This window comes from Lynx canadensis, chromosome D2, assembly GCF_007474595.2.
Source record: "Lynx canadensis isolate LIC74 chromosome D2, mLynCan4.pri.v2, whole genome shotgun sequence".
Classification (NCBI taxonomy): domain Eukaryota; kingdom Metazoa; phylum Chordata; class Mammalia; order Carnivora; family Felidae; genus Lynx; species Lynx canadensis.
In genome coordinates, this window is record NC_044313.2 from 65,811,989 (window position 1) to 65,956,167 (window position 144,179).

A 144,179-nucleotide genomic window follows, 5' to 3' on the forward strand; every position below is an offset into this window, starting at 1 on the left:
GCCCAATGCAGGGCTCAAACTCACAAACTGCAAGATCACAACCTGAGCTGAAGTTGGACGCTTAACCACTGAGCCACCCGGGCTCCCCTAAATTATTATTTTAGAGAAAAACAGAGTGTGAGTGGGGGAGAGGGGCAGAGGGAAAGAGAGAGAGAATCTTAAGCAGGCTGTACACTCAGTGCAGAGCCTGATGCAGGGCTCGATCCCACAACCCCTAGGATCATGATCTGAGCCAAAATCAAGAGCTGGATGCTCAAACAACTGAGACATGCAGGTGCCCCACTACTGTTAGATTTAAATTTTGTTGCGAATTTGAAACCTATGCGAGGGTATTTCATAGTGGTATCATTTTGTATTTCATTAGTAAAAGTGATCATTTTGTCAGTTGGTTATTGACAATTTGATTTTCTACTTCTGTTGAATTGCCTGATTAATACGGTTTGCCTTTTTTTCTTTTTTTTGTGTGTGCAACGTTTATTTATTTTTGAGAGAGTGAGACAGAGAGACAGAGCACGAGTGGGGGAGGAGCAGAGAGAGAAGGAGACACAGAATCTGAAGCAGAATCCAAGCTCTGAGCTGTGAGTACAGAGCCCAACACGGGACTCGAGGTCAGCACAGAGACCAAGGCGGGGCTCGAACTCATGAACCTCATGAATGGCGGGATCATGGCCTGAGCAGAAGTTGGATGCCTAATCGACTGAGCTACCCAGGCGCGGCCCCCCGCCCCCCTGCTCCTGCCACCTTTTAATGGACTGGTTTTTTTCTTATTCACATATAGGACATGTTTATATAATGGATAATAATACTTTGTTAGTTATATGAGATGCAGATATCTTTCCTGCTACATGTAGTCTTTTAGGGATCCAGGCTGACAGGCCACCTTGAGTTTATGTTCTTTATGGTGGCCCTGGGGATTACCACTATGGTTAGTCATAAAAGAGAAAAGCAAGGAGGATGGTGCTTAAATTTTTTATTTTTCATGTATGGCAATGGCATATGTCACTTCCATTTGTATTCCACTCTGAGGAACACTGACCTATGCTCACACCCAGGGGCCAGGGAGGTTGGGAGACATTGATTGAGTACTTAAAAAAGGAGAGAATAGTTTTGGTGAATAGTTAGCAGTCTAATAGCCTTTAACTGTTTTTTTTCTTTTTTCTTTTTCTTTTTACGTGGCCCTTTATGGTTTTAGCATCAGGTTTATTGTCCTCATAAAATAGTTGTGAGTTATTTCCTTGTTTTTTTTATTCTCTGGAACAGTTTGTGTAAGACAAGAATTATTTGTTCTCTGATTGTTTGGTAGCACTTTCTTATAAATCTTTCAGACCTCAGAGAAGACTATTTTTTGGAGGAACATTTTAAACTTCTGATTCAATTTGCTCAATGGTTATATTTCAGGTTTTCTATTTGTTCTTGGCAAGTCATTTTTTTCATACAAAAATTGTATATTTTGCCTAATTTTTTTTACTTCTTGACTTACAATTGCTTTTAGGTGTTTGCCCCTTATCTTTTTTCCTTGCTGAATCTTACTATTTGTTTATCTGGTGTTTTGCTACTTTAGCAGCATCCTATATTTTTGTAAGTAGATTTTAAATGATCATTGTTACAAATGTCTGTTAATTTTCGTATTTAATTCACTTCTGACCCACAATTTACTTAGAAACTATTTTAAATTTCTTAATATATATATTATTTTAGTTGTATTTTATTAATAATTTATCATTTAATTGCATTATGATTGGAAAGCTTGGTACTGATTCTTTGGCAAGGCAAGAAATCATGGCTGTTAGGAGTATACGTCTAGTAGGAATTGTGCATGAGGACAACCAAATAATCTTAGCTAATGGAAAAAGACTCTTCTTTACAAAAGAATGACAGCTGATACTGATATAGAAGAAATGGCAAAACTAGACGATTGCCATTTTGCAACCCTTATAGAAATTACTGATTGAAACTAGGATCATCCATGGATGTTGAAATTATTAGGTTGTGATGATAGGAGACAAGATGACAATGAATCCATTGCCAAGATGCTCTGCCTGTTATTTGTTGGGAGGAAAAGGTAAACCATAGCATTGCAATAGCAAACTGGATATCACCACTTTAACTCAGGGACTAATCTTAGCATCCATTTTTAGTCAACAGCCAGACATTATGTGCTTCCTGTATATGCTGCAGTGGGAAGCACACAGCATCGCCAATGATGTATTCTTGCTAAGAATATTTAACCTGCACCTAAACAAGTTTTAGAGCTAAATTTTGGTATTTAGGAAACACAAAGGGCAGAGGGAAAAATTAAAACAATATCAAAAGAAAGAATTAGGCAAATCTAGAAGTGGGATATTCAAGTCTTCAGCATTTTAATGACATGAGAAAAGTAATGGAAGGGCTTTATTAAAATGAGACACTAAAGAGACAGAAAAATGCAATGCAATGGTGTGTGGTCTTTGATTAGATCTTGGTTTGAATAACACAATTGCAAAAGATGTGCTGGTGACAATCAGGAAAATTATGATATCAACTGGGTACCAGGAGCATCTGGCTGGCTCAGGCAGCAGAGATGTGACTCTTGATCTTGGGGTCATGAGTTCAAGCCCCACAATGGGAGTAGAGCTTACCTGGAAATAATAAGGTACTATATGCTAGTAAGGGAATTACTGTTAATTTTATTGGTAATAATGATTGTATTGTGGTCATGCAGGAAAATTATTTGGAGTGAAACATTGTAATGTCTCTATTTTACTTCAAAATATCTAAACCTACCATTCTCTTCCTTAGCAAAGAAAAAGACAACTGTTCTGATTTATTTCCTACAGAATAAAATCCAAATTTATTCTTGTGATATGAAAAAAATAATGCTTCAAATCTGGTCACAATTTACATCTTTAGTCACTTGTTCTCATACAGCTCATGTTCTGGCCTCACTAAATGTTTTTGTTTTATACCATTAGCTATTTTTTCCTCATCAAAATGTCCTTTCCTTCCTTTCCCAAATAACTGAAAAAGTTGATTCCCACGTGTATGTGCACATTTGCATATGCATGCTCACCAAAACCAATGTAAGACATTTTTAATCCAAGTATTGGCCATTATAAATGTGTAAAATATAAACTGGAAGAAAACATATCTATCATGAAGAAGAGCCAGGGAATCAAACTGAGTTGTTAAGAGGGCTAACTATAAGTGTTCTCTGTCTTTTAGGAAAAAGAAAAATAGTAAAAGAAATATGACCAAATAGCAAAATTTATTAATTTATGGTGTTGAGAATTCGTTCTTGTGTGTATCTTATAACATTTTCTCCCTAAGAGAAGGAAAGTGAATGTCTGCAGACTGCATTAGTTTGAACCCCAGTCTTCCAGTTTATCATTTGATGATCTGGGACAATTTTCTTAATTTCTTTGAGCCTAAGTTTCTTCATCTTAAAAACAGGGCTAATCATAGTACCTGTCTGAGTAGGGTTGTTGTGAAGATTAAACAAATTAATACATGTGAAGCACTAAAGTATTCAGCCAGCACCTGGCATGAGGTAAGCACCTAGTAAATATGAGATACTGTGTGTTGAGACCTGCTTTGTGGCTGAGTTCCTTATCAGTTTTGGTAAACTGTGTGCCTGAATAAAATGCTTGCTTTATAATTATTGGTAACAGGTATACACACACATTTGACTGAGCTTGTTAATTATGTTCAGATCTTTCACATTCTTTGTAATTTTTCATTTGCTTAATCTTTCAATAGAGAGATGTGCTATGGTCACCTATGATGGATTTGTCAATTTATCCACATAATTCTGTTAGTTTTTAATACATACATTTGAGGCTATATTACTGGGTGCATGAAAATTGTAATTGTTTTGGGGCACCGAGTGGCTCAGTTGGTTAATCTGACTCTTGATTTCAGCTCAGGTCATGATTTCACAGTTCTTAGGTTCAAGCCCCGCATCAGGCTCTGCGCTGACAGATTCTCTTGTCAGCTTGGGATTCTCTGTCTCCCTCGCTCTCTGCCCCTCTCCAATTCATGCTCTCTCTTTCTGAAAAATAAACATTCAAAAAAATTTTTTTAATTGTTTTATTTTTGTGGTTATTTGTTCCTTTAATTATGGGATGCCTACTTCCTTTTATATCTTGTAACACTTGATTTCTTTGAGGGGCCTATTTTAATATGGCTTCTTCAGTTTTCTTTTGGTAGGTATTTGTAGAATATATCTTCATTCTTTTATTTTCAATTTTTTTAAGTTGTTGGCTTTAATGTCTTACAGGCTTATAAAAATATGGTTGGATTTGTTTTTTTATTCTGATTATCTCTGTGTTTCTATAGGTAAGTTCAATTACAGTTATTATGTTTCCTGATATATTTGTATAAATTTCTACCATCTTTGTGTGTATGTGTGTGATTTCTATTTATACTGATTTTCTCTGGTTCTTTTCACCTTTTATTTATTTTTAAAATCTCCTTGTGGATTGAAGAAGTATTTGCTGTTCTCCTTTGAACATCACGGTCTTTAGAATGCCTTAACTCCAGTTCCTCTCTACCCATTTGTTGTTGTTTTCTAATATTTTAGTTCTCCTTAAAATAGTAATTATTATTATTATTGTTGGTTTTTAAACTCCCATTATTTATCATCATTATTTTTTATATTTATATAGTCAGTATTTGTTTAAATTTATCCACTTTCTTCCAAGTTTCTTTGCTCATGGTTCTTTCTTGTATCTTGATACTTCTAGAAGAACATCTAGAAATTCTCTTCGTTAGTGGTAATACATTTGTCTTAAAATGTCTTTAATTTACTCTTATTCTTGAATAAGTATTATAGCTGTGAATACATTTCTAGTACAGCTATTTTCTCTTAGCCCTTTGATGTTATTACTGTATTGCCTTCTGGCTTCTATTATTGGTATTAAGAAATCTGCTGACACTCTAATTGTAGATAATTGTCCTTTCTAGATAGTTCTTGTTTTCTCTTTTCTCTCTGGTTTTACATAGAATTGTTTTAATTTTTTTGCACTTATTCTTCAGAGTTTTTACAAGCATATGTTTGAATTTCTCTTGCTATAGCTCTATTTTTATTTATCTTATTCCATTCTTTTTTTTTTTTTTTTTAAGTAGGCTCCATGCCCAGTGTGGGACTTAAACTCATGACTCTGAGATGAAGATTTGCACACTCTACCAACTGAGGCAGCCAGGGGCCCCTATCCTATTCCATTCTTATCTTACCTCCTGAATATGACCATTCATATTTGCTATCAATTATGAAAAGTTCTTAGCCATTATCACTTTAAATATTGCTTTTCTATTCTTTTGCTTTGTTTTCTAATTTCTGAATACCCATTAGATGTGTATTGCACCTTGCTCTTCTAACTTCTGCTCTTATATCTCTGTGCTGCATTCTAATTTCCTCAGATCTATCTTCTACTTTGCTAATTCTTTCTTCAGCTGTGTCCAATCTGCTAATTAATTTACTCCTTCAGGGTTTTTAAAATTAATCACTTAATGAAATGAAAAACTGCTCACGTGGCAGTTCAGGTGTTCCTAATTGAAAGAAGACAATGTTAACAGAATAAAAGCAATGATCAGATAAGGCCATTCCGTGTTGGTGTTTGGAACAAGACAGAAAGAAAGATACTCTGCAGCCATAAAAATAACTAAACATCCTACTATTTTTTTTAACAATTGTAAATATTTATTCACCCAACATGGAAGCACCCAAATACATAAAGCAACTGTTAACAAACATAAAGGAAGAAATTGATAGTGATACAATAAGAGTTGGGGTAAACATCCTACTCTTGATGAATATGAGTGACTACTGCTTTTTTCCAAATGATAACTCTAGCCCAACTTTCATACTCCTGTTTCTTAGATAAAAATTACCAAGATACTCAAGCACCAAATTTCATCCACTTTTTGACAGTATCTAATTCAGAACTGACACTTGCCTTCTTAAACCTTGCTTAGAATCACCCAGTTCAAGGACAAATCCTGTAATAAATCCCTCCCATAATTTCTGTGATGTACATTCTCCTTTATTGCAGCAAGCTAGATAAAGCTAGCTTTTTTGGCTGTAGGTGTGTTCCTGGTCAACCTACTGAGCCACTCAGACGCCCTTATTTTTGCTAATTTTTATCTGAGAGGGATTATTTCTCTGTGTGTTTTATAATTTCCAGTTGTAACTCCATCTTCATTTTGAGATTCCTTCCAGAGTAAATTTTTGTTGTTTCTGTCAGGTACACTGGAAATGCTACCATTTTTATGCCAATTTTTTTTTATCAGTTTATTTTCTTGGTTGGATTTTACATAGAGTACAAACTCCCTTTTTAAGTATGTTTGATGATACTTGACAAATGCATACATTTGTGTAACCACTACCACAGTGAAACTATAGAACATTTCCATCACCCAAAAACTTCCCAAGCAAACCCAACTTTTAAGATACTATGTCAGTTTGGGAATTTTTGGACCATGTAGGTAGTATCAGTATACATGTGAAGTCCCTAACTTCATGAGGCTTAGGTTTAGAGATAACTTTTCCGAAGAGATTTTTTTATTAACTCTGAATCTTCCTATTTGTCTTCCTGTTTGTGGTAGGAAGACTTTCAGTGCGGTGTAGCTTTTTGACTATCTGGCATTTTGTAGGCATCTTAGTTACATCTTCCTTCCTGGTATGGCCACATGTTCTCATATTCTGTCTCTGATGGGTATTAAACTCGAACATCGTGATTAACAAGACCTACGATGCTGCTGTCCCAGTTTCAGCTGCCAGTTTACTACTCTGATTTATAGTGCCTCACTCCTCCCCTTTTTTGATTAATACATTTTGTTGAAGTGCAAGTTACATATGGTAAAGTACATAGATCATAAATAGATAGCTCAATACCTTTTCACAAGAGAACATACCTATGTAACAAGTACCCAGAAAAAGAAAAAGAACATTGCTAGAAATCTTTTAGTATCCTTTCCAAACACTATCTCCTCCCAAAGAGTATCCTTATTCTGCCATCTAACCTCATAGATTAATTTTGTACATTTTTGAACTTTATATAATTGTAATCATACAGCATATACTCTTTTGTGTCTGGCTTCCTTCACCAAGCAACTCATGTTGCTTCATTCATGTAGCTATAGTTTGCTCATTCACATTGCTGTGTATTATTCCATTGCATGAATATAACAGGATTTATATTGTAGGTGGACATTTGGGTTATTTCTAGTTTTCCTCTTTGCTTTGGAGCCTGGGATTTCCCTTTACTTTTTTTCTAGTTCTGTATTTAGTACCATTTAAGAAGCATTTCTAGGTCAGCAATTCAATATGATCTGTGTCAAGACAAATTTTAGGTTTTGTAGGTTGTCAAATCTCCAGACATATAAATCATGTTTCATTTTTTGTTGAAATTCTTACTTGATTCTCATCCAATTTACTTTAGCTGATGACATATTTCTTTTGTCTGCCATTTGTATAAATGGTTTGTTTCCTTTGAACCAATAATGACTGAACACAAACAGGAGGCTAGAGATCATATATATAATTAATCTTGTAGTCATGGTCTCTTGCCAGGGTGGGATGCTGGATAGCAAGACTAGTTTGACATCAATTAGTGTAAAATATTGAAAAAGCCAATAGTATTAAGTGTGGATGTGGTTCTTTGGGTCCAGGATCTCCTGGTTAGTTGACACTGGAAATATGAGTTGAGAAGAAGTCTCTCTTGATGGCTCTGTGGTATGTAATCAATGTGTTGCTAGAAAAGCCACTCCAAAGTGGATCTGCTTTTGCCCTGCAAAAGTAATTGTTCTACTAGATTAGTGGTTCTCACTTTTGTCTCCAGGGGATATTTGGTAATGTCTGAAGACATTTTTGGTTAGCATGCTATTGGAATCTAGTGGGTGGAGGCCAGGGATGCTGCTAAACATCCTGCAGTGCACAGGACAACCCCCTCCGAACCCCAACCCGAACAAAGGATTTTCCAGACCCACGTGTCAATAGTGCCAAGGTTATGAAGCCCTGAGCTAGACTCTGAGACCATAGATAGCCTCTAAATCAAAGCTATATTTCAATAAGCAAGCTATATTTCAATATCAACTACATTTCAAGAAATGATAACACCACAGTGGCTCATTATTCTATGATTCTATCCAAATTCTGGCACTCCATAATAGCCATCTTATACCTAGCTCATTCCAATTCTTTTCAAAACTGTAACAATGGAGCCTGCAACCACCAAATCCATTCAGAGTTTGAATGAAATTACTAGTATGTGACAGTAACGTAACTAGATATGTACAGCAATTTATTTATAGCAATAAAAAATTAAACAAAATTTCCCTATGATTTATGGCATTATTTTAGTTTTACTATTTGAAAGTTCAAGGCCATAGGGTAGATCAACTGCACAAATAGCATTAGACAAAGAAAGATTTTGACATTGTGCCTTGCAGTTAGACTATAAGGTATTTTTTCCTTTGTTGTTACATTTTGCAGCTTGACTTTAGGGCAAAGGTAAATTTCATTAATTCTCCAACGGAAGTGATTATCTAAATTTGTCTCTTCTTCCTCCAGGCAGCACACACTGCCATCTATTCTTCTGATTCATTTCCCCTAGATAGCTGAGAAGGAGTTTTATAATGATATTATTGGTTTTGTAACTAGTGTTTCCATTGTAATGCTATTACTGAACCAATGTTGTGATAAATGGTCTGTTTATAAGGGGAATCACTTTTACAAGAAGTAGAAAATTAGACACGCTTCTGCTTTGCAATAACAATAAAAACCACAGTGAAAAAATATTCCCCAGTTTATTCCCATCTGTATCAGCAGGGAAGCTTTAGAAGATGGCTTTCCCCCAAAGTCTTCTAAACACAATTACTGCCTACAAATACCATGTCAAAATGCAGTTTTCTTCCACATCCTATTCAAGACCAATACATTTTTAAGCTTATCACAATGTGGGCCCTTTAAGAAAGTCAGGCACTTTAAACCCCACCCCTATGCTGACTTGAAGGAGTCCGTCGGTCTTTCTGAAGCAGTTAGTTGGTGATAAAGCTAAGAGAGCCGACTTGCCCCTTGCTCTGCCTGGAAGGAATGTTTCTGTTGCAATAAGCTCTAAAAGTGGAAGTTTTAAGATAGTATGGGATAGGAAACAATAGGAACTTGTGAAGTATGGAAGCCAGACCTGCTCTAAGATTCTATCACGCTGCTGAATAAAGCGGAAAGAATGCTGTTAAATCTGAGTTTCTCCCTGTGGTGCTGCTCCCTGCGAGCTTTACTCTTCCATTTCACCCAGCAAGTGAGTTTTCCAGAAGCCGTTTCTAATTTAATGAGCTGCTGGTCTCATGTACCAGATCCCCAGAAAGAAAAGTGAGGGAGAGAAATAAGTTTCAATGAAAATTACACTGGATCGCTTCTAACAATTTACATTGGCTATATTTCTTAAGAGCAAAGCCAATTCTTTTTCTTCTTTTCTCCTGCCACACCAACAATGACTAAGTTCAGAAGTCCTTTAGCACTAAAAAATAACTAGGAGAAATCTGGGGGTTAATTGCAGTTGGCATTTCTCAGCTCTCTGCCAGAAGCAGCCATTTTGGTAAAAGATGATGTCATTTGGAACACTTGGGGTTTTAGTTTATTCCGAGGTACCAGTTTCCATTAGCCACAGAATAACAGCTTAATCATTAGATCAAATTTAGGTTTAAAGATAACAGAGGAGTAGGAATAAAAATCATTAAATTCCACCTCTTTATCCTTCATAGCACATTATAAACTTTTCCAAAAGTTCAAAGCAATAGAAAATTTTCACACCTTTTTTTTTTTTCTTTCCTATTTTCTGTTTCCAAGTGTTTGTTCTTCCCTTGACTAAGCTTGGTAATAACTAGCCTGGTCAGTTTCACTTTCCAATTTTTATACATAAGTGAAAGCTGTTTTGTGTCAACAGTTTAAAGATGTTTAGAATCGTCTCACCTGCTGGGCGGATTTCCTGCAAGCCTTTCTTTGGGAGAGAAGAGGGGGAATAAAAGGTTATTTAGAATTTCTTATGCTTCAAAACTAGAACACTGAGTTAGATCACATCAGAGTAATTAATGCTTTATTTTTAACCTATTAAAGTTTTCTGGAAGTGGGCAAGAGGGTGATGGTTATGCTGTATTCCCACTTAATCATCATTATTTGTACAGCATAATGCTTTGTCTGCAGTTACCTTAGAAAACTGGCACTTAAAGAGATGGGTTTTAATCCACAGAAAGTGTTTCTTTTTTCTTTTTGGATTAGATAAACGCTAGTCTCTTAATCCTATTGCGTGACACGTCCTGGCACTGTTCTCAAAATGTGAAGAGAAAAAGAAAAGAAAGTTGCACCTTGTTTAAAGATTGAGCGCAGTGTGGTTTATGAGATTATTAGGAGGAGGAGCAAAGAGAGTGGCATGTCTCTTCCGCAAATTCTTAACGAGGTTAACCTGTGGCTGCTGTTGTTTCACCCCACTCGGGCTCCTGGCAGGGGAACTTTCTGTTCTCTTAGCGCTATCCTAGGCTTCCCAGTTGAGCTCTCCGAGAAGATAAAACTCAAAGGGCTGCGTGTATGTTTCAAACAGACAGAGGGAGACAGGAGCACACGCAGTCGGCGGAAGACGGGGCCACGGCCCGGCCACGGCTGAATGCGGGAGCCGGCGTGACCTTTCCACGTGTCCCCGACACCTGCGAGGCTAGCGGGGCACCGGGTTTCCTTTTCCCGGGAGCCGGCGCGAGCCCGGAAGAGGCTGGGCGTCTGGGGGCTTAGGTCGGGGGGCCGGGAGGCCCTCCTTCGGAACACGTGCGGCCAGCGCGCAGCTGGTGCGAGGGCTGACCTGGCCTTCCCGCCCCGGCTGGGCCCGCGAGTCCCTGGCCCGCCGGCAGGCGCCGGGAGGCGGGCCGCGGAGGTGGCGGCGGGCGGGTCCCGGAGCTTTCGGCCAGCTCTTTAGGGCGGCCTAGCGAGCGCGCCAGGCCCGGCTGGAGCGAGCCCCAGTGCAGTACTGCCCGAGCCCGGGCGGGGTCTCTGTTCTCTGGCAGAGGAGGTCCCTTGGCAGCGGGAAGCTCCCTCTCTTTCTCTCGCCGCCGCTCGGAGTCTGCGCCCTGCTGCCAGGCGCCCAGCTCGGCGCTCCCCTGTGCTCGCCCGGCGCCCACTCATTCGCAGCCCGGCCTTCGTCGCCGCCGCCTCCCTGCTCCTCCTCCTCCTCCTCCTCCTTTCCCCAGCCCGCCGCGGCCATGGCGGACAGCGCCAGCGAGAGCGACACGGACGGGGCGGGGGGCAACAGCAGCAGCTCGGCCGCCATGCAGTCGTCCTGCTCATCGACCTCGGGCGGCGGCGGTGGTGGTGGTGGCGGCGGGGGAGGCGGCGGCGGTGGGAAGTCGGGGGGCATTGTCATCTCGCCGTTCCGCCTGGAGGAGCTCACCAACCGCCTGGCCTCGCTGCAGCAGGAGAACAAGGTGCTGAAGATCGAGCTGGAGACCTACAAACTCAAGTGCAAGGCGCTGCAGGAGGAAAACCGCGACCTGCGCAAAGCCAGCGTGACCATCGTGAGTTGCTCCCCCGGGGGGCGCGCCGCGGCGCCGACCTCCGCCCGCCTCCGGGAGAGGTTGCACCTGGACCGGGCAGCCCCCGAACTCCCCGAGCCTTCCGGGGACCTGCAGCGAGCACACTCTGCCAAGAACTGCTGGCCCCTGGAGGGTCGGGGAGAGGGAGGTGTCCCTTTGGGGCCACGCGAGTCTGGCCTCCCTCAGGGGTCAGGCCCCTCGCGGGGTGCGGGAGAAAGCTGCTGGGACAACCACCCACATTCTCTTTTCGCCACTGGGGAGGAGGCCCCTCCCGGGCAGTGCTGGAGACTGGTGGCGTGGCTGGGGGGCGGGGTGGGACTTTTTTTTTTTTTTTTTTTTCCAGTCACAGCGTGCCTGAGGTGTACGTCCAGAATCCGGGGACCCCTAGGCTGTGGGAGAGGGAGGAAGCCGGATTAGGTTCCGGGGGCCTGCCTTAGGGTGCGGGGGCTGCGTAGCTGGGCTGGGCACTTCGCTGGCATCTGTACGGCGCTAGCTTGATCGCCCGGGGAGGGGGCGGGAGAGAGTGGCTGGGAATCCGGGAAGTGGAGTTTTCTGGCCAGGATTGAGAGGGAAGGGCGGGTACCGGAGCTGATGCTCCCACCTCCGTTGGAAGTCCTTTCCTTGGTTCGGGTTGAGTGTAGGGGGTGCCAGCGGCAGTGCACAGCCTGGGGAATGCAGCATCTTACACTAAACCTGGACAGAGTGAAGGGTGTGCAGCTTGGACAGCCTGAAACCGTGAAGGGTATCGACTGACTCCTTTTCCCTTGCGGAGGAGGATGTACGTGTGTTTGCTTCATTGGTGGTGGAGTGTCTAGGGATATTTAGCCTCTGAGTCCAGATACTTGATGAGAGAACAGACTGTTCTGTTTCCACCTGGCGCCCGAGGCTCACCCGAAGAGGGTAAGATTAGGTGTGTAGTCTCCCTCCTAGCGAAGCAGGCGGTTAGAAAGGCCACTATAGCCGTGATGAGGCGAAACATAACTGGAAAAAGTACACCGTGTGCTCTCACCTAATATCCCTGCCAGCTAGCCACATCATTAACATGCAGAATCCCCATACAGACAACTCTATTCAGATCAAAACAGTTTCCCAGCCAGGAGCTGAGAAGAAAATGTCAAAAAATCAAGGGCATAAATTACCATAGTTGCTGCACCATAGCTGATGAGACTGAACCTTCAGATGGAGAAAAAAGCATGAATTTGGGAATGGATCAAAGATGACAGTCTGGAAATGAAACGGGGCAAGTTTAGGATGCCCCTGTGCCAGAAAAAGTCTTCAGCAGAGAAGTGAGTGTGTATGTGTGAGTGGGTGTGTATGCTCCCTCAGTGCTAGCTCATACATGGGACCTGGATGGCATTCTGAATTTGCTTAAGAAGCAGATTTCCACCAAAGTTTCAGTGTGATTGGCAGCCTAAATAGAAATTGATTATAGAAAGACACTTTGCATGCTCAAATCCAGTCCTGGTGAATGGAATGGGAACAACATTCACGCATTTCCAGACTGTCAAGTTCTTGAAGTGCCCTTTTGGTAGGAAGAGGGAGGAATTTGCAGAGGCAGCCACTTCCAAGCCTTCTTTAGCTTTCTTGGCCGAGAGAGAGGTCTCTGCTGAGTGGGGGTTTGAGAAGAGGGGGAAGTTGGTGGAAGCAGTTTATTTAAGGTTTGAGTTAGTAAATGAGAGGGTTAGTCTCTTGGAGAATGTGAACCATAGAAAGTAGTAAAACTTATATGAAACAGAATCTCTAGCCTCTTGTATACAGTGAGCAATTCAGGCTGTTTTTGTTTGTTTGGGAGAGAGGATTAGGGGTGGAGATACTGTGAAAGGGTATCTGTTTGACAGTTGACCGTATTATAAGTAGGTCTGTAAATTATACACAAACATGTTGGCTTCACATGGACAAATGTGTTCATTCCTGGTGCATAAGATCGGAGGCCTTCTGAACACTTGGTTTGACGAGTGTGTGACGTGGTAGCTTTATTTCTTAGCACTTACCCTCAGCTAAAACTGACACCCCACCAGATATACTTTGTGAAATGTGGCCGTACTGAGTAGAGTTTTAATACTGTTTTAGATGACAGCCTACAAGTACCTTTTGGTACTCAGTTCTTCTTTGATCTCTAATTCATACTTTCAAGGAAACAAAAATGCTTGTGGTTTACCTGGTTCCTTAGTATTTGACAGGTGTTATTAAGGCAAATGCAGAGAAGAGTTCTTTTAAGCTTCTGAGAATTTTGGACCCAGGTTGTGTTGAAGTGGGCTTGACCTCTCATGTATGCAATATGGGAGGAGAGATGTGTGTGACTGTGTGAAATGGGTCTGTGGGTGTAAGGAGCCCATTGAACAATACTGTGTCGTAGTTTCTGTCAAGGTTAAGCTGGACAACTCCTAACAACTCTAAGTTAAACATAGCCCTTATTAGTAGCTGCCTAGAAAGTTTGTGATAAGGCCTATATTCAATTCAATGAAGGCCTTGCTAGATTTTTCATATTTTAGTTAATTTAAAGGGAAGATGGTGTCATAATCCTATTACTTGCTCTCCTGGCTCTTATTAGTTCCTTTACTTACAATATTAACTTTAATATTCTTGAGCACTAAAGGTGATTGTGAGTGTCTTTCCTTTTCCCTGCATATATGTCCAGGAAGGTACACTGCTAATCAGCCACACTGTGGAAGAGTGTGGCTCTTTTTTTTTTTTTTTTTTTTTTTAGCAGCTTATTTTTTTAGAGTAGTTTTAGGTTTGCAGCAAAATTGAGGGGAAAGTACAGAGATTTCTCATATATTCCTTGTCCTTCCCCTCCCCCATTATCAACACTCCCCACCAGAGTGGTGCATTTGTTCCAACTGATGAACCAACTTTGACCCATCATAATCACCCAAAGTCCTTAGTTTACATTAGGGTTCATCTTGGTGTTTGTACATTCTGTGGGTTTGGACAAATGTATAATGACACATATCTACTATTGTAGTATCCTGCAGAGTAGACCAAGTACTTTAAAACTCCTCTGTGCTTTGCCTTCTCATCCCTCCCTAACCTAGCACCCACTGATCTTTTTTTACTGTCTTCATAGTAATCCATTAACCTGTGAAGGACTTAGTTGTTTCCAAGTTTTGGCAATTAAGAGTAGAGCTGCACCAGACATCTGTGTGCAGGGCTTTGTGTGGACAGAAGATTTCAGCTGTTTTGAGTAAATACCAAAGAGTGCAATTACTGGATTGTATGGTTAGAGTATTTTTGTTAAGCAACGGCTCAATGGTCTTTCCAAAGTGGCTGTACCATGTTGCATTCCTACCAGGAGTGAGTGAGCATTCCTGTTGATCCACATACTTGCCAGCTTTTGCTGTTGTCATTGTTTTGGATTTTGGCCATTCTGATAGGTGTGTAGGTACCTCATTGTTGTGCCCTCTTTTAAAAACCCGTCCAAAGGCTAGTAGAAATCTTAACTAGTGATCATTTCTGTGTATTTTGGTATATAAATGCTTACTTGGATCAAGCTACCTATTTAATAAAGGACTGGTTTCATGGGTCCCTGTTCTCAGCATCTGTATGATAAAGTTAAACATTATCTCTAGGGAAGAATCAGCTGGATGAGGCCTTTCATCCATGTGTCCAAGTGCCTGGTGCATCTGGGAGTCACGAGCTTGCCCCTAGTATGTTTTACTTGGGGCTTACGTGAAGAGTGGAATGTTTTGAGTGATTATCCAATTTCTCCCAGTAAATCAGCAGTGGAACCAGGATGCTGATTATAGCTCATAATTTCTTCTTTGGCGTGGAGAAAGTACACAAAAAACAAATGCTCAGTCTGTTGAATAGCTTTTATATGTTAGGCTAGATTTATCCTGCTTTTATTGTGGGTGAAAATGTAATTGGAGATGATCTGATTCATTGTAGTAAGAGATGTCCAGGGGTGGTGGTCTCTGAGATGAGGAAATGCTATAATGGGCGTTAGTTGGATGGTTTTACAGTTCTAGATGAGCTGGTAGTATTCTCAGTATAAGTGGAGCTTTCACCTGGCATGGCTGGTCTCTAAGGCGTATGCCTTTTCTAGACTGGTTCAGACCTAATAGCATGTGTCTGGTTTGAAAATAAAGGCCTAGTATTTGAGTATCTTTCTCTAACTATAAAGTTAGTTCTTTATTCTAGAACTTTAGGGAAATACAGAAATACAAAGGAATTTTGAAGTTACAGTAGAAAAACAGGTTTGTATGCATGATTAGAAAGCCTGGCTATTTTAAACATCAACAGTGTAATGGTTTCATTAACCAATAAAATCTTCCATATAGTAAATGTTGTGGATTTGGGGTTATTTACTCTGGAAGCTTAATACACTATTTTCCGTTTTTAAGACTTAATTTTGGCAGACTCTGAAGCTGTCAGATTGACATTGCCCTTGTAAAGAGGTGTGGTGTATGTCTTTTTTTGTTGTTGTTAAAATTTTTTTTTTCCCCGCTTAGATTCTTAATGGAAAACACCCAGCTTTAGACAGAACTTTGAGAACGTCTGACCTCACAGTTAGGTCTAATTGTACATGGTTCAGTTTTGTTACAAAGGCTATATGGTTAGCTTTCTTCTGCAGTTGAAATTCTTCATGTTGATGTCTCTTCTGTTTCATGTAATGTAATTGTATTTGATTAAAAAAACACAGAATGTTAGAGGAGATTGTGACAGTCTTTTGCAGTGTTCCTTTTGTTTTGCTGGGGTGGGAGAATCACCAGTACCTGGTTTTCAGTGACTCTTGTTCAAGACCAAAGACACTGGCCTACAGCAAAAATCTGAAACTAGTCATTGCCTGTTTAAAAACATTCAGTGGCTCTCCATTACCCTCTGGATCCAGGTAAACTTTCTGTGGTTTACCAGGCCCTTCTTGCTCTGGCCCCTGCTTGCTTCACACACCTACCCCTCAACGTCTAGAAGCTCTCACTTGGTTGAACTGCTAGTTGCTGGAATTTCAATAGGTCTCTCTGACTCCTCTGGGATAGACTTCCTGCCCTTAATCCTATCCCTGACTCCTCCCTTCCCTTTTACCTCGTAAATCCTAGTAGACTATACTACCTTTTCCACCCCCACCCCAGTGCACATGCCACTGCCTCTGTACCAGCCACACAGTGGGCTTTGTGCCCATTCATGTGCTCCCACAGGACCCATCTGTCACTCCCTCTACCACCCCATCACATAGGTGCCCCTCAGCAGGGGTATACATTCTTCCAGGGGCAGATTTTGCTTTGTTCACTCCCATTTCTCAGTGCCTGGCATGTGGTAGATACTCAAGGGTATGTTGAGTTGACTCAGGAGGCCCTGGGTACTGCAGTGGTTGTTGTTTTGTGCCCATTCTGTCTTGACCTTGTACTAATAGGGTCACTCTCCTGCTGCATGTGTTCTGAACAACAGCACATATGGGTTTCACAGGGGTTGGTTAAAGAGGCTAGATGGATGAATGAATACAGTGTATACTTTGGGGGACCATTACAATCAATGCAACCCAAGCTCTTGTTTTCTAAGGGTGGGTGAGGTTATAGGTTACCTTGTAGCTATATCTAGATGTTCAAGATACACTTCACCTCTGAAAGGGGGACAAAGTGTCTTCAGTTTCACCTTTCCAAGGATTTTTGAGCCAGGCTTTTAGGGGGAAAATGTGGTTCTGTTGGCATGTTCAGATTTACCACTTCAGTTTTGGTAATGGTGACAGATCATTTCAGTGTTTTCTCATGACTTTCGTTAGTTTTGAAATGCCCCACAGCTGCCTCTGGGAAACAATGTGCTATCGTGCATCTCTGCAAGTACCCGTGACCTGAAGCTCTATTTGGGGAAGTATCTGCAAAGGAGATTGGGAGACTTGGCTGAATCCTTGTAGATGTCCATGGGAGGCTTGCAGGGTGGAGTTGCAGGGGCTTGGTAATGGTGTCACACACAGTGTGCTTGCATTTCTTCTTTTTTTTTTTCTTTTTTTCAACGTTTATTTTTGAGACAGAGAGAGACAGAGCTTGAACGGGGAGGGGCAGAGAGAGAGGGAGACACAGAATCGGAAACAGGCTCCAGGCTCCGAGCCATCAGCCCAGAGCCTGACGCGGGGCTCGAACTCCCGGACCGCGAGATCGTGACCTGGCTGAAGTCGGACGCTTAACCGACTGCGCCACCCAGGCGCCCCTGCATTTCTTCTTAAATGCCTTGCAGCGATCGTTGCATTTACACCTAGAAATGCTCATCTGACCTTTTCAACTACAGCCAGGCTGAACCAGGAGTAACCTTCCTCTTCCTCTTTCCCTCCCATACTTCTTCCCTCAGTGGGTAGGTGTTGCTTTTTGTTTTCAATCACAATGCAGGTGCTTTTAGATAGATTGAATTATTGTCAAAGCTGGTGAAGTCAGTGTTCACAGGTTCAGTGTGTTCTTGCTTGGTGGTGGTTGAAATTTTTTGATAGGGAAACTAATGCTCTGGAAAATGTTTCTAATCATCAGGATCTCAGAGTGGTGTTAACTTGCAAACTCTTCCTTCCCCAATATTGTCAAATTTTCTTATCTTTCATGGCTGTGAAACTCACAGCTGTGAGTTTTATTTCAGTGTTCACTCCAGTAAATTACAAACCTTACTTTGCAGAGGTGTTCTCATTTAGGTGAGAAGAATGTTCAAAAAAGGCTAATTGTTTGATTTATGGTTTATTTAGAAATAACCCACCCCCTTATTATTGGTCCCTAGCTCTAATGTATGGGGTACAGTTTAGTGATTAAAATTCATTATAATACTTATTTAATGATGGGAAATTTTCTGTGATTTCTTCCCCCTTTTGCCTTGTCAGTAAGGCACAAAATGGTATGTGAGGAGTACAGCCTGAAAAATAGGCACGATTCAACCTCCCAGTACTTCTCGGAGTACTGGCCTCCTGGGTGCCAGTGCTCTGAAGCACTCAGAAGCAGTGTAAGGGCTTCTCTAGCAGCTTCCCAAGCATTACACTGGACTTCCTAACAGCTTGGCCCTGGCTTGCTGATGTAGCGAACTCAGCAGAGGAGCAGCCATTCCCTCTCCAGCACTTTCCAGTCCAGAGAGTGGTGAAGTGCAGGTGCAAGCAAGAAAGGAGGTTCAGCAGACTCTTGCAGGGGTTCCAGGGAGGGCTATGTCACCCTCTTTGTCTTGTTGAGTCCCTTCAAGGGAAATGATGTGCCCTCTTCACTCACAGTTTAATTAGCTTGTAGTTGGTTTTATAAGGCCAAGATGGGGAGAACGGGTTGCTCAGTTTGTCTATGTTGAGGTGGTACTGGTAGGTTTTTGTTTGTTTTTAATTTTCTTTTTTGTTTTTGTGGTGATTGAAAAGAAATGCCACTGAAGTCTTAATTTTATAATTTGCATCTGCTGGTAGATTGAAATGATCTAGGTGGTTTTTCCTCTGTTCCTGTTATGCCCTGAGGCCCACCCACATTCCTTTCATGGAATACTGTTGGATGGATCGAATTTCCTAAGTCTTTAATCCCAAACCATGTGAAAGTAAAGACTTCATACAGTAAAGTTAATTAGAGATACTAGTTTATGGGCAATTCCAAATTCCAGGTTTTTTTTTTTTTTTTTTTTTGGTTTTTTTTTTTTTAAGCAGTGTTGATTGACGGGATAATCTTCCATGCATCTGTTCCAGATCAGACCAGCCTCCTGTGGGTGCCAGGTGTGTGTCCAGGGTGATCTGGCTAATACCCTCCAGGGCATCTCAGGGCACTTCGGATCAAATGAGGCCACTTGGTACTGAGGAGCAGAGTTAGGATATTTAGCCAGACATTGGTCATGATTCAAAAAAGTTTTCCATAGAAGGAAAGAGGAAAGTGACAGAGTGAAAACAACATGGAAGTCTGTATGAGCTAAGGAAAGTTCTTCGAAATCTAGTACCTGCAGTAGATGAAACACTTCATGTGTTGATTTCCTAAGCAAAGAGTCTTTTTTGTGCAGTTGGCTTTTTGTGACTGAATTAGAAAGGTTAAAATAGTCTTGAGAAAAATAATTTATTTGGTGTTTAATTATAGAAAGAGCTTCTCAACTTGTGACATTATTTTCATGTAAGTGGTGATTGTTTTTCTGTTATCCTAATATACCAACTCAAATAATAACTTTTATTCTATTGAGATTTTTGTTTTTGGTGGTTTTTTTTTTTTTTTTTTTTTTTTTTTTTGGTCTTCACTAGACAGGCCTTAATTTATCTAAACAAAGACATTTGCTGAGAGTCAAAACATTGTGTCTCTGCTTCATTTAGGAGCTTCTGATTATAGAAACACTAAAATTTGAGGAGAAAAAAATTGGCTAGATGCTTTTAACATCTTTGCTAACCAGAGTACAATTTAAACATATACACCATAGTGGCGCCTGGGTGGCGCAGTCGGTTAATCGTCTGACTTCAGCTCAGGTCATGATCTTGCAGTTTGTGAGTTCGAGCCCACTCAGGATCAGTGCTGACAGCAGGGAGCTTGCTTGGGGTTCTCTCTCTCCCTCTCTCTCTTTGCCCCTCCCCCCCCATACACTTTTCAAAATAAATAAATAAACATTAAAAAAATACAGTAAAATATACACAACATTAAGTTACCAGTTTAACCATAAGTGTACAATCCAGTGGCATTAAGTGCATTCACAGTGTTGTGCAACCATTACCATTATCCATTTCCAGAACTTACTATCCCAAACAGAAACTGTCTCTATTAAATAATACCTCCTCATTTCCCTTTACCTCTAGGCCCTAATAACCTCTATTCTTAGTGACTTAAAAATTACTTTAAAAAATTTTTTAAAGGAAAAGTTTATAGTGATCTACAAAAGCAGCTAGCTGTTTTTTATTATCCTGGTGTTAAAGTTATGAATTGGGACTGAAAAGATTTTATTTTATTTTTTCAACGTTTTTATTTATTTTTTTGGGACAGAGAGAGACAGAGCATGAACGGGGGAGGGGCAGAGAGAGAGGGAGACACAGAATCGGAAACAGGCTCCAGGCTCCGAGCCATCAGCCCAGAGCCCGACGCGGGGCTTGAACTCACGCACCGCGAGATCGTGACCTGGCTGAAGTTGGACGCTTAACTGACTGACCCACCCAGGCGCCCCAAGGGACTGAAAAGATTTTAAAGTGCTGTTGTTATCTTGCTCCATCTCCAGTTTTTATTGTTATTGGGGCTTTCCCTCATCTGGTTTTCTGTCATTCAGCAAACATGGATGGTACCCCAGCCCTGGGCTCAGCACTTTTTGTCCTACTTTGCATTTAGAGGAGGCACCCTCTCAAGAAGAACCTTGGGAGGGAGTAACCCACTGTCAGGGGACAGGACTTTGCCCTGACTCCTCATCAATCATGAGTGCTTTTTTTTTTTTTTTTAATTTAAATTTTGTATTTTTTAACATTAATTAACTTTTAAAAAGATTTTATTTTTAAGTGATGTCTACACCCAGCGTGGGACTCAACCCTGAGATCGAGTCGCATGCTTCACCTACTGAACTCCCCAGGCGCCCCTCTTTGTGTGTGTGTGTGTGTGTGTGTGTGTGTGTTGCAAGCATTTAATTTCCTTGATGGCATTTTGAATAGATCACAATTTAAGAAAGGTTGAAAAAACCCAAAAGATTGAAAAAATTAATTAACAATTCTTATTTACCAGCATTGCTCTATTTCCAAAGCAGATTGTGTTGCTGTGATAACAGCTAATATTCATGCAGCACTTACTGTGGGGTTAGGTACTGTTGGGAGGGATCTGCTTGTATTTTCTTATTTAACCCTTAGCACCATCCTGTGGGGTCAGTACTGCTGTAATGCATTGCTATGCAGGTTTAGGCTCAGAGAGGTTATATAACTTGCCAGCTTTCCAACGCAGGCCGCGGGTGGAGCGGGGGGCGGAATTTGAATGCAGGCCTGTCCTCAGAGCATAAGTGCAGGCTGCACAGCCTGGGGAGGGTGGGGTATAAGTCAATTTATGATCAGTTTTGTCTTTATTTTGTTGTGGGCGTTTTCCTCCTCGTTTTCTGCACTCCTGTTCCTTCAGTGAGAGCAGTCACGGCTGCCCTGTCACCACGACAAATTCCCGGGATGCCAGGCCTAAGGGAGTGTTTCCAGGGTAGCAGTCTCCCTGCCTTGGAAGAGAAATGGTGATGGGAGGGGGCAGCCTGTGGCCTATCCAGGGAACCCTGGTAGGTTGCCCCTGTGCTTATAACACAGCCATCTGGGCTCCCCTCTTCTCCCTCCCTTTGCTCCTGTCCCAGTCTGGAATCAGTCTCTTTGTACTTCTTTTATAACCTCTACTTAAAAATAGTCTGACAAGCGCAGTCATAGTGGATTTTTTTTCTTTTTTAAACAAACGTATTGATCACCTGCTGTATACTAGGCAATGTGCCATATATATCAGTGGGATGAGACAGCACTTGGGAAGTTGGTGAAGGGCCCCTGACTCAATCTGCAAGTGGGGACCGTAGTCCAGGCTGTGATTTTTAAGCTACAGCCTGAAGGATAAATGGAAGTTAATCTAGAGGAAGATGGGGGCAGAGGCGTGGCAAGAGGGGCATTCCTCCCTGACTCAGAACCTGAGTGTTGGGGAAAGGAGGCAAACTGGGGAGGAGAGCAGGACCCTGCTAGGCAAGCCTGGTGGCTGCCATTTCTGGCTCCCCTCCAGGAGCTGACTGCAGAAGGGGGGTGGGGAGGGGGCAGGGGAACAATAGGAACAGTTCTGTATTTTCATAATCTGCTCTGGCTGCTTAGTGCTGACATTTCTTCGTGTTTTCCTCCTAAGCTATTTGAAGGCATGTACTTTGTCATTTATCACCTGTGAGATGATCTGTCTTATTCCATGGTGGTAGCTACACGGTACTGTCTTTTACTGTGTGCCTGGTACATTTCAAAACGATTTTTGTGGGAACTCTAGCAACCCTTTGCCATCTCCACGTCTCGGAGGAAGAAATGAGGTGTAGGTGTCAGTGACACCTTGAGGGTCACAGTAAGTGGTAGAACAGGGATTTGAACATAGGCAATCTGAGGGTACCTCACATGCGACTGGTGCAGAAAAGTCCTGCCATTTGAAGGATCATTTTTCCCACAGCCTTGATGCTGTAGGAGATGCTCCGTAAACTTTGTGGGATTTGTTTTGGGGGTGCCCAGGTTTTCATAAACTCTAATGGAGTATGACAAGCTTACAGTGAAGTGCACAAGGTTTGAATGCACAAATTTATGCTGCATGAACTTACAAATGAATTCACCAGTGTCATCATCACCCTGCTCAAGCTACATGCTATTATCATTTCCTTCACCAACCTCCCCTGTCCTCTGTTCTAGTCCTCACACCCCAGAAAGTAACCTTGCACTGACTTCTGTCACTGTAGATTTGTTTTGCTTATTTTTAAACTTCCCATAAGTGGTTTTATACGGAACGTTTTTATTGCGTGTCTGGATTCTTTGCTTTGATATCCTAGTTTGTATATTTACTGATATTAAACAGTATCCCTGTTGTTGCATATAGAGGTAGGGTTTTTTAAAGCTGTGCAGTATCCCCATTTTGTGTGTCTGTGGAACTGTTCTGGCGTGTGCCCTCTGGGTCAGCCCACCCCTTCCCTCAGCAGTGCTCACTGGGCAGTGGGAAAGGAGGGTGGCACACCAGAGGATGCGAGGCCCTGCAGGACGTAGCTCCCAGTCATTGGAGGCTCCGGCCACCTTACTAGCTAAGTTACATTGCGTTCAGAGCCTGTGAACCTTGGTGGGCTTACTACCTTCTTTAGCATACCTCTATCCTACTGCTGTTGTAGGTGTAAAATGAGAGCATGCACATCAGAGTGTTTTGATAATTTGTGAACTGATATTCCTGTGGAGTATGGTATTTAGATTATTAGTACCCCCATACTTCCTATTGTTTTCCAAAATATATTTCAGAATCAAAACTTTTCTTCGTAAGATGGTGTTATCAAAATAACATCTGGAAAGCTGAGGGGGGAGGCGATTGAGGCCCCAAGCCCTGAGCTGTCTGGAGGCCTTAAGTTGGGGAGCTCTGCATCCTGGCTTTTTAGGGCCTGTGTTTCTCTGGCAGTTTGGGATGCCTGGGAACCTGGCCGATTTCCTAGGGTTTGGTGAGTCAGGAGTAAGCCAGCCTGTGTGGTGGCGTAAAAATAAAAGGAGAGCAAGAGGCAAACATGTTTCCTAAAAGAGATGCATTTTTCCTTGTAGGTCGGTTGTAGGGCTCTTTCCGTCATTTCTTGAAATAGGAGCCGACGTGTGCCTTTTCCTAGTTTTCTGTCTTTAGCACTGTGGGCAGCAGACAGTCAAAGCTTGCTTCTCTGTTTTGTGACTTCTGACCCTGTTTCAAGGGAGTGTGGATTCCAGAGGGTGGGCTTTGATGGCTGAGACACCAGTGCCACTCCTGTTTAGCTGCTGGTCTAAAGAACAGAAGCCAAAACATGAATGTCTTTGAAATGGACTGACTTTGCAGGTTTGCGGTTCCTGAATGATGAAGGACAGCTCCAGCTTGTGAGCCAGGACCAGTCTGTGGGAGGCCGGTAGTTTTCTGTCTGCAGGGGACTCCTCAAGTGACCTGTACTCTTTCTGTTGCCTCTGGATCTTTCTCTCTAGCAATAGAAATGGGACTTTTTGAAGGTTGAAGGAACATGCTTTTCACCAGGGCACGGTTGTGGTTTTATTGTCCCAGTGTGAAGGCTTTTGGTATAATGGAAGGGGGGCAAGGAGGACAGTTGGTATAATTCAGGGACTCAGCCAGCATTGTAAATAAGTTAAAGTAAGCCTTCTTGAACCCAGGAAAGCCCTTACTACTTTTGCTGAGGAGGTGTGGCCATAAGCCAAGACTGTTGGAGTCTTTTGGTCTGTCTCAGTCCCCCTCCCAAAGTACTTTGAATGCCTTCCCATTCTTTTTCAGGTAAGGGAGATTAGCACTAATGACTTTAATCCTTTATTTGGTTTGCTCTTGCTTGGCCCAGAGCCCTGTAGCTCTGGGTCATTGGAATTTCTGTTGGGTGATGTGAAAACACAATTGGAATTCACTTGTTAGTGCACAGATGAAAACCATTAGGCTTTGCCACACAGCACTGCCACAGTGTATTCTTTCTCTAGTTGTCACTTTCCTGTGGGTCCCACTGCTCACCTTTTTCGTTTTTATGCTCTCAATTTTATGTGTTGCAGAACAGCATTCTCCGCTAGGCCATATGTGTGGATTATCCCTCCTTTCAGTTTTATTCATAAGCTCCTTTGTTTTTCCACCCCAAGGTTCTTTGAGTGAACTTGATATAATGGAGAGAGATTTGGAAACCAGATAGGGTTGCCAGATTTGGCAAATAAAAACAGGATGAGGAACCATATTTGAATTTCGGATAAACAATGAATACTTTTTTAGTATATGTATGTTCCAAGTGTTGCATGGAACTAGGTATACTAAGAAATTATATGAAATGCAGATTTAATGACGCATCCTGTATTTTATCCGGCAGTCTTAAAACCCATAGGACTTAAAAATATCTCCATTTTGCTTCTTCCTGGTTCTGTGATCATTTGGCCTTTTATCTGACCCCAAAGACAACATGCCTTCTTTAAAAACAGATCATATTATCTTAGCTCTCAGGTTTGCCTCATGAATGAGGTGACTTCTGAAAGCCCTCAGGACACAGGCAGCACGTGACTTCCTTTTCCCTCTTTGTCCAGTTATTATGGATTGGCCCATCTTCTTTTTCTTTCACAAAGCCAACCCAGTGCCCTTTCCTTAGTGTGGCTTGTCGGGGTTTTCAGGACCTCAGCCCTTCTTCTTCCTCAACTACTCTGTTTGCTTTCACTTTTTCTGCCCTCCCACCACCCACGTATTTATTTGTTCCTCTCTGGAAGCCACCTTTGTGTGCCTCAGGTGTCCCTTCTCTTTGGCCATATGTTACCAACCCTCTCATTTCATTTCTCCTTTCCTTCTCAACCTGAGATGGCATGGGAAGAATGGGGCCTCTTGGCTTCTCACAGTTCCTGGGGCCAGGCGACGATCGCATATTATTTTGGGGCCTCAGTCTTCTCCTGTTCCCTGGGAAGGCTTGTTTAGGATTCAGGGATGACTCACTGGCAGCCTGCGTGTGGCCCACAGCGAGTGGTTTAGCTTTGGAGATTTAGAAGACTTCTGAAAGAGAATGTGGTGGGACAGGCACGGATGCTCTGGTTGTCTTGGGCATCACTTCTGCTGCTTCTCATGCCTACAGCAGCTGCACTTGCTTATTTCCTTCCTGTTCCGAAGGCACTTGGATTGGAGACCCTGGAGCTATGCTGTGGATAGTGACTGATGGCACTGTGCGCCTGTTTAATTGAGTTAGCTCCGGAAACAAAGCCACAGGGCACAACCGTGCCACTTTACAGGCTGAGGGAGCTGAGGTCTGGGGTCAGTCAGCTCGTAGGTGGTGGGGCCAGGACTTGGCAGCCTGTCCCTGGAGCCCCTGCTCTTAGCCACTGGGTTGTATTCCTGCAGCTATAAGGGTCTGTGAAATTTCTTGTAGGAGCTGGGAACATAGCACAGTTTTGTTTTTTAAATTCATAACCTTAGTCCTTGGCCTGTTGTCTGGGAAGTTGCTGTAATTCATGGGTGGTGAATCCGTAGAATCAGTTTCCTCTCAAAAGCATCCTTCTTTCTGTCCCTTAAAGATGTTTCTGAGAGTTTTCTTGTGACCTTCTTCTGACTTTTAAAAGATTATGAGGTATCCTTGGTGTTTATTTAACTCAGCCGATTTTGGATATCTACCAAGTGCTGGCTCTACGCTTGAGACGTCCTTTTAGGAGCACGGCGGGGTATGATGAATAACTGAGTGCATGGCCCTGAGCTAAGGGCATCGGAAGCCCAAGCAGACCTGGGGCCTGCTGTGAAGAGGCTGAGAGGCTGGGGGGAGAGACTGGTGAGAAAGCAGCGACCATGGCACAGTTGAAGGAAGATGGCGAGTCACCCATGCAGGGCTTACACAGTAAAGAGGAAACTGTGTGGAACGAGAGGAAGCGGATGTAATCCAGGGCCTGGTTGCCCCAGTAGGGGAGCTGTAGAGAAGACCACTCCTTGGGGGTACAGAGAGTTTGGAACAGCAGGATATCACTCCCATCCTCCTCTGGAGGACAGAGGGAGGAGGAAGTGTTATCAACCCAGGGGCAGGGGGCACCAAGAGAAAGCTGGAGCCAGCTGGGCCTTGAGACAGGAATGCTGCCTAGGGTGGATAAGAAGGGGAAGAACACCCCGATTCTCCCTTCTCCCAGCCTCCGGGCTCTTGCCAGTACCTCTGCTTGGCTACACCCAGGGGCAGTTAGCTGGCTTCAGGGGACTGGGAGTTTCAGCCTTCAGAGGTCACCCCATGCAGAGTGGGAGGAGGGCAGTGGGGATCTGGGGCCAGTCAGACCTGGGACTGGCTCAGGAAGAAATGAAAATGGAATGGCTATGTTTGGCCTGGGCTGTCGTCGAACACTTCACAGATGACAGAGTGTTGGCGGACTTGTAGGTTTTTATTTCCCCAGGAGGATGTGAGTGAAGGACATGCCAGGGAGATCTGCATGGACGGAGGCATGGCCGCTGGAAACCACAGGCTCCGCTTGTAGCAGCTCCTCCAGCTCTGAATGGCTGAATTGACACTTGCGGCCTTTCCTGTGTGTCTTTCTTGAGCCTCAGAAGCCCCTCTCCTAGAATGCTTTCTTGTGTGTCCATGTCGTCCTTTATGGCTGACATGAATTTTCTCACAGAGGAGAGACAGGTGGGGAGCTGACACCTTGAATATCCTCAAGACCAGCCGCTTCTGATAGAGCATGCGGCATTCAACAGTGGGAAACAGCTCGGGATGCCTGGCCAGCACCAGAAAGGAGTTCACGGCCAGTGGCAGTCCTGTCACGGGCCCCAGGGCTCTGATGAGGAGGCTGATGCCTTGGGAGGAAAAATAGCTGCTCAAGTTAGTGGCTTAGTGGCCTTGTCTCCCTGCTGAATGTCTGGCACTTGATCATGCTGTTAGAATACATTTCTCACATTCTCCTGCTGTGAAATTTGTTTTTATGATGTTAGAAGATTTTGTTTAAACTTTTATTATGGAAAATTTTAAGCATACACAAAAGGAACGTGAATTTGCAAACCATCCAGCTTGACCAATTATCAACATGTGGTCAGTCTTGAGATTGTTTCACCTATAAATAGTTGAGTTTGCATCGCTGATAAGGATTTATAACCACATGCCATTATGTATCACATCTGAGAAAAAAAAGTATTTCCTGTAGTAAATTCGTGTTTGAAAGGTAAACAGGAGAGACTTTTCTGGAATCAAATGTGTTATCCTTGCTTCTCTGCTTTAAGCCTTTACCCCTGTGCCTTGAGCCTGCTAGCCCTAGATCTGAATCTCTTCCTGCTAAGTGTGCTGGCAGCTGGTATTGGGACCTTTTACCTGCTGCTCTGCTTCTTGGTGCTTAGTCCCCAAGCATCCCAATCATGTGTTCTGCTCTCAGGAAGGTATGCAGTCTGGCTTCCCAGCCCTCATGTTGCCCAGTGGTGTGGACTTCTGGTCACTGTCTGATGTGTGTGTGGCAAGAATCACAGCTTTTGCAGGTCTGCTGCAAGGAGGTATGAAGTGAGGCGTCCTTTGCAGTCTTCCCTGGCTTTTCGCTAGGAAGTGTCTGATGAGCTTTCTGGAGAAATCATGCCTTAGGAAGATGGGCTGGCATCTAGGGCTTCTAGAAAGTCTGGTGTAGTGTCTTATGTGAAGCCACGCAGGGCTGGAGAGCACCAGACAGGAAGCTGTGGGCAGTGTGTGCAGACAGATGTCTTCTGGACAGGTAGAAAAATGAGCATCTTTGCCCAGAGTCTGCAGCTCTGAAATCTGCAGCTTGTGCAGCAGATACAGAATGGTGTTAACATGGTTATTTCATTTGAGCCTCACAGGAAGTCTGTGTGTGTAAGAGGGTGGTGGTGGTGGGGTAGTGGGAGTCTCAACTTAAAAATAAAGAATCAGGTGAAATGTGATTAAATTATTGGCCGTGCAGCAGTGCTGACAAATGGGATGGGCGGATAACAGGGTAGATGGCCTGGGTTGTTAGCTCCTTGGCTGAAGTTTGGTGAAGGGAGTGAGTCTCCTTTTACCAGAAGTTATCCAAATGTGTGCTGGGCTCTGCAGGAGGGCCACTCCATGTGATAAGAGGCCTCAGTGGGGGCTGGTGCAGGGTGGCCAAGCCCTGGGCATAGAAAAAGAAGTGTGTGGAGTCCTGGCTGTTGAAATCACCTCCATGCGATGGTCTAGACAATTTTACCTTGCTCTTAATTTGCCTAAGTCAGCTAGTGTTTGAAGTGGGCTGCTGACCTGGGGGCTTGGGACTTCGTTTATTTTCAGAGCAGTGGCTCTTTGTTGGGATGCTCATCTGACCTCTCTAACTAGTAGCCTCTCACCTTCCAGTCTGTGGATTCCAGACTTTCCTCTCCATCCAAATCACCTGGAGAATTTTAAAAGTCGTGATACCCAGGGTCCCATACTTCAGCATCTGAGGATAGGAGCCAGGCATTAGTAATTTTAAAGATTCCCAGGTAATTCCAAAATTACCAGCAACAAAGTTTGGGAATCGTTGGTGTATACAATTGTGAGTAGATATTAATTTCACCTAAGGTTTGAAAAAGATGCTGCCATTAAAAATGTTCTTTTTCTCCCCGTTCTTTTTTTTTTTTTTTTTTTTTTTTAGTGCTTATTTATTTTAGAGAGAGACAGAGACAGAATGCGAGTGGGTTAGGGGCAGAGAGAGAGGGAGACACAGAATCCAAAGCAGGCTCCAGGCTCTGAGCTGTCAGCACAGAGCCCGACACGGGGCTCAAACTCATGAGCTGTGAGATCATGACCTGAGCTGAAGTCGGTTGCTCAACCGACTGAGCCACCCAGGTGCCCCTTCCCTGTTCTTTTTTTCGGCTTTCTTGAGACCTAATTGACAGAAAGCATTGTGTAAGTTTAAGGTGTACCTGTTGATTTGGTAGACTTCTAAATCGTGAAATGATTACCACCATGGCTTTAGCTAATGTGTGTATCACGTCACATAATTACCTAAAAAATTCTAATTTTTTAATTGGCATTTTTTTTTTAGTAGAAAGGCATCTCATGATATGCGCTCCCCTTCCCTTTTACACAAAAGGTGGTACAGATGTTTTTTTGTTCTGTGCCTTTCCTCTCTTCTACCTAACTATATGTTGGAGAATTTTCCATAACAGTACATTCATTAACTTCTTCATTCTTTCTTACAGTTGCATTGTCATTCATTGTCTGGCTGTCTCTTACCATTGGGCATCCAGTTTGTTTTCAGTCTTTGGTCTCATGTTACAGTAACCTTGAACATGGATCATTTTGCATATGGGTGAATGTATCTAAGAGGATACACTGCATTTGCTAATGCTTATCTAGTGCATCTTACGTACCAGCCACTCTCTTAAGCCTTTTCCTTAAATTGGCTCAGTCCTCAAATTAGGCCTGTGAAGTAGCCAGTATTGTCTCCATTTTGCAGATGAGGAAACTGAGGCTCACCAAGGATTAGGTAACTTGTCTGAAGTCCTAAGCCAGAGGGGGGCAGAGCCAGAAATCACACCTGTGCAAAATGACTCCACTTTACAGTACTGAATTCCTGGGTAAATTCCCAGAAGTGATGTTGCTGCTTCAGATGTACTGTCCATGTGTAATAGAACAGATGTAGCCAAATCGCCCTTGATAGCGCTTGTACTCATTTACACTTCCATTAGTAGGATATGAGTGAGATAATGGTGGCCCCATACCATGCTTTTATCAAACCTGGATTTTGCTGGTCTGGGGAAAAATAGCATCTTGGTGTAGTCTGCATTTCTCTCAAGGGGATGGGTAAGCATATGTGTTTCTTTTTCTGCAAATGCCCACTTCACAGTTTTTAATTGTCTACTGGGGTGTTGGTCTTTCCCTTGGCCATTTTCTTAGCACTCCATATATTACAGGGACTTGCCCTTTTTTCTAGTTTTGAGTAGGAAAAAAATTTCCCATTTTCATTTATCTTTTGACTTGGCTTTTGGCATTGGGTCCTTTTTTGTTTTTGTTTTTGTTTTTTGTTTGCCACAGTGAAGTTTCTTTACGCTTTCTTAATGTCATAATGTACAGGAAATATTATTACCTTTATGATTTCTTAATGTCATAATCTACAGGAAATATTATTACCATATTAGGTAAAACTTTGCTGTGTATTTACTCCTTTGGAAAAAAGCGTAGGGTGGCTACTACTGTGTTTTTATTGAAATGGTAACATAGTGCATTTAAGAGAGATTCATGGGCACCTGTCTGGCTCAGTCAGGAGAGTGTGCAACTTTTGATCTCAGAGTTGTAAGTTAGAGCCCCACGTAGTGTAGAGATTACTTAAAAATTAAAATCTTAAAGAGAGATTCAGAAGAAATCCTAGAGGTAACAATGCTAGGTATTCTTTCAGATTGCTTTCAATGACTTGAATTCATGGCTGAATATTAGGGGCACATCTCCTGGTATCCTTTTTCTCCCTTGTCTTTCTTTATACTATCACTTTATTTGTTGTCTACGATCTTGAATTACGTTAAGTCTCCTGTGATGAATTGATCAGTTACTGAATTGTTTGCATTTTGGGTATTATGGGGTAGCCTTTCCTCTCTCCAGAACCTTCTTAAATGGACTTGTTTAATTGTCATTATTTCTCTCTCCTGGTTAGTTTCAGACTCTTTATCTGGTGGTTTTATTTTACTTTGCAGTATTTTCCATTTCCCCTGCTTAAAGATAGGTTGAAAGCTCTGGACCTTAAATTGAATTTAACGTTCTTTCACATTTAGCCAGTCATCTTTGTTCATCTCATAAATAATTCTGAGGATATTCTGTGTGCCAGGTACTGTGATAGGGTCTAGGGGACATTCCCTGCCTCTTGGGGCTTGTGTTCTAGCTGGGTGTGGGGTGGGGGTGAGGCAGAAGGGGATAGACATCAGACAACTAATTTCACATTGCACAGTTAAAATTGTGATAGATGCCTTGAAAGATAATGCAGGGGCACCTGGGTGGCTTAAGTTGGTCGAGTATCTGTCTGACTCCTGACTTGGACTCAAGTCATGATCTCGCAGTTTGTGAGTTCGAACCCCACATCAGGCTCTGAAGACCGTGCAGAGCCTACTTGGGATTTTCTCTTTCCCTTGCTCTGTCTTTCCCCTGCTCGCACACGTGCTCTCTTCTCTTGCTCTCTCTCAAAAATAAATGAATAAACTTAAAAACAACAAAAAAAGAAACATGCATATGGTTTTCAGAGGATACAATCAGGAACTCGACTAGTTTAGGGCAGCCAGGGAGACCTTTTCTGTGGTGACATTTGGGCTGCCATTATATGAATGATAAATAAAAGTCAACCATGGAGAGGATTGGTAAAAACATGTTCTGGGCCAAGGGAACAGGCCATGCAAAAATCCTGACGGCCACAGAAGCATGGTAAGTTTGAGGAACTGAGAGATTGTGGTCAGGGTGCGATCTGGATGTGGCCTGAGGAAGGATCTGGAAGTAGGTGGGGCAGATTTTGACAGTGTTCATAGTCTGTCTTCTGATGCTACTGTGAATAAAACCTGAACCAGTGGTGAAATATGTAAGGCATCCATTTGAAGGGAAGAGACTTCTTTAGCTTTAGCTCTTGCCGTCTTCAAATTTTGGAGCTGAGAATACCTTAAATGCCATTTACTGCTAGTCTAATGCTTATTTTTTACAAATGATAGACCAGGGAAATGACTTATCCAAGTCCACAATGGAAGCCAGTAGTAGTGTCTGTCAGAACTTCAACCCAGGTCTCTTGGTTTGTAAACTGTTCTTTGTACTCTACACTTCCTCTTCTTTCAGAAAACACATGTTCTGACTAAAAACTGAAATGTGTTGTGATGGGTGGTTTTATCCTGATTTGTATGACAAATCTTATGAGGATATACAAATTAAATCAGTTGGGAATTTTGTTGAATAACATGTATTAAAAATGTCACACAGAAGAGGAGACTGTCTTCTAGAATGTGGGCTCTGCCAAGGCCACATCCATGCTTCTCATCCTGCAGCTTCAGGACAACATTTAGTATCTAGAGCATCTACTTCAAGGAGCAGTGCTGGCATACGTGCTTTTAAGTTAGGAATAGTCTTTATTCCGGTGACTATGCCATTCTAGAACTTTCTTCAGATGAATTAATTTGGTTTGCAAAAATACCATTTTAATCCATTCCTTTTTAGTTTTTCATTAGGATGTGTTTTTGCCAGTAGTCTTCATGTTTTAATATCCAAATATGGCAAAAAGATTTACTGCTTGTTCAGCAAACTTTCTGACTTGGTTGGAGGATTAGAGAAGGAATGAAGGTGGAGAATCTGTAGATACAGGACTAAATGTATCCAAAATGGATTTTTCCCTTCTGCCCCGGGTCACATTTTATTCTGTGCTCATTCTAGATGAAAGGTGAGTAGCCTGTTTTGTGCTTTCGTTGTACAAGGGAAGAAAAAAAGGCGGAGATGGCAGAGGGTATGTTCTCACATCTGTTAGAATCTTAGATCCTTAGGTGGTAGACTCTTCACCTGTCCTCAGTGGGATTTCTTAGAATCTTAGAAATGTGTCGAGGATCCCTTTAATCTGTACACTGAAGGAGTCAGAGACTTTAGACATTCCTTATTGGAGCCTGTGCATTTTTGTGTTCTAGCTGTCTCTGAAATGTCTCCTGTGCATATTTCAGACTTTGACTGCTTATGTTGGGGATGGAAAGAGAGCCTGGATGAAAAGGTGGATTCGCTCGTACTACCAGTGAGGTAGGCCAGAGGCTGGGGCCAGAGTGGAGGTTAAAGGTGAGTGGGGAGGATCAGTTAATATTAGAGTCTTGGGCTGGGTCTCAGTAAGGGTCAGATGTAGGAAAATTCCCTTCCTTATGCAAGGATTAGTGCCTGGGGAGAGGAATGGAGAAGAATTGGGTTATCTAGGGTGTGGTCCGGGTCTGCAGAGGGCACCAGGAACCCCACCCCACAGGGCTTGCTTATATAGCAAGTTTGTAAGGTAGAGAGCTCTTCTGTGTTTCCTGCTCACGGCTGTTCTGTGTCTTTGCACTTGGTGGGTTTAAGTCTGTAGATGACGATAAGCAGGAACATCCTACTGGCATTTTCTCCAAAATGCGTCCTGTGTTCTTTCTTTATTCAGTCATTAAATAATACTAACTGCTCATCACTTGTCCCCAACCACTGAGCCTGCTTGCTGTTACTCTTTGTGGAGATCACCCGAGACTTCTGTTCCTCCAACATAAAATGCATACGTTGATCCGTGTTAAAACTGAAAGACCTAGTTTTATGTTTTTTGGAAAGGTAGGTTTAAAACATGTAATTGGTGCATGTGGAATTCAAGCCATATTAAAATGAAAGGTAGTTTCTTTAAAAAAAAAAAATTAAAAAAAAATTTTTAAATGTTTTATTCATTTTTTGAGAGAGAGACACAGAGCATGAGCTGGGGAGGGGCAGAGAGAGAGGGAGACACACAGTCTGAAGCAGGCTCCAGGCTGTCAGCACAGAGCCCGACCCCGGGCTTGAACTCGCGAACCGTGAGATCATGACCTGAGCTGAAGTCGGATGCTTAACTGACTGAGCCACCCAGGCGCCCCATAGTAGGTAGTTTCTTATCCTTGACCCTGGTTTGTCTTTAGATGTAACTACTGTTAATCTTTTCTTAGTTGTTAAGTGTTTTTCTGGATATCGTTTATGCACATAGTTTATGTGGGGCTATATTGGCTGAGCCCTTAAGAAAACATACAGTGGTGGGAACACATTGCATGTGTTCTTCTCTATCCTGCTTTTTCACCTAATGACATACCTCTCATTCTTTCAAACTGTTTTTGGAGTAGCACTAAAGACCTATCTTTGGCTAGCATAGATCACTCCCTTGGGTCATATAAGAAGGTGACAGTCTTTGTAAAATGGTAGGAAGTATTATGATTGTTCAAAGTATGGGGCTCTCTGTTGAGGGTTTTGAACTCTAACAACAGTACATGAAACTTTCTGGCAGGTACTGTGTTCAGAGTCTATAGATCTGTTTTCTTAAGACAGGCTTTCCATTCCAGTCACCATCAGTTCACATGATAGGTCCTAGCCCACGTTCTCAAATCTGTTTTAGAAGTTTAAGAGTAAAATGGATTTCCCCATGAAACACACAATCAATTGAGTTCACTCCACTTTCTGTAAGTAGAACCAATAAAAGGAACACAGGCTTTTAATACAGTCTCGTTGGACAAGATTTATAATTTGAGCAACCTTGCAATGAAATGTACTGGTTAGATTTTTCCTATCATTCACCCGTGCTTCCATGAGTTCAGTTGATAGAATAGGGAAGAGTGAAGAGAAGGAAAGGGGAGCCGGGATTCTAAATACAGAGCCTCGGGAAGGAGGTGATGGCTCCCACCAAGGCTGGTGCTGTTTCCAGTTTCACTCCTGGTACTTGTGTCATCTGCTACACCTGAGTGCATCTTAGTGTTTGACCCTTTCATCCTCTGCAGGGTATTGATGCCATTGTCTCACCTGGAAGTCACAAAAGGGGAGTTTATTTCCTTTTCTAGTTCCTTGTCCCCACCTTCCAGTATCACTCTGGACTTGCTGTACTTTTAGTCTTTTGCAGGACTGATAATGCTGTGTGGCTGTTGCAAAGACACGTGGTGTTTAACTCAAAGACTAGGTGCTGAGGGGAGTTGTTAATACAGAGTAAGGTGATGAGAGAGTGGGCAGTGAACTCAACTGCTTACTTAAAAGTTGATGGGACCCTTTAGAATCCCTGTTACTGTGCTTTGGGAGTAACAATATATCCTCTTTTTTTCTTTTTCCTTCTGAATTAAAAATTTTTTTTCAGTTAAAATGTAGACAGATCAATGAGTACCCTTATACTCCTCACTTAACTTAAATTCACCAGTTTTTGGTGTCCTACAACTCCCACGTCACACAAACCTCTCCCTCCCCCTCCTCCCCCCACCCCCTTTTGCCCAACCATCTGAGAGTAGGTTTCAGATATCAGGTCACTCCATTCCTGAGTATTCAGTGTGTATCTCAGGAACAGGGACATGGGAGGGCACATATTTTTGAGTGCTATCTGCCCTGTCACAGTGTTGCTTTTATGAGGACTCACGTAAGAAACTATTTTCTCATGTCTTATTACCAAGTAAAGTTCTTCAGTTTTGGGGCAGCAAAAACTAGGCATCTAGGACACTCAGAGCTAAAATTTCAAAATGTAAAAAGACCTGTTGATGAGCACCTGTGTAACTTTTAGTTTTATTTGGCTGTTAGACTTTCTCTTTTTCCCCTCCGGCCATCCATGCTTCCTTCCCTTTTAAAATCTTAACATATTTATGCGAAGAACCCCAGTAAATTTTGAGTAAATCAGTGTATAAAAAGAAGCTCAGGGTGACTCTGCAGTTGCAGTAGACCTCAGCTGGCCCCGAAGAGAGGAATGGGTCAGAGTTGTCTGACCTCGTTTTGCCCTTCTGGGACACCCAGACAGAGCAGGCGGAATTTCCCCCACGTGAAGCCCCAATACTTTCCTTTTTCTTTTGAATATGCTGCCTTGATGTTCATCTTAAAAGCATTTCATCTGTAGTCTTCCAGGCCGTGCTGCACTTGGGTGCATGCCTACCCCTCACAGAGGGCCCTGGCCTCACATTCTCTTAAGGGCAGCTCTGCCTCTCTGACCCTCGGTACCAGGGGCCGTGGACATTGCTGGGAGGCAAGCACCCCTTAAAATGGTTGTGTCTGTGAGAACAAAGGGAAGACCACAGAAAGGTATTGCTTGAATGGTACAGCACTGTTGGAGTGTTGAGGACAGAATTCGTGCTCTCTGAAATGGTAGATGTTGTGAGAAGTAGTGAGGAGAGAAGGCACGGGTGACTGGAAGAGCCTCGTGAGACCCGAATGGGCCTAGAAGGCGAGAATGGGCAAGGAGGGTATAGTTAAAGGGAGGGCAGAAGCGGTCATCCGGATGTTGATCTGCTCTGTGCCATCCCCTCTGGTCATGTCAGAGATGACCACTCCTCCCCAAGTTGTACAGAGATGATGCTGGGCAAAGCCTGGTAGGCAGGACATCTGTCTGGTTGAATTACCATGTACTGTGCACCAGGTGCAGCATCCTCTCCTGTGCCCTCAGAAGAACCCTATGGAGTGTAATCATTTATCCTCATTTACAGCTGGACAAAGAGGCTTGGAGAGGTTGAGAACCTGGCCCAAATGGTGGGTATATGCTACCTCTAGAGTCTCAGTTAAGTGGATGCTGCTCTCTGACATGCTGACACTTCATCCTCCCCCCGCCCCCCCTGCTTTTTTTTGAAACTTTTTGAATCCTAACTTGTTTAGTATGCATGGATGCTAAATGTAAGCTTGGTAAATTTCCACAGGTTGAAGGCACTTGTATAACTTGTGCCCAGATCAAGAAACAACATAACTAACACCCAGGACCCTGCTTTGCTCCCTGCAGTCACCATCCCTACAAGACTAACCCGTGTTCTGAGTTTGAATTCTGTTTAGCTGGACTCCTACAGTATGTGTTCCTTAGTGTTTGAGTCCTTTCCCCCAGCATTAATGTCTGTGAGATTCATCTATGCTGTTGATATCTTCTTTTCTGAAATGAGGTCTCAGGATCTAGAGTGTCTAGAAAAACCACTTATGCTACAGGGCTATACAATCCCGTGTGTGTGTAGTTTCAAAACTTGAAGATTTGGAAAATGTAGTCTGTGAGGTGTCGTCCCAGTTTGCTTTGCCTTGAACTTGAGAAGAAAAAGCTGTCTGAATTTTCAGAGTCCTTGGTAGAAAAGATTCTGTTATTAATAATGAAATGCATTTCTGTATTTTTAAAAGAATGGTGTAAAACTCTTGATGGGATTAATGTCTCTGCCAGACACATTTTGTCTTGTGGATATAATGTGCTTTTATGCAGTAGCTAGGATTCTGAAAAGTTTGTTAATGAAGTTAAATTTGGTGTTACCAAGATGTAAGCGTAGGTGGGAAAAGAAATTAGAAATTTGCAAAATGGAATTTGTGCCCTTTAGCCAAAGACCAGCAGGAACACACCTGTCAAGGAACAGGTGAGTATATTACCCCTGGTGGTGAGAGAGAACATTGCCTGGGAGTGAGAGGGTGTTAGACCCTACTATGAGATTTGGGTTTTGGTTGGGTAATCTTGGGAGGGTCTGCAAAAGCACAGGTTCTCTCTAGATCAGGTGTTTTCAAAAAGCGGGGGCACTTTTCTGATTGGCTGTGTCAGGAAATCTTACCAGTGGAGAGGGCAGTTTAGAGTCGATGACAGCTGTAATTGGTAAAGAAGCTGCAGTCACTCATTTTATTTATTTATTTTTAATTTTTTTTAATGTTTATTTATTTTTGAGAGACAGAGAGGGGCAGCATGAGCAAGGGAGGGGCAGAGAGAGAGGGAGACCCAGACTATGAAGCAGGCTGCAGGCTCTGAGCTGTCAGCACAGAGCTCGATGTAGGCCTTGAACTCACAGGCCGTGAGATCATGAGCCAAAGTCGGATGCTCAACCGACGGAGCCACCCAGGTGCTCCTGCAGTCACTCATTTTAGCTGAGAGAGGGGGATGTTTGGCATCTTGTGGGCTTCACTGGGATCTTGTTTTGTCTCATTTTGTCATGGTCCCCGAGTGGCCTTGTTTGATGTGGATGTTCTGTGGGATTGTTTATCCTCCAGGAGAACAACATGACCTCACTGTGTCAGATGAGTTTGTAGTAATACAGAGATTTAGCTATGAGTGTCACACACCAGCTCCTGGATATCAGAGACTGATGCTTTTTTTTTTTTTTTCTTTCTTTCTTTCTCAAGGAAAGTTTGTAGGTTTTGTTTTTCAGAAATCTGCACTTATAATAGGGGTGTTTTAAAAATAGGATTGACTTGGGGCGCCTGGGTGGCTCAGTTGGTTAAGTGTCTGACTTTGGCTTAGGTCATGATCTCACAGCTCGTGGGTTCGAGCCCTGCATCGGGCTCTATGCTAACAGCTTGGAGCCTGGAGCCTTTTACTGATTCTGTGTCTCCCTCTCTCTCTGCCCCTCTCCTGCTCACGCTCTGTCTCTGTCTCTCAAAAATAAATAAATGTAAAAAAAAAAAAAATAGGATTGACTTTCAGCAGATACTTATTCCTTAAAATACTAAATAAGAATTCTGAACAGAAAGTGTATTTAGAACGTTACCCTTTAGATCCCTGTTTTCAAGCTGCTTAGGTGACTGGGGTTGCCCTGTGTGGACTGGTTTTTAGAGGTTTTAGGTAATCTTTGTGCAGTCACATGGCCCTTTGGCAATTGCTTAATCACACTTGACCCTTCTCTCCTTATCTGTTGAGTGAGGGTTATTATAACAGGGACCCAAATTTCTTAATGACCCCTTGTGATGTAATGGTTTGATCTCACAATGAGAAGGTATCTGCTAATTTGTACCGTACCTGCTTCTGAAAAAGATTTGAGGTGGCCAAGATGATGTGCAAAACTTTCTCTGAGCACTGTAGCCACATCTTTTCCTTTTCTTTCCCACAAAGAGAAACATTTTCTGGAAGGGGGTGGTCTTCATCTAAGAAAACTTCATCTGGGGATGCCCGGTGGAGGTACTGAAATATCTCATGTGATTGCTTTTTAAAGGAGGGTGAGCACAAGACTTGCACTTTGGTGAGCCCAGCATTCTGGTTAGGAAGAGTTAGGGGCTTGGATGTCACATTTTGGGTCACCTTAGACTCCTGACCCTGTCACAAGGACTAGGAATGGGACTTAACTAGCACATGCTTTTCTTATTTTCTTGTCTAACACAGCGTTTAACCTTCTGATTTCTGGCACCTTCTGTTTTGCTTCTTGAATGCTTATAAACGTAGCCTTATCTGTGAGCCGCAGCTGTGTATGAATGGAACAGAATGTGAAACTGGCTAGTGAGAATGGTGAGTTTTACCTTGCAACGTCCCCCTGACAATAAAGAAAAGGACGGGAAAAAGATGAGGCGTGTTTGGATCAGTTGTCCAAGAGCTTCAAACCAATGCAAGTGGGTGAAAAAAAAAAGAGGAGCTAGAAAGTAGACACTTCTGCCAGGTGTGGCACTTCTTGTGCATGTTTTGGAATGCTGTCTGATTTTGTTTTTGTTTAAATATATGGTCATTTATCCTATTGAAATGCTTTGAAATAGCATCTAAATCACGTAAGTATCCAGATTTAGTTATGAACACTCTTTTCTGATTCCTTAATCTCTATTCCTGCGTTAATAACTCTGTTTAGATTATTACAACCTTATAGTAGGTTTCACTACATGGCAAGTTCTGACCTTTTGTTTTCAGTACTGTCTGGCTGTTATGATTTCCCTCCCACATGTCACACCCCTTAAATCCTGTGGGGATTTTAGGTTGGGGAGAATTTTTATCTTCTAAATCTCCTATATATCCATTTGTTAAGGTTTGTATTTCTTTATTTTAACCCTCTGGTGACGCTTTTAAAAATACTTGGTTTAGCATGTGCAGGCTTCAGTCTTTTTTCTTAGGTACCTTGTTCTTGCCAATGTGAGCAGGATTTTTTCTATTTTACATTCTCATATTTAGGAATGATTTTGTTTTGTGTTTTTAATGTGTTGCTTGACCTCTAGTTACCTGCTAAACAGTTAGTTACTGGTTGGTTCTTTAGCACCTTCTAGGTGGATGTCATCTGGAATGACAGATTTCTAGTCCCTCCTTTTCTAGCATCTCACAGTGTCTTACCATAGAATTAGGTCATACTCATTTTCTTTTTTTAATGTTTTGCTTATTTTTGAGAGAGACACAGAGTGCGAGTGGGGAAGGGGCAGAGAGGAGTCACAGAATCTGAAGCAGGCTCCAGGCTCTGAGCTGTCAGCACAGAGCCCGATGCAGGGCTCGAACTCACGGACCATGAGATCATGACCTGAGATGAAGTTGGACTCTTAACCAACTGAACCACCCAAGTGCCCCAGGTCATACTCATTTTTAACTTGACATGTTTGGCTATTTATACCTAGTAAACAGAAGAGACTACTAATTTAAACAGTGTTGGCTTCTTCATTCTTACTCCATGAGCCTTGTGGCCCTGGTCTGTCTCTCCTCTTGCCAGTTGGCTATGCATATTTTCTTGTACGTTTCCACTGCTGCATTTTTTTTTTTTTAAATAATAGAACAGGGTTCCCTAGCCCCACCCCGACCATATCGTAATCAAAGGAAAACTGACTTTATGCCATTTCCCACTTGCATGCTGGCCTTGGGAGCTAACCCTAACATAAGAAGCATCTCGGCCATATTTCCTTTCTGTTTATTGCATTAGCTAGGACGTTCTGTACAACCTTGAATAATATTGATGATAGCAGGCATCCTTCTCTTGTTCCCAGCTTTAATGGGAGTGCTTCTAGTACTTTATTCTTTAAAAAAAAAAATTTTTTTAACGTTTATTTATTTTTGAGACAGAGACAGAGCATGAACGGGGGAGGGGCAGAGAGAGAGGGAGACACAGAATCTGAAGCAGGCTCCAGGCTCTGAGCCATCAGCCCAGAGCCCGATGCGGGGTTTGAAATCACGGACTGCGAGATCGTGACCTGAGTTGAAGTCGGACGCTTAACTGATTGAGCCACCCAGGCGCCCCAGTACTTTATTCTTAAATATGGTGTCTGATGAAAGCTTTTGGTGGAAGCTTGGACATAGGATGTTGGCTTTCTTTTGTCTGTTCTCACGAGCTAGTGGAGTTTTGTCAAATGTTTTGCATCTGTTGAGATGATATTTACAAAACCTTAATGTAATGAAATACAATAATACATCATCTAATGTTGAACTAGCCTCTTACTCCTGGGATAAGCCCTTCTAGGTAATTTTTAAATTTTAATACATTACTGTATTCATATGCATTCTGCTAATATGTTCAAGATATCTGCACGTGTATTACATATAGGTGGACTTTAGCCTTTTCTTGTACAGTTTTGGAAGCGGGGTCACTTTTGGGTAGCTTTCTTAGATTTTTTTTTGTTTGTTTTTAATAGGTATAGTTTGTATAACACAGTGCTTCCTGTCAAAAACATGTTGGGCTGGTATCCTTCCTAGGTAGAGGAGAGGCTTTAAAAAAAAAAAGCCATATTGGGAGAATAGTGGTGGCAAGTAGCCCATTCAGTGAGGCAGCTGGGCATGTCACACATCAGTGGTGCTGTTTTGAAAGAAACAACAGGTCTGCACACATCTGTGTCTGTACGTGCACACTGCTCACGTATGTGCTTGTGATGGTGAAACTGCTCTTCAGGATTTTGTAGTAACCACTATTTTTTCAGGACTCCAGAATTTATTTGAGTATTCTGGTAGACGTACAGAGTACGAAATTATGCCCAAATATCAATGTTCTTTGCATAGTATCATCCAACACATTCAGAATGCCATGTGGCAGGCATGGAGTGGCCAGAGGTTTGGGCTGGGTCTGTTTCAGCCAGTTTGGTGCCTACATAGGTCTTAAAACATCAAATGGGATATAGGGGTTTCTGCCCTGACATGATATATGTGTTCCTGAAAAACTTTGCATTCTGCAAAATCACTAAAAATATTAGGGCTTGAGGGAACAATAGCGTTGGGGCAGACCCCTCAAACTGTGCAACGTTGTCACTGGAGAACTAAGACCGTTTTTGTGCCTTGGGGAGCCTCAGTTGGATGTGGGGAGTAGAGTTCAGCATGTCAGCAACTTGCAGATGATCTGCCAGTGCTTGGGGCACCTGCTGTGTACCCGAGATTCGGAAAGATTCAGTAAAGGTCTTTGTTCTTGAAGTTTCACCTGGACGAGAATCTTTCAACTTTGTGCTCTTTGAACCTCCTTTTTCCTCTGCATGTTCTTCCTCATCCCTCAGAGTTTGTCCATCCCAGGCCTTCCCTGGTTCAGTCACCAAGGAGCCTGTCACAGCTGCCTTGGTTGAGCAGATCTCTGTCAGACTCTAAATATTTTTTTCTGATGACAAATAACTATTTATTGCAGCAACTTTGAAAACTGGGTTCACTCTACAAAGACTGTCTTCAGTGCCATGCCTCAGAACCACCTCAATTGCTTGAGCTTCTGGTTCTTTCTAACTCATTTGAGGGTTGGGGTGAAGTTTTTAAGCAAAATTGGGGTCATGGTGTGGCTCCCAGCCTGTTCTTTCTTGTTGAAGGTGTATCATCACAATTGTCCCTTGTTCTTAATTATGGCAGCATAATTATTCCATTGTTAGGATAAATGACCATTTTTCAGTGCCTGTATTTCCTGTTTCTGCTGTAACAAATGACCACAGATTACTAAGAGCCTTGAAACCACACAAATTTATTTTCTTCTAGTTAGGTTAGAAGTCCAACATGGGTCTCACTGGACTGAAATCAAGATGTGGCAAAGCTGCCTTCCATTCTGGAGGCTGTAGAGGAGAATCCATTCCCTTGCCTTGTCCAATTTCTAGAGGTCACTTGTATTTCTTGGCTGCTGGTCCCTTCTTCCATCTTTAAGGCCAACAATGGCAGGAGGAGCCCTTCTCATGTGGTGTCACTCTGACCACTGTGCAAGGACTGCTGTGATGACACTGAGCCCACCCAGATATCTCAGGATAATTTCCTTGTTTTAAGTCAGTTGATTAGCAACCTGAATTCCATCTCTTCCCTTAATTCCAATTGGTCATGTAAGTAATATGGACACAGGTTCTCAGATTTGGGATAAGGACATTTTTTTTTTTTTTTTTTTTTGGTAGAGGAGGGCATTATTCTGCCCATGTTAGTCTCTTGTTCCTAGATGAATTGGTTCTTTGCATTTGTGTGGATGACAATTCAGTGAACACCTTCATACATCAGTCTCTGTGTATCTCTCTGGTTGACCCATGGACCACCTTTCTATAAATGGAATATTTCAATGTGATTATTGTAATATGTTTGACAGAAATTATCAAATTACTAGAATTCCAGTCTTGAGTGGTAGGAGAACAGAAGGCAAAGAGAAGTTTTCAGAACTGGGAGGAGACCAATTTGTTCCTTTGTTGCATTCCTGCTAGAGTTTAAGATTCTGTCTCTCATTATAGCTTTGTTATATTCCCTATATCTTTGGCACTTGTGTACACGTTTATTAGTAAGGAAATGAGTATATACACTGATTACATATGCATACACTTCATTATTAAACTCCCTTCTTTCACCTTGTTTCCTTTCTGGTATTACATATCAATAAGGACTCTGAAAGACTAACCTCGGTTAATTTTGCATCATTTTGGATGTTGGCAGCTGTTTGTGTTTAAGTATAATACTGCCTCCATATCACTGAAATGGGGGACATTTATTTTTGTGAAAAGCAGTTAAGATGTATCTGGATGGTTTTAGCTGTTCTGTCTTGCTAATTTTGAAGGTTAACTGTGTGTCTTGTATATTCTCTTCCTGCTTCTCCTCCCCCCTTAATACAAAAACAGTTTTTATATAAATTTGTGAAGATTTTATAAATATCAGTTGCCAGAAACCGTGAATGGAACCTAGAGTTACTTTGAAGTGGGCAGAATAAAATGGCACATGAAAGTACAGTCCTACCGTCTCTTGCCCATGCGGCCAGATGTGTTTTAGAGTTCAGGATTTTTGGTGGCGAGGATGGGGGTGCGTTAGTTTCCTACGGCTGGCGTAACAAAGCACCACAAGCTTCGTGGCTTAAAACAACAGAAATTTATTCTCTCACAGGATTCTAGAGGTTGCAGGTCTGAAACCAAGATGTTGTAGGGCTGGGCTCCCTCAGAACCTTTAGGAGAGGACAGTTCCATGCCTCTGCCAGCTTCTGGTAGTTCTGGGTGCTCCTGGCTGCGGCCGCAACGCTTCAGTCTCTGCTCCACAGTCACATGGCACATCCTTGTTCGGTCCGTTTTCCCTTCTTATAACGATGCCAGTCATACTGGGTTAGGGCCCGCCCTAATGACCTCCTCTTAATCTGATTGTATCTGCAAAGACCCTATTTCCAAATAAGGTCACATTCACAGGTAATTGGAGAAAGGATTTCGGCATATCTTTTGTCAGGGGGGCAGGGAGACAGTTCAGCTCCTAACAGGTAGGGTGTGGAAAGGTAGTGTTGGGCACCTGCCGTATATGACCCCTCTGAATAGGTTGGCATCACAGTCCATCAGCAAACACATCAGCGGAACATGCGACGAGCCACACTAAGTGATAAAGCTGCATGCTGCCTCATGTCGTTTTAGATCAGGCTTTGACCCCAAACAAATGCAGTTCAGGCTACTTGGCTTCCTGCCGAATGGTTGCAGCTTTCGGTTTGCAGAGTGTTTTGGATTTTGGAGTCACGTTTAAAAGATTGAGGACCTGTGCTAGGTTTTCACCTTAATTGCTGACAGCAGGTTAGTGAGCTTTCTTGGAAGTTGTATCAGGGGAAGTGACTACTCGTGTATTACTTAAGGGTTATACTCTTTGACCAGACACAATAGACTTAGCCCTGGTTATCAAGGAGGTAATGTAGTTTGACCACTGTATCTTCATGTGCAACCAGATTAGAAATTTTATGCTGCACGGTAAACCCTTGTTAGAAGCTAAACCAGCTCTCTCTCCTCCCTCACAGAAAAACAGAGACCCTTCATACATCAACCCCCAAATCCAAAGCCATTCTTCCAGTTTAACCAAAGCATCATGCCTTTCCCCTCTTAAGAGGAATTGGCTTCCGTAGAAAGTCAGCGTAGAAACCAAACCCCCAGACACATTTGAAGGAGCAAGCAAATGACAAACGGGGGAGTAAATTGGCTACCCCTCTCTCACCTGCAACTGCGCAGGACGCAGACACAGCTTTGTAGCTTCGAAGAATCTCGGAAGCAGTTTGCTTTAAATCCTCATATCTTAACTCTGTATTGAAATCCAACGCTGGGGAATCTGCTGGAAGGAGCATCCAGCTTAGTACAGTATTGGATACTGTCCAAGCATGTTCACTGGGTAGAAGCATTGGAAACATCTGGAATGTCAGGGAGATTGTTTGGGCACATCAGTGAGCTAGTATATTTCCAACATCAAAAATCATTGGAGGAACATTTAATCACAGAGAATACTTACAACATAGTAAGCAGGGTGAAGTGATGTGGTGTGCCTATAATGTGAACTGATTTTATCAAATTGTATAGGCATAGAGTTTAGAAGGGATGGATAACCGTGTTAACAGTACTTTTCATAATGGACTAATTTTCTTGGAAGTATTTTCTATTCCTTTGTAAGAAGTCTATTTTCTTTCTCTATTTCAACCCCCCCCCCCCCCCCCCCCCCCCCCCACCTTTCTCCCCTCTAAGTCCCTTGATCCAGGAACCTTTTACTTTTGGGGGAGAATTGTATTCCCTTATGGTTTAATCAGAGTACTATGTTTACTTAGGGTTTAATCAGAGTACTACTCTCTTGCTGCTAATTGTCCACTGAGTTTGGAGGATACTTTGTAAGAGTTGCTGTTCAAAGCAGAGTAAGGGCCAGGGCAGGACGAGGAGGATGTGGGAAGAGCACTGAATGGGGAAATAATTTGGTTCTCATTCCCCACTGACTGGCTATCTTTCTTGTCCTTAGTGTCCTCTGATGACAAAAGGTTTTCCCTAGAGTTCTTCTGGAGAATGTGACTGATTTTTGTCAGTTGCTGTGTCATAAGGGACTTTCGATTCTCTCACGTTTTATAGAGAAAGAAATGCAGGCTTAGGGAAGAAGGAAGCTTGCCAAGGTTAATTAGGAGTTAACAGCAAAGCCAGGACCAGAGCCAAAGTTTCCCAACTGCTAGTGCAGTGTCCTTTCCTCTGCTCAGAACCCCAGGGCCCCCCTCCTCAGAGCTGACCCACTGTGTCAGGAGAGGGGTAATTTATCTTTTCTTTTCTTTTTTTTTTTAGTGTTTGTTTATTTCTGAGACAAAGACAGAGCATGAGTGGGGGAGGGGCAGAGAGAGAGGGAGACACAGACCCCGAAGCAGGCTCCAGGCTCTGAGCTGTCAGCACAGAGTCCAACGTGGGGCTTGAACTCACAAACCGTGAGACTGTGACCTGAGCTGAAGTTGGTTGCTCAACTGACTGAGCCACCCAGGTGCCCCATCTTTTTTTTTTTTTTTTTTTTTTTTAATAATAGGTGATGTTAATGTAATGTTGGTACTGGGCTTGTAGGCAGGGCCGCCCCTCCCAGTGTGTGTGTGTGTCTACACATACAAATGCAAAGTGAATAGTCATATTTACAGAACTTAGTGCTTAGTATGCACAAAACAGTGTTCTCAGCCCTGTGGATGTTGTGTGACAAATTAGCCTCTTAACAATTCCAGAGGCTCTGTTAACATTTCTTGGGTGCAATTCTATTAATTTTTAAAATATTTACAATGATTTATATGCAAGATGTTTATATGCATTTGTATAGTATAATAAAGTTACAATTTTTATTTATTATTAGATGAATGCATTTTATGTATCCTTATTAAATAAAACTTTACTCATGGGATCATAATATACATCCTCTTGCCTTTTGCCATTTTAATTTACTGTATCTTGTGGGAGCTTTTAATTTCTAAACTTAGGTCTGCTTCTCTCATGCCAATGAGTTTGCATCTCAAGAATTGTACTGGGGCAGCATCTAAATTGCTGAAAGGGAGACCCAGAATATGGAGGCAGTGTCACTCACCAGCCCCGGGCTCCACAGTGAAGCTGGTGAAGCTTGTGTCTCCCGTGTTACTGCTCCACCATCTTGTGTGGGGTTCGCCTGCCTCTGGGGCAGGAGCTGCCTCATAACCACCAGGTCTGAGTCCAACTTGAGGGAAGGAGGAATGTGGATGACAACACTTCCTTTTTGAAGATGTGACTCCAGAGTCGCATGCTGCTTCCATTCACCTCCTCTAGACCAGAAATTGGTCTCAGGGCTCAGGCTCACCTCACTCACAGAGAGGCAGGGAAATTCAGTCTGGCTGGATAGTCACGGGTCAAACTAGAGCGTGAGGAGGTCCTGCTGTGGAAAGGAGGAAGAAGAAAGTTCAGGCTGGGGGGACAGTCCCCTACGGTCAGCCATCCCGGGCAGTGTGTAGCAGTGGGGCTCGGAGGGGAGAATGGAAGTCAGAGCTGCTAAGTACAGGGCTGTGTTTTGGTATCACTGGCATCTGTGGAAGCTGATGTGGGGTGTGGAAGGCTGTGAAGGATATAGAATTACTAGACCAGCTGCTCCAAAGGCAGTGATAGTACCGTATTCATTTTTTGGTCACGAGAACTTGACTCGCTGCTGTGGCCATCAGCTAGCCAAGAGAAGAGTGAGGTAGAGAAGGTTCAGAGATTAAGAGAAGGCTTTTCCTGCATTTTAGAAGGTGCCCATGTATCCAGCATTTGAGCGCTTGCCATATGCCAGGCACGGATCTAGACTCTGAAGCTGCAGCAGTCACCAGCAGATCCGCTGTGCTTCATAAGCCCACATTCTGGTAAGCAGTGACAGGGAGACAGAGAAGGAAAAACATTCGAGTGGCAGTGGATACTCTGATGAAAAGGAAGCCATGTGACGGGCTGGGTGACTGAGGGCTGACTTTAGGTTCAGTGACAGGGGCAGCCTCTTTGGGGGAAGGTGAAATGACAGATAGCCAGTCCGCCATGTGGCAGAGGGGTCCCACTCAGGAATCATGAGCTGGGCATGTGTGGGAGTAGATGTGCTGGGTGGTGGTAACGTCATGAGCATGGTGGGAGAGGCAGGTGGGGACTCCCATCATGGAGGGTTGGTAGATTACAGGAAGGAATCACTATTTCTGAGTATCCTGGGAAGCCCCTGGAGGGCCTGAACCAGGACAGTGACGTGCTCAGTTTTCTGCCTCTAAAATCACTTTGGATGCAGAGAGCATAGATTGTTCGAGAGCAAGGGGGGAAGAATCAACAGGGCTGGCTAGCTGGCTGTTGTCTGTCAGTTGGGTAAAAGATGGTGGCTGCAACAAAGGCAACTGCAAGAATAGAAAGAAACATTCTAGATCTATTTCAGTTAGAAACAAGGTGTTCTGATGGATTGAATGGGCACAAGGCAGCGAGGGAAAGAAGAACCAAGGTTTACTCAAGATGTGTTTGGTTGGTGTTGGTTATGTTTGAGGTAACGGTTCCATGATCTCCAGTTGAAGCTGGTAAGTAGGCAGTTGGTTAAGAGTCTGGAGATCTGGGGGAGATTTTTCTGGCTAAGTAGTGTCATGGCTCTCTTAGGGTGCACTTAAATTCAGACTTTGGGTTATAGCTTATACCACTACACCAAAATCATTAGGGTGTGATGGGTGTGAGGTGTGTCCCTTTCTGTGGCTCCCATGGTTTTTGAAAGACAGATGAAAGATTATTTTTAGATGCAGGGTAAGTCGTTGGTTGCCAAGACTACCCCCAGGTTTGATAATTTGCTAGGAGAACTCACAGGATTCAGTATTCAGTCTTGATGCCTAAGTGAGAGGCTACAAAGCAAAATCAGCACAGGGGAAAAGGTACAGGGGTGAAGTCTGCAGGAAACCAGCATGAGCTTCCAAGAGTTTTCTCCCAGTAGTCCTACATGATGTACTTCCTTCCCCCCAGTGACAGGTGAGAACACACGTGGAATGTTTTCTATCGGGGAAGCTCAACAGAGACTCAGCACCCAGGGTTTCACTGGGACTGATCACATAGGTACCCTCTGCTTAGCATATACCAAAATTCCAGACTCCCAGAGGAAAGCAGGTGCTCATCACAAACGATATTGTTTGTAAAGTTTTGACACAATGAGCCCCCCCTTTTTTTTTTTTCCAACGTTTATTTATTTTTGGGACAGAGAGAGACAGAGCATGAACGGGGGAGGCGCAGAGAGAGAGGGAGACACAGAATCGGAACCAGGCTCCAGGCTCTGAGCCATCAGCCCAGAGCCCGACGCGTGGCTCGAACTCACAGACCGCGAGATCGTGACCTGGCCGAAGTCAGACGCTTAACCGACTGCGCCACCCAGGCGCCCCACAATGAGCCCCTTTTATCAGGGTGGTGGGGATCCTTTCCAAATTCAAGTTTTCCGTCACCAGTCAAGGGCTGAGCTTGTAAACAGCCTTTAAAAGGATAGTGGTTAGGGCTGCTGCTACATTAGCTCTTTTCTACACATAGAGAGGGTGACTTCTTATCTTGCAGTTTCCCAATAAACTTGAATCTATATCCTCACTGGCCTGCTTATGGCCGAACTGCTCCCGTGATTTCTTTCACCTGTTTTCCCTCACCCTGACGCATACACCCTTATTCACCCTGAAAGATTAGGGGAGAACACATGTGGATGGAGTAAAGCTAAATTGCCAGAGCGTGCTGTGAACGTGACATGCGCGGGAACAACAGTGTGTGTACCATCAGGAAATGTGTGGTCTCCCACTTGGAGCAGTGGTGGGTAGCTGTAGCAAACAGTGGCTCTTGTGCCTTTCTTAAAGATTACCTGTTAGTCACCCAACATTCAGTTACTTTGTTTGGGGAAGGAAATTACAGGGTATCTCCTCCCAAAGAGGAGTTGCTTTGTGGTTCTCGGGCTCTGTGAATGACACGTGTTGGCTTTAATAGTGAGCTGGAGAGTTTTGACTTCTTTCTGGATCATGATGCTACATCCCTTGCACCAGGGGAAGACATTGTCACTGGAAAGGTGGAGCAGGCTGTAAAAGGACCAGGAGCTTTGGAGCCAGTCCAGGGTTTAGGTTAAATTGTAGTCCTGATACTTAGTAGCTTGGATCCTTGGGCAAGTTGCTTGACCTCTCTCAGCTCTTGTTTTTATGTGGGGCTGAAATGTGTGAAGCCCATGTATGGATCAAATGAGATAATTCTGGAAGGGGTCTCTTACAGTGCCAGAAATATAATCGATACTTAAATATTGACTGGCGTTACCATATAGTATAGGAGTTAATTCCTGCCATAGAGTTAATTCCTCATTATAAATACACATATATGTATATTTATGTACATATGTATGTATGTGTATAATATAAAGTTTGTATATTTGTGTACATTTATACCCCTTAGCACGTGTTTGAGTGCTTATGTGCTGGCCATTTCTTCTGTTACTGTAGTGGATAAAATACTTAACCTTTTTCTTCTGTGCAGCTTAATCTACTTTTAAATCCCTTGATTCTTTAGGCTATTTTATGCAGCCAAGATCACTCCAAGGCCAACTGCTAAATGTATAGATTAATGATGTTACTTTCCTTTAATTGCTAGGAGGATTATGTACCCCTTCAGGCTAGGGACAAGGTCAGTGGTATTCACTGCCATATCCATAGAGTGCTTGCCATGTAGGATTTTCTGTCATATGTATTGCATTAAAGTTAAAAACTCTAATCACTAGTTTCTGCTTCTACTTGTCAGGTATTCTGGTTGGGAACTTCAGTATTGAGGGGGAAGCCTATTACTGACAAGGGATGACTCCTAGGAGTAGTGTTGAGGCTCACCCCTGCCCATGTCAGAAATAGTGGGGACATGTTTAATCATGCAGGGTTCCTGGTACAAGGAAACTGTGAGTTTAGGCACACGATGAATGGTGCATGTCCAGCATTCAATCTGGGATAATAATCATCTGCAGTGAACTTTACCTGTATTGTGAAATTGACTACCAGTGACCTTAGTCTTTGCTCGAAGAACAACTTGTTTTATCATTTTTAATTTTCTTCATTATGCCTCTGTCTTTGGGAATATACCTTTGGGAGGAAGGATACCTGTCTTTCTGTCTGTAGTGGGCCTGCCATCCTGTTCCATTGAGACCACTGTACCATAGCTCCCCCTATGGATCCTTTGGAGTAGGACGTGCTTGCTGCTCACCTTTTCTCTGGGTTGGCAACTGAGTAGTAATGCTCATTTTCTGAGCATGTCGAGCTGTGTATATTTCAAATTCCTGTTCTCCAGGTCTCAGTTACTGCCCCAGCACAAAATTTGGAAACCTCGAGGTGTTTGGAGATCAGTAGAGGTATAAAGGGTGTGGCATTAGTGGTTTTCTTGGGAAAAAATGACAGAGGCCTCAGTTGGTTTTTGTTTTTAAGATTTTATTTATTTATTTATTTAGTTCTTTAGTTAGGTTTTTGAGTAATTTCTGCAGCCAATGTGTGGCTCGAGCTTACAAGCCTGAAATCAGGAGTCACATGCCATACAGACTAAGCCAGCCAGCGCCCCTAGAGGCTCAGTTTTAAGAACATGTCTCCCAAGAGTGGTGGATAATTTTCCCTTTGACTTCTGAGCCACGATGTACCCTGGTGGTAGTAATATCTTCAAGGTGAAGAAGACAATGGGTGTAAGTTGATGAGTGATGGGAGTTACAACAGAACACTGATGTGGTCATTTCTCTCTTTGTATTTCTGTTCTGTCTAGTTTATGACAGTTCTTACAGATGTGTGTGCCTTGAGACTCAGGCATGGACTTTTTTTGGTCTGATGTCTTTCTATATATTCCTTAAGGATCTGAGGACATTACCTATCATGCTATTGCAGGACCAGTTCCTGTGTTTATAATTGGGAAAATGTGTTGTTATTCCAATGTGAGACTCTATATCCTCTAGTGCTGTCAACAAGCAAGGAAATGAGTCTTAGCAGGAAGAATTGATCGTGTATGATCCAAAAAAAAAAAAAAAAAAGGCTCTGGCTATATTTAGTTAGGTCATTGACAATGCAGGTGGTCCAACTTAACACTGACCTAAAGTACTAACCAAATTCTAGAGTTTTCTCTCTCATGCCGATCATTTACAGAAAAACTTCAAGAGATTTTAGGAAATCTGTGTCTTCAAAAGAAGGGAAGAAGCTTTGAAAAAAGGGAAGTATCCTGATTGAGTAATATTTTACTGCTTCTCTCATTAAGAGATGAAATCTGGGGCGCCTGGGTGGCTCAGTCGGTTGGGCGTCCGACTTCGTCTCAGGTCACGATCTCATGGTCCGTGAGTTCGAGCCCCTTGTCGCGCTCTGTCCTGACAGCTCAGAGCCTGGAGCCTGCTTCGGATTCTGTGTCTCCCTCTCTCTCTCTCTGCTCCTCCCCTGTTCATGCTCTGTCTCTCTCTGTCTCAAAAATAAATAAACATTAAAAAAAAAGATGAAATCTTTTTCTACTCCCTTGATCTTGGATCATACTAGCTCAGCTGAACTTCTGGCTGAATGCAGCAGCATGACCAAGCTCACTGAAACCAGCCAAGGGAACACATATAGAATGATGACAAATAATATATTGTTCTTTATGAGTATTGTGTTTTGTGATGGTTTGTTACATAGTGTAGCAAGATAATTGATGGAATGAACTTCTCAGTGAAAGTACTCAGCCAGGGATCCTATTATATTCTCCTTTCCTCTCATAGGAAATCCTCAGGGTAAGGAAAACAGTCTTTCATATTTTAGTATAATTTAGGTCAGTCCGATTGCTTCTCAGTTGTCAGTTGAAAGGGCTGCTAAGTGCTCAGAGCTTTGTTTTATAAGGAAAGGAAGGCAGCTGATTTGGTGTCGTGATTCATTTGGGGGAAAGTACTGTTTGGGAATTGTGCTGTACCAGGGCGGGGCCTTGAGAGCACTTTGAGTGTACTACCAATATGGATCAATAGGAGAGAAAATGAGAAAATACAAGATACTTTTGAAAACTGTGCCTTGAATTGGTTCCATACGTAAAGAGGGGGGAAAAAAAACCTTTATCCTACTTGTATAGGATCTTTTTACTTTTATTTGTTTATTTTTAAAGTAATCTCTACACCCAACGTGGGGCTTGAACCCATGACCCTGAGATCAAGAGTCGTACGTTCTTCTGACTGAGCCAGCCCAGCACCCCTAATTTTGTTTGTAATTTTTGATTGACTACAGACATTGTCTGTAGAAGACTGAGAAAAATTATTTATGCCCAGAAATGAGCATGTCTCTTTGTTAGCCCATCAGTGTGAGATTGAGTCAGTCTAATCAGTAATTGAACTGAGTTTGAGTTTTCTTGGTGGTTGTAGTTCTGTCCTTTTACCACAGGCTTTATTTATTTATTTTTTTTTTAATTTTTTTTTTTGTAACGTTTATTTATTTTTTGAGACAGAGAGAGACAGAACATGAATGGGGGAGGCTCAGAGAGAGGGAGACACAGAATCTGAAACAGGCTCCAGGCTCTGAGCTGTCAGCACAGAGCCCGACGCAGGGCTCGAACTCACGGACCGCAAGATCGTGACCTGAGCCGAAGTCAGCCACTTAACCGACTAAGCCACGCAGGCGCCCCTACCACAGGCTTTAAATTCCTCCAGTACGTTACACGTAGAGTGGGGCCTGGGGTACCCTGTTTTCCTCAGTGTTCTTGCTCTGCCTTCTCATCTTTCAGAAGTGCCTGAATGCCTGGGCTACGGTATATAATCTGCATGCCTTTGCCCCTTGTTCAGCAACACTGTGGTGGTTTCTCCTCTCTAGGCTCCTTGTAGAAGAAGGGGTGGTTCTCAGTTCCTCAGGGCTAGTCTTAGGTTTGTGTGCCTGGAGATACCGTTTTTTTCAGCCCGTCTTTTCGGTAGCCAGTCTCTGACTTGAATCTGCTGTGGGTCTTCAAGACAGTCTCCCACCCATTCTCCAGAGGCAGTGGATCTTTGCCTGAGTTCTGGAGGAAGGACTCCGCCTCCTCCTCCACTTGCTGACTGGTTTTGCTTCTACCTCTTCTCCTGAAGCAGGGGCTCTTGGGCTTGGCCCTGGGGACCGAAGGGTTTGTTGTGTCTCCCAGAGTGGCTTAAGCATGCCCCCCACACCCCCTTTTAAATTGAGATCTAATTCGCATACCATAACTGTCACCCTTTTAAAATGTACAATTCAGTTGTTTTTCCTAACATATGTAACCATCACCAGTGTTTAATTACATTTTTATCACCCCAGAACTGAAGCTTATACTATTTCATGGACATTTCTCATTTCCCCCTACATTTATCCCTAGTCAAATGACTAATGTACTTTCTGTCCCTTTGGATTCGCCTGTCCTGGGCATTTGTTGTAAATGGAATCATACATTCTGTAGCCTTTTTCATCTGGTTTCTTTTAGTAAAAATAATATTTTCAAGATTCATCCATGTTGTACTGTCAGGACATTATTTTATTATTTTTTTATGGCCGTACCACATTTTGTCTGTTCATCACTTGATAGACATTTGGGTTCCCATTTTTTGGCTATCATGAACAGTGCTTCTGGGAACACTTGTATACGAGTTTCTGCAGGAAAAAAAGTTTTCAGTGTTCTTGAGTGTATACCTAGGAGGTTGAGTTGTATGGTGACTCTAGGTTTAACTTGGAGAAACGTCCCGACTGTTTTTGCAAAGTGGTAGCAGCATTCTGCCTCCTCTCCAGCACTGTGTGAGGTGATAGCTGTAGTTTCCATAGGAGGGTCCTTCAAGAAGGGAGGCAAGGGAGCACATGGTCATGGGTGGGGGTTGGTCTGTGTTCAGCCATGATTAGGGGCAGGGAAGGTGATTTGGTGGGGTGTGGTCTTCTGGGCACTCTCTCCTAGCCTGGTGGTCGGAATGTTGTGGTCCTTGTAGAATGGCTTTGTCAATGCCGCAAGAGAGTGCAGTAAGAAATGAACACCATGGGTTATATAGTTAGAGCATGAGTTAGGCGGGCTTGTCTATTTCTGGTTTTAACTATTGGGGTCTGTAGGTGAGCAAAAGGGGTCACTGACATTTTCACCTCACAGACTAGACACTGGTTTTGTTGAGATTGTCCTTCATTTTTACTGATTTGTTTGCTCTCCAGTTTTTTGTGCACTACAGACCTTTCTTCTGGGGTAAGTCCATCCTGTAGAAGCCATATTAGTGTAGGTCTGTCGGTGATAAACCCAGTTATGGTTTATATGAGAAATGTGGGTTTTGTTTCTTTCTTGGAAGATAGTTTTTCTTGATAACCTTGTATATAGTTTGCCGGTTTTAGCATTTTGAGAATTCTCCATTGTCTCCTTTCTCTATTGATGTTGAGGAGTGATGGCCAGTCTACTTGACTATTTATGGATCATCTGTCATTTCTTTAGACTCTTTTTAGAATTTTGTCTTAATGCTGTACAGTTTGATTAAAATGTGTCTAGGCACCAATTCTTGGTGCTTTTTGTATCGATAGGTCCATGTTTTTCATTAGTTCTGGGAGATTCTCAGATAGTATTTCTGGGATATACCATCTGAAGCCATCATCTCTTCCAATATTCTTTCCTTCTTGATCTTTAGTAAGATGTGTGTTAAATCTTCTCATTTCCTTCCTGTATCTATTGCCATCCTTCACATTTTCCATTTTCTTGTTTCTTTGTGTTACATTCTGGATTGATTCTTAAGTATTTCTTTCAGTCTTTGTGATTCAACTGTGTCAAATTTGCTATTGAAATACAAAATGCAAGATGAATTTAAACATTGATTTTAAGAAGTTCTGTTTTCTTTTTCCAATCTGCCTGATCTATTCTCTTGCTGCTTGTTCATATTTTATCTCTTTGCAACGTTTCAGATAATACTGTTTTATACTTTATGAGAATTTGAATATCTGAAATCTTAGCTGATCTGAGGGTAGGGTGGTTAGTACGAATGTGTAGAGCTGTAAATCATTTTTGTTAACTTATTCATAATGCACTGTGTCCTTGATACGTGTTTTTTCCTTGGGAACTCAACATAGTTTTGTTCCACCTTCAATACAAACATTCAACTTTGGTATTTCACTTAACCTTTTGTTGTTGGACATCTTTTCATGACAGTAAGTGCAGACCATGTATTTTTGATGGTTCCACTGTGTGTTTTTCTATGGATGTACCATAATTATGTCCATTTCAACTTTTTAGTTAAATGGAGGGAGACTCTGTAAGACTTGACTGTTTTCTCATCAATCCTCCATGTAATCCTTCCATGCTTCTCCCCAAGCCTTTTTGTAAGTGTCTTTTGAGTGCTTTCTTATGCAAGATACTGTGCTAATAAACTCTTTCTGTGAGTTATATGAATATATCTTTACAGACAACCCAGAGGGAGGTGCCGTTATTTTCACTTTACAGGGGAGAAGGCAGTGGTTCAGAGAGGTCACATGGCTCTCCTGGGGGTCACACAGCTGGACGTGGGCAAAGGCGTCTTGTAAACCAAGCAGCCTGACACCAGAATAGTGAGGACTGGTCTTCCACTACAGCTGGTTTGTGAGGCACTGTAGGTTGATTGATAAAAAAACTTGGTAGCAATTAGAGTCCTTCATAACCTCGAGATCCTCGAGCTCTTCTGTCCTGCAGGTCACCCTTTGTTGCTGTTTGCTCTCTCTGCCTGCAGTCCTGTAAGTGACCTAAGCATCTGGGTTACAGTAGCACAGTTGCAAGGGCTAATAAAGATTTTGCCGTGATGCCTGTGTGCTTACTGATTGGCTGGCAATACTGGAATGGAACAGATAAGCTCTTTAATTTACCGATTATTCATTGTTTTTACAATAGGCCTGGAGTGCAGTGTGTATGTAACCTTGTGCTCCCACAGACTAGGTGGTAAATTCCAGTTCTGACACCTGTAATTGAAATCATCTCTCTCATTCTCCTAGTCAAAGAAACAAAGGTACTTCATGGACTGTGTCACCTGCTACCCACCCCTCCCTTGCTGGTGCTGGTGCAGAACCACTGCAGGACTGTGTTTGGTGTTGACAAACCCACTGGTATGCCTGGTACTTGACTGATCCCTGAAGAGGCACCAGCCATCAGTCATGAGTTCTGTTGAACTCTGAGCGTCATCCAGAGCAAGCCACGTGTGCTCTGGTGAACCAAGTGGAGGGACAGTGGACGGAGCGCAGGGTTTTATTCACTTCCCTGGCTTTGTGCTGGGTTGGTTCCTGCTACAGTTTGGTTTCCAATGCCCTTTCAAACTGAGATGTTAAGATCATTAAAATGTGTGGGTCATTAAAATGTGACTAGGCAACAGAATAGTCAATTTAAATTAATAATACATTTAAATAGTTCCTAAATTTAAATAATTAAAATAATAAATAGAGCCTGCCTGGGCTCTTAAGCGTGAGAGCTTCAAGGTATCTTAGTTTTATGGTTTTTTGTTATTAAAACAATTAAGCAGTCAACTTAAAAGTAATTTTTAAAAACAAATGTTAATGTCGGGGCTCCTGAGTGGCTCAGTGGGTTGAGCATCCAACTTCAGTTCAGGTCTTGTGGTTCGTGAGTTTGAGCTCTGTGTTGGGCTCTGTGCTGAGGGTTCAGAGTCTGGAGCCTGCTTTGGGTTGTGTCTCCCTCTTTCTCTGCCCCTTCCCCACTTGTGCTTGCTCTCTCTCTCTCTCTGTCTCTCTTTCTCAGAAATAAATAAAACATTAAAAAACCCCACAAATACTAATGTGTAATCTTGGTAGTCATTTGTATCTTCTCTTGATTATATCTTTTACCTATGGCTGCTATTAAATATTGCCTGCATTTCTTGCTTTGGAAAACTGTTCTCTTCCTTGTGCTTGATAGATCATGAATTGCATCAGCCCACATGATTTTGGTTTTGGCACTTGGATTTTCTTGTCAGCAGTGAGTGGTGCTGCTGAGAGTTTCTGAATTCTGCTTTCTCCGCCTACCCTTGATCTCCAAAGTACTGTTGATAAAGAACAGAAGAACTAAACAATCACCCTGAAATATCCTATGAAATTTGTGCTCTGATCATAATAGCAGTGGGTCAGAATGAGCTGTGTTTTCCTTATTCACAGAAAATCTAAGTGCTTACTTAGAGTATGGTTGCCTGAATATGTGGTGACTCAGGAGAAGATAATTTTTCTAAGAATTTTGGTGTTTACAGTACTTGGTAAATTTCTCCTGTCCTGCCCCCTTCCCTATTTCTCTTCTGTACCCCCCCCCCTTTTTTTTTTAACATTGGACTTCTGGTAGGATGGGGAAGGAATGGTGGAGACCTGCTTTCTGCTCTAGTCCTCATATTTATAGATCCCAATGGTTACTGCTAGGAGAGTGTAAAAATAGCTGGTGCAAATATGTGAGTACAGTATACAGAGTCGCCCAGTTTCTACACACAGCATCTAGAACCATATTGAACATGCAGATAGGGTTACAGATATTTTAAAAAATTTTCCCCAGATTTCCCCAGTTCTCAACTTTACAGACATATACAGAACACAACCTCCTTCAAAGCATTCCTAAGTTTTCATATTTTCTTTTCAGAGTTTATGGAGTTATAGGTGAACCATGATTCACTTATTTAGCTTTTGAAATACAATTTTGTTTTTGAATTTGGATGTCTTTAAGTATGTTGACATTGTCAAGCATTTCAGATAAAAAGGGAGATAGATTGGTAAAACCGATGAGATTTTTTGAGGTAGCCTGTTTTATCTCTGCTCTGTCCCCCTGTTTTTCTGACTGCTAGTGTCTGGGGCTTGCTTCTTAGCACCTGGGCCACTCTTTACTGAGCTCTTGGCTTTTCTGTGGGGGGAACACACTGGGAAGATAATTCATTTACAGCTTAAATAAAAGGCTTGTTTTGGAATTAGGGGAAGAAAAAGCCAGGACTAAGGCTGAAATTGGGCCCCTGATGCACATGGCATGGGAGAAAGCTGCGTGGGGAAGTCAGTGGCTACTGACTGCCTGTGTGACTCACGGCTCATACTCTGATAATCAAGTTTTTTTTTTACCCCTGGTTGTCAGTACACTCTGTCTGATCTTTCAGAAATTTCCTCTGAGGCTATATTGGATACAGCATCTTATCTTTTGTCCTCATTTATGTGTTCCTTCCTAAAGTGACCTGTGACCAACTAGAAAAAGGGTGAGTGAGGTTTTACAGCTTGGGCACCTGGACTCCTGTGCTCCCGTATCTTCTCCTCTGGATGTCAGATGCTGTGGGAGGCAGGGTAACACACAGAACCAAAAAGTGCCAGAAACTTCGCTAAAGGAGGCCTTTGATGGAATCTGTGTAACCCCCGGTAACCCCTGTGAAGTTAGATAGGCTGTAACCAGCTTCCACCAGCAGTTCCTCCTGTTATTCAGGGCTCCTTGAGCGCGCATTTTCCATTAATGGGCTTTGCCTAGAATTAAGCAGCTATTCTAAATGGTGAATAATTTTGTTAGCTAAAGCCTCAGCCTCTCATGACCAGCGATGTGTCACTTACTTTGGAAGGCACTTTAGAGCAGATCCAGTGCTCCTCAACACTTCCCCTCCCCCATCCTTTTAATATTTTGCTGCTTTCCCTGGGAAGAATTGCAAAGGAGACCAGGTGCCCCGGGAAATACAGGCCCTGCTAATTATCAGAGTGCTTTTTCTTAATCGAGATATAATTCACATACAATAAAATTCATCCTTTTAAAGTGTACACCTCATTGATTTTTAGTATATTCACGAGGTTGTGTAAACTGTTAGCACTAATTTCAGAACATTTTCATCACCCCAAAAAGAAATTCTGCACTCATTAGCAGTCATTCCCCATCTCCCACGCATCCCCTCCCCCAGCCCCTGGCAACCACTAATCTACTTTTTATCGCAGAGTACTGTTTTATATTACACTGAAATCTGTTGTCCCTGCAACTTAATGGTTAGATGGAGGGGGAGGCAGGGGTGGAAGCTACGAGAACACACACTTGGGGCTTAGCCTCTTATTTCCAACTTCTTACTTCCAGGCCCCAAGTGCAGAAGGGGAGGGTGGTCTGCTGAGCCTGAGTCTGGCTCTTCTTGCTTGTGATCATATACACCAGTTGTCTAAAATACCGAGTGTGTGGCAACACGCACGAAAGTTGAGTCTGACCTGATAAGAAAAATAATTTATGGCAAACACCCTTTTAAATAGGAAGTGCGGTATCACTAGCAAAAGCCTTACAGTTCCCCTCTACCTTTTTGTTCTGTAACTTTTAGAATAATCAGAAATCAAATTGTGTAGGATGTTGTCAGTCAAAACCAGAAAAACAAGTAGCTTAAACAGATTGCAGGCTTAGATACGTGAGTTAAGTGTGCCTCCATACATACTTGGGATTCCTGCCCATTGGCCCACCTGGAAGTGTGTGACTTGTAAAGAGGAGTGGGGACTCATTTCAAGGGGGAGAGTAAGTACCTTCAGCCGTGGAGTGGAGAGGAGAGTAGGGCCCTGGGAAGGGCTAACAAAACATCCAAGTGTCTGGGAGCCCTCGGGAACCTAGGGATATCTCCCTGGGCGCTCTTGGATGGAAATAAACATTTATTAGCTATGTTCAGCTCTCCGGGCATATCCCAAATGGTTTCTTAAAGAACTTGAGTGCTGGACCTGGTCCCAAAGTTCTCACTTTTTCTATAGCTTTGTTTCTCAGTTGAAATACGACATGCTACTCTCTTTTGTAGAATTGTTTGACAAGCAGTTCTGGGGACTGAAGGACTTCCTTTCGGCCACTGACAGGAGAGCACAGAGGACAGACTCAGAAACCCAGTCTGTTTGGGCACGGATGCTGGATGCTGGGGAAGCTAGAGAATATGTCCAGAAATCTAAGCCACCAGATTTTGGGAGTGGTTGTCAGAGGCTGTACAATAAAGGTTGTAATTGTTTAGTGCTGGTGCCCTTTTGTCTCCTGCTCTCTGGCTTTCATATTCTTGAAGTGACAGGTGCTGGCAACTTGGAATTGATATAGTTCTTTCTCCCTTGACTTGGCTGATAAAACAGGAACACATTGTTTGGGATTAATGCCTCAAAATGATGGGGTTTAAAAAGTGCATTGAGTAGAGTTGAGTTCACTTGAAACAAGTTTCCTATTTCTGAAAAGATTAATTTCCTTCAAGGATGGTTAGTTTTTTGGTGTGTATTCTGTTAAAATATAGGTTTGGGGAAGTGGTTCAGAAGAATATTTTCTTCTCGAATTATTCTGACCCTCTTTTCTTCTGTTCTTAAAATTTAGTAATGTCTGTCCTTGCTCTCACCTCCAAAAATGCCCAGTAGGGAAATTAATAAAGTAGAAAATAAAACTCCTCTCATCCACCCTTACTTTTCACCCATTGGATTCCTACCTCAGTAGCTACTTTATCACCATTTGGTGTGTATTTCCTTCCAATTACTATTCGTTGAGCATGCAGTGTGCATTGCTTTTATAATTGCTTATCCAAATCCTTTCAGTAATATCCTCAAAAGGTGAACTCTGCTTCAGTAAAAAAATGTTGCCTAGATATTTCAGCTTTATTACAGACCTTTGAGATGTAGTGACTTACAGAGAGTTATCATGAATTGATGCACAGAATTGGACCTGTGTGCCATCTGATGAGCTCTCTGTATTCTACTGAATGGGGATTGATTCTAAAAACAGTAAAACAGTCTTTATGAATTTATTCAAAACGTCAATTTAAGAAGAAGGCCGTCTGTAGTTCAGGGAGGCTCTTTGGGGGAATAGCCAGATTTTCTTTTAGGGTTGCTGCTCAGCCCCTCTGGTTTATGTGTCTTGGGGTGCACTGGTTCACAAGTAAAAATAGAGATCTAATTAAAATGAGTGCCCTTTCTGCAAATAAGAACATTATTTCCATTGTAAATTTCCTGTTTGCTTAACATATTTTTTGTTGTTGCTCTGTTTTAATTTTTTTTTTTTTTTTTTAACAGCAAGCCAGGGCTGAGCAAGAAGAAGAATTCATCAGTAACACTTTATTCAAGAAAATTCAGGCTTTGCAGAAGGAGAAAGAAACCCTTGCTGTAAATTATGAGAAGGAAGAAGAGTTCCTCACTAATGAGCTCTCCAGAAAGTTGATGCAGGTAAATTTATCTTTTCTCGCCTTACATCTTCTCTGCCTGTTTTCCTCTCTAGGAAAAAATGACTTTGATAGAGTACTTTGCTTGAAACATTTATAGCCAAAGTTTTTTGGAGATTAAAAAGACCAGGTAAAGATGGAAGCAGTGTAATACTCCAGACTGGTTCTGTGACTCATCTGCTTGGGTAAGGGATTTTATGCTGTGGGCACCTGAAGAAGTTTCTGATGAGCCTGAAGCCTTAGCACAGGAGCAATTGCTGTAAGTAGTGTTTTGGAAATAGGAGGATTAACAGTAAATGTGGAATTTTTTTCTCCTTTTATGTTGATTCTGTAAGGAATAAATCAACATTTGTGTAGCAGAAATGGGTCTTCTGCATTAAAATATGAGGCTGTAAAGTGAAATGTCAGTTGGGGGGGGGAATACAAGATATCCGTGATCGGTAGTTAAAATTACATACAATCAGGTGTGTTCAAATGGGTGAGTAATAGGTTACTGAGCAAATAAGTATCAGACAGCTATTAAAACAGCATTAATCTCGGATAGGTTATAGAAGACACAACACAAAACATACAGGAAGGTTTGATTTTTCTCATTCAGAGTCTCCTTCCTTTTCTCCTTTCTTTTCCCCTCAAAGCTTATAAATTACAAAAGTAAAATTTGTTTAGGGCAAATATTTTGTATGCTACTTACCATGAATTTAAGAATAAGTAGGAGGGGTGCCTGGGTGGCTCAGTTGGTTGAGCTACCGACTTCAGCTCAGGTCATGGTCTCATGGCTCATGGGTTTGAGCCCCACGGGGGGCTCTGCTGACAGCTCAGAGCCTGGAGCTGCTTTGGATTCTGTGTCTCCCTCTCTCTGCCCCTCCCCCCTTTGCGCTCTCGCTCTCTCAAAAATAAACACTAAAAATTTTTTAAAAAGAACAAGTAGGATATTAAGTTTTCATTACTGAGCACAGATTGTCCAAAATCACTAGCAGATATAAAATTATTCCAGGAGGATAAACTTTGTCAGGTGAGTGTGGAAGCTAGGTAGACGCACCCCTTGTACCCTCCATGCAAGGGCATTGCTGACTGTTTCATTCATTGATTTGGTTGAAGGATGTATTTTAGTGAAGTTATAATAAAAGGATATTTGAGGCTTTTAAAAAGCTTCCTAAATCCTTTTCTTACCTTCCAACATGGACAGTCCTGTGAGAGAAAGCCGGAAGCTTTGGTAAAGAAACTTTAATGTTAAGACTGGACAGTGCTTCAGTCAACTTTGACCCCATCTTTCTGCCTAATTACTGAATAAAGATACTGTTACCGTCTCACACAAAATTCGGTTTCGATGGCTGCTGTTGAAATATGAAGTGTAGAGGTAGCCAGGCATTATTATTGTCCTGCAGAGATTTATGGCACAGTTTCTGTGTGGAACTCGTTATTGATTCGTGTGCATTCAGATTTAGAGGAAAAAATGAGGGACAAGGTTAGTTTGACCTCTGGCTCTCTCTCACCTTGGCAGCATCAGACAACTTACTCTGCATATTGCTTCTAGAACTAGAGGGATGCAATTACAGTTTGTTTTTCTTAGTTTAGCGTGTAATCACGTGCTCTAATTTTAACACTGGAAGAAACAGTGTTTGCTTTCAACTTAAATGGCTATTAGTATTTAGAGTCTTTTACCAAATTATTTATAAAGCAGCCAAAACCTAGCCACATCATGCTTCTGTTCTCTATAAAGGTTCATCTTCACTGTGAATGGTTCTATAGTGTGTAGTTTATTATCATAACCCACCTTTTTCCCAAAGACATTGATATCCCTTAAAATAAGGCACTAAAAGAACAGAAGAGCCATATGCAACAGAAAAAGGAGGTGAATTTAAAGCTATAACCTGGAGAAATACAGTAATTTTTTTTTTCATAATTCTTAGATCTAAAAAAAAAAATTGTTTGGAGCACCTGGGTGGCTCAGTCGGTTAAATGTCCAACTTTCGCTTGGGTCATGATCTCCCGGTCCATGGGTGCAAGCCTTGCATTGGGCTCTGTGCTGACAGCTTGGAGCCTGGAGCCTGCTTTGGATTCTTGTGTCTGCCCCTTTGCCCCTTCCTGCTTGTGCTCTCACTCTCAAAAATAAATAGACATTAAAAAAAAAGCAGGGGGCGGGCTTGCCTGGGTGGCTCAGTCGGTTGAGCGACAGACTTCGGCTCAGGTCATGATCTCACAGTTTGTGAGTTCAAGCCCTGTGTCGGACTCTGTGCTGACAGCTCAGAGCCTGGAGCCTGCTTCAGACTATGTGTCTCCCTCTCTCTCTGCTCCTCCCCCTCTCATGCTCTGTCTCTCTCTGTCTCAGAAATCAAAAACATTAAAAGAAAAAAAATTTTTTTTTTTTTAAAAAGGGAGGGGGGCGCCTGGTGGCTCAGTAGGTTAAGCGTCGGACTTCAGCTTAGGTCACCATCTCACAGTTTGTGGGTTTGAGCCAGGCATCAGGCTCTGTGCTGACGGCTTGGAGCCTGGAGCCTGCTTCAGATTCTGTCTCCCTCCCTCTCTGCCCCTCCTCGCCGACGCACTCACGTGCTCGCGCGCTCTCTCTCTCTCTCTCTCTCTCTCTCAAAAATAAATAAATATTAAAAAAAATTAAAAAAAAATTTTTAAGTAGTTTTATACTTGATCATGAGAAAAATAATTTTCATATATTAAAAACTTAAAATTTTCCAGAGGCATGGATCTTTCTACAGAGATTGAATACTATGCAAATGGAACAGTGCAATAAACTTTTTTTTTTTTTTTTACCAAAAGTAGTATATAACATGTAGCACTAGCCTTCATGTGGCCAAGTCAAAACAAGGAATATAGTATGAAGGTATGATTCTGTTGCTGGGGGAGCTCTTAGTAAGACTGTAGCTCGTTTGTGGTCGAACTTAAAGAATCTGGACAAATGAATACTTAGCATGTCTTCAAGACCATCTCTCAGGAATCCCAGCTTGGTTCTGTGTACACACAGACATATATGTATATACACACATATATACATTGTAGCAAAATATACATAACATAAAATTTGTCATTTCAGCCATTTTTGAGTGTATAACGTGGTGGCATTAGGTACACTGTTGTGCACCCATCACCACTATTCATCCCCAGAACTTCTTGAAAACCAAACTCTCTGTACCCATTAAAGAGATACTCCTCATGCCCCCTTCCTGGTTCTTAGGCCCTTGAAAGGAGATGGGTGGCAGGGAGTTGAGGTTGACGTCTCTGGCAAGTTCTAGACCTATGTGTGTTCTGTGGCATGACAGATGATCTCTCACTTTAGACTTCAGCTATCACAGCATACCTTTGTTGTAGAACCCCAAGGCCCTCCTCTGTTGTTGGCCAGTTGGAGAGAGCTCATCTGGCTGCGGGAGGGTCTGCCACCCTCTGTTACCCATCCTGAGGCTTGCCTCAGGATATCAGCCCCTTTGTTGAAGGCTCACATTTTCTGCCACACAGTGTGGAAGAACTGATCTCCATCTGGAGATTTTTTAGGCTAATTGGTACCAGTAGACTTTTCTAATTTTGTAATTACTTTAACATGGCTCTCTAGGATGGTGCTTCTAGATAGACCTTTTTTTTGAAAAGCCTGAGAAGAGAAACTGTATGCAGGTGTTCCTGATAGACGAAAGAGTGAATTGACCTGTTCACCATGAAAGTATTTTGCCTTTTTCACCCCAAGGCCACTGAGGCCATTTGTGGAACAATTTTGGTTTTGTCACCGTGCTTTGACTGTTGTCTCTCATAGTGATTGGACAGTGCTTTTATGTGCATTTCAAAGGGATTCTTTGGATCTGAAAACAAACTGAGATCATTGCTGTGGGGGACACGCTTCCCTTCCCTTCCCTTCCCATCTGCCATAACAGAACTGGTATCTAATACCTTTACAAATGGAAGTTTATTTAAGTGTGGATGAGAGGAAATCCTTTTGTCCTAGAAGATCAAGTTTGGGATATAGCCTAAATATTTTTACATATATTAAGCATCACTGAAACAAAAACACACAAAAAGCATGCTTTCTCTCTTGCTTTTGTATATATCCCCTAGATGGCCAGAAAATTATACTTTCATTTTATGAAAACTTATTTGAAAAATCTGCATCCTTTTGAGCCCAGACCATAGAATTGATTATCTGATTGAGAACTGTCCCAAAAAGAACCTTCTGGTACTTTTGCTAAGTTCAGCACAAGCCTGCATCTGAACCAGATTCAGCTCTGGAATGCCTCAAACAGAAGTTGTAGTTTAACCAGAATTTATAATTAAAATTTACAAGAAATGTTTTGTGAGCAAACTCTTCATCAGATTTTGATATATAACATGTACATTAGAAAAACAATCTAAAAGACTATTTTCCAAAATGTTAGTTGTAATTATATTTGGGTGCTAAGCTTTGGGTTATATTAGTTTTCTTATATCCTTTTCCTTCTTATTTTGTAAAAGCAACCTGCATTACTTTTGTAAATAGAAAATGTCTTATTTCCTAAAAAGGAAATTGAAAAATTCTGATGCTTGTTTTGTCCTTACCTTTTGGAACCTTCTGTGTCATTGGCTTTGAGAGCTCAGAGTGTTATCATAGCTGTGACTGTCATGCATCATAGTGCAGTGAAGCCTGCTGCAGTCTTGGGTGCGTTTGCAAGTGAAAGAAGATTCTGGAATGCTCAAATCATTAAGAACTAGTATTATCAGACTGCTTTAATACCTAGCTTAACTGTCTTGTCAGTCCTAATATGACTTATTCCACAGGCCCTCAGTCTTAAAACTATTTTTTTTAAATAATTCTTAACTCCCCTGTTAACTACCAATCACCAATCATGCATATTGGAAGACCTGTCATTGCTGAGATTGATAATGGCTTTAGCAATCCTGGAGTTTTTTCACTTGCTTTGATGCAAGCCTGATGCATCAAGTTTACTTCTGCTCTTTGGGAAGTCCTGTTTTTGTCTGCAATCTTCTCAACTGCTGCCAATTGCTAATGAATACTTTTTCTTTTTTTAAAGCCCTGGAACAGGGCTAAGATAAGAAGGGTACTGGGTATTACATATATATCTCTGACTTTTTTTAATCTAATCCAACTTTTAAATTTTAGACCTTAAAATAACAAATAGGTTAATAGTTTTGTACTTTAAAAAAAATTTTTTTTTAACATTTATTTATTATTGAGAGACTAGAGAGAGACAGAGCATGAGTGGGGGGGTGGCGAGAGAGGGGGAGACACAGAATCCGAAGCAGGCTCCAAGCTGTCATCACAGAGCCCAACGCGGGGCTCAAACCCACAAACCGCGAGATCATGACCTGAGCCGAAGTCTGACGCTCAACCGATGGAGCCACCCAGGCACCCCAATAGTTTTGTACTTTTGATTCATATTTGAAATTGGATCTGGTCCTCAGAAAATAATGCCACTGTTGCTACAGTAGAAAGTATTATATCCTTATGGAAGGGCACATTCTTATTGATGATTCAAAGTACTTAAGAATAACACTTTTCTGGATCTCTTGTTTAATGGCATGGCTTTATTATTACTGACTTGGTCCTTGAGGTTAGAATGCCTTCCAGAACACATGTAGTTAATGTTTCCTAGCATCCATAGAAAGGCGAGACAGGAAAGGAAGGAAGTTGAGGGCAAAAGCCACTGTTGAAGCTGCCGCTACCAAGTGACTGATAGCCAAGCAGCTCAGAGGGACATCAGGCGACAGCGTTATTCCTCCGTCTCTTTGCATAGGAGTAAAACTGACAGGAAGATTTCAAGTAAGTCCCTGAACCTGCCTGTTCATCTAGACAAAGGCTAACCACTTGGTTTACCCTTTCCTTCTCCTCCCCTCAGTTCTGGAGAAGCGGTTTCTCCTTCAAGTACCATCTTACTGGTTGTGCTCTCTGGAGTGCATGCTTCCCCAGCCCCAGACAGGCTGTGTCTCAGGGTAGCAGGCATGCCCGCGGGCACAACCAGTGAGCATAGAGTCTCAGATCCCTTCTTGTGAAGTATGTGCACCAGAATGTGAGGCCGCCTGCCTCTCACCCCGAGTCTGCCTAGTTACTAGGGTGGCAGTGTAGTGATTTTGTTTGGGCAGGCAGCAAAATCTCATGTCAGGGCAATAAATACACATGAGATACTCTAGTTAGTTTTAAAGGCACCTAGGCTCGGATGGCCTTCGCATCAGTTCGGATGAACACTGTTTCTGCCCTCCCCATGGAAGAGGAGAAGAGACTGTGAAATATGTTCTTCATTAAGGTGGCCAGAGCAGTAGCCCTTCTGGCTTTTTTCAGGGCTATTAATGCTGATCTGAAAAATTTGCTGTTACCTATAGCTCACAGAACAGTAGGGTCAGAGAGAGAGAGAGAGAGAGAGAGAGAGAGAGAGAGAGAGGGAGTGTGTGTGTGTGTGTGTGTGTGTGTGTGTGTTGTTTTTCATTATAAACATTCTGAACTTCAGCATTGTCTGTTCTTTGTTTCTTTTTACGGAGCAAGGGGCTTGTACGTTGTGTTTCCCAATACATCTGCAAAGGCTCCCGGGATGTTTTTAATGCATTTTAAATGATGTAGCCTCCAGAGGCCAAATTATGAGCCAGAATTTTCCTGTTTAGTAGCCTGCCAGAAATCTCTGTCCAACACAATTTGCATTACGATTAGAAAATAAAATGAACGTGATACAGTTGTTAAGACTCTAAGAAATCATGGAGTTTCTTTCCAAGTGTATGCATGTGTGTTGACATTAGGTCTAGATTGGATGTGCCAGTGTGGACTCCAAAAATGTAAGGGCAAGAGTAGAGGCTTTCAAGCTTCCCATGCTGACTTCCTTTGAAAAGTGTGGGAAAACTCAGGTAGAGAGAAAACAAAAGTAGACAGACAATGAAATGAAAAATAATGAGATGAAGCTGGAGTGGGAGCTTACTTTATTCTCCAGGGTAGGAGAAAGCATGGTTATTTCTAGGTGAAAAGATGAGTCTGGCTCCACTGTAGATGGACTTGAGCCATCATTGGAAACATTTTTTAAATGACTTTAAAACACTGCAGTTATAAATGTTCCCTGTTTTGCACTTCTTGGGTAGGTTTTCTATTTCAAAACCGTTTACAGTCAGCCCAGTCAGTAATTACCTTAAAATACGGAGCTACCTTCACTTTCTTCCTCTTTATTCATAAAGGTGTGGCCTTGTTTTAGTTCACAGTAATGTCTCAAGTTAGAATGAATTCTTTATTTGGACTGAACACTATTCCTCAGAAGAAGGAAGTGTTAGGTTTTACAAATTGCATTTTCAATGCAGTAGGCCGACTCCAGGCCCTAAAGGATTTCTTTATATTATTTGTGGAGGATCTTTTAAAAATCTCCTAGGGGACCTGGGTGGCTCAGTCGGTTAAGTGTCCAACTTCAGCTCAGGTCATGATCTCGTAGTTCGTGGGTTCAAACCCCACATTGGGTTCTGTGCTGATGGCTCAGAGCCTGGAGCCTGCTTTGGATTCTGTGTCTCTCTCTCTCTCTCTCTCTCTCTGCCCCTTTCCTTCCTGCTCATGCTCTGTCTCTCTCTGTCTCTCACAAAAAAATGTTAAAAAATTTTTTTTTAATTTTCTCCTAACCAGATTTCTCTAAAGGCGTTAATGCTTTAAACAGCTTTGTGCTGTGGGGAATCTGGCAAACTCAAACTTAGCCCACTAGGTATTCTGGGTGGATGGGAAGCCCGATGTTGTAGTGGAGCCATCTGTTCAGACATGAGGGCTTGTAGGGCTCCTGGGTGGCTCTGTCAGTTGAACATCTGACTCAATTTTGGGTCAAGTCATGATCCCAGGGTTGTGGGATCGAGCCCTGCATTGGGCTCCGCACTGAACATGGAGCCTGCTTAAGATTCTCTCTCTTCTTCTCTCTCCCTCTGCTCCTTTCCCCTGCTTGTGCCCTCTCTCTCAAAAAAAAAAAAAAAAGGAAATTATGAGGGCTTGTCCTTGATGTTGAGAATGTTGACAAGAAAATAGCATTTAAAAAATAATTTTCTGGAAGAGCCCAGCTATTGCCTTGCAAAAATTGCTTATACCTTCCCCTCTAGAAAATGACAGATTAGGTAATTCAGACAAACCTCACTGAGGATCAATAAAACCTACACAGAATGCTCTTAAATATTTTTTAAAGCATGAAGAACTAGCAAGATGGAGAAGGCCTGCTGGGCTATGATCTGGGGGAGGTGGGTATTAGGAAGACCCAAACTCCCAGGGCTGGTTTTGTCCTGAGCATTTGCTGCTGCTTATGGAACAGCAGAGAAACTGAGCTGTGCTATGGTAGTTGTGTGGAGCTGAGGTTACAGAAGTTAAAGCTCAGCGTTGGCCAAAGATGGAGACAGCAATAAATGACCTACACTTTAATCATGAACCTTAGGATAAGAACAAACCAGGTTTTTTTAAAAAAAAATTTTAATGTTTATTTTTGAGAGAGAAACAGAGCGTGAGCAGGGGAGGGGCAGAGAGAGAGGGAGACACAGAATCTGAAGCAGGCTCCAGGCTCTGAGCTGTCAGCACAGAGCCCCATGCGGGGCTCAAACTCACAGACTGCAAGATCATGACCGGAACCGAAGTCAGACGCTCAACTGACTGAGCCACCCAGGTGCCCCAAGAACAAACTAGTTTTGTATCACCTGGTGAACTGTAAATCATGAAGCTTTTGTTTTGGATTAAGGTAGACCCAGTCTTCTGGTGCCTGGCAGAAGAAAACAGAATTTTCTGGAGGAAGATACCATCATCCTAGACCACAAATTTCACCTACAAATACAATTTCAAATATGTTGCCCAGCACTCAAGGAGAACCAGGCACATGGGGATATGAGATTTCATGGATGTCAACTAGTAGAAATGAAAGAACAGAAATGGACTTCACAAATACTTTAGATATTGGAATTATCAGACACAGACTCCAGAGCAGCCATGCTTACTACATTCAAAGAAACAAAGATCAAGCTTGAAATCTTTGTTAGGAAACAGGAAACATATCACAATTTTTCTTGTAGCTATTCAAAAGGAGAGTGAATAACTCATGAATAATCATATATGGCAATACATTTGAAATTTTTAAATTGTTTTTAGTCTTTTTTTTTAATGTTTATTTTTGAGAGAGTGCCAAGTGGGGGAGGGGCAGAGAGAGGGGACAGAGGATCCAAAGCGGGCTCTGCACTGAGAGCAGCAAGCCCCATGTGGGACTTGAACTCATAAACTGTGAGATCATGACTTGAGCCAAAGTTGGATGGTTAATCACCTGAGCAACACAGGTGCCCAGTACATTTGAAATTTTAGATGGAACGGACAAATTAATAGAAAAACATACTGTCTACAACTGGCTGGGGAAGAAATAGAAAACATGAGCTTTGTAACCATTAGAGAAATTGAATAGGTGAGAAACAACCTTTTGTAGTGAAAAATTGCAGGCTCAAATGGTTTTACTGCAAGTTGTATCAAACATTCAAGGAAAAAATGCAGGTGATCTTTGCACAGCACAGCGCTTAGGGGTGCCACCTCCCCCTTCCCATCCTTCTCTCCCCTCCCCCAATCAAAATCTGTGTATAACTTTTAGTTCCCCTGAAAAACTTAACCACTAATAGCGTGCCATTGACTGGAGGTCTTACCTGTAACATAAATGGTCAATTAACACATATTTTTTATGTTATTTGTATTATATACCATCCTTTTACGGTAAAGTAAGCTAGAGAAAAAATGTTCTTAAATCATAAGAGGGACACTTGGGTGGCTCAGTCAGTTATGTGTCTGACTCTTAATTTCGGCTCAGGTCATGATCTCACAGTTTGTGAGAATTCGCCCTATATCACCGTCTGTGCTGAGAGCCTGGAGGCTGCTTGGGATTCTCCTTCTCCCTCTCTTTCTGCCCCTTCCCCACTCGGGCTTGCTCTCTTTCTCTTTCTTAAAATAAAAAAAATAAACTTAAAAGAAAATACATTTATAGTATGGTACTGTATTTGTTAGGGGGAAAAAAAACCTATGTCTATAAGTGGATTTCAGAGAGAAGAGCATTGAAGCTGGAAGGGACAGGAAAGTGCTAAGGCCTTGGGTGGGATCGTGCCTGCCATGTTGGAGGAGCAGCAGAGAGGCCAATGTGGTTGGAGTGCAGTCTTGGAGGGAGAGGAGTAAGAGTTGAGATTGAGGAGGTAATGGGTACTGGGGGTTTGGTGGCCAGCATGCAGATCACGTAGAGCCATTGAGCCATAATCATGAGTTTGGCATTCAGTCTGCAGTGGGAGCCATGGGGGGCAGGAAAGGGGTTTGAACAAAGTAGTGAAATGATCTTGCCTTGATTGCTATCTCAAGAAGAAATTATGGAGTGGAGGCCAAGGTGGGAGCTAGGCTGTCTATTATAAGACTATTCCATAATCCACACTGAGATAGGGTTGATTGTTCTAGGATGTGGTAGTAAAGATGGTGACCATTGGGTTCTAGGTACATTTTGAAGGAATATCCTATTGGATTGAGGATGGATTAGAAGTGGGCATGAGCAAAAGACAGGCTCAAAACAGACTTGGAGATTTTGGCATCCATGATTGGAAGAATATAGTTAACCATAATTTAAGATGGGAAAGGCTTTAAGTGGAGTAGACTTGGAGTGAGAAGGTCAGAACTTCAGTTGAGTGGTCTAGACATCCATATGGAGATTACAGATAGGCAGCAGGATAGATTTCTTTCAACAGAGAAATTTGGGAGTATTGCCATTAAGTAATGCCTAGAGAAGAACAAAGACATGTCATTGGAAATCACATAAAGAGAACGCAAGGACAGGCCACAGTGTGAGAGAAGATGTTTGCAACCTGTATAACTAACACGAGACTACGAATCAGTATGAAAAATGGACTGCTCCAAAGAAAATGGATAGAGACTTGAACAGACTCTTTGCACAAGCAGATAGGCATATGAGCAGGAAACAAATGAACAAGTACACATTAGTAATCAAGAAAGGCAAAATAAAACACAAGAAGATATTACTAGAGAAGTCTTCTGTATGCTCTCAGGGAATGGAAATGGTTGCTGCTTTTAGAGCAGTTTGGCATTACCTAATGATACTGGAAATATTCACGGTCTGTGACTCAGCAGTTTCAGTCCTGGATATATTCATGATGTTTGCATATGTACACCAGATGTATACAAGAATGTTTTTTGTGGCATTGCACGTAATAGTAAAAAACCAGAAATGACCCAAATACTCATTGTCCATAAAGTAGACAAATTGTGCTCATCCAGCGGGATATCATAAGGCAGTAAAAATACTGTTCAACTAAGTAATGCAGGTGAATGAAATCCTAAGTTTATCTAGCAGAGGAAGCTAGACAAAAAAGAATGCAAAACCAAGCAAAACTAATGTTTAGAAATACATAGGCAATAAAATTTCTTTTAAAGAAAAAAATGCAAGGAGTTCTTACTATGAGTGAGAATCAGGAGAGCGATCACCCCTCAGAGATGGAGAGCTGTGATTCGGAAGGATACACTAGGCTCTGGGAGAGAGCGGGCAGTGTTAACATTTGTTGACTTAGGTGATGGTCACCTGAGAGTACTATATATGTAGTAATGGCACCCTTTATATTTACCTAGTTGTCTTGTTCATCCTGAGGCTTACTCTGAGGGAACAGTGTAAAGGAAGTGAGTCAGTGTTTGCATGGACAAGAGATTTGTCCATGATCTGGAGCGGAATTCACTATGTTCTGGTCACTGCTGTTCATGGAGCTTGCAGTCCTGTAAGAGTGATCGAGAATGTATACAGGTGCTCGAGGATGGCAGCACACATCAGGGATAAGGACGAAGGCTGTGAAGTCAGAGACCTGTGTTTTAACCCTGGATCTACCCCTCATCAGCTGTGTGATTTTGAGCAAGTTACTTGACCTCCCTAAGCTGTGGTTTTCTTCTTCGTAAAATGCAAAAGATAGTATCTGCCACAGAGTTATGGCCATATAAAATGCTTGGTACATAGTAACTAGTGCCTTAAAGTATTAGCTGCTTTTAGAAGTAGCCAATAGAAAGATATGAAACATGAACTAGACGTTATCATGCGCACAGGTACAATGTGCTCCTCACAGCTTAAAGAAGGGGAGGATACAGTATGTTGGGGGCATGTGGGAAGGTACTGTGGAAGATGTTTTCTGAGCCATCGCTCACTTTGAATAGGTTGGAGGGAGGGATTCAGGCACTCTACCAGAGGGTACAGCATGACCAGGGTTGTGGAGGCAGGGGTGTGCAACCCCTGGACTGGAGTGGTTTCCAGAAGTGTTTGCCCAGCATCATGGGTTTCAGTTTTTTAAATTTATTATTTTAGTAAAAGAGTCTTTACTCTTTTAAGAGTAAGAGTAAAAGACATGAACTTTGCCTTTAACACAGTTACAACCATGTGCTGTTTTTTGGCACATCCATTCTTTGTTAGGTGTCTGGACCCTGAAGGCATTTATGCTCATGAACCTTAGACTGTCACTTGGGCAGAATGTGAAATAGCATGAGGAAAGCATGGGAAACTTGGATAGGATTGGATCACGGAAGGACTTGAATGTCATGCCAATGATGTTATACTTTTGCAGGTAAGTAGGGAACCATTGAAGGGTTTTGAGCAGAATGTTGATGTATTAATAGGGTTTGTCTGTCAGGATGATCTACACTGAATCTGGGGAGATTTATTAGGAAGCTTTGGCAGTGGCCCAGTGAAGAATAATAAAAGACTTGAACTAGATTGGGGCCATGAGCATACAAAGAAGAGGGTGGTTTGACAGCTGCTCTGGAGGCTGACTAAATGCCAACTGGTAACTGATATGAGGTGTTGATTGAGAACAATTGTACCAGTAACAGAAGGGGTTTGGAGGTGGGAATAAGTGTGGGCCCAAGAGGCATTTAGTGGTGATATAATGAATTTGAAACGGGAAGCTGACTTTCTGCTCACACTCCTCAATAGAGTGGCTAAAAAGTTGGTTCATAAAAGACTCCATGTCTTTTCACCTAGTTTTGAACTTTTTTTTTTTTTGCAAAGCTTCTATGAATAATATAATTGTGTTTGACATCCCAATGACTTCATGTAGTTATTGTCCTACGGTGGCCTTTACTTGGCCCAGTGCAGTTAGTTCTAGCTTTTGGTAGCTGTCGGTAAACCAAGGATGCTGGCTGTGGGATGGGGGTGGTGAGTACACAGAAGTATTAGCCTGGACCAGTGAGAAAGAAGGTGGGAGCATCTTGGGTTTATTCTGAATTGCACTGAGAAAGCTGGGTCCTGGGGCTGGTGGCTGGAGGCTTGCCTCACTTGGCAGTAGCTAGATGGACAACAAACCCAGACTCGCAAACATGCTTCGCCCAGCCTGGGATTTGGCAAACTTGCTGCATGCCGGCTGGGAGGCTTGGCTCGACAGCCGACCTACATGTGCACCTGTGATGGTTCTCTTAGGTGAACAGTTTGCAGTGCTTCTACTTGCTAGTGAGAATTCGACCCAGAATAAAGGTCATGCAGTGAAGAATTCTGGAGTCTCTTATACAATAGGCCTGGTTCACAGAAGTGGCTCCAGAAAGTCTTTATAAATTGTAAGATAGCAGTTGTGAGTGATCGAATGATGCTTAAGCCTAGCCTATTTGAGATCAAATTAATGTTATACTTGTCTTTTTTAACAGGCTGGAAGCTTGCTTTAGGGCTTCATATATAATGAATGGATATGGTAACAAAATGCTCAAGTTTTAATACTTAGAAATTCTTAGGTTTATAGTTTGTATCTTTGCTTATGGCTTTCAGTTATGTTGGTTTTGTTTTGTTTTTGATGGTGAAACCTAAGTAGCAAACTTTTATTCATATAGCCCTAATTCCATTGAAAATGTGCTGCCAGTGGATCATTTGTTACATAATATAATTTCCATTCTACACTTTTTAAAATTAATGTTAACTATATTGCACAAATAGGAGTCATAAAACCCTTGCATAATCTTTGTGATTGACTTTATAAAGTGTATTTATAGAAAATTCTGATTAAAAAATTAATCTGCCTAAGCCTTTTGCTTTAGATATTTAAGGCACACACGTGAGTTTATTTCAAACACATTAATAGAATTTGCTTGACTGTTTACTTCTCAGTTTGAATGATTTTTGCTCTAGTTTAGGATCACTGACCTTCTTGGAAGATTTAAAGTTGCTCATAAAATGTTAAGACCTTTGATTAGAAATTTAAAATCATGACTTGAATTTTATGCCTACACGTAGGAAATTTATTTCTGAGAGCTGGCTTGTGTCAGCCTGAACGAGGCTCCTTTTAGGGTTTTTGGTGTCATGAGCTGGGGATGTTGGTTCAAGCCCCGTTGGGGCCGAATGACTTGGATTTACATGGTAGCTGTTAAAAAACCAACAATTTCTGAATGTTCCTCACGCGGACTCTGCAGTTGTTAGTTCCTCAAGATCCCTTTCTGCTCTCTCACCTTCTTGCTCATCTGAACTCTCATGACTTTGAAGGGGGTGTCTCTGTTATCTGTGTGTTTCTCTTTGTATTGGTGGTTTCTTTGTTCCAAGGAAGAACCTATTTCCTGTTTCTAATGCTCTGTTCAGAAACTCCACGCTCTGCCCCGAAATTGGGTGTCACCTGAGAGATGTCAGAACAAAGCAAGCAGCAAAGCTGTTTGTTCCAGCCCTGACTTTCGGGGGATGATGAACTCGCTCATCTTTTGGGGGATGATGAACACGGGCATCTTTGGCAGACAGATCTCAAGATGGCTTGATCTTTCCCAAATGGGTTAGTGTAACCCAGGGATCTCACTTGAGTTCTGGTGACAACAGCTTTACCATCAAATTTTCCTTAGGGGATATCTCTTGAGAGGGAAAAGCCTCTTAAAATGGAGAGCTTTTATGGATTTTATTACTAGTTTAATCTGTATTCTTAAAGGAAATACCTCATCAGATATTGACAATATAGACCATCTGTCTAAATAGGAATATTTTTCTGTAAGCCAATGACAGCCTTACCTTTTTCTCAGATTAACATTCTGGCTTTGTGGGCCAGACATGTTTCAATGTTAGATTGCATCCTTGATTGTTTTAATTTACCTCAGGGCAGAAGAATAATGCTAAAAAAAAAAGGGGGGGGGGTTCTTTTAAATAAAAATGGCAACAATTGAAAGCATATTGGAGGAAAACATACCTGATGTAAAAACTACTATGCAGAATGTTTAAAGGTTTTAAGACTAAAGTTTATTTTTCTGAAACCAGTAGATACCATTTAAGCTTGGTGCTCATGAACTGTTCTAGGGCGAGGGTGACATCTTCATTCAAGATGTCCCCTGCGTCTAACGTAGTACTTACAGATGGAGGGTACACAGGTATGTTACGGAGTAAAAGTGTTAGGTGGGGATGGGCATGCTTTGCTGTTTCTTCCTCGTGAGTGGTCTTGTTGCATCAGGGTCTTTGTGTCTGAAGTGCCAGGAGCTCTTCTTGTTCTCTGTTGGTTTCTCTTGTTTCTTGTAATTACTGCTTGATCCTGCAGAACCTGAGTTTTAAAGAACGAGCTAAAAATAGACTTGTCACTGTAAGTGCTTCCTTGCATCTGCTTTTTTCCTGGGTCCCTGCAAGGTTGACCAGCTTTTCTTGAAGTTGCACATCAAAAACAGTTGGAGAAAGAAGCATCTGTTTAGTCAACATTTCCAGCTTAGAAAACTGTCAGATTTTAACCTTTTTTTTTTTTTAACCAAGTATGTGCTTGCAGAGCAGTGGTAATTGTGTCGGTGTGGTGAGGGTTCCGTGCAGCCGTATGGAGGTTGCTCAGGGCTGGCTAATCTTTTTGGGTTGCCCGTCATGCCATATGCAGGGTTTACCCAGAGACACAGTGTCCTCCAGGCAAGCGTCTGTGGCGTCCTGTTTTCTGTTGGGTCGTTTGACTTTTTTATTTTTTATTTTTTAACGTTTATTTATTTTTGAGACAGAGAGAGGCAGAGCATGAACGGGGGAGGGGCAGAGAGAGAGGGAGACACAGAATCCGAGGCAGGCTCCAGGCTCTGAGCTGTCAGCACAGAGCCCGACGCGGGGCTCGAACCCACGGACCGTGAGATCATGACCTGAGCCGAAGTCGGACGCTCAACCGACCGAGCCACCCAGGCGCCCCGGGTCGTTTGACTTTTTAAACGCCAAAGATGCACTAGATGCTAGCGGAGTCTGAAACTGATTCCTCCTAGGTTTGCTCAGGATCCAGTGGGAGAATACTGGCTTGGGGTTCAGAGCAGAATGTGGGTCCCAGCCTCCACTGCCTTCAGCTGAATCATCTTGGTCCAGTCTCCTGTTTTGTAACATAGGAAATGGGAGTGATCACGCCTGCCTAATGCATATGAAGAACCTGGTACACAGTGTCTGCCTGAAGAAGTGATTTTGAGGGTGAAAGTAGGCAGCAGTGTCCTCTTAGACCCCCACATAAAAGTACATGTGTTTCATTGTTTTTAATGGCTTTTACTTAATCTCTATTGGGCCCTGTTGCTGTCATTCTCTCCAACCCCTGCTGTGAATGAACACTCCCAATTGAGAATGTTAGAAATAATGCATAGAACCCCGGTTGTCATTTCCTCGATTCCCTTTTGGTTTTGATGGTTGGGGGACCTTTTAAAAAAACTTTTCAGTGACACCATAACCTTATCTTTTGTTTCTTTTTTTTTTTAGAGAGAGCGTGAACAGGGGGAGAGGGGCAGAGAGAGAGAGAGAGAGAAAGAAAGAAAGAATATCTTAAGCAGTCTCAATGCAGACCCCTGCATGGGATTTGATCCCATGACCTTGGGATCATGACCTGAACCAAAATCAAGAGTTGGACACTCAACCGACTGAGCCACACAGGCAACCCTAACCTTATGTTTTACCTGCATAAATAAGAAGCCTCCCTCCTGGGCTTTTAGGAAAGACGTAGGAGGTGTGATGTACAGTCTCATTATAGAAAGATAATTAATTCTACTGGTTTTTGCCAAAGGATGCTTATTAGTGTATTGAGACATATCATTCAGAATAATTTACTAAATATGTTTTGTGATTGTGACATCTCTTCCTTCTTTACACACATAAAAATCTGAGTAAACTAATTCATTTAATTAAAACTGACTGTAAAATTTCTATTTTTAATATAATTTTTATGATGTTATATAGTTTGAAAAGTACTGAAGGGTGTGTGTGTGTGTGTGTGTGTGTGTGTGTGTGTGTTTGAATAGGGATATTTTTTGAAAACATTAGTTTTATATTTGAAGTTTCCATCCTTACCTCATCCCTAGCTTCCCAATTCCTCTCTACAGAGGCAACAACTTCTATGTTTTTAAAAACTAAACAATCTGTATTTAATCATGGTTTGATGCTCAGGTGTATTTGCCCCGTCACTTGTGGCCTTTTGGCTCAGGCCAGGAGCTTATGTACGTGGACTCTAACTTGTGGTCGTGAATTAGAGGACCCTCGGAGCAGGTTACACACTAGGTGTGCACTTGGGTATCAGCAGAAATGAGGATTGTAGCTTCTGTGATGATACTTCTTACTCGGTGTAATCAGCTAATGGAGCCGGTGTTTCCATGGCTTTTGAGTGTCTCAATTCCCACGTCTGTGATTTTTCCATTTTCCAGTTGCAGCATGAGAAAGCCGAACTAGAACAGCATCTCGAACAAGAGCAGGAATTCCAGGTCAACAAACTGATGAAGAAAATTAAAAAACTGGAGAATGATACCATTTCGAAGCAGCTTACATTAGAGCAGGTAAGAATCTATAGTTTTCTCAATACACTTTTTTCCTCATATTATTCTCCCTCACCTTATTCTTTTTGGCCTCAGATACCCTGGAGCATGTGAGTGAAAAATATTTTTCAGCTGTTTCTTCCCACAGTGGAGACTTCATTTTTGTAGTAAGATTGACAAGTCTGTGGAGCACCTGCTCTCTCTGTCTCACACTTTCTCTTTTTTTAACTGCAATTAATAGTTTCTAGAGATATACTGTGATGTACTGACTTATAGGTAGGAAATGTTAGGTTCCTTTTACAAAGGGGGAACAATGTGTTTTTAACCACAGGATAGATTCTATGAAAGTTCCTGAGACAGTGTTGCTGTGGAACTAAAACTTTTTTTTAAGGGGTTCTTGAGAAGAGGCAATTAGCATTTTTCTTCTTTGAATTATTAGCAATATGATATGAACCGTATCTTTTCCCAATGTGATTTGTTGGTACAGATATGGAGGCATAGATTTGGTTGCTTATCCTGACTCAGCCTCTCATTAGTTGTATGACCTTGCATTACCTTCTCTGGGCCCAGCTTTTCCATTTGTAAACTAAAATCAGGAACGGCAAGCTTAACCAGGTACAAAAGGTGGCAAGTCATAGTGTACAATCCCTTTGTCCACTGCCCTCTGCACATGTTGGTGTTTGGGAGTCCAGACTGGGTCTTGTGCTCCTTCAACACACAGAACTGTGGGCAGCCATTGTCAGCCCATCTGCGTTAGTATGTCAGACAAAAGTACCTGTTATCCCTAGTCTAGATGCTCCCTAATGCTTTTGCCCCAATTGAATGTCCTGAAATTTTACTTTTCCTAAGCTAATTATAAGAAGCTGACCATACTGTACAGCGATGTGGTTTCCATGTAAAATTCAGTGTATTGACGAAGATCTTTTAGCTCTTTGTGATTTCAATCCTGATTGCCAGTTTGACAGTTTGGCTAAGCCTTTCATGCAAAGTTGTCTGATTTATCCCGACTTCAGGGTCTTTCTCTGTATCTTAGTTCATGCTGACTGATTGTGGAATCTACCCAGGGCCGTTCTAGTTCCATTATTTTACCTGAGAACGAAATGGTGATGGGAATGTCAGGTTTGGGAAGAAGTCCAGGTTGGCTTTAAACTCATCTAACTGACTTTTGTTTTCTGTGTTATTCTTGTATCTCCCTATATCAAAAGAAAGGGATGTCACTGGGTTTTCTAAGATTGTGAATAATGGTCCTAAAAACATTTTTCTATCCCTTCCAGGTAAAAGAAAAAAAAGGTCTATTTTCAAAGGTTGGCTATTTGATATACATCCAGAGTAATCTATACTTACCATTCATCTTTGGAATTCAGATGCAGTATCTAAATTTGGAAAAATCCACACGCTGTTGGAAAACATTTTGTTCCAGAGTTCACCTGTTTAATTCCTAGAATAGGGGACAACCAGTTCCGTTCAAGTTAAAGCTTTGAAGATTCTTGTTAAAGGTCTCTGACACACCAAGTACTTGTTACTGATACTTGTTCATCAAGAGCTAACCAAGTGACCCAAGTGAAACTCTCAGTGCTTGTATTGTGAGAACTTCATTTGGTCATAGCGTTCATGGTGATGGCTGAGTGTTAATGGCTTCTTTCTTGTATTTGCAGAAGTTCTTAAGGAGTCTATGGGACAGGGGCTGTGACTCCAGGGTTTAGTGTGGCCACAAGGTGGAGGTAGTGGTCTGGCATCAGAGAGAGGACAGTTTGGTCTTCTAGTCTATGGGAGAGAGAACGAGTTGTTGTACTGTCTAAAGGCTCCAGCGACTTTCATCATGGAAACCCTTTAAAATGATTCCAAGGCATACATTCTTGCCAGGTTAATGACTTAATACACGTTTAGGGTTATTTCACACCTCAACAATTAAGAAATGGATTTCCACAATGGAATATATGCATTGTAAAGCCCTATCCTGAAAATAAGCCTCAGATCTGGGATGTAAAGTTTCTATTTAACATCTTTAAGTGTTTACTTATTTTTGAGAGAGAGTGCGCACATGCATGCACACGAGTGGGAAGGGGCAGGGAGAGAGGGAGACACAGAATCAGAAGCAGGCTCCAGGCTCTGAGCTGTCAGCACAGAGCCCCACACGGGGTTCAAACCCACAAAGGATGAGATCATGACCTGAGCCATAGTCGGACACTTAACTGACTGAGCCACCCAGGGGCCCCTCAAGGTCCTGTTTTAATTAAGATGAGAAACTGCCCCCACCCCGACCCCTGCTTTGTTTTAGTATGTCCAGGATGATTAAATGTTGGGGATCTTTTGCTGTATTCTGTTTAGCTACAAATAATTTTAGTCAATGCTTAAGGGGGAACAGTTTTTTCCCCCTCCAGTAGAAATAAATCTCTGTTTCTATGAATGTGATCTGATCCTCTCTTAGGATTATCATCCATATGATATACTATATGTCACAGTCTCTGTTATAGAATATATTCTGTATCATAGGTTATCAGAAGAGCAAAGGCATGTACTATATTATGTATTATATAGATTTATATGTAGTACATGGCTTTGCTCTTCTGACAATAAACATAGTTTTTAAACTGTAAGCTATTTGAAGGCAATTATCCCATGTGTCTTATGGTATACCACTGCTTTGCTGGAAGAGTTTAAGTGTAGATTGCCAGGTAACTGTCATTTGTGTTTTGGAAGGAGGTACAGTATAGTGTTCAGGGCCTGGATACTGGATTCAAGAGGAAACTGGATGTGAACCTGGTTCTTCTGCTTAATCTTAGTTCACTTTTCGGGGGTGGGTAGTAGTGGTGGTAGTGGCTTTATTGAGATATAATTCACATACCATAAAAATCATCCATTTAAAATGTACAACTCATTGGCTTTTAGTATATTCAGAGTTGTGTAGCCAAAACCACAAACAATTTTAGAGCATTTTCATTACCTCAAAAAGAAACCCTGTACCCTTCAGCTGTCACTCTGAATTTCCCATTCCCTTTAAGCAGCCACTATTCTGTATTTGCTCATGCTGGATACTTAATAAAAATGAAATCATATATAGTATGTCATCTTTTGTGAGTGGCTTCTTTCATTTAATAAAAGGCTTGTATCCATGTTATAGCATGTATCGGTACTTGACTCCTTTTCCTGACTGAATGATGTTTCACTGTGTGGATATATCCTATTTTGTGTATGTGTTCATCATTTGATGGACATTTTGGGTTGTTTCCATCTTTTGGTTATTAGGAATAATGCGGCTGTGAACATTCACGTACAGTTTTTCATGTGGATATATGTTTTCATTTTTCTTGGGCGTATACCTAGGAGTGGACTTGCTGGATTACATGGTAACTCCATGTTTACCTTTTGGGGAGAGTGCTAGACTGTTTTTCAAAGTGGCTGTGCCATATTGATTATAGCGTCCTGGTAAATGTGAACTGGTATCTCATTGTGGTTTTGTATTTCCCTGGTGACTAATGATTTTGAGAATCTTTTCATGTGCTAATTGGCTATTTTTTATATCGTTGAGAAAAATGCCCATTCAAGATCATTTTATTATTGAATTCTACGAGTTCCTTATATATTCTAGATACATTTCCCTTATCACATGTATCATTTGCAACTCACATGCCAGGGGACCCTCACTGTAGACTAGGATTAGTCTGGTCAACATGACTTTAGTGCTTTTATGTTTTGTTTCGTTTTGTTTTTTTAACTGGTGGTCACTGCCTGCAAACCCTTATTTGAGAATTTTTGTTTAAACATGGTCATTGTTTGTCTCTTATTTGGCATTCACATTTTCTTAGGAGACAGTAAGAATATCTAGAACTTGGAATATTCTTTTAGTGTCAAGATATCTTAATCTTGAATGTTTTCTGCCAACCAGGAAGAGTTTTTATTATTTCTCTGGAGAAGGATAACTAGCATCAAAAGGTAGTCCACATTTGCCTATTTATTAAGTGAAGTTCAACTCAGCAGCTCTGGGGGGCCTTCTGTGCACTTGGCATGGAAAACTATGGGAAAGAAGAAAATAGTGGCCATAAGCAGGTAGACTAGATACTTAATCATTCTTAGGTAGTACAACAGAAAAAAGTGGAATAAGTTAATGGAGAATTAGTCCCATAATTCAGCTAACATTTACATCGTGAACAGGATTGCCTGCCAGGTACCAGATGCCTTACTCTTTTTCTTTTCTCTAGCTGGCATAGTGAGTATAGTTTTCTCTGTTACTTCTGGAATTTGGTCCATCATCTTTTATCTGAGCTATATCCTGTTCCCAAAGCAAAGACACTGTTTGTCTAAAGCTGTATTCAGAATGGGATGGCAATTTCATTCATTAGGATCCATTTTTTTAATCTGTCTGTATTAAAGTGTATTTAAGTCATGTCTTCAACTGGTATGGGGCTCGAACTCACGACCTTGAGATGAAGAATTGCTTGCTCTTCTGACTGAGCCAGCCAGGCACCCCTCATTAGCATCCGTTTATAAACATCGTATCCCATGTAGTTTTTAGGGAAACTCTCACCTTGGTTCAAATCTTCCTTCCATCTGAATAAACTGTATGCCTTCAGGCAAGCAATTTGAGCTCTTTTGTGAAATAGACATTAGTACCTAATTCCTAGGTGTGTTGAGGGGATTAATGTTGCATCCTGCCTTTCCTCACTGCATGCATATTGAAGTTCTTCATTCCTCCACTCAGAATCCTTCCAGTGTGGACTGCACAGCAAGAGATAAGTTAACATGGCAACCCAGTACACTGATGTTTTTGTACCCGTATATATGACTGGGACAAGTTCCATAAGACAACATTTCTTTTGATTTTCTATTGAATTCCATTTCATTTTTAGCAAAATGTAGGTCACAGTGGACTAATTTCACAACCCAATAATGGTTCATGACCTGCAGTTTGAAAATCATGCTCTGCTGTGTGCCATGCTTTCTTGCCCCCACATCTCCATGGATCTGTTTCCTCTGCCTGGACCGCTTTTCTCCCTCGCCTGCCCCATTCTCCTTCATCTTACCTGACTTTCTTCCTCCAGGCAGTTAGGGGCGTTTGCTGTAAAAGTATTTACATAATGATCAGTATTTCTCTTGTAATACTTGGTACACAAACAGCAACTAGCAAACAATTATACGAAGTGTTTCTTCCCTATAAGTTTTCTAATAAATTGAAGGAGGGAAAGCACAATGTTGACCTCACCACCGTATCCTGGTGACTCACAGCTCTCCAAAAATGGTAGCTGCTGCTGTTAATAATGAAAGTTTCCATCTAATTTCTATGGTACTTTACCCTACCCGTTTTCCAGGAAAATGAGAATGCATATTATTTGAGCCACAAATGTCTCACCACCTTCCTTGACCTTGTCTCCTCAATTTATGAGTCAGAATGTGCTCAAGTGTCATTTGTGACCCAGCCCCTTTGGCTTTCTTTTGTGCCCATGCTATAGGTAGTGCATTTGTATGGTACATATCCTGTATTAATTCAGCACATCTTTGTTATGTGCCTGCTCTCTGCACAAACTCTGCTAACAAAGATGATGTTAGGTCCCAGCCTCGTGCAGTGTGATCTCCTGTTCCAGGAAGGCCAGTGAAGAGGGATGCTGTATGCATGGCTGTGGTGGAGGGGAGCAGTGAGGCCTCTGTGGTGGCTCCGACCCCCTTTCCCCTACAACCACGGGAGACACCCCAAAGCTCCTTGGCACCGGGTTTAATTATTTGTTAGTGGACACACGTGGTTGGATAGATCTAAATCCAGCCTTGTTGCGGGGAAGGAGAGATTGAGAGGAGACAATGGGAGAGAAGACATGCAGTAAAAAGTGAGTATCAGCACTGTGTGGAGCAGAGATACTGGAGACAGAGAAGAGAGCTCATGAAGAAGATGTGAAATTGAATCCTTCCTCTTTGCTGCTGGGCAAGGAAAGAGAAGGAGTTGCATCTTTGGTGTCTTTGAGGGCATAGTTTATCTTTACAGTCAGCATTTTGCATAAGGCAACCACGTAGCTGTAGGCCTCAGTGGTTACCTTCAGCCTGGCAGCATCAGGTGCTTACAGAGGCTTGACAAGACCCCAGCTTACAGGATCATTGCAGAGGTGACACCCACTTATCCTGGTGTCTCTCACCATCTGTAACCAGCAAATGCAGAGGCTGGGGTTTAGAGTGATGCGTTTCAATCCTTAGGACAAGATTTAATTTTGTTCTTTTTTTTTTTTTTAAGTGAAACAAGGACACATTTAGTGTATTTTAAGTTCTATTGGGAAGAAAGGAGGGGCACCTGGGTGGCTCAGTCGGTTGAGCATCTGACTCTTGATTTCAGTTCAGGTCATGATCCCAGGGTCATAGGATGGAGCCCTGCACTGGGCTCCATGCTGAACGTGGATCCGGCTTAAGATTCTCTGTCTCCCTCTCCCTTTCCCCTGCTTGAGCATGTGTGCTTTCTCTCTCTCTCTCTCTGTCTCTAAAAATTTAAAGAAAAAGGAAAGTTTTAGGTTTCCAACTCTTAGAATAGTTGCTCTTAGTCAAGGATACAAGATGGCCTTTCTCACTTACTTGTATACAAAATAATTCATTCAAAATACAAACCAGTTTTGCATCTTTGGTTGATCTTTTTTTAGTTGCTGTGGAGCCAAGGTATTTTTAAAATTCACAGGGAATGTGGCCCTACTGGGTTCTATTAGAATTCCATTCACACTAACTGCTGCCCTTGCAGATTCTTGCAGTGCGAGGAATCTGGGTAGTACCTGCTGATTTCTGTGTGCCATTTTCCCCCCCAAAGAACAACCATGTTACTTGGGGTTTACTTCCATTAAAGAGATGAAATTTAGTGACCACTGCATACTTTGAAATTTGATTTCAAGTGCTAATCTCAAATTATGGAAATCATGGGAGTTTTTAATTAAATGTTTATATGAAAATAGTCTATTGCTCTTTCAAGAAAAATCGGAAGACACAGAAGTACACAAATGATAAAAACATTACCTGGATTACAATCCACCCCTCAAATAACTACTATTCATATTTCTTCTTCATCTTCCCCCTTTTTTTTCTTTGTTCTTCCTTTAAAAAAAACTGTAGGGTATTACAATTTGCTACCCTGATTTTATTTTATTTTTAAATAAAACATCATAACTTGTGCCTGCACATTTATGCAAAATGCATTAGGGTACAGCCAGACGTAATCATAGTAAATCCTGAAGTTAGCTGGGTGGCAATTTGATTGTAGCAAATCCTTGAGGGTGTTTGGGTTGCTTGAGAAGCCTGGGTACGAGCATCTTACCTACTGCTTATTTGGGAAAGCTGGGAAAAAGCCTCAAAGCATAACTGAAAAATTAGTGGAATTTTGTGCCTTGAAAGCAAGCAAGCTGGGGGCACTCCTCCAGTAGTCAAAGGAAGCATCAGTGGGCTCTCTTTTCAGTTGATTTGTTTTGTAATCCAGAAAACAGGATGTCATGAAGCCAAGGATGTCATGAAGCCAACTGAGAGGTCCCAACTCCAGACTTGGGAAAGTAAACTCTGAGTTCTGTCAGGGACACAGATAAGGAAGTCTTTCTGCAGGATATGGGGGGAAAAATCCCTCAGAATTTCTTTGCTAGATCTCATTTCAATTAAGTAGAAAAACCGCACTGTGTTTCATCTTGTCAGACTTTATTTTGAAGTATCAGATAACACCTGCCATGTGGATCAGTTGGTGCAAATGTTGTTACATAGTGGCAGGGAAAAAATTCAAAATGTGTTTCCTGTGTAAGGAAAGAGATACCTCCCCATGATCCAACAGTGTGTGTTTCTGGTCATGCATGCGTGTATGTATGTGAAAACTCTCGCCAGTTAAATTGAAGTCCGTTGGTATGCTACAGTAAGGGCAATAACATCCAGAGAGTACTGTACTCAGGCTTTCTCATTGCTTGTGATTTTGAAATGCATGAAATCTGTTTATGACCAGAGCAGTAATTTGGTTGATGACTTAGGGCATTCTCCTTAGCTAAACATGCATGGCTAATGAATGAATGTCTAAGTAAATCCAACATCTCTGCGTAAGGAAGTGGGATGGATGCAGTAATGACTTTTCATGGAAACTTCCATTTTGGATAAAGCATATCAAGAGAAGTTTCCCTAATGTTATTTTCTTAAGCTTATTTTAGATAATGGACTGGTGGTAGCCACTGATGTGATACTGTATCTACAACATACACTGTGTTATGACTTCTTTCCCAGGTCTTCTCCACTGCAGTCTGGATGTAGCAAAAGAATGTACACCCTGTTCCATCAATGGTACTTATGTTAAAGTCCCCTAGAATTATTTACCCACTATGCAAATTTGTATATTATCCCGGTTAAGTGATGAAAACTTAAGTCCAGAAACCATATAAATCTGAATAATTCTGTGTGTGTGTGTGTGTTTTTTTTTCATAAAAGGCCTTCATTTCTCAACATCACTGAATAAAAGTTTTAAACTTTAATAAAATTTATTAAACTGGTAAAATGATGAAATAATGTCATTTTTACATGTTAATATTGATGCAATATTAATATTGTCCTGAAGTTCAGTTCATCAGAAAACAAATCTAATTTTTATAGGAGAAGTCTTTGAGAAAATATATTTGGAAGCTGTAGTATAAAAGGTTGACTCTGGGTTATCTGGAAAATTCTCAGTATTTCAAATAGCTGACACTTCACTATTATCCTCTGAGATTTTATTGGCTTATTCTGGATTTTGTATATATAAATTATCATCTTCAGTTAATGGATGTACTGTTAAATTGTACTGGGAACTTTCACTTTTAAGATCAGACATCTTTAAATTTCTTCTGTTACAAAAATAGTAAGTGTTCATTAAAGAATTGGGTGGGAGCAGGAAAAGGCGGGAAGAGAAATTATCACCAATATTCTGTTCACCCAAGGGGCAGCCCTAATTATCTTGCTGTATAGTTCTTTATGTTTTTTTTTAACATCTCTTTCCTTTTTTTCCTCTATCAGTATATTCCTGATGTACATAGATAGATTTTTCACTTGTGATTTTGACTTCTTGGACTTAAAAGTGAGCAGCCTTTCTCTCCTTTTTTGTTGCTCTTCACTGACCAGCTTCCCTCGGTTCTTATTTGGCTTTGCATTACACTAGCAGTGGTGATGACCTAGAACTTGGTTTTAATTTTGAAACCAGCCTGCAGCTTGGTTAATCAGATAGGTACCTGGGGGCTCTGTGGTCTATGAACACCTGTCTTAACTCATCTGTAATAAAATCTGTAATAAAAATTGGCAGTTCGATTTCTTAAAAAAAAAAAAAAAAATTTTTTTTCTTCAGAAAGCAAGGGTCAGATATCTTCCACCTAGGAGGAGCATTGTCAGGGCTGAGCAAAATTCCAGTGATTGCCTGAACAGACACCAAGAGAGGCACTAACAGAGTGTTTTTAAGTTTTACTCCATGTCTGTTGCCTTAATTTGCGAACAAGGCTTTGCCACAGAGTAAGGACCATGATGTATTATTATACTCAACTCTTTCCATGTGAGTTGCCCCTGATCTGTTTTAATAGCCCCCTCATGAATCCTGTTCTTTCCTATGTCTATGTAAAACCTTGATTAACTCGAATGTATTGGCAAAGTAGGATGGGATGAGATCTTTTATTGGCTCTACTCCTTGTAGTAGAAACAAAAGGGTCTTATCCCATTGGGGCTGCTAGAACAACATAGACTGGCTTTGTTTTTCATTTCTCATGGTTCTGGAGGTTGGATCTGGATCCTGGTGTGATGGAGTCCCGATGAGGACCTTCTTCCAAGTTGCAGTCTGCCCACTTCCCCTTGTATCCTCATGTGGTGGGGAGAGCAGACAGCAGCAAGCTTCAGGGTCTCTCTTGACTTCTAGAAAGGACATGAATCCCATCATCAAGGGGGTCATGACCTCATGACATCAACTAAACCTAATTACCTCCTAAAGGCCCCACCTCCAAATACCATCACATTGGTGGTTAAGGCTTTACCATATGAATTTGGGAGGGGGGGGGGGAACACAAACATTCAGGCATTGAAAAAATACATTTTTTTTTTTTACTGTAATTTAGTCATTTTCTGAATATTTACTGTTATTTTCCCAAGTGGTTCTGTTGTATCTCCAGGGTCACCACTTTGAACATCTATAATGGTATTATATAACAAATTGATTGGCAATTGGGCTAAATTATCAATAGCCTTCAGATACTACCTAACTTGGAAAGTTCGGGGGATTGTTGTGCTAATCCATAGTACCCACTTGTTTTCTTAGGATTTATCTCTCTCTTTTAGGAAAAAAAAAAATCTAGTCAACTAAGAGTTGGTTAATATAGGTCTTAGAGGACTCTGTGATTTCTTTTTTAAACATGGGGTACTCTCCTTACATTGTCACCACCTAAACTACCCTCTCCTGTATGTTGTAACAGACTGTGTGTCTGTGTTCTGTTTGTATGATAGCTCTTATTTCATGGGCATTTCCCTCTCTTTTATTATCTTGGATTAGTTGTAATGGGCTGCCTTCCAGAATTTGTTTTTTAAGCCATAGGTTTGGGGCTCAAAATATATTTTCCCATGGAAACAAGGATAATATTGTTAGACTAAAACTTTTTAATATAGGTTGAACAAAGTTCACTAAGACCTTCCAAGATTCTAGGATTGAACACGATGGTTAGGCTGAAGTTCTCATGAGGCTTTTTGGCTGACCATTTCTTTCTCATACCTCTGCCCCCAGTGTCCCAGTTCTCTTTAAATCAGAAAATGCTGCAAGTGAGAAAGAAGTGTGATGGTGTTTGGAGCCATCTCTCGGCCACCCCCTACCTTTTGCTTTTTTGGTAATGGGTCAGTATCCGCCCACTGAGAAGATACAGATAGGATGGTCTGTGAATTCAGATGAGCCAGCTAGATTTATTATACTCAAAGTTTATCCACTAAAGTTCCTATATTTATTTTGGGAACATAATAAGAACTCCTGGTCTGACATTATTTAACTTGCAATGGAAAGGAGAGCTATTGAAGAGAAGAAAAGAATTTGGCAGTCCATTGAACTGACTTAATTATAAAGCAGGCTTTCAAATGAGTATTCTACAAATCCGTGATATCCATTGGTGCTGAGTGCTCGCAGAATCAGCAGTCAGAGTGGCTTGGGTTTGCCCGAGAATTTGATGTTGGCGATAGATGAATGGGCGCCTGTTGTACGAACACTGAATGTAAAAAGCCCTCAGGTATTACTAGGAAGGAGTTGGGGAGAGGATGACAGTTAGAGACCAGCATAAGGAAAGCAGTGTGTCACTGGGCCGATGTTTCCATTCAGGCAAGACTCTCTGACTTCCTACTCTGTAAACTCAACATACACTGTCAGTTTTGAGGACTGTCTGGTATTAGGACAGTGCAAGCATGGAAAAATCTACTTCTGTCTGAATCGGCAGAGCTGGTGTGTATGCTCTGGCTCCAGATGTATAGGTTGTGGAATTAGACAAGAGGTGGAAGGGCAACTCTGATCCAGAACTTAAGAGAGTATTAATCATAATCATAATTAATCATGATAATATCATTGCCTCTAACTTCTTTGCCCTTTAGTGTCAGAGCTCCTCAGCAATGCAGAAAAGTTGAGATTTTTAATTTTTTAAAAGCATTCATTCATTCATAATTCATTTATTGAAAAGTTGAGAGTTTTTAAAACTGAAAAAACCCCGAAAGACCCTACCCTTTCTAAGGCTTAAAGATAATGTGGACTCCTACAGCACTGCCCGCCTGTGTAATGAAACCCCTGCGTCTGAGCCGCTGAGCCGGGGCCTCCTGTGTCGTCTGCTTCATGGAAGTAAGTTCATAGAGCATTGGTACAGCAAACCCAGCTTTCACAGGAAGCCTTGGTTCACTGAAGGCAGTAAATTGATAACTTGTAGCTCAACCAGTAGGTGCTGAAAAGAACCTGAGATTCACGTACCTTTTCTGCTTGTTTCTCCCGCTCTCTTACCTGTGTCGGCATTGTGTCAGACTCCTAAACTACCCTCTGCTCTGCTGCTCCCAAGAATTGTTGGCTTGCAAATCAGAATAACTTACCCTAAATCTTACTTTCCCTTCAGGATCCCCATAGTTGAGGGTTGGACAGGACCCAGTTCTTTTGGCCACCGTGGTGACTGCTCCCACTCCTATCCTGGTGATATCGCTTTGCCAGAGTCACACGATCTCCCAGGGAAGTGGTCTCTTGGCGCTGAAATGAAAGGATGGCCTTAGATTGTTCTCTTGCTCCCCCCATCTCTAAGGGTCTGGAGCTGAACTGGCTCAGACTGAAGACAGCTGCCATCTTAAGCCTCACAGAGAATGATAGTGGCTAGTCCTGGAGGGGACCACACAGGTCAGGTAGGCCAGGCTTCTCATTTAGTGGATAAGGATCTGCTCACAGCCACATGCTTAGTAAGTTGTACATGGGTAGAGACAGCTTTGTCTTGATTTTGCTTTTCAGAGTTATTGATTAGCATTATGCATGATTACTCTAAAATTAAAAGCAATTTGGTATAAGTTTACTAGGCATCCCTATGGTAAAACAATTCCTAGCTTGACATTTTCCTTGCTTGCCAAGTACTCTCTATAATGCTTTTAGTTAAACATGGGAACAGGATCCTTACAGGGTAAATGCCTTGGAATTTTGTTTCTTTAAAAAAATGGCTGTAAATTGTACTTCAAAGCTTGGCTAAACATGTGGTCAGTGCAGAGAATCACGCAGTTTAATAGGGGTTCCATGAGCTGCTCCAGGGTTTCTCCCGGTTGCTGCAGGTTGAAAGTGTCTGACATTCCGAAGAGCATTTGTGCATTCGCGTGCTCCCAGCTTCACTGCACAGAATGCTTCTGACTTGTTCTGAGTCCCCACCACCCTCCCCACCCCCATGCAGGGAAGGTATTTCCAAGCTGTATTTTCATTTGACCATGTGATCTTGGTTTATTCACTGTTAATAAGATCTGCTCTGGTTGCTTTAAAAGTCTACGGTTTATACATGGTACTGGTCTCATTTTACTGTGTACACAGGGACCTCTGATCAGTGAGGAGTCTCTGTGACCTGCTAAGGACATCTTTGCAGCTGTGCAATCAGAAATAATTTGTTGACTCGGTGATTGAAAAAGTGAATTGCTACTGGTTGAAGAGACAGCACAGGGGCAGTACCATAGCCATTCTCTCTTAAAAAAAAAATCTGTTACAATTATTTAATATCTCAAACATGTAGAGAAGTGTAAGAATGATATAACACATTCCCTCTACTGTGGCTGTGAAATTTAGCATTGCACTCTCTATCCCTCTTGCCAGCCTTGTATTTCTTCATCTCTCTTTTACTCTCCACCAAAGTATATAACTTATTTCAGTTACTATCTATGCCCCCACTAAAATGTAAGTGTCATGAAGGGCAGAAAATTCTGATTTTTGGTTCCCTGCCAGTGGCCTTGTTCACAGTATTCGCCTATTGCCCAGTATTGATTGATTAAATGAATTTTTCCATGTTTGCTTCTTTTCATGGAGTAGAGTGCATTTGGGGGTTTCCTTTGCAGCTGCATACTTTCACCCAAATCAGATCTTTCTCTTCCCTACCTCCTCAGAAGTTACTAGTATTGTGCATCCTTTAACCAGTATGTAGAATTGTCTTGAGGTGTTTGAGTTCTTTATATACATGGTAATATAACCTTTCTGGTTTAACTACATGCAGAACCTGGGGGGGACAGACCCAGATAAATCCTGGTGTGAGTGGTAAGCACAGCTCCCCCAGACCCTCTTTAAAGAAGATTTTCGTGTGTCTTGACTAAATGCTGAAACAAGCAGTGTGATTCATGTACCAGAGGGCAATGAAGCATTCACATCAAAGAGTGAACCTGTCTCAGTTTTCTCAGTTGAAGTTTAAGAACTAGATGCGCTTAATGTGTCTGTGCCAGGAAACTGGCCATTTCTTTGCAGATTTCTCCAAGCAAGGGGGTCCTAATGGTCCAATCAAAAAACCTCATTAACAAGGTTTAAATGGCCTACTATTCTCAGTAAAACTTTTTCCCTTCCTTTAGTTGAGACGAGAGAAGATCGACCTTGAAAATACTTTGGAACAAGAACAAGAAGCGCTAGTTAATCGTCTCTGGAAAAGGATGGACAAACTTGAAGCTGAAAAGCGGTTTGTTTAGTCTTGCTGTTCAGTACGGTGTGTGTGCATGTCTGGGGTGCTGAGCTGGGTGTGACAAGGATAACAGAAGGGGCATTGTGATGCCCTGAGTGATGCACTCATTCATTAATTTGCCAAACCAAAAAAGTGTTGACAGCCTTCTGAACTCTTCTCATGCTGGTCACCTCTTTATATTTCTCTCTTATCGTCCCAGTAAAATTTCCTTTCATTTGGGGTTAAAGGCTATGAAGAGATTAGCCAAGGTGCTATTTTTCACCTTTAAATTGTTTGAAAGATGGTTGCAATTTCAACTTTTTACCTTGTTGAACTGGCTCCCCCAGTTTTCTAAAGTGGTTAGGATGTATATTGTGTACAGTTAATGATTACACATCTCTAGAATGTATTTCATGAGGAAGGCTGAGATTTTAACAGGAAAATTATCGATTTTAAAACTTACTGTGAAAAACTTGATGTAGTTAAGGTTAGGAATTGTGCTAAAAGTAGGTACATGGATGTGGAATGTCATTCAACAGCAAATGTTTCTTGAACCCCTTTATGCAAAACACTGTCAGGCCCTAATTTCTAAGTACTATGTACTTTGCGGGTGTGATGGAGCAGGGCTTGCAGAATGGCAGGGAGGTTCTGTATGTGGGATGTGTTCATGGGTATGGAAAGGCAGTTTTTTAAAAATGTTCATTAAGCTACTTCACTAGGATCTTTTGTTTGCTAACCAGAGTCCTTTTGATGTAACTATTTGGTCTGCATGAACATCCATAAGTTATTTTGAGTTCATCTCTAAATTTGCAAAATATAGTCCTGTCTTTAAGTGAAAAATAGAGCTCTATCCCTGGGGGAAATATTCAAGCTGTAGGTGAATTGGCTGTTTTGCATTATTGTAGTGGTACTAATAAATTGAATTATTAAAAGTTACTTAATATAATAAATGCAGGGATCATTACAGTATTTAACATACCAGTTTTCTCAACAAGGGCAGGCCTAAAGGTGATTCACAGTTTGCATTTGGGCAAATTTAAAGGTAAAAAGTTAAAAACCAAACCAAAACCCTAGCAGCTTATAAAAGGGGACTTGGAGGTCCATTGTCAGTCTGCCTTCCTTTGCAGAATGCAGCTGGAGGTTTTGTATAGATAAGTACCAGAGTATTGTGTTAAGTAATATGAAATTATCATCTGTAGGTCAAAAGTTGTTGAATATTCACATTCCATGTGCTTCAAACTAATGATAATTGGTAGAGAAGGTGGGACCACCAATTATTAACCCAGTGATTTTGGTTTTATTTTGTTCTTTATCTTTTTGCCTCTGCTATGGCCAAAAGTAAAGGGCCTTCAGTCCAGTTTGTCATGCCGTTAGGATTGGTTTTTCAGGAGGGAATTTTAGAAGTGGAGTCTATGTGAAGCCACCTTCCAAGGGGGTTCATAGTATGGAGTTTGTAAGTTTCACCAGCACTGAGTGAAATTTCTTTAGTCAGCCATACAAATCAATATGATGAATGTTTAGGTAGCAGATAATTCTGAGTGCCTACTGTATGCCAGGCATAATAAGCAGAAGCAGACATTGCAGACTTTCTCGCTAATGCTTAATTATCAGTGGTCCCTGAAAAGAAAAAAAAGGGTGGATCCTACAGCCCTGCCTTTTGACCTTGACTGGATCCTACTAGGTAAGGGAGCTCAGAAGTAGATATAAAATGGGCAGAGGAGTTTGGCAACCCTGTGAATTCTGGTGATTTATAGGAGTTTGCTATTAAAACAAACCCTCCAGCTAGTAGGTTGTTTTGTCTTTTAAGGCAAACTGTTTTTCATTGTTGGAATTTTTCTTTTCACTGAAGAATCCTGCAGGAGAAATTAGACCAGCCGGTCTCTGCGCCCCCGTCGCCTAGAGACATCTCCATGGAGATAGACTCTCCAGAAAACATGATGCGCCACATCAGGTTTTTAAAGAATGAAGTGGAGAGGCTGAAGAAGCAGCTGAGAGCCGCTCAGTTACAGCGTATGTAGCCTCTGATTTCACTGGTCTTCTGAGTACAGAATTAATCCATTTTCCAGCTACAGGATTTTACCAGTATTTACCATTGAATTTGCATAAATCAAATCCATACTGTATTTCATTACCAGTACATGTGTCTAGAAATCTTTCTATCATCCTGGAATAGATTATTTTTGAAAGTATTATAGTGGGACAAGGAAAATAGTTTAGAATACTTCTAGAAAATCAAATAATTTGAGGAGGGTCCAGAATCAGGCACTATTATTAATCTTCTGCCCCATGTTCATCTCTAAGATTGCAGTAACAAATGTACTTTTGGGGAATTAAGGCAGAGAATATAGTATTTATTTTCCTTACTACTAAACTTTAGCATCAGATAACATCTGTTCATCATACTTGAGGAATAAATGCTTTAAAAATTTATACTGAGGGGCGCCTGGGTGGCGCAGTCGGTTAAGCGTCCGACTTCAGCCAGGTCGCGATCTCGCGGTCCGTGAGTTCGAGCCCCGCGTCGGGCTCTGGGCTGATGGCTCAGAGCCTGGAGCCTGTTTCCGATTCTGTGTCTCCCTCTCTCTCTGCCCCTCCCCCGTTCATGCTCTGCCTCTCTCTGTCCCAAAAATAAATAAACGTTGAAAAAAATTAAAAAAAAAAAAATTTATACTGATTATTTTGGAAAAGGTCAAGATGTTGAGTTAGAAATCAAAGGAACTAGATTTCTGAACACTTGCCTAGGGCACTGTGTATTTGCTTGGGCTTCTCCTGTTTATGCAGTTGGGTTGCTCATGTGGGTCTGAATAGACCTTGTAGTGAAAGGTATGCAGGGAAAAGTAGCTGTCCTTCTCACCCCTGACCCCAACCACCCAGGTCTCACAATTACACAGTTTTTATTTATTTCTTCTTCCAGATAAACTTATTTTATACAAAAAGTAGCACAATGAACACACTCTTGTATTTTTCTTTTTTTTACTTACTGTATCTCGTAATTTTTTCCTTGCTAATACATAGAGATGTCTTACTCCTTTTCTAAAAGGATGCTTGGTATTTGGTTAAGTGGATACACTAGTGCCCCCGTACCCCCAGTTTCACTTCCCGTGGTGTCCATTACCTGTGGTGAACTGCAGTCCAGAGGCAGATGGTTCTCCTCCTGACTTAGCATCAGAAGGTCAGTAGTAGCCTGATGATATGTCACATGCCTGTGTCATTCACCTCACTTCCATCTCCTCATGTAGGCATTTTATCATGTCACATCATCACAAGAAGGGTGAGTATGCACAGTAAGATATTTTGAGAGTGTCAGAGACAAAGACCTTCCCTTGCCCTTCAAGGTCCTTCTAGTCGGACTAAGAATCAAATTGATATGAGACAGATTAACAGGAGAAAATCAAATTTAATAGCATACGTATGGGAAATCTACAGGCAACATGAAGCTTATTTGGACAAAGGGAGGAGGGTTCTGAAGATACAAAGGAGAGACAGACCATCAGGAGGAAGGTGAGAGGAGATGTTTGGAAAACAAAGCCCTATTATGTAGAGAAGTTTCTTAGGTAAAGAGGAATCTCTGTTTATAGCTCTCTTTCTGGTACAAGCAGGCATTGGAGGGGAAGGTAAAGAGCTTTTCCTAAATCTGCTGGGTTTGGATTGCTTTTACTTCAAAATAATGTTCGTGCCAAAGTGGCCCATCTTGGGTGGCCTGCCCTCCCTACAAGAGAGACGGAGACAACTTCATGTAGCTATAATTGTTATTATAATTGTTCTATTTTGTTATTACTTTGTTGACCTCTTACTGTGCCTAATTTAGAAATTAAACTTTATCATAGGTGTGTATATTGAGGAAAACACCTAGTATATGTAGGGTTTGGTGCCCTCCTTGGTTTCAGGCATCCACTATGGGATCTTGGAGTACATCACCCTTGGATACCTTATACCATAATTTAGTTAACACCAGTTGTGATGCTGCAACCACAGTGGACATCTGTGTCCACACATTTGATACCTGAGCAAGAGCATCTTCAGGAGAAACTCCAGAAGTGGATTTGTTGAGTCACGTGAATGTGCATTTAAAATTTTGGTGATTCATACCTTAACATTGTCTTCTCTAAGGTTCACTGCAGATTCTAGTCCAGTAGTGCATCTGGGATGGTGACTCAGGATCATCCTTGGAACCTTTAAAAAACAATGTTCATTTCCTCTTGTTGCTGTAACAAATGACTGCAAATTTAGTAGCTTAAAACAACACAAATATATTACCTTTCAGTTCTGGAGGTCTATAGTCCAAGATATCTCTCACTGGGCTAAACTCAGGCTGTCAGCAGGGCTGGTTTCTGGTAAAAGGCTCTAGAGAGACTCTGTTTCCTTGTTTTTTTCCAGCTTCTAGAAGCTGCCTGTACTTTTGGGTCATAGTTCCTTCTTGAATTGGCATCACTTCTACCTGCATCTAGGATTGCATCTTTTCACTCCTGCTCCCCTGCCTCCTTCTTACAAGGACCCTTTGATTACCTTGGGCCCAGCCAGATAATCCACGATAAATTCCCACCCCAAGGTCCTTAACTTCGTCACAGCTACCAAGTCCCTTTTGCCATGTAAGGTGACATAATCCCAGGCTTCAGGGATTAGGATGTGGACATCTTTTGGGGGTCCATTATTCTGTCTAACCTCATACAGGACTCTGGGCTTACTCTAGGAGTACAACCTGGTCCTCCATTTGTTTTAATACAAAGAATTCTGATGTGTACCTCGGGTTGAAAACCACTACATATATTTCATGAAAACAAATCAGTTTTCAAATACTAGTTATGTTAGGATATTTTTTGAATTTTTGGTGTGTCAGACAGATGTCTTTTAGCCCCTTTCTGAACTTCCTCCAGTGCTGTCAGTTTACAGTTCTTTCTCATGTATACTTATGCCCCAGACAAAACTTTTAGAAGAAATTGGGGAAGAATTTTTCATTCCCATAACTTTCTTCCTACGGCACTATTTGGTCTTTGAACAGACTGCAGATGACTACAGGAGCATCCATAAGTGCTATTTCAATTTCATGAGGGCAGAGAAAGCTGAATGGAAGAAGGGGCGTGTGGCTCCCTGCTGCTCACATTTGGTCTGGACTGGTTGAGAAGATGAGTTAGTGACTTTCCTTCATCCTCCAGAGGTCAGATACCCCACCTCTCTGCCATGCTGCTGGGACAGTTGGCTCCTTACCCTCCAAGTCCAGCGGTATCAAAACTTGAACCTCTCTCCCAATAGTTCTTCAGCTCTGGATAAACATGAAAATCCCTTGGGGGCTTTTCAGTATCCCAGTGGAGAGGCTTTATCCTCAGGATTCAGATTTGTTTGGGGTAGGATCCGGGCATCAGCATTTTCTAAAAGTGTAAACTTGAAAGGGATGCAAAATGTACAGGCCACCTTTGGATCATATGGGAACTGCCTCTTTGGAGTCTGTCTGGAAGTCATCCTCTATGATGCTAACTTTGTGACTAAGTGTTCCAAGATGGCTGAAAATGGGGGAAGCATCGACTGTGCCCCCTGAGTCCTGGGAACTCTGTGAGAGAGGGTGAGAGGGTGGTGACTCACTCATGGGAGTAAATCCAGTCTCTTGAAATCCAGTGTGGTGGTGTGCCAGCAGAGGGCACCCAAGGAATACCGTGGTGTCAGCCATCTGCGGCTAGCGCTATAACACTCAGAGGTGTTGGGCCTGGTGCTTTCTCTGTCCTCTAGCTTCTGGGTTAATTGCCCAACTGCCATGAAAGTCCTCCAGCCATCACTCCTGCTGACTGATGTTCTTGTGTATAGATTATTAAGTATTCCCCTGCTGATTTCCTCAGATGCTAAAGGATTGCATCTGAAAGACAGTGTTTCTCTTAAATGATTGTTCTTGAAGCCTCATAAATCCTCAGTTCTCTGAAGCTTTCCTATTTATGGAAAAGAAAGGCAACTTGCTCCAACAGCCGTCCCTCTTGTTCTAGAAACAATAATACTCCAAGGGGCCAATCTAGTGCTTCCTGTAGAGCTAGTGAAAAATTCTGCATGCTTGCATATTTGGGATGAAATAATTTAAATCATTTATATTAAAAGTGTACTTTGTAAATATTTTCCCAGCATGCCTTCAATTAAAGAGATTTTTGCATCTGGATTAGACAGCAGGGTTTCTGGTTATATTGAAAACAACTGAGGGATTTAGTGTTTAGTGCACATAACTGTTTAATAATTTTGGTATTTTTATTTGTATTTCTAAAATAAGGGTATTCAAGAACTTTTATATGTTCTGTAATGATGTGGTCTTAGAAATCATTGAATACTTAGCATCAAAAGTCATTATTTGCTAAAACATCAGAACTTCATAGAAGTGCTTAAAACTGAAAGTAATTTGGACTGGAGAGTTGAAGTAGGGTCACTTTGTGGGGAAGAGGTGGTCATTGTGGCATTCCACACCTTCCTTCCTTCTTAAATTTGGAGTGGGCTAGTAATATGGAGCAATAGTTTATAGGACTGTTTCCTCAGCATGACCATGACCGCTCCGAGTTTGTAGCTATTTTTTAGAAATGAGAAATAGGTGGAGATTTTATTTTTCCCAGGATGTTCATTGGCTGAGGGAGGGAAAAAGGATGGAAGCAAGAAGATGGGTTGACCCTACATTTTGTGTTAACATTATTTTGGTGACTTAGTAACAACACATTCTGTCAGATGTAAACCAGCAAAGGGCTGGGAGTGGTCACGTTTTACTGTTAATTGGAATGGTGCCAGAAAGTACCCCACAGTCCTGCACAGAGTGATCTCAGAAGGGCGGGGGTTGTGAAAGCTCCAGAGAATTCAGCACAAGGACATTGTAGAGCCCCATGAAGATGTCAGTTCCACATTTCAGATTTCTGTATGGAGAATCTGATGGGCTTGGCTTGGTTCCATCTAGCCCTGAGGCTAATTGACCCTGGTCCAGGAGACGGGTACTGTAGCAGAGGCCTCGCTCAGTGGGGCAGCTCCTGAGGAACGGGAATTTGTCATAAGCAGGACTCCGTCCCTGGAGCCTACCTGCACACGGGTCTGTACCTGCCGTCTGACTCAGGCTGTGCATGAGTCAGGGAAGTAGAGTCACACACACCCGGAAAGTTAGACGTGACATATTCATCTAAAGCTATTCACTACGTCAATTTCTATTTTTATAAAGAGAATTCTAACCTACCGCGTGTTCTAGTAGCCTGGTTCTCACTGGTGTGCTAACAGGCTGATGGGCTCCCTCTGTGTCTGGAGCTGAGGGGCAGCGGAATTGGTGCCTCCTCGAGGGGAGCCCAGGGCTGACGCAATTTCCCTGTCTGGCCCCCTCCCCCCTCGGCTCCAGCGTCGCCCTTACTTGGCTGCAGCTCCACCATTTCCTCTTCCACAAACTTCACTTTAGAAGGCAAGTAAGTGGGAGTGAAGGTGCCTAACTACTCCGAGTGCCGCTTTGTATGCATGTGTTTTTCTAAATGCAAACTGTGGGTAAACTTCAACACGAAGGGGAAGCCTTAGATCCAGATCTCCCCGGGCGAGAGGGTAGGGGTGGGGGAGAGCCGCTGCCTCAGCATTGCTGCTGGGCGGCCTTCACAGGACACGTGGGGGTGTGACGGCGCCTGCTCTGGCCGTGGTCTAATGGAGAGCTCTGGCCTTTCAGATTCCGAGAAGATGGCGCAGTATCTGGAGGAGGAGCGCCACATGCGGGAAGAGAACTTACGGCTGCAGAGGAAGCTGCAGAGGGAGATGGAGAGAAGGGAAGCCCTCTGTCGGCAGCTCTCTGAGAGCGAGTCCAGCCTGGAAATGGATGATGAAAGGTGTGCACGTCCTCTGAGCCTTGTGGAAAAATAAAGGAAACCAGGCCCCGAGAGGTCTCCCTTCGCATCCTGCTGGATGTGGAAGGAGATGACTCGCGCTCGCCGTGGTGATGCCACCGCCGCATCCAAGTAGATGCTGAGGATGGGGAAGTGAAGAGCATTGGCCATTTTCCTTAATCACAGACCGAAAAAAAAAAAAAAAGGTCTTTTCAAAGTTACTACTTGGTAGTAGTAGTCTTAGTTGAGCAGCTATATTCTATACTGAACTAGGAATGACAATGTCACATTTGAGAGAAAGAAAATAGTTGGAAACTTGAGATGTCTCCAAGTTGTTTATTCCTTAAAGATGAAGAGGTGTTTTTCATTGCCGAGCAGGATGTAGGTGCCACCACGGTGGGCTGCCCTGGAGGGGCAGGAAGAGTCAACAGTGGGTAGCTGAGAGATGCATGTGAAATTTCGGAGCCTGGTTTTCTTTAAGCCAAATAAACCAGCATGGAAATGGCTGTGTTCATGTTCTCATAAACTGATTTGACAATCAGGGCTGAGATCTTCCCTGGCATAAAGATGTCTGCACACACGGCCATTTCTTCCTTTGGCTGTATGGCCTCTGAAGGTTAGCTTACTGGGAAGTCTCTCAAGCAGAAATCTCTCCTTGTCAGCATTCTGTGCTTGTTCAAAGCATAAAGGCTGACTTCCCTAACAATCACGCCTGAATATTCTCAGGTCTGATGTGACTTCTACATCCAGGAGGAATGGCGTGGCCAAGTGTGGCTGCGGTACATGTGCTGTGTTAGTGTCTGTTACTACATTCTAGCGTGTGACTGTTTGTTAAGCAAAGCTTGTCTTGTAAATGATTGACTTCCAGTTCATGGGAATACCATTATCTTTAAGCTTTAATTTGATGACATAAATCTTAGAGGGCTTGTTTGGTTTTGAGTTTCAAATAATAATTTAAATGTAGCCATTAAAGCATGGATGTGTCTGTAATTCTTGGGATAGCGGAGGTAGACTTCTACATAGCTGTTGTGTGAGGAAGGAAAGCCCAGTCCTCTCTGTTGACTGGAGCAGCTCTTTTGGCAAGCCTCCACCTGGAGCTAGAACATTCCAAATTCTCTAGCCCGTACCCCTAGAGAGAGGACTTTGCCAAGCGGTGGAGCTGTGTGACCCCCAAGTCCACTTTATACATGTCTCCTAGCTTTGTACATCACTCTCTAAATACCCCGAGTTTGACCTCAAAATATGAACCCCCAACATTTTCTCATAGGAGGTCTCTTAGGAACTACTGAAGTGCAGACAGTTCTGATAATCTCCCCCCCTCTCCTCTTAGGTATTTTAATGAGATGTCTGCACAAGGATTAAGACCTCGCACTGTGTCCAGCCCGATCCCTTACACACCTTCTCCAAGTTCCAGCAGGCCTATATCACCCGGTAAGTACACGTCCTCAGCTACTTCTGTGACTGATATCTGGGACATCTAGTAGGCATCTCCAAATATGTTCCCCTCCAGCATATAAAAATCTTGTAAACAGAGGGTGAATGGTCCTGTGTTTTTCAGAAACATCTAAAACAAATCACTATCGAGACTGAGTTTTAATCTGAAATTTTTAAGCATAAATTTTATTGTGCCAGCTGGTGTTTTTAGATTGTTTGTTGTTGTTTAAAAAGAATTTAACTCCAAAAATTCTTTTTAAAAAGACGGTCTTAGACTGATTTTAAGTGCCTGTGGATTGACAAAGCATTGGATAGATGTTTTCTAAGATGGATCATAGCATATCTCCTGTGGGTTCTATTGTTATGTTGTACGTACGTTATCTCATTTTTATCCTCAGAATAGTTCATGTAGGCATCATTTTTCTCATGTTAAAATTGAGGAAGCAGTGATTCAGAAATTCATTGGCTATTGGTCTTAGATCCAAGGAAATTGCAAGGCAGGGTGGCTCTTATTTCCAAAGCTTGTATTCTTTTGAGCACAAGCTGCCTCCTGATAGTCCCACTGATGGGTGAGTGGGACCGGGCCCTAGTAGGCAGGCCATGCAAGAAGGAACTGGCCTTGCTTTTGGCTTTGCTTCTGCATCTGGCTTTGCTGCTCAGAAGCCTTTCCCTCAAAGGCGTGCTTGTCTTCATCTGACCCCGAAAACTCTCTCCCCCCAGGGTCTCTGGCTCAGAACCAGCACAGCGTGGGGCTCTCGGGCCAGGAGGGCAAGTAAATGATCCAGCAAGGAAGAAAGAGGAAGCCGGGGGCGGGGGTGGGTGAGTGGAGCGGAGGGAGGAAAGAAAAGGTAGCAAGCCAAAGGATTGTGTCTTGTGACCGAGGGGACGAGTCTGAGTTTCTTGTCCTTGCTGGTAAACAGATTTTAAACAGAGTTGAGGAAAAAGAGTGTCGGGGGGAGGAGTTTCACAGCGGAATAACGCGAGGTGCCTGCTTGGAAGAGTGGCACAGGAAAGGCTTTGTGGTTTTGGAAAGTAAAACAGCTACATGTTAGGTACAGCCTCACCTTGTCTGTTGCAACACTGACAAAGAGGAATGCCCTTCAGGTGGATGAGGGGAAATGCTACAGTAATGCACGTTGCCACAGACATGCTGTGAGGTTAGGATCTCAGCCCTGTGCTATACTGCTGTGACCTTTTTTTGTTTGTTTTTTAAGAGGAGAAATCAAAAGAATGTCCAGCACAAAGCATGGCAACTTTTGTCTGGTTCAGGCAGGGTAAAGAGGAGCTGTTTGCAAACCAAAAGGACTTCGTATCATAGATCAATGCATGATCATCTCCCCCTTGTTCTTGCCCAAAAGGATGTTCTGGAATCTGTTTCTCCTGTTCTCTCATGGCCTTTAAATCTCTCCGAAAGCTCCTCTGCCTTGCTGCCTCTCAGTTTTCCCCAAATAATGCTTGGGTTTCATTACCATGATAAAAGTCTTTGCCTTCTGATTTATTGATATAAAAGGAAGGCATGCATTAGGAAGAAGCAAGATGGGGGTAGCTTTTATAGTTGATGGTGATGTTGATTCATATGAAGTATAATTTAGCCTTCTGTTTGATTTATTTAAACCTGAAGAAATCCTTAGAGACATGTATTTTCCAATTCATTAAACCTAATGTGGTCATTGAATAAAAAAAAAAAAAGCAAAAGTCAGACCTCGGCTGGGAATATTAACTTCTATTGTAACAGATCTTCTATAGGAAGGTCTTACTCTGTGTACATAATTTTGACTGTCACTGCACCTGTCCCTGTAGTGTGGGACGTGCCTGTATAGATAAGCCATTTGCTTTTTCCTTCAACTAAGTAATAAGTAACACCTAGATTTTTTTTTTCTTTCAGCCAGCCTAAGTGAGAAGAACATGTGTGTCTTATTTTAAGCTCGATAATATCATCGAAGTTGATTTTATCTCGTACTTGGCAGCAGAATTACTCCTAATCTAGTCCCTTGCTGTCCCATACGTAGTTCATCAGCAAAACGTGAATTTTCAAGTTTGCTTTTCAATTTAGTTTTTATTGGAAGAAGTTGTGGTTCTTTGTATTAAGAATCTGTAATCACTTTCTTAGTAGAATTATATTATTCATAAAAATAGTTTCCATTTCCATGCTAAGCATTTTGGCTCGTTTCTTCCTTTACCATTTCTGATTAACATTGGCAATCTCAGGTTTCATCAAGTTGTTGAAATGTTTTAAGTTCTCTTTCAGTTTGACTGAAAAGTGTATTTCCTAGAATTTACGAAAGATCCTTTTAATAATATGTGGTGTTACATATGTGGATTATATATGAGCAGAGTATTGTCAACAGTTATCTTTCAGGTTGTCCATTATTTGATGCAGCCTGACAAAAGACACTCCCAATTAGCATATTTTGATGTGCCTAAATCAGAGATGGGGACTAAGGAAGTTTGAAAAAGGGTCTACCCCCCAGTAGCAACAAGCATACTCACGGCTCAGATCTTGGTTTTTAATTCCATTCTCCAATGAAAAGAACTGGATGTTTCTAGGGCTTAGAGAAAGGGATATGCAGGATGAACCTGAAAAATCTGATAATGCTGCCAAGTAAGGAGGTGCTCAAAAAACAAGATGAAGGTATGTGAAAGAGACCCAGGAGCCAACCAAAAGAGCTCCCTGAGGCCAAAGCTGGAACCGTTGGAGCAACACAAGAAATAATGTCATGCTGGGTTATAACCCAAACATAAAACAAACATCCATGAGTTCATACTAATATAAATAAGTGACTGAATAAGTAAATAAGGGAGAAGAGACAAATCTCCCATACAGAAGAATTCCAAATAATTTTTGGATACTCTATTGTCAAGGCAGTGGAAATAACTCTTCACTCTTTTAAGCGTGGGCTGCACATAAGGTCTTCCTTCCAAAGAATAAGTATGGAAAAGGGGACAAAAAGAGTAACCTTACCATGGAGGAACCTGACATATGTGACCTCAGCCAGGCCATCGGGGTCCACATCGACAATGGGGAGCCTTGTCGGGAGTGTGTATCCTTGATGTGAAAATAGCATTTCACCTCTGTGGTCTTACTCTGTAAACACCCATAACCCCAGCTGAGCCATGTGGAAAACATCAGACACATCCAGATTGAAGGATAGTCTGTCTATGAAATACCTCATCAGTATACCCCAAATCTAACAAGCTCCTCAAAAACAGGGAAAATTGAGGAACAGTCTCAGCCAAGAGGAGCCTAAGGAGACATGGCAATTAAATATAAAGTGTCATCCTAAATGGGGTCCTGGAACAAAAAAAAGGACATTAGGTAAAACCTCAGGAAGTCCAGAAAAGTATGGACCTGAGCTAATAATAATAACATTAATAATTAATAATGTATCAGTAATGGTTTATTAGTTGTGAAAAATGTGTCATATTGGCATAAGATGTTAATAGGGAAATCAGAGTGTGGTCTATACAGGAATTTTCTGTACTATTTTTGCCACTTTTCTGTAAACCTAAAACTATTCTAAAATTAGAAGCTTACTTAAAGTTTTTTTAATGTTTATGTTATTTTTGAGAGACAGAGCACGAGTGGGGGAGGGGCAGAGAGAGGGAGACATAGAATCCAAAGCAGGCTCCAGGCTCTGAGCTGTCAGCACAGAGCCCAACATGGGGCTCGAACTCACAAACCGTGAGATCACACCCTAAGCCGAAGTTGGATGCCCAACTGACTGACCAACCCAGGTGCCGAATTTACTTACTTATTTTAAATGTTTGTTTATTTTGAGAGGGAGAAAGAGTGTGTGAGTGGGAGAGGGGTAGAGGGAGTGAGAGAGACAATCTTATGCAGGCTCTACCCTGTTAGTGCAGAGTCCAACATGGGACTCAATCTCAGCAACTGTGAGATCATGACCTGAACCGAAATCAAAAGTTAGGCACTTAACTGACCTAAGCCACCCACATGCCCCTAAAAGTTAATTAAAAAACAAAACTAACAAACAAACAAAAAACTGCAGAAATAGATGAGATCTCACCTAGTCATAATAGATAAAAGGAGCAGAGAAACACCCTCCTGTCTGATCCTGAAGCAACTGCAATATTTAGAGGTCAAGTTCAGGAGGAAAAACTGGCAAAGGAGATTGGGAAGTGGCTACCAGGGGAGTGGAAGGAAAAAATTGGAATACGATCTCACAGAGCCTTTCAACAAGAAGAGAGTGGTCAGCTTCGTCAGATGTTCTCCAAGGTCAAGTAAAATGAGGAGTGGAGAATGGTTATTGCAGCTGGCAGAGCAGAAACACTGCTGACATTGCAGGAGCAGTGTTGGTGGAGGGATGGAGACAGAGCCACATTAGGGAGATTTAAAGAGGAAATCCTGTCTATATTGTCTGTGTTTTTGCAAAGACAATGTTTTTATGTGTGATTTGTAGAACTAAAATCTCTTAAAATTGTAATTTAAAATAATCTTAAAAGGAAGAAAAGGTATATCTGCCTTTAGTCCAGTTTTGCATTTTTTTTTTCATTAGCAAAAAGATACTAAAGAAAATTTGGGGACAATCGGAAGGATATAAGCAGAAATAAAGTCCCTCTTTCCAGAGTCCAGAATCCCTCTATCCAAAGGTGGAGTTAATATTTTAGTGTTTCCAGTTGTGTCCTTTCCCTACCCCCCTCCTCTTACAATGTTCCTTTGGAGAGGTGGTTTCATACAGATTATATATATTTTGTATTTGCCTCATTTTGCTTAGTAGTTTTCCTCATGAACTGCTTTTAATTAATCATCTTTTAATTTTGCATCCTTGAGCTTGTGGACAGTGAAATAAGTCTTAACATTTTTACTTTAGTTAATGCATTTCTATGAGAGCCAGAGAAATTTATCGTAGCAATAACTTTGAAAAGCCATAGTATTCAATTTAGTAGACTGGTATTTGGGGGTTGGCATTTTCAACCTAGGTATTTGTGTTCTCATCCTGTATTTTTTCTTTTGTTTTTTTTGTTTGTTTGTTTTTTGTTTTTTGTTTTTTTGTGCAAGCGTGGGAGAAGGGCAGAGAGAAAGAGAAAATCCCAAGCAAACTCCATGCTTAGCACGGAGCCTGACAGGGGGCTCAGACCTGAGGCAAAATCAAGAGTCAGATGCCCAACTGACTGAGCCACCCAGGCACGCCATCTCCTCCTGTACTGTGTTCATGGGCTAGTGGGTCAGATGCAAGATGATTAGAACTTAAGGGAAAACAAAAAGTACTAAGACCTGGTCTCTGGCCTCTAAGAGCTTATCATCAACAAACAGTAGGGCCTGGGGAAGGGGGTGAAATACAATAAACAAATTCTTTGCAAGAAACTTTATAAGGCCAAGCATAATGAATTTATGTAAAAATTGAGTAGTTGAACAGTGGTACATCTACTCTGTGGAATACTTACTACTCAGCAGTAAAAAGGAACTAACCTGATAACATGTGAGAACTTGGATGGAGCATGGGGAGTGTTATGATGGTTGAAAAAAGCCATTCTCAAAGGGTTATATGATGTACGATTTCATTTCTAGAACATTCTCAAAGTGACACCATTACTGTGATGGGGAACAGACCAGTCATTGCCAGGGTGTAGGATGAGGGGGAAGGTGTGACCAGGGAAAGGATGGGCATGACCGGCTTTCTTTGTGATGTTGGAGCAGTTTTGCATCTGGTTGTGGTGAGTTACTTGGATCTACACATGTGATAAAATTACTTTGAGTTGTGTACACACATGCACACAGGAAGAGTACAATAAAAACTGATGAAATCCAACTCAAGTCTCTGCCTTGGTCACTAGTGGTGGACCTGTGTTCGTGTTCTGGGTTGACACTGTGCTGTGCTTATGGAAGATGTTCCTGGGGAGGCTGGCTGCAGGGCCCACAGGACCTCTGTAGTGTGTGTGCAACTTCATGTGGATGGTAAATGGTTTCAAAATAAAAAGTTATAATTGAAAAAAATCTAAATAGTTTAAGAAGAGATTAAACAAAGAGAGCTACCAGCTTAGAGCACTTTAGAGATGGCCCTTAAAGGAGCTTAATGAGCTGAAGCTTAATGAGGCCATAGTTGGCCAGGCACTCTGAGCACTTTGTGATATTTACTCATTTCATCCCCACAACAACCTTACGAGGCCACTACAGTAATCTCATTTTACAGTTGATCTATCTGAAGTCCACTGTCACTTGGTACCAAGAGGCAGAACTAGAGTCTGAGCTAATATGACAGTCAGCTCTAGAGTGTCTGGGCTGTTTCCCTCTTCAGAGGCTGATCGAGGTCCTGATTGACATGAGAGAAGGTACAGAGAAGACATCCCAGGCAAAGGGCTGGTGTGAACTGAGCAGTAGAGGTGAGAATCAAGAGTGATAAGGTCACTGTGGTTCTTACCACAGGCTGTTCTGGGTCCTGCTCCCATGGATTCTGATTTCATTGGATATGGGGCTGGGCAAGTATCTCTTTGATACTCAAGAGATAGTTTGGAGCCAAGTGCAGAGGCCTTTATAATAGCCAGAGAAGACATTCTTTTTTCTTCAACTTAGGTAGAAAACAGGGAGTCTTTGAAGATTCTTGATTAGCGTTTAACATACCAATAACCTTGTAATGCTACAAATAGGCTAGATATTTATTATTATTATTATTATTATTGTTATTATTATGAGCTTCTCTGTCTTGTGATAAGGATCCATAGTTTATCTCTTAAATTTCATCACTTGCATAAGAAACAGAATTAGGGTTAAATAAAACCTTTTCTTTCCTCCTCCAGTTGAACATAGCCCTTGTGGTTAAAAATAAACATGATCACTTAGTTTCCAAAGACTTATACTTTACTCTAGCCCTCCATTTTTTTAAAGATTGTTTGTTTGTTTGTTTGTTTGTTTGTGTTTGTTTTTGAGAGAGAGAAGAATGTGAGTGGGTTAGGGGCAGAGAGAGAGGGAGACACAGAATCCAAAGCAGGCACCAGGCTCTGAGCTGTCAGCACAGAGCCTGATGCGGGGTTCGAACTCATAAGCCGTGAGATCTTGACCTGAGCCGAAGTCGGACACTCAACCAACTAAGCCACCCAGGTGCCCCCAGCCCTCCATTTTTTAAATGTCAACTCAGGATCCACAAATGGAATAGAAACATGTGAAATAGCACTAATTGATGGTCAAACCAAGAAATAAAATAACCTTTATTTATTTTATATAAATAAAGACAACTAAAGGTAGGCTTGGTGGCTGCATGTCTCAGCGATGGAAGCCAAAAAAAAAGCATCCTTAACAGCTTCTTGTTTTTGTGTAATTCAGAAAAGAGGCTAAGTGGAGTTCATGTCGCTTGACATCCATTGGCTGATCGTAGATTCAAAGTGATTGAAAATGGCACTCATTTCAGCAGCACATATACTAAACCTGGAATGATACAGAGATTAGCATGCCCCCTGCACAAGGATGACATGCAAGTTTGTGGAGTGCCTGTATTTTTTAGCCAAAGCAAATCTGAGAAAGAAAAAGCAAAGCTGGAGGCATCACAGTTCCAGACTTCCAAGTTATATTATAAAGCCATAGTAATCAAAAAAGTATAGTAATCAAAAATCAAAACTGGCCCCAAAATAGACACATGGATCAACGAAACAGATTAGAAAACCCAGAAGTAAACCCACAATGATATGGTCAGTTAATCTTCAACAAAGCAGGAAAGAATATCCAATGGGAAAAAGTCTCTTCAACAAATCAGTGTTGGGAAAATTGGACAGCTGCATGCCAAAGAATGAAACTGGACCATTTGCTTACACCATACACAAAAATAAATTCAAGATGGATTAACAACCTAATAGTAAGACCTGAGACCATAGAAATCCTAGAAGAGAAAGTAGGCAATAATGTCTCAGATATTGGCAAGAGCAACTTCTTTCTAGATACATCCTACATCCCCTGAGGCAAGTGAAATGAAAGCAAAAATAAACTATTGGGACTACCTCAAAATAAAATCTTCTGCACCACAAGGGAAACAACAAAACTAAAACGCAGCCTATGGAATGGGAGAAGATATTTGCAAATGACCTTTCTGATAAAGGGTCAATATCCAAAATATATAAAGAACTTGCAAAAGAACACCCAGGGGCACCTGGGTGGCTCAGTCAGTTGAGGATCTGACTTCTGCTCAAGTCATGATCTCATGGCTTATGAGTTTGAGCCCTGAGTCAGGCTCTGTGCTGACAGCTCAGAGCCTGGAGCCTGTTTCATATTCATTCTCTCTCTCTCTCTCTCTCTCTCTCTCTCTCTCTCTCTCTCTCTCTCTCCCCCTCCCCCACTTGCTCCATCTCTCTCTCAAAAATTAATACAAACATTAAAAATTTTTTTAGTTAAAAACCTCAACACTCAAAAAACAAATAATCCAATTTAAAATGGGTAGAAGATATGAACAGACATTTCTCCAGAGAAGACATACAGATGGCCAACAGACATGTGAACAGATGCTCAACATCACTCATTATTAGAGATACACAACAATTGCAAATCAAAAACTACAATAAGAGATCACATCAAACCTATCAGAATGGATAAAATCAACAACACCAGAAATAAAAGGTGAGGGGATGTGGAGAAAAAGGAATCCTCTTTCACTGTTGGTGGGAATGCAGCTGGTGCAGCTTCTGTGGAAAACAGTATGGAAGTTCCTCAAAAAGTTAAAAGTAAAACTACCTTATGATCCATTAATTGTACTACTGAGTACCCAAAAAATACAAAAACACTAATTCAGAGGTGTACATGCACCTCTATGTTGATAGCAGCCTTATTTACCATAGCCAAGATACGGAAACATCCCAAGTGTCCATCGATTGATGAATGGATAAAGAAGATGGGTATATATACATACAATGTAATATTATTCAGCCATAAAAAGGAATGAAATCTTGCCATTTGCAATGATATGGATGGTTCTAAGAGAGTATAATGCTAAGTGAAATAAGTCAGAGAAAGACAAATACCATATGATTTCACTTATATGTGGAACTTAAGAAACAAAACAAATGAGCAAAGGAAAAAAGAGAGAGACAAAAACCAAGAAACAGACTATAGAGAACAAACTGATGGCTATCAGAAGAGAAGTTGGTTGGAGATTGGTGAAATAGGTGATGGAGGGATTAAGGAGTGCAGTTGTTGTGATGAGAACAGGGTGATGTGTGGAGTTGTTGAATCACTATAGTGTACACCTGAAACTAATATACCATTGTATGTTAACGATATGGAAGTTAAAATAAAATAACAACAAAACCAAAGTGATTGAAAATAGGTTGTTCTGCCCAAACTCCCCGAATTGCCCCTTTGTTTCCATTTTCATTCCATTGATTCATATGGGATGTATTCTGTGCTGGATAACCCTGGTAGATGCTGGGAACTCAAAGATGTAAAGATAGCTGTATTCACTGATAAATAAGCAATGCCTCAGACCACTAGACCAGTAGTTCCTGAGCTGCTTAGGTTGAACATTTGGATTATTTGAAAAACGCAGTTGTTTGTTCCCCAACCCAGACCTATCTAAGGAAAGTCTGGGCTTGAGTATTTTAAAAACACTTTGGAGATGATTCTGGGGTCCTAGATGGAGACTATGTAGAACATGATAGTGGGCTGGGGGTTGTTTATTTCCTAAATATCAGCTGCTTTGGGGGAGCAGTGACATATATAGGGCTTCTGTTTTCTTTGTTGAGTATCCTCAAGTTGCAAAGTTCTCTGTGGTGATTTTTTATTTGTTTTTTTTTTTTGTTTGCCTTTATAACAGCTACACACACACACACACAGTCGTTTTGTCTCATTGTTGGTGTCTCTTTTGACACTTCCTGTTTTCTTGCATCTGATTTTTACCCCTTTGGCTCTGTTTTTCTCCTTGATTTTTATTTCTTCTCCTGTCTTTTCACTACTTCCCTACATCTTAGTTGGACTCCTAACAAGGTCTGGTTTTGTTTTGTTTTTTTTAATTGGATAAGAACACTTACCATGAGATCTACTTTTAACAAAAATTTAACTATAACTATGGGCACAGTGTTGTACAGTAGATCTCCAGAACTTACTCTTCTTGTATAATTGAAACTTTATGCCTGTTGAGCAATAATTCTCTTTCTACTCTTAGCCCTTGGCAACTACCACCGTATTCTCCCTCTATGAGTTGACTTAAATCCCTCATATAATTGGTATCATGCAATATTTGCCCTTCTGTGACTAGCTTATATTAGCATAATGTCCTCCAAGTTCATCCGTGTTCTCCTTGAAAAGAATTCTTTCATTTTAAAGGCTGGGTAATATTCCATTGTATGTGTATACTATGTTTTCTTTATTCACTTATCTGTTGATGGACATTTAGGTTGTTTATACATCTTTGCTCTTGCAACATTATGTTGCATGATGTTGAGCATCTTTTCATATGCCTTTGACTATTTGTATGTCTTTGGAGAAATGTCTACTCAAATCCTTTGCCCATTTTTTAATTGGATTATTTATTTGATATTGAACTGTAGGAGTTCTTTATATATTTTGAATACTAATCCCTTATCTGATACATGGTTTGTAAATATTTTCTCATTTTCCATATGTTCCCTTTCTGTTGACTGTTTCGTTCTGGAAGCTTTTGAGTTTGATATAGTCCCACTTGTCTATTTTCTGCTTTTGTGGCTGTGCTTTTGGTGTCACATCTGAGAAATCATTGCTAAGACCAATGTCATGAAGCTTTTCCTCTGTGTTTTCTTCTCAGGGTTTTATAGTTTCAGGTTTATGTTTGAATCTTTGGTCCATTTTGAGTTGATTTTGTGTATGGTGTTTGATAGAGGTCTAGTTTCGTTCTTTTGCATGTGGATATCCAATTTTCTCCGTACCATTTGGTGAAGAAGCTAGGCTTTCCCCATTATGAATTCTTGGCCCCTTTGTTGAAGATTATTTGACCGTTTTATGCATGGACCTATCTCTGGGCACTGTGTTCTGTTCCAGGACTTGACTATCATTTCCCCTTGACCCAGCAGGCCATTCGGTGAGCCCAGCACTCTTCTCATATGTGTTCATTTTATTGGTGATGGAGAACTTTTGCATTTTAAGGTCTTCTAGATGGTTGAAGACAGCAGATAATTGAGTTTGAAATAATACTTGTTATTGTCATATTTCAGGTCTATCATATGCAAGTCACACAGTTGGCTTCACGCCACCAACTTCACTGACTAGAGCCGGAATGTCTTACTACAATTCCCCGGGTCTTCATGTGCAGCACATGGGAGCATCCCATGGCATCACAGTAAGTAGCCATAGGGCAGGAAGCCACACTTTACTCCTGCTGCTGGTAGCAACAGGACCTCCTCAGGAGACCAGGCCTGATGCCCTTAGACATTTACCTTTCTTCTCCCTCCCACCATCAGTTCACCTTCAAACTGTAGAGACTTCCAGCAGTTTGTTACTAAGTTCTGGTGTTGAAAGTAAAATCCTTCCTGGAGACAAAAATTTTCAGCTTCACTTTCTGTGAAAAATTGCCCTTTGTGAAATGTTATTTGAACTCTGGCCAACGCCTCGATTAGATTCTGGCTGGCTCTTTGCCATAACGAATCATTGCTGGTTGCCACAATGTCTGCATCTTCACAATTCACTGATCCCCAGTATTCTTTCTGAAATTAGCCTTGTTTCTAGTTCACTCAGAATTTTCTCTCCTGGGATTAGAAGGAACCTTAAGTGCATTTGGTTCAGACTTCACTCGGGAGTTTTTTCTTTAGACCTGGTTATTTAGTTGACTAATAGAGCAGTTGGAAATGTAGCTAATGGGTTTGAGAATAGGAGAGACGTGAGGGTATGTCCAGTAAGGGAATCTTTAAAAGAAGACTTTTATTCTGGAAAAGCAGTAAGGTATTTCTGAAGTTGTTTTTATTGGTTTGATGGCTTTATGTAAAAGCAGAAACATTTGGTTGAGCTGTAGCTCATAGGAGGTTGAAAACTTACTTTGAGTGATGGAAGGAACTTGGGGACATACAATGGACAGAAAAGATTTAAGTGGAGAATGAGACAGCTGTTTTTAATTCTAGGGCTGTCTCTGGAAGGGCCCAAGTCCAATTGTTTGGTCAATGCAAGTTTCATAGTAATTATGTATAGCTTTTTTGTGAGTGTAGATGCAAACTCCACCTTGTTTTCATCAGTAGTTCAGAAACCAGTAGGGATAGACTAGGAAATCCCTAGTTTCTGGTCTTTGTTGCTCCCCTTTTTCACTAGCTCCTGCTTGTCAGGCTGTGTTAGAAATGAGCTGTCTGGACCCAGATTGACCTCCTGTTGTTCTGTCCTGTCTACAGAGGCCTTCACCACGGAGAAGCAACAGTCCTGACAAATTCAAACGGCCTACGCCTCCTCCGTCTCCCAACACACAGACCCCAGTGCAGCCCCCTCCACCTCCACCTCCGCCGCCCATGCAGCCCGCGGCCCCCTCGGCAGCCACCCTCGCAAACCCGCCCCTTCGCAACATCCGGGGCACCCCTCCTCCCAGCCTTAATGCATGTGCTTGGTCTGCATCTCACGTTGGGACTCGTACAGTGGAGCCGTCTCCTCGACGCCAAAGGCTTCCTTCCCTGGCATATTTGGATCTGACTTATTTGCACTGAGGTTATCTAGGCTTCACTATTAATTGTGTTGTAAGTGTTTGTCGGAAACGCAGCCAGTGTTGTGGGTCTACAACACTAAACAGACGACTTTTTCCATCAGTGTTTTACTTGAATCTACATGTACGTCCATTCCCTGGCTGGAGCATCTGCTAGTCAATATTTGGTAATTCAGAAGCAGCGTGCAATTTTTGCTTGGCCCCAGAGCTTCATTTTCCTGGCTTTTAGGTTTGTAAAATAAAAAGGGATATCTTTTTTATATTTGTTTTCATAAATTTGCAGAAAATTACTGAGCTGTTATCCCACCCCCAACCCCCATTATAATGGTGTTTACCAAACATCCCAGTAATTCAGCACTACAATTCAGACCTTTGAAAATCTAGCTTTCGGTGTAGAATGGGAAGTTAGATGGATCAGTGCCCAAGACCATAAAGTCTTTAATAGAGCTTTTTACAGATACACTTTTTATAGGTTTTTTTCAGTATATGTCAACATCCGTTCTCTTGTAAAACAGGCCGAAGTGATGGATCACGTGGCTGTACCTTTTCCACATGTGGGATGGATAATTATTGTAGATTAAGGTGTGATTCTTTCCTTATCTTTAGTGTTAATCTACCCAGACCGGGCCCCTCTAACATGAGTCGATAAATGTTGTCCTACCAACCAGTGGTTTTGATGCCTGGTTAGAACATGCTGTTTGATTTCTGCTGCAGAGGGCAATGTGATTGTAACAAAAACAACTATTTACCTTTCCATTCTTTGTGTTCCCCTAAAATAGAGTTTGAACAAATATTTTAAAGGTGCAAAATATTAGAAAATACTATTTGAAATGAACATTATAGGAATATCTTGGCATAATGGCCACAGAATACTTTATTGCTTGGCAGAAAAGAGTTGTAGAAGAAAGTAGCACATTAGCATTGATGACCGCTTACATCGCCCAGTATAAGCAAGTGCAGTGTACAAAGAAGTATACTCTGAATACATTATTTCCATTCATTCAGCACAAATAAATTGTTTGGTTTCACTTTGAAGTGGAACACTGTGAGTCACTCTTTTCTTAATACTTGCAACATCTTTATTTTTGCTTTTCAGCAGTTACTGTTTTGTACTTTGGTAGTAAAGTGATTTTTACCACTTGTGTTGCATATTTATATATGCTGTGGATGAAAATAACTTACTAGAGAATGTATATTTTATGATGAGAATGTGTATCTGTTGGATATAATCAGAGAACTGAAAATTAATTTATCAGTAATTTTTAAGAGTCCCTGTTTTGTGACAACCATCTCTAATAGCTAGCTCTTTATTGAACACACTCCTAAAATAAGGAACCGTGACATTGTAGATATTTAATAGTGTACAGTATAGAAACTTCCATTTTTGCCTTCGAATGCATATTAAGAATTACAGAATGAAACAAGTCTTGTTGGATAATAGTGTTTGACTAGCATTTTAAGAACTTGAGAGTAAAAGCAACAGTAGGATTTTTCACCTCTTCCTGCTTCCACCCCTGAACTGAGAACTTCCACTCCCCAGTTGGTCTATATAAATGTTATTTATAACGTGTATGTAATATGCATAATCATAGTGCAGTTCTCAAATATGGGGAAGAAGTTCGGCATTTAATTATTGAGGCTTTAGGTTTTTAATTCGATCAGACGAGGTCATATCAAACCCGGGGATCTCACCAACAGCCCGCTGTCCCTCCCGGTACATTGCCATTCCGAGGAATTCTGAGAAGGGGCAAACAAGGTTTGCCTTCATGGTACAGTTCTTGGTTTTTCTCCTAGGAAAGCGTGGTCTGTGTTTACAAGAGTCTTGCGTGAGATGATAGAATTCAATGCTGTTGAATAGCAGCTTGCACTCCCATCGGAATGTCCATAAAGCAACGAGTTTCCTCTGCTTCCTGTCCATTGAGTTACCTCCTGAAAGCACACTAGTCCAGACATTGCCATGTGGTGAACGGAAAGCACTTGGCGTGAGCAGACCGTTCCTGACAAATGCCTTTTAGAACAGGTTCTTGATATTCAGACTTTGCAGAACTGTAGTGCTGGTGCCCCTGGACTAGTCAGTTCCTTTCAATATAGACCACAGCTCCTTCAAACAGCACTTTCAACATAAATCTTGTTGCCTCTCCCTGCAGACATTCAGAATTGAGAGAACAAACACTACTATTTTGAATTATGCTGTTTTGTGTACTTCTAAAGGGTTTTTGACCCCACATAGAGCCTGTCCCGCATGGGCGGTACACATGCTAGGGCCATTTCTTAGTGATTGTTAGCCTGAGGGACCCATAAAATTCAGACCCCAAGCCCGTAGAGGCAGGAGTCCCTCACCCATGGGAAGCTGCCTTACTTCAGGCTCTTCTCTTTGGGCTAAATATGGTTCCTGCCATTCCTGTTGCTCACTCACCCAGGTAACCCTGGACTGATGCCCCGAAGGCCTTTGTAAAATCCGTAGCCATCATGAAGGCAGGCGGGAACAGCAGTAGCTTCAGTAACTTCCTTTTCCTGTCTTGCTGACAGAGACCCTTGGCTCCACTGTGCTGCTAATAGGATAAGTACTCTGTTGCCAGACTACCATGCCTTTCTATACAAAACCAAATTAACTTCTGTATACCTGACACCTCTCTGGGCTCTGAACTGCTTTCTCTCATCAAGCATGCTGGCATTCTGGACAGAATTCTAGAAATTTGGCAGAGGGTGGAAGTATTTAAGGTTTAATTTAACTTGCTCCTTTGTTAATTGAAAGGAGTTTTAAATTCTGAGCTCCTGAGATACCACAACCATGGAATGAATGTGTGACCAGAATGTGGCTTTGACACCAAGTGCTGCTGGTCCCTTTGTAATTGGCTTCTAACTGATTTGACCAGAGATAATTGATAATGTGAATTTTTGTTAACTGTTCAATTGTAGGAAAATAGAGTATGTATCGCCTTTGTTAGGTAGACATGACTTTTCCTGCACGAAGCCTTGCTTATAGAGGATGCTCAATAAGGCAAGAAAAAGCATAGTAACTGTGCTTCGAGAGCGCAATATTTTATCTTACCAGTACAGAAGAGTCATTTCTGTGTAACTTGATCTTCTGTCTAGTACTTGTCTTATAGGTAACCAACACTGAAAACTTTGTAGTGAGAACTACCAAAGAAATACATAGTGAACAACCTTTTATTTCCAATTTATTAAAGAACCAGCCATTGACGCTGCTACATGAGTTCCATGCTCAGAGCCTTGTAAGAGATTAAGGGGTTTTTAGTTTCTTTTTTGTTTTTGTTTTTTTCCTTGTTTTCTTTTTCTATTTTTTAAAACATACACACACACCTGTTAGCATAAAATGAGGAGCATCTTCCAGAATGCTCAGCAGTTACGGTTAACTGCCAGGCTCTGGTTGTCTCTCATTAGGCAGTGGAAGGAATCCTGCATTCATGATCGCGTGGGTGCTGTGTGTGTGCACATGTGTGTGTGTGTGCATTCATGCCTTAACTCGAGTTACTGCTCAACTTTAGTTCTTGACTTGGTCTGCACCGTCATCGAGATTGTACCGTACATCTCGATCTGAACTTCATCCTGGCAAAAACAAAGTTGCAGGCACAACAGTTTGAGAATGCATTCCTCCGGAAGAGTGTTTGATCAGGTTGACCCTGAGCCTTTGGACTTCATTTGGAACTTAGCATGGAAAACAAAAGCGGACTGTCAAATAGAAAGACATCAACAAGGAAGAGAGGAGAGCCAAGTGCTAGCATTGTCTTTGCCTCTGCATCTCCGTGCACACTGTATGTTGTTCATGATAGCTTGTTTACAACTTGACTAGGTTGGAGTTCTGGTGATAGTGGCAATCTTGACATACTTGTCAGAGTTTAGAGAGCTGTAAGACTTCCAATTAATGTCTTATTTACTTCTTTATGTTGATTAGTCCTTGGATACATGTGCTGAATCAGAAACCTAAATAAAGATAATTTTTAAAATGTACCTATTGAGCCTTAAAACCTGTCTCTTTGTTTCTGGTCTTTGAGTCAGAAAATGAACATTGTTTCCCTGTTGATTCTGATGGACATCTAACTTTGATTCTAGATACTAAAGTCTGCCTTGGAAAGTAGACTTTTTTTTAAACTCTTTTTAAAGTTTATTTATTTTGAGAGAGAGAGTGCACCACCAGGGGAGTGACAGAGAGAGAGGAAGAGAGCGAGAATCCCAAGCAGGCTCCACACTGTCAGCGCAGAGCCCAACAGGAGGCATGCACTCCTGAACCGTGAGATCATGACCTGAGCCAAAGCCAAGAGTCCAACACTGACTGAGCCACCCAGGCACCCCTAGAAAGTAAACTTAAGGACAGGACACAAAAGGAGCTAGGACTGTTCTGTCTCTTAAATGGGGTGCTGGTTACCTAGATGTATTGAGTTTTTCTGAAAATTCGCTGAGCTGTATACTTATGATTTGTGTGCACTGCTCCATAACTGTTATATTTCAATTTAAAACCATAAACCTAGGAAATTATGAAAAGTGACACTCATTCCCAAAATGTTACACATATATATGTGTGTCTATATTGTGTGTAGATTCATACATATATAGACACCCACATGCACACACATTGAGGCTTTGGATATTACATCTGGTATATTTGCGAGCTTATTCTTAAAGTCTCTTGTGATTTACTCTTCTACTCTCTTACTTTTTAGGAAGCACGGCTCCAGAATCACTTCCAGGTTTGAGTACCAGCTCTTTAACTGGGCAGTTACGTAACCACTCTGGAACTCCAGTCTCTCACCTGTGAAATACCATTATCTGCCTTACTAACATGAGAAGATGAAGACGGGAGCCTCTAGTCTTGTCCTTCCACAATAAGATACAGATTAGCCCCACAGCCATTCAGTTGGGAAGAAATTAGAATGGGTGTTTGGGGTTGACTTTTCACACATTTGGGGGCAGTATCATTTGTCAGTTGCATTTTTGTGAGCCCCTAGCATCCAATGGGGGAAAGCGCAGTAGTGAGCAGAATCCTGCCTTAGGAGCATAGTCCTAATTAGGAGTCTAGTTTTCAAGAACCCGGTGCAGTACAGTCTTCTGAGGGCAGACTTTGAATCTAGGCCTTTTTCTGTATAAAAGTGCTAATGAATCGAGTAATTTCTGACTCATTCTGGCTTAAGCCAGATTCATGTTACTATTAGTTAATGAAAGAGTTTTTAATTTGGTTAGCCCTTTGACGAAGACCTCTGTACTCCTGGCAGCTAGGTCTTAGCAGAAAATGTTACCTGAGGAGTAACCCAGGACCTTGGAATTCAGTCCTGGCTTCATTTGCAAGCTTCATTTTTGAATCTGTATAATGGGGATAGCCATTCTTATTTTAGTAGAGTTTGATGAAAACAGGATTTAAACAAAGGCTTTAACAACAAGTAAGTAAAGTTTAAGCTATATGTGTGCTTTTTTTCTTCTGATATCTTTTAGAGGCGGTATGCCCACCTGGTGCATCTGAAATTGAAACAGTTTTGATAGAAACTTTGTGTTTAGGTAAATAAAACTACGTAAATCTGGGGTTTTGTTTTTAACATTTGAGTATTAAAAATTTTGTGGAAATGCAATTGTATTCAGTCACTAATGTCTAATCCACGCCCAAACGTTTTTAATATTCTCTTTGGAAATAGAGGAGGAAGTCAGTGTGTGATAGATTATATTTTGTGTCTAATGTTATGTTGACATGAGAGATTGAATTCTTCTTGCCCTTTGAAGTTTTCCGGTATCATCCCTAATTGCACAGTACATTGAATGCTATTGAACTAAATATATTTAGAGCTTTTTCTGAAGCTCATATTTTCTGGTACTCTATAAATGGTTTAGTGCAACTTTCAAGATAACTATCCCCAAAAGAGATCTTAGTAATTACTTAATTTTTTTTTCATCTTTAAAAGGAAAAGCCAAACTCAGACGTGAAATGGACAATAGAATTAGTAGAAAGGAATATGAGAACCTTCTCCATGTGTTTAGGAAGGCAGAAGAAAGCATGAGCATGATGAGAAAAATGAAAAAATACAAAATATAACCAAATTGAATTTCTAGAGACAAAAAAATACAATATCTGGAATTAAAACAACAACAAACTTGATACATCTTTTGTGGATTTCTGTTTGTGCTCTTTATTCCTTTAAAAGGCCACTCCTAGGGGCGCCTGGGTGGCTCAGTCGGTTGAGTGTCCAACTCTTGACTTCAGGTCAGGCCGTGATCTCATGCTTCATGGGTTCCAGCCCTGTGTTGGGCTTCATGCTGAGCATGGAGCCTGCTTGGATTCTTTCTCAGTCTCTGTCTCTCTGTCTCAAATAAATAAACAAAAAAATAAGAGGCCACTCCTAAAATTCAAGTTCAGCCTAATTGACCTACCTTCTCCTCCCCCCTTTCCTGTTGTGTGTGTTGCTGGGGTGGTGGTGAGCCTCTCTTGGGGGATCTTCAACTTTGGGAACTGACGTTCCTATTAGTCACTGCAGTGCTGGGCAGCAAGCCTCAGGTTTAAGGGAGCCAGTACACTAGCAGGTGTCCTGTGAGTTCAAGTCTGGCCCACTCTGGTTTTCTCAGCTTTGGAGTTCCTCACCTATAAAGAGGAATGGGAATGGGGTCAGTAGGATCCAATGAACAGGTTAAAACTTTAGAGAGTACAAGGTTCTTTGTATCGCAACCTTCCTGACAGTTTGCAAGTCGGGAGTGTTGTGCTCTTGGGGAACAGCGCAGCAGACTCCCACAGCATTTGAAGAGATGAGGGTCAGAGAAGACTTCCAGAGGAACCAGTCCTTTAGGCACATTCTTGAAGAACAGGTGGTAATGAAATGGAGGTTTGGAATAGAGGAAACAGCATGTGGGAAAACCTGGAGTAAGAGCATCCATCCACGTGGTGTTGGTTTGGGTTCCTTGAAAACAAACTAAGTCAAGGACTTGGGTGTAGGAAGCTTGCTTGGGGATGAGTCCAGGGTGTGGAATGAGAGTTCAGAGAAAGTTAAGACCAGAGAAGGGTGTGTTGATGAGCCTGTTGGCCTTATAGGAAACAAGTTCAACCCCAGGGGTCTGAGGCGTAATTTAGAATGTGCCTCAGAGTTATCCCACCAGAGAGCAGGAATGTCGGGACTTGGAGTTACCAACTCCTTTGCCTATTGACTAAAGGCATCCTGGAGAGAATGACCCCCCACATTTGAACTTTCTAGGTTGTGCATGAGACTTTCTCAAAGCCTGAGGCAGCAAAGCAAGAAAGACAAGGTGAATAACTGTTCTTGGTGAAATTAGGTGGGCTGAGAGGATATGAGGTCTTGCATTGGTGGCCTCAGAGCTCAATACCTCACACAAACATTTGGTTTAGCCTGGAGTATTGATGAAAAAAAATTTTTCCCCCAGGAGTTGAAAATGCAATGTGTTTTATTTCCCACTTTTTCCCCTCCAGCTTTATTGAGAAATAATCAACATATAACATTGTGTAAGTTTTAAGAAGTACTATGCAATGAATTTGATATGTGTATATATTATAAAATGATTACCACAATAAGGCTAGTTAGCCTATCCATCACCTACATAGTTAAAATTTATGAAAACTTGAAATACTTTTAACTTAAAATGAGGGAACTTTTTGTTTAAAAAGTTTTATTTAAAAGTCCAGATTCCTAATTTCTCTTCAGGGCCTCATCTCTCCATTGCAACAATCAGATTGGGCTGAGCTTAGCTGTACCAGAAAGCAGGGAATGCCAGTCCCTCTTCAGAGCCTCGGGGGTCCCTCTGCCCATCATACAAGTTATACGGTGGGGTCCCCACAGTCTTCTGAGTTTTGTACACCCCTGGCGTAAGGTATTTGAGGAAATTGAAGTTTGATGTGGCTAAAGGCTGTCTGTGCAGAAGAAAGAAGGGCAAGGATGGGTGAGTGGGAGGTGGACACGGAAGCCCATTTGGAAGGAGGCCCACACCGGAAGTTCCTGGCACAAGTCCAATGGATAATGATAAAGTGGTCTAAGGACACCCAGTGGGCTGTGGTGAATCAATCCTTCTTGTGAGGCCCATCGGGAAGTCTGGCCAAGATTGGAGCTAGGATTAAAGTGTTCCTGGATTCTCTTAGCTGTGATACTATCTGAATTGTCCCTTGCTCTCTCTAAATTCAGTACACAGCATGGTCTTAGGCTGAGAAGAGGGTGTGCCCAGGGGTCTAGCATTCTAGCAATGAGTCAGACAGGGCTGTATTGATAAGTGTTTAACATTCTGCTGTCTCAAAGCTAAGCCCTTCTTTATATTGCTTGCCAATTTTGTGGTGTAAATACTCCCCACCAATGTGCTTTCATGCCACCAAGGGGAAAATCACTGAACTTGGAGAGAAGTGTGCAGTAGCACACCATTTATGTGGTATTTTCACCACAGAGACATGTTAGTTGTAAATAACCTTAAAAGCATACTAATAGTGAATGTAGCAAAACAATTAGGATATAAGATATTTTCAGTATTTATTAACTGCTTCAATACAGTCTTTTAAATTATAAATTGTATACTTTAATTTTTAATAGTGTCTATGTTTAACAGCCAGCAGGCAGAATTCCTGGAAATGTGACAGTCGGCTCTTGTGAGCCTGTTGAGGCAGTTGTAGCGCACCTCTGGCTGGGAGCATGGAGGGATGGGATAGGGGGCATCAGAGGAGGCTCCAGCCTCTGCTGTGTGTGTGTCCTATGGCAAAAGGCAGTGGTGACAGTGGGGAAGTCATTTATTTGGGGGACCCCAAATGCCAAGCCCAGCTGCAGGCTTGAGAGCAGGCTGGGGTCTGGGACTCAGCAGAGGACAAAAGATGGGTGAGAGTCCCTCAGGAGTCTCAAGGCTGTGAGGCAGCTGCTCTTGTGGGAAGCATCCCACGTGTCCAGTACAAGGACTGTTGCTTAGACCCAGCATACTCACCTCAGGAGCCTGAGCACGCGGTTCTAAGGCACCACGGGTCTTTTCCATCACTCTGCCTTTACCTTCCCTCCCCACCACCCTATCCTGCAGCCAAGACAGGAGGCCAGGACTTTATTCCGCAGAAGCAGACGCATCATGAGGGGGGCTGAGGAGCCCTGCAGGGTGCTCATTTTCCCCTGACTTGTTGGGAAGCCAGTCTAGACTAGACAGGCTGCCCTGTATAGTGTTCCCTTTGGACTATAAACTAAGACACGTGTTTAATGAACTTGGGGTGAATCAAGCTGTTAAGTGGCAAAGGCCAGTCATCTGGCTCTAGGACATGTGATCTCTTGATGGAAAAGAATGTGGGGACAAAGTGGACATATGATTGTGAGGCAGGCCTCACAGACAAGGGATTCTAGAGCCATGGTCATTGGCAGCTGCTACAAAATTTTTGGGAAGTTGTCTAGAGTATAGTAGCAAAACAGGTTGGGGGTGGTTCAGACGGAAAGAAGGAAAACCTGTGAACTTTATTTACCAAGGCCTCTGACCTATGTGTATGCATATGTGCAAGAGACCAAGGTGCCTGAATCAAAGGGGAAATGAACACTCCCTGGGTTAGTTGGTATGAAAGATGTGCTGTTAATTTCTTTTCCAGCTATAATAATGGTATTGTGGCTATTGCCTTTTTTTTCTTTCAGGTTTTTATCCTTGTCAGTGGCTATTTCCCTGAGAACTTGGGCCCCAGATCCCTGAGAAATGTCAGGACTCTGGAAGGAAGGTGCCAGGGAAGGCCACAGAAACAGAAATCCATCTGGGGAAGATCTCCAGGGCTTTAGGCAGATTATCACCTGGCAGAGCTTTCCACTTAAATATGAGTCCAAAGGCTGACTCGGCAGAGCCATCAGGGCAGTGACAGGGTTGCCAGCGGGGCCCCAGAGTATGGCTGGAAAAGGGAAGACCTTGAAGCGCAGAAGATGTGGGTTTCAGGTGGGCTAACTCTTACCTGAGTCCTGAATTATGGGGTTTCTAAATCCCTCTACTTTTCCTTTGCTATTTTTTCCTTCTTCTTATTGATGTATATAATATTTTCCTATTTCTTTTCTGTAAATAAAAGTAGCATTTCTAAAAGGTCTGCATCTTTTAGATGCATCTTTTAGAGCAGACCTTTTAGAAATACATAAATAAATATTTACAAATGCAATGATAGGGTATTTGAGGTTTGCTTTAAAATAATTTATGGGGGAGGGTGAGGAAGTGGGTGTGAGTGTAGAGAAACAAGATGGCAGTATGTTGATTGCCTAAATACGAGATAATTATTCCATTATCCACTTTTGTATGTTTAAGATCTTTACAGTAAAATTTTCAGAAATAGAGGCAAGGGGATCAAGAGATTTTAGGATGGAAAGGAAGAAGGGAGTTTTGAGAAAGTGCTAGAGATGCTACCATAGGAAATTCTAATTTTTGCAATCAAGTGAAAGTATTTCATACACCACCCCCCCCCCCAAATAAGGAACATGGTTGATCCTGGTTGGCGGACCTCAGGTGGCCCTCCCCAGTGGCACACACCCAGATGCCACTCCTGCCCTGCACCTCCCTCCCTCTGCCTTTCACTTCCTAGCTGCCAAGATCTTAGAAGCTTTGAAGCTCAGCAGAGAAGGAAAATCCATTGAGAACAGTCTGTAAAGCTGCTGTATAAATGCAACTGATGGTCTATTGTGTCATGGCTAAAAATGATAAGTGGAGGATGTGCACCCTGAGAAGGAAACAGAGGGCTACTTCAATAACAAATCAAAACACACCTGTGAGAGTCCAAAACAAACTATGAGTAGGGAGATAAAGCAACCAGAGTCACAAAAACAGAGAGCAAGTAACACACTCCAAAAAACACCTCCTGAAGGGCCAGGCCCTGGACAGTGTATGACCACTCTTTAATATAGCAGAGCTCTCAGGTGCAGGACATATAACAAACTTTTAAAACCATAAGAGACAGAAAACTAGTGAAAAGACAAAACGGAAGAATTCTCCTCAAAAGAAATTCCAAGAAGAAATGACAGCTAGAGAATTGCTCAAAACAGATTTAAACAATATATCTGAGCAAGAATTAGAATAATAGTCATAATATTAATCACTGGGCTTGAAAAAAAGCATAGAAGACAGCAAAGAATCTGTTGCTGCAGAGATCAAGCAACAAAAAATAGTCATGATGAATTAAAAAAATGTTGTAATGAGGTGCAAATAAACTAGAGGTGTTGACAGTGAGGATTGACAGAGGATTGTCACTGGTGACAGGATTGAAGACACAGAGGGGAGAATAAGTGAAAAAGAAGATAGAATTATGGAAAAAGAGTGAAGCTGAGAAAAAGGAGAAAAAATTCTGGACTACGAGGGGAGAATTAGAGAACTAAGTGATTCCATGAAACATAATATATTTGTATCATGGGAGTTCCAGAAGAAGAAGAAGAGAGAAAGGGGCAGAAGGGTGTACTTAACAAATCATAGCTGAGAACTTCCCCAATCGGGGAAGGAAACAGACATTGAAATCCAGGAGGCACAGAGAACTCCCTTCAGGACATAACAGGAATCGATCTTCTGCATGACACATCATAGTGAAACTGGAAAAATACAAAGATAAAGAGAACATTCTGAAAGCAGCTAGGGACAAATGGGTCTTAACCTACAAGGGTAGAGACATAAGGGTAGTAGAAGACCTATCTACTGAAACTTGGCAGGCCAGAAGAGAGTAGCATGAAATATTCAATGTGCTGAATAGGAAAATATGCAGCCAAGAATCCTTTATCCAACAAGCCTGTCATTCAGAATAGAAGGAGAGAGAAAGGTTTTCCCAGACAAAAACTGAAGGAGTTCATCACCACTAAAACAGCCCTACAAGAGATCCTAAGGGGAACTCTGTAAGTGGAATGATGCAAGACCACAAATTACCAGAGACATAAATACAAACATGAAACTTACAGATAACACATGACTCTAAATCCATATCTTTCAATAATAACACTGAATGTAAAGGACTAAAATGCTCCAATCAAAAGACAAAGGGTATCAGAATTGGATTAAAAAACAAGACCTATCTATTTTCTGTCTTCAAGAGACCCATTTTAGCCATGAGAATACCTCAGATTGAAAGTGAGGGGAGGGAGAACCATCTACCATGCTACTGAAGTCAAAAGAAACCTGGAGTAGCCATACTTAGACAAACTAGATTTAAACTAAAGGCTGTAACAAGAGATAAAGAAGGGCATTATATCATAATTACAGGGTGTATTCATCAAGAAGAGCTAACAATTATAAATGTCTATGCATCGAATTCGGGAGCACCCAAATATATAAAACAATAAACATAAGCAATCTTATTAGTAAGAATGTGGTAATTGCAGGGTGACTTTAATACTCCACTTACAACAATGAACAGATCATCTAGACAGAAAATGAATAAAGAAACAATGGCCTTGAGGGGCGCCTGGTGGCTCAGTCAGTTGAGCGTCTGACTTCAGCTCAGGTCATGATCTCACAGTTTGTGATTCGAGCTCCGCATTGGGCCTGTGCTGATAGCTCAGGGCCTGGAGCCTGCTTCGGATTCTGTGTCTCACCTCTCTCTCTGCTCCTCCCCTGCTCACACTCTGTCTCTCAAAATAATGAAGATTAAAAAAGAAAGAAGAAAGAAAGAAACAATGGCCCCAAATAATACACTCGACCAGATGGGCTTGATGGATATATTCAGAGCTTTTCATCCTAAAGCAGCAGAATTCTTCTTGAGTGAATTGTGGAACATTCTCCAGATAGATCACATGTCGGGTCACAAAACCTGCCCTCAATAGATATAAAGAATTGAGATCGTATCATTCACATTTCCAGATCACCATGCTATGAAACTTGAATCAACCACAGGAAAAAGTTTGGAAAACCTCCAATCATGGGAGGTTAAGAACATCCTACTAAAGAATGAATGGGTCAACAAGGGCAATGAAGGAAGAATTTAAAAAATGCAGAAACAAATGAAAGCAGAAACAGTCCAACAGTCCAAACCCTTTGGAATGCAGCAAAGGCAGTCCTAAGAGGAAAATGCATTGCAATCCAGGCCTATCTCAAGAAACAAGAAAAAATCTCAAATACAAAATCTAACAGCACACCTAAAGGAACTCCAAGCAGAACAACAAAGAAACCGCAAGGCCACCAGAAGAAGAGAAACAATAAAGATCAGAGCAGAAATAAACAATATAGTATCCAAAAAAACAGTAGAAACAGATCATGAAACTCAGAGTTTGTTTTGGAAAAAGTAAACAAAATTGATAACCCCTAGCCAGATTTCTCAAAAAGAAAAGAGGACCCAAATAGATAAAAATCACAAATGAAAATGGGACTTACTATAACCATCCCTCAGAAATACAAGCAATTATCAGAGAATACTATGAAAACTTATATGCCAACAAACTGGACAACTTGGAAGAAATGGAAAAATTCTAGACACCCACATACTACAAAAATTCAAATGGGAAGAAAATAGAAAATTGAACAGACCCATAACTAGTGAAAAATTGAATCAGTTATCAAAAATCTCCCAACAAATAAGAGTCCTGGGTCATATGGCTTTCCAGAAGAATTCTACCATTTAAAACAGAGTTAATAACTATCCTTCTCAAGCTGTTCTAAAAAATAAAAACAGAAGGAAACTTTCTGACTCATTCTATGAAGCCAGCATTACCTTGATTCCCAAACCAGACAGAGACCCCACAAGAAGGAGACTTCAGCCCAATACCCCTGATGAACAATTCTCAAATAAGATACAAAAATTCTCAACAAGATACTAGCAAATCAATTAAGCAGCAGATAAAAAGAATTATTCACCATGGTCAAGTGGAATTCATTCCTGGCTGCAGGGCTGGTTCAATATTCACAAATCAATCAATGTGATACATCACATTAATAAAAGAAAAAATAAGAACCATATGCTCCTGTCAATAGATGCAGAAGAAGCATTTGACAAAATACAGCATAGTTTCTTAATAAAAACCCTCAAGAAAATCGGGATAGAAGAAAATATACCTAAACGTCATAAAATCCATATATACAAAGCTCAGTGCTAATATCATCCTTAATAGGGAAGAACTGAGAGCTTTCCCCCTGAGATTAGGAAAACGACAGGGGTGTCCACTCTCACCACTATTGTTTAACATAGTGTTGGAAGTCCTAGCTCAGCAACCAGACAACAAAATAATAAAAGGCATAAAAATTGGCAAGGATGAAGTCAAACTTTCACTTTTCACAGACATGATATTCTACATGGAAAACCTGAAAGATGCCCCCCAAAGGCTGCTAGAACTGATGCATGAATTCAGCAAAGTTGCAGGATGCAAAATCAATGAACAGAAATTGGTTGCATTTCTATACACCAATAATGAAGCACAGAAAGAGAAATCAAGAAATTGATCCCATTTACAACTGCACCAGGAACCATAAAATACCTAGGAATACATCTAACCAAAGAGGTAACAGATCTGAATGCTGAAATTATAGAAAGCTTGTGAAGAAAATTGAAGAAGACACAAAGAAATGGAAAAACATTCCATGTTCATGGATTGGAAGAATAATATGTTAAAATGTCAATACTACCCAAAGCAGTCTACACATTCAATGCAATCCCAATCAAAATTGCACTGGCATTCTTCTCAAAGCTAGAACAAATAATCCTAAAATGTGTATGGAACCACAAAGACCCCAAATACCAAAGTAATATTGAAAAAGAAAACCAAAGCGTGATGCATCACAATCCCAGACTTTAGCCTGTACTACAAACCTGTAATCAAGACAGCATGTGTCACAAAAACAGACACATAGACCAATGGAAATAGAGAACCCAGAAATGAACCCACAAATGTATGGCCAACTAATCTGACAAAACAGGAAAGAGTATCCTATGGAAAAAAGTCTCTTTAGCAAGTGGTGCTGAGAGAACTGGACAGAACAGACAGAGGAATGAAACTAGACCACTTTCTTACACCATACACAAAAATAAACTCAAAATGGGTGGAAGACCTGAATGTGAGACAGGAAACCATCAAAATCCTAGAGGAGAAAGCAGACAACAACCTCTTTGACCTCAGCCACAGCGATTTCTTCACACATCTTCAAAGGCAAGGGAATTAAAAGCAAAATGAACTATTGGGACCTCATCAAGATAAAAAGCTGCACTGCGAAGGAAAGATCAAGAACCTAAAAGGAAACCGATGGAATAGGAAAGATATTTGCAAATGACATATCGGATAAAGGGTTAGTATCCAAAATCTATTAAAAACTTACAAACTCAACATCCAAAAAACAAATAATCCAGTAAAGAAATGGCGGGAGACATAATAGATACTTTTCCAAAGAAGACATCCAATGGCCAACAGACACATGAAAAGATGCTCAACGTCACTCATCATCAGGGAAATACAATCAAAGCCACCATGGTCAGAGAGGCTAAAAGTATTAGTCAGGAAACAACAGATGCTGGCAAGGATGTGGAGAAACAGGAATCCTCTTGCACTGTTGGTGGGAATGCAAACTGGTGCAGCCACTCTAGAGAACCATATGGAGGTTCCTCAAGAAATTAAAAATAGAACTACCCGACAACTCAGCAATAGCACTATTAGGAATTTACTCAAGGGATACAGGAGTGCTGATTCATAGGGCACATGTTTATAGCAGTGCTTTCAACAATAGCCAAATTAATGGAAAGAGCCTAACATCTATCAACTGATGAAAGGATAAGGATGGGGTTATATATACATGGAATATTACTTGGCAATGAGAAAGAATGAATCATGACATTTGCAGCATTATTATGCTAAGTGAGATAAGTCAGGCAGAGAAAGACAGATATCATATGTGTTTCACTCATATGTTGGAACTGGAGAAACTTAACAAAAGACCATGGAGAAAGGGAAGGGGAAAAAATAGTTACAAACAGAGAGGGAGGGAGGCAAACCATGAAAGATTCTTAAATACAGAAGAGCAAACTGAAGGTTGATGAGGGGGTGAAGAGAGGGAAAATGGTGATGGGCATTGAGGAGGGCACTTGGTGACCACTGGGTGTTGTAATGTAAGTGATGACCACAGGAATCCACCCCAAAAACCAAGAGTACACTTTACACAGTGTACGTTAGCCAATTTGACAATAATTATATTAAAAAAAAAAGAAGAAAGAAAGAACATGTTGAGAAGTTGCTCTGCAACCGAAAACAGTTTATGGGTTTGTGAATGTTGGACTCTGAGCAAATGAACTGATATCCTGGTAACGTTAAAACACAAGGAAATGTTCTCCCCTTTATTCCTTCTTGGTTCCCATGTACACATTTCCACAGATATAGGGCTCACATGGTGGGGGCTTCCTTTACTTGGGAAAGGCCACTCCTGCATTTGTCCCAGGGTATTCTAATTTTGTACTAAAGATGTGCTGCTGTTGTCATGTTTCAGGATGACCTTATGTAACTTTTGGACTGTGAGAGGCCTGGGAGTCCTGATAAGGGACATCAGTAATGAGGCGTCTGAAGAATTAGTCTACTTAGCCAACTATCGAGTGAGACCCCCTTTGGTATGTCTGAGTTTAAGAATGAGATGAAAGAGAAGAAATCACTGGGCTTTATTTCACTTTGGCTTTTCAACCTCTTTGTGGAAATATGAGGCTCTACTTTTTGGTGCTTAAAAATTCCTGGCCCTTTTCTGTGGTGGGTGTTTGTGACTTATTGGATAGCCTTTAACATTATGCAATGTATAACCCCAGTTTGAGTAGCATGACTGGGCACAAATCAAGGTGGCAAGCAGAATAGGGGTCAGTCCTCTGAGGGTCTGACTTCATACCCAGTGGGTTTCATACCCAGTTTAACAATTTCAGACCTTTGCAGAAGCTTCTAAGGTGCTTGTCTCACTAGCTGTAGGTCCAGGATTTAAAAGTAGCAATTTAAAAGATTTAAATGGCTACATGGATGTGGGCAGCACATTTCTGATACTTTGAGCTCCTTCTGTAAAGGGATCATCACCTATTTAGCCTTGGTTGTTAAACCAAATGGTTTAATAAAACTAAATGTAAAGAGATGTGATGGGGCGCCTGGGTGGCTCAGTCAGTTAAGCGTCTGATTTCAGCTCACATCACGATCTCACACTCTGAGTTCAAGCCCTGTGTTGGGCTCTGTGCTGACAGCTCAGATCCTGGAGCCTGCTTCAGATTCTGTGTCTCCCTCTCTCTCTGCCCCTCCCCTGCTCATACTCTGTCTCTGTCTCAAAAATAAAAATAAAAACATTTAAAAAATTAAAAAAAAAAAAAAGAAATGTGAAGTGAAGGAAAACTCTAATTTTCCTCTCCTCTCCTAACTTCTCCAGAAGGTAGACTTTATTAATTTGACTGGATTAGAGTCTAGGACATGACAACTGAGACATAAACCAGCAAAAGTTGGATTAGACTCTACTGGTACCCAGATTCCAGTCTTTTCCTAATCTGAGGAACCTTGTCTCCAAATTCCATCCCTTCATTTGAAGAGGTCCTAGATTTCCTTGGTCCTAAAGAAAATACTTGAGAGACCAGTTGGCTCAGTTATCTAGAGTTGCTTTGCTGAGATGCGAACCATAGCAGCTTGGAGCACAAAAGGAGCGTTGTATTTGTAAATCACTTAAAAGCCAAGTTCTTTTTTTATGTTACTTACTCTCCGTGTACTTTAGGAAAACAAGTACCTTAATTGGCATCAAGATGTTCAATTGTTAAGTAAACTTTACCACCATTTAGAAGACAAAGTACAGGTTAGTCATGTTATTGGCCTTTTTTAGGCGTTGAGAATCCCTCCAAAGGGGGAAAAATCCTACATTTTAAACCTTGAGCTATGTTGACCTGAGGTATCTATGAGCCCCTACTGAGTTGCATTTTTTGTTTGTTTTTGCATGATGCATGGAATTATCTATAAGCTTGGATGAGTCCTTTTAGGTTTCTGAAGGAAAGTTTAGACTACATCTAAAGAGGGTACTAGCAACTCATCCATTTTGGACCTCTCCAGGTTAATCAGTTTCTGAGAATTTTCCTTCCCTAGGATTTACTGGCTTGTCAAATCTGGCAACAAGGAGCCCTAAGTAAACAATTCAGTTGATATGAGGTGTGGCTCCTTTTTTTTTTTCATCAGAACATACTTTTGTTTTAGCTACTCATATACATCTTGAGAGCATAAGCGAGAGCATAGATGCACACCGGGACCTGATCGCCTGAGGTCACACCCTGGCTCTGACACTTCGACCTTGGATGAATTGTGTAACCACTAGGCGTCCATTTCCTCACACTTCCCCACGGATTGTGTAGAACAGATGTGTTCCCATAGATGATGCTCTAAAAACAGGGACTTAGAACTTAGAAAAGGCAAGCCCTCGACATCCGAGAACTGTTATAATATATTCCTCTGTTCCACGGCATTACCACACCAGGATGGCCAGGATACTGAATTCTGGCGATAGATGTCAATTTAGCTTGACATATGTCTAAGTTTTTCTTTTCTGAGCCTGCAATTAAAAGAAGACAATTGCTTTCCTCCACATCACTTATTTTCTGTTGGCAGTAGTGTTTTGTGAATGCTGTAAGATTCCTTTCAGGATTCTTCTGAGTAATTTATAATTCTCTTAATGATTGCTTAGATGCCTGATTCTTATGAAGTTCCCACCTTCAAAATGTGATGATGTATCAGTCCTGAAAACTGAGCAGAACTCTCCACCTCTTGCTGCTGTATCAGCCATGTAACTTTCCCCCCAATGTGTCCAGAAAGTGAAACTGGGCCACATGGAGCTGGATGGGAATGAGACAACAGGCAAGGGCTTTGATTACTGTTCTTTGTCACTTCCTCCCCACCACCCGCCACCATGCCCAGGCCATTCGTATCTCTTTAAAAAAATACTGGGCAGATGAAGTTCATGAAGTTAGCTTCCTGACAAATATTATCAAGGACCGAAGGGCAGTCCTTCAGTTGCATATTGCCAGTGACCTTCACTCTGGAGGAACCTTCCTGCAAGAAGCCAGTCCATTCCCTGAACAAAGCTGCCCTCACATGGGACCAATGTGGGTCCACAGACTCATGTGCGTTCTGCTGCATAGGGACATGAACAGGCTCTATCTGACTCAAGCGGCATCGTCGAGGGGTGTTTGGAGCCCAGAGTTTGAAGAACACTTCCTTCTGCTGTTCTGTGGGTCCTTGGAGGGGCCATGGACTTGTGAGAATGGAACATTTTGGTTCTTAAATGTTACTGTTTAAGGATTTGCTTAGTTTTCTTACTAACTTCACTGACTCCTTCATTCAACACACATTTATAAAGCCAGGTTCTCCTTAATAAAAAAAATGCAAACCAACTTCTTGAGGTAAAATTGGGGAAAAATACTTGAAAAAACATCTTGAATACATAATTCCAATAGGATTTTCTTCATTATTTAACCTCAATGGCAGTTTTAAACTACTCTTTTGAAATTTAGAAAATAAACAAGAGAGCTCTGTCTGCAAGGATATAAATAGATATTAGAGGTAAAGTTTCTGTAACATCTTTTGCATCAAAATGAATGGAATGAGGGAAATATGCCAGTAGGGGGTGGCTTGAGGTAAGACACTATTATTATTTTGGTGTGGACCGCCTGAGAAGTTCTATGCCTCCCCACCCCGCACCTCCCTCAGTGCCCAAATTTCCCAGGGTTAAGAACTGTGATGTGTGGGTCAGAAATCTTATCCCTGGGAAGGACCCATTGTTGGATTGCATAGGGATGTGTTGGAAAGTGCATAAACTGGGAGACAGAGTTTCAAGTCTCCTTTGGCCACTGGCTGGCTCACTGTGTCCCAGGACCAATTCCTCAGCATCTCTTGCATCAAAGTCTAGCTTTGGATCTGACACATAGGAAGTGCTCATAGACCTCTTCAATTTCTGTGTCTCCATCGCTTCTCAGCCTTTTGGCTAAGATCAGTGGAATTTCTGTGTCTCATTCACACTAGCTGCCTAAACCAGGAATCTGGGGGGTCCTGGACTTCTTGCAGTCTCTCCCTGCCCAGTCCTAGCCAGGCAGTACATCTTGCCAACTGCACCTGCTGAATGCTATGCAATCCTGTAGGTCCTTTCCACTCCCGCCCAGTCCAGTTCTGTCCTCATCACTGCTTTTCTGGCCTCCAGTCCTGATCCACCACCCCTTCCTCCTCTTTTGTCATTCTGGACAAAAGTTGACCATGTCTTATCCCTGCTGAGAATAGAAGTGTTAACCTTCTCTTGCCTATGGGATGAAGTCTTTAACACACTATAAAACTAGCAGGCATGTTCATAGTTCTTCTAAGTGTTCCATGTATATTAACTCACTTACTCCTCACAACAACTTTACGTGAGGATGACTGTTATGACCTTCAGTTTATGAGGGGGAAAATTGAGGCATGGAGAGGGTAAATCACTTACTTGGAGTTAAACTGCTAGTATGTGATGAAGCAGAACATCAAAGTTTTTACAGACCCCTGACTCAGTCTCAATTTTTAAAATTTGAGTATAATTTGCACATAATGTTGGTTTAATCTCAGGTGTACAACATTCGACATCTCTGTATGTTATGCTATACTCACTGCAAGTGTCACTACCATCTGTCAACATACAATGCTATTACAACACCACAGACTATATTCCCTATGCTGTGCCTTTTATCCCCGTGAATTATTTGTTCCACAACTGGAAGCCTGTCCCTCCCCCTCCCCTTCACCCATTGTGCCAATCCAACCCCTCAAGTCTCAGTTTTAATGTCTGGCAGCCTCTGACTTGTTCTTTATCCTCCAGTGATGCAAGCTGCCAGACATTCTCATCCTACCCATACACACTCCCTGTCCTCCCAACCTTCGTCTCCTCTTGACAGCTCTGCCTGGAATGCCTTTCCCCATTGACCTCCTTGGCAAGTTCCTATTTCTCCTTTCGGACTTGGTCCTGGCCCCCCTCCTCCATCAGTCAGTCTTTCAACCTCACACCCCTTCTGTGTTTGCACAACTCCAAATGTCTGATGGGCTGCTTTGCGTTAGGAAGGAGACAGACAACAGAAACTACATGTAGGGGTGGTCTTCAGGTTCTTATGATTATTTGGGGAAAAGAGGCAAAATACCCTGGAGCAGAGCAGCATGAGCAGTCCAGGAAAGGTAAGCACAGGGCACTTTGTGAGGACATATGTGGGTTGAGGAGTATGGGGTATGCAGAATGTATTCCTAGAGGTAATGCTGTGACTAGGAACTGAGCAGTGAAAGCTAAGGAATTAGGGAAGGCAAGGTTTTAGACAGAAGGAACAGCATTTACAAGATCAGAGCTGAGACAGCGCATGGCAGGTCTGGGGACATGTTTAATATGTTTATATACTCATCTCACCCACAGGCGGAGGTCCTTGGGGGTGTCTAGTCCCCTCACTTGTCTCAAGGAGGTTTGACTAGAACCCAAACACTGTAATCTCTGGACCTCTCTCTCCCTTTCTGTTAAATCTAAGGGCCATGCAAGGAGACTGATGAAGTCCTTTGGATTTTCTGAGCTTCTGTGAACCACATAAAGAAGAGAAACCAAGTAGGAGGACCTTAGTCTCTGAATTGTCTGAGAGCCCTGGAAATCCAGAGATGATGCTCAGGCCCTGATTTTCACCTTTTAGAAAAAAAAAAAAAATGATTAGTGGAAGGTAGTTGAGGCAAACAGCCGCTACATACTTTCTTTCCTACAGAAGGGAAAAACATCTTGCTGCCATCCCTGGTCTGAATGAGGGGTCATCTGTGGGGCTGGTCAGATGTCTGAAGGCCTCTTATAAATGAGATTCCTGACAGAATGAATATACAATGGCCAGACTATCTGTAAAAATAGGACTCAGACCTACAACCTGCTGTAGCCAGCAGCCTTGGAAGCCAGCCGGCTAACAACGGTAAGCAGTCCAAGAAGCCAAACCGTAAGCCCTGGGGGGTTCTGTAGAGCTGCCCCATGCCTGCATCTTCCAATCAGGTCAGACTTGAAGCCTTCTTTTTTTCCACTATAAGACTTTCCCAGTCTTCTGCTTGCCTCTGAGTCTCTGCCAAATGTAAGTGATGTTGCTAGAGCAACCTCTGAATAATAGTATGTTTATTGTTTTTATTTGACAGGGATTAGTGAGAAACTGCTGAGAGGTGTACCATTAGATGCGAACTTTGAGGACCATGGGTGTGGTCCCAGCATTTATGCAGACAACAATTTCTTAGTCCCATTTTACAGGTAAAGCAAGGGAGATATAAGAAGGCCAAAGGACATCCTGACAGTCACAGAACCAATGACAGAGTGGGAATCCAGTGCTATTTTTGATCTCATACAAAATAGTGCTCTTTCCAGCACAAACATGCCCAATCCTGGTCAATGTTTGTAGATGAAGAAGACATTCTCCAATATTCTAAGAAAAGGAAAATGGATCAAAAGTGAAAAAAATAAACAGAATACCCAGAGCTTAAAGGAACCTCTTTCAGTCTGTGGAAATGAGGTTAAGTCATGTTAGTCAGTAATAATAGACATAATACTAATAATGTTAGACAGTATTTTGTCCAGATTGGTTTGTGGGGATAAACAATTCATATAATCATTTATGACACAAGAAAGGGGGACTTGGACAGTCTGTGTCTGGTCTGGTCTTAGGTAACCAAGGGGCATCCATGGGTCTTATCTAAGTCACATGAACTGTGGTTCTTTGCAGAAAGCCATTTTGACCCCCAAAGGGTAGGCGGGTTTCTTGACTACTGTTTCTAGGAGCATAGGGCTCAGTTAAATTTCAACATTATCATCCACTGATGGGTGAATGGATAAACAACATGTGGTATATGCATTTAATAGAATATTATTCAGCCTTAAAAAGGAAGGAGAAACTCTTGACGTGCTATAATACCCACACATCAATCTTGAGGACATTGTGGTAAGTAAAATAAGCCAGTTGCAAAAAGACAAATACTTATGATTCCACTTACATGAGATATCTAGAATAGTCAAAATCATAGGAACAGAAAGTAGCATGGTGGTTACCAGAGTTTGGGAGGAGAGGAGAGTGGGGAATTATTTTTGAATGGGTATGAAGTTTCAGTTTTCAAGATGAAAAGAGTTCTGGAGATTGGTTGTACAACAATGTGAATGTACTTAGCATTAACTGTACACTTAACAATGATTAAGATGGTATATTTAATGTGTGTATTTTACTATAATACAAAAAAAAAACCTTAAAATTCAACATTGTCAGTTCCTTCTTTTGTTCAAGATAAACAAATGTCATTCATCACTGAACAGCTCAGAAGTGATCTTAAATCTCCTGAGTGGAAAAATCATCTAAAAAATAATCTCCTGAGACCTCTTGTTGGTGTTGTTTCTGCAAAATCAGTTAAATCATCTATTGACAGGTAGTGGCTATGATCAGTTGATTTAGGATCCTACTGCTCAGACACCTTAAAAGAGGGATGACCAGAATTAAATAGAGAAATATTAATATGAATAGTTATTTTAGGCAGAGAGTCAGGAGTTGCACCCTGGAAGTGTCTAGTCCAGTGGATTCCAAGAGGCAGGTGGTAATACAGCATCGTTCATTGAATTTGTTGAGGCTAAGATGTCAGTGCTCTTGAAATACTGTTTGTGGCCTTGGTTGTCCCATATATAGGGGCACACCTGACCTGAGCATTTTACCATACTTCTTTGGTAGTCCAGACAGTGCCTTTTCCAGGGGGAAATCTGGCCTCTGCTGCTGTGAGGATGAGTCCTTTGAGGTCTACAGAGGCTTTAGATTGCAATACTTTCTTAGATGCTGGGGGGCAGGAAGCCAACTACAGGGCAACCTAAAGTCCCCGGAAGGATCTGGTCAGTCATGTTTTAGATCTTGGTGATGCCAAGGCAAGAGAGAAGGAGAAGAATTGGAAATGTTAGTTTGGATGGTTGTAGACAGATACTGAAGGAAGATAAAAGAATAAAAAATTTAATAAAGTTGACAGTATGTGCAGGATGATAGGCTCTAGTCCAGTTTATAGGTGTTCATATCCATCAGTTACCTGAAGTTTGCAAAGAGGCTCAAACTAGCTCAGGAACAATGAACAGGGCCAGAGGCTGATAGCTCACAGGTTGTGCTACTGTTTTCCACCGTAACACAAAAATTGTCTCAACAGTTATCCCTTTTTTCATCAAAGATAATCACAAAAAAGATGATTCTTGATCATAAAATAAAACTAGTCTTATTAGATGACCTGATTATTTACACAGGAGCAGTAAGAATGATGATTTAACGTATAGGCCTTTTTAAATTTGCTTGGCTGGAAGTTTTCATAAGAAATCTCAGAATGGACTTTTAAAAGCTTCTTAAGTTTAGGAAGTCTAGCCCAGAACTTATCATCAGATTTCACCTTCATTATTCATAGGTTTGGGTGAATTCCTCTCTTCTTGAGGTCCTTCAAATAGCCCGTATCCTGGGCCTGCCAGGAAAAGAACATTTTACTCCCTTGTAAGTCTGGGAACCCTGTGAGCTACATACCATGCTGGTTTTCTCAAGAAAGCATTGGCTCAAGAAACTCAATCTTATTTCCTTAAAAACTAACTGGCCACACCTAATTCATTCTCAAATAGAACATTCTGGACAAAGCCTTTGTTGTATAATCCATATTTTCTATTATAGCGTATTAAAAAGGAGGTCATATTCTTGTTGAACTTATATTGCCATGAAAATACGAATATTCAATATGAATTTCCAAAGTCTGGAGGAATCAGAGAAGGTAAAAAAAGATAAGTGTTTTATTTCTATTTTTCAAAAACATAGCTTTCAAAAATGGTTATAGATAGCTTAAGAGTAAAGGGAAAGGAGTTGCTTACATCCAGAGAACAGACTATTAAGGAATTAGTAAAATTCCCCCCAAAACCTCAAATCATCCCTAAACAGCTCACTCGGTTCTATGTAATTCCTATTCTGCTCCATCTTGGGATAGCAGTCCCGTGAACCCATAAGCTTCTTCATTAGTGCTGAAAATCCTGACTCAGTCCAGTGGTATTGTCTCAAAATTGTTTAAGGCATGACCTTAGAAGCCTGTGCTCAAGGGTACTTGGCTGAGCCTTTCCTGTGTGGCTCTGAGACCATCTGTTGTCAGAGCCAAAGCACTCTAGGGGTGCTCAGTCATTTAAGTGTCAGACTCTTGATTCTGGCTCTGGTCATGATCTCATGGTTCATGAGATCAAAACTGTATGAGGCTCTGAGCAGACGGTGTGGACCCTGCTTGGGATTCTCTCTCTCTCTCTCTGCCCCTTCCCTACTCATGAGAGGTATGCTACCTCTCTCTCTGTCTCAAAATAAAGAGATAACTTAAAAAAAAGAAAAAGAAAAAGAAAAGGCACTCTGGCCTGTAGATGATTTGCAACTTGCAAACATGTTCAGAGAAGCATCAGAGTAAAACAACGAACTATCTGTAGATCACAAAAGACTTAAAATGGTTGTGGTTAGCTTATTAATGATAACTTTCAAAAGCAGAACATCTGATAAGAGTTCATTAAAAAAAAGTAATGCAAATTGACAAGGAAACTTGGTAGTTCCAGTGACAGGCAAAACAAGACAAAATCAGTCTAAAATCAAAGTGATAAAAAAAGGATTAAAAGGGGCGCCTGGGTGGCGCAGTCGGTTAAGCGTCCGACTTCAGCCAGGTCACGATCTCGCGGTCCGTGAGTTCGAGCCCCGCGTCGGGCTCTGGGCTGATGGCTCAGAGCCTGGAGCCTGTTTCCGATTCTGTGTCTCCCTCTCTCTCTGCCCCTCCCCCGTTCATGCTCTGTCTCTCTCTGTCCCAAAAATAAATAAACGTTAAAAAAAAAAAAGGATTAAAAAATAATAAAGGGAGGTAATATGATCATAAAGAAACTTGGCTATTCCTAAAGTAGGAAGACCTTGTTCATTTAACAGAGACAAAATAAAAGTTCAGTTTTGCATCAGTATAATATTTTTAAAAATGCTTATTTATTTACTTTGAGAAAGAGCATGCAGTGTGTGAGTTGGGAGGTGTGCAGAGAGAGAGAGAGGGAGAGACAGAACCTCAAGCAGGCTCCATGCTGTCAGCGCAGAGCCTGATGCAGGGCTCAATCTCACAAGCAGTGAGATCATGACCTGAGTCAAAATCAAGAGTCAGAGGCTTAACTGACTGAGCCACCCAGGCACCCCATCAACGGTATAAATAATTGATGCTAAATCTCTTTTAAAGAAAAACTTATAAATAAACCCATTAAACTTTAGCCAACATTTACCATGACAAATAAATTCCCTTTCCTTGAAACTTCTACAACATTCTGTATTCATTCAGATTTTGTCCTACACATTCCTCTTCCCCATTCTTAAACGACCAGTCATTACTTTAGGACAAATCTCCTTTCCCTTAACAAATGCACATCCTGAATACCTTGCATATAAATTTATTTCTCTCTGCAATTGTTCCTCCCAGAGATTCACTCACATATATTGACCAAAACTCTCAACCACAGGTACTCCTATTTCACAGAGATAACTGTGAGGTAGATAATTGTGAACTGTCTGTCATTCACTAACATTTACATTTTTTTTTCTTTTTTAAATAATTTATTGTGAAGTTAGCTAACATAAAGTGTATAGAGTGTAGTCTTGGCTTCAGGAATCGATCCCCAAGATTCATCATTTACATGTAAGACCTAGTGCTGATCCCAACAAGTGCCCTCCTCAATGCCCATCACCCATTTTCCCTGCCCCCCCCCCCCCCACACCCATCCACCCTCAGTTTGTTCTCTGTATTTAAGAGTCTCTTATGGTTTGCCTCCCTCCCTCTCTGTTTGTAACTATTTTTTTCCCCTTCCCTTTCCCCATGGTCTTCTGTTAAGTTTCTCAAGATCCACATATGATTGAAAACATATGATATCTGTCTTTCTCTGACTGACTTATTTCACTTAGCATAATACCCTCCAGTTCTATCCATGTTGTTGCAAATGACAAGATTTTGTTTTTCATCACTGAATAGTATTCTATCATATATATATATATATATATATATATATATATATATACCACATCTTCTGTATCCATTCATCAGTTGGTGGACATTTGGGACCTTTCCATAATTTGGCTATTGTTGATAGTGCTGCTATAAACATTGGGTTACATGTGTCCCTATGAATCAGCATTCTATACACCAACATTTTGTAGCAAAGCTTATGAACATATACCTCATAACCTTTTATAGCCATATACATCCTTACAGTACAACTTCTCAATGTGGGCAAAAATTAACACATTCATTAACAGACCAAAATATAGAGAACCTTAAAATTATGCTTAATAATGAAGATCTTAGAGACTCTCTTCAAGCTAACCAATACTAGAAAACATAGTTACTGTTGAAATAAAGTACTTTGATGTACTTTGGTTAAACACAAATCTATAGTTTTTATAATCCTGAACATCTAGTAGATATAATGCAATTTATTTGATCAGTAAACCTGTATATGTTCAGGAAGAATATGCCCAAATAGAATAAGATGTGTGCTTGTATTATACTTAGCTCTAATAACTCAGAGGATGGCTCTTTTTTATTAAACCAACATTATTAAACTAGTCTTATTTTCCAAATATTTACCTAAATTTTGTAAACTTGAATTCTTAAAACATTTGTCTTGTTTTTATTAGAATCCTTTTTAAAGTATTAGAAATACAAGGGACAGGATCCTGGATGGCTCAGTCAGTTAAGCATCCAATTTTGGCTCAGGTCATGATCTCACAGTATGAGTTTGAGCTCCACATTGGGCTCTGTGCTGTCAGCATGGAGCCTGCTTTGCATTCTCTGTTCCCCTCTCTCTGCTCTTCCCCTACTCTCTCTCAAAAATAAATAAACATTAAAAAAACAAAGTATCATAAATACAATTTTCTTAATTTCTGGAAATTTTAGGAATATTTACTTTATGTAAGGGCTTATTTAGTTTTAAACCAATCAAAATAAAGCTCCTTTAAAGGATTTTAGAATCTAATTTGATAATATCATCTGGAAGTAGGAAAACATTACACCTACATAACATACATACATATACACAGATAGGTACAAAAATAGAAGGCTTAGAGCTTCAATTATAAAATTTCAACTCACTGGTTCACATAAGAGAGCTGGCTTTTATCTTTATCCCACTGTTACATTTTTTTTTTTTTAATTTTTTTTTTCAATGTTTATTTATTTTTGGGACAGAGAGAGACAGAGCATGAACGGGGGAGGGGCAGAGAGAGGGGAGACACAGCATCGGAAACAGGCTCCAGGCTCTGAGCCATCAGCCCAGAGCCCGATGCGGGGCTCGAACTCACAGACCGCGAGATCATGACCTGGCTGAAGTCGGACGCTTAACCGACTGCGCCACCCAGGCGCCCCCACTGTTACATTTTTACGGGGATTGAGTTTCTGGCAGATGGGGCAAGTTGAGATTATCTGCTCAACATGAAGGAGGAAGCGTACCCACCAATATTTGTGGAGGAGATCTTTTAAGATTTCCTTTACCCTGATAAGTGATCTTCTGTGCTGTGGACTAAATTTGGGCAAAGGGCATCCAAGTGGCTCTCTGGATGTCTTCAAAGCCCATTAAAGTGGATTAAATATCTAATCGGTTTCCAATTAG

General features: G+C 41.6%; 1 protein-coding gene and 1 non-coding gene across 2 annotated transcripts; both read left to right on the top strand.

Annotated features, from left to right (window-relative positions):
- Positions 1-11,035: 11,035 nt before the first annotated feature.
- CCDC6 (coiled-coil domain containing 6) lies at positions 11,036-115,637 on the top strand. Its single transcript, XM_030334345.1, is given in 10 exon segments — positions 11,036-11,532; positions 61,920-62,069; positions 79,626-79,754; positions 93,750-93,853; positions 95,685-95,845; positions 101,481-101,637; positions 102,965-103,065; positions 114,190-114,314; positions 115,351-115,494; positions 115,497-115,637. Coding segments are annotated over 10 exon segments (1,434 nt in total). The 5' UTR covers positions 11,036-11,220; the 3' UTR covers positions 115,548-115,637.
- LOC115527825 lies at positions 110,417-110,520 on the top strand. The gene has a single exon (XR_003973061.1). It is a non-coding gene; the product is annotated as a U6 spliceosomal RNA (small nuclear RNA).
- Positions 115,638-144,179: the final 28,542 nt, after the last annotated feature.